The sequence below is a fragment of the Brachionichthys hirsutus genome, unplaced genomic scaffold (assembly GCF_040956055.1).
Source record: "Brachionichthys hirsutus isolate HB-005 unplaced genomic scaffold, CSIRO-AGI_Bhir_v1 contig_304, whole genome shotgun sequence".
Lineage (NCBI taxonomy): Eukaryota > Metazoa > Chordata > Actinopteri > Lophiiformes > Brachionichthyidae > Brachionichthys > Brachionichthys hirsutus.
In genome coordinates, this window is record NW_027180349.1 from 132,295 (window position 1) to 276,473 (window position 144,179).

General features: G+C 40.9%; 1 protein-coding gene across 1 annotated transcript; it reads left to right on the plus strand.

The window, feature by feature from the left end:
* Nucleotides 1-1,443: 1,443 nt before the first annotated feature.
* Nucleotides 1,444-105,152, plus strand: LOC137913882 (nephrocystin-4-like). Its single transcript, XM_068757502.1, has 29 exons — nt 1,444-1,602; nt 2,351-2,488; nt 16,675-16,844; nt 17,166-17,230; nt 23,305-23,454; nt 25,976-26,112; nt 36,447-36,631; nt 40,318-40,453; nt 54,580-54,798; nt 55,359-55,485; nt 58,993-59,045; nt 64,161-64,298; nt 68,352-68,506; nt 71,053-71,244; nt 72,738-72,925; nt 77,286-77,446; nt 78,233-78,416; nt 84,886-85,014; nt 85,993-86,171; nt 87,077-87,297; nt 92,463-92,652; nt 93,027-93,110; nt 95,981-96,146; nt 97,107-97,177; nt 97,272-97,357; nt 99,027-99,198; nt 100,935-101,114; nt 101,506-101,649; nt 105,006-105,152. The coding sequence occupies exons 1-29, from the start codon at nt 1,444-1,446 to the stop codon at nt 105,150-105,152; spliced, it is 4,326 nt and encodes a 1,441-aa protein (XP_068613603.1).
* The last annotated feature ends 39,027 nt before the right edge of the window (nt 105,153-144,179 follow it).

Consider the following 144,179-nt stretch of genomic DNA (forward strand, 5'->3'; position numbering starts at 1 on the left):
GCTTGTGCCCTGACGCCACTGTTGCTTTTATACACCCATTTTACATTGATTAATGTTTGTTTAATATGTATTTTTTGTTTATATGATTCATGTTGATTTGTTATTATCTGTTAAAGCACTTTGGGAATTTTATTTCTAAAAAAGTGCTATATAAATAAAGCTTATTATTATTATTATTATTATTATTATAATGATATGGTCAATTACCTATTGTGTTTTTTTATTATTATTATTACATTTCATTGTTTTCATAATATGAAAACATTGTTTTCATAATTATGAGATAATCATCACGACTCTCCGTTTCTGCACAAGTACAGTCAAACAGTAGCATGTATTACAGTACAAATACAGTCAAACATCCTGTCTAAGAGGAGCATTTCAAAAAAGCCTTTGCGGTCTTGTTTCCATTGAAAGTCCTTCGTACATAAATCATCGACATGTAACAATACCAATAAAAATAAAAAGAAATTACCCCATAGATGCGAAATAGCAATAAATTAAAAAGACACGTAATATGTACAACGTAGCTGGAGAAAAAGGGGGTGGAGGCGTTTTCAAAAAATAATATCTTGTAAAATATGCATTCATAAAGGGGTCGATATTCACTATCATGCATTGAAAACCCAATTTACGGTGTGATGGAGTGTGAAACACTCAGCTGCAGTCAGACCAGATATTTTACTCCGCTATTGATTGCACCCTTAACTATGAAACTGAACTGTCAACTAGTTATTAGACTCTGTTTTTGTCTTCCACGCCATTCAACTTCGTTGAGGAGTGAATTTATATGTCTGGGCCCAAGGACGGCATCACAGACCAGAATCATCAGGTGAAACATAACAAACAAGATCTGATTATTATTCTGTTAAACTTTTTATTTTGGTCACACGATGGATTAAAGGGTGAATAATAAGTTTAATACATTTAAAATAATCAATGTCTATCTGTATATCAAAGTTCGTTTTAATTGCACTATTGTAATCCTATGGTAATATGCTGTTTGGTTTTTCAAGCACTTTTGAGGGAGACCCGTGACTGTGGCAACATGATCGTTACCATAGTAACGTTTGAAGCGCGATGGGAAATACCAAATGAAGGGCAGACATATGCAGAAGACGGTTACATTGGTAAAAATATTTGATCAGGTTTGAAGCAGAACAAGTTCTGACCCATTTGGTATACATATTTTGCTCTATTTTTTAATGTTCGTTCTCTTTTGTTTTTACACGTGGATTCTCCCAGCGTATTATTATTATTATTATTATTATTATTTTGCTGGAGTAAACCCTCTGCTCCGAGTAGTAGAATCCAATTTCAATATGGCGACCGAGGGTTTGAAAATCTGCTCGGCTCCGAATAGAGAGTAACATTTTAATGCGGGCGCGGTTCTACACTCGGTCTTTTTAGTTTCGACCGAACATAATGGTCAAAGGAGGCCATATGTCCTCCATGGCGGACGGCTGGAGAGAAGTGTTCGAGGGAAAGCGGCTGGTTCCCCCGCCCAGCCCGACGGTCCGCTCGGCTGTTGAAAGGCGCCTCACTCCGTCCCACGGTTTCCAGCTCAGCCTCGTCCGGATCGCTGCAGCTCCTTTACCGCAGGTGACGGTTCACAGCTTTCTCTTTTATACTGTATGATAATGCCCACAAGCTAAGAGCAGCATGATGTGGCTCATCGGTCCAGCTAACATCACACACAACACTTTCTGCCTCAGGACATAGAAATTGTTGAAACCGTCTTTATTATATTTAGGGAAACTTTTGAAGATTTGCTGAAATGAATTGGAAATATTTTAGGATTTTTCTTTACATGCACACATTTTTCACAATTGGGTCCGTTTGTCTGTTTGTTTGTCTGTCTGTCTGAGCGCATAACTCAAAAACTAGTAACCCAATCGACTTGAAATTTTTACACAAGCAAGGTTCTGTCCGTGGCTCGGTGCTCCCCGAGAATGGCGTTGATCCGGATCTGGATCCAGATTCTAGAATTATGTTTACATCTGGAATTGTGCCTGTGCTGTAACATGGGAGTGTCACTTTAAGAGGGAGGGACACGAATGGCATGATGGGAAAAAGAGTCCAGAAGATGGCTTGTAGTACGTTCCGGAGCAGCAAGCTAGAGCAGGTTTGGCCCCTCCGATCCGGAAGCCCTGTTTACTGTCTCACAAGATCCAATAGTCTTTTGGAGGCGAGGGTCTGCAATCTCTGATTGTCTTTCTAGTTATATTTAGCGAAACTTTTGAAGATTTGCTGAAATGAATTGGAAATATTTTAGGATTTTTCTTTACATGCACACATTTTATTTTATTGTATGGTTTTCCTAAATGTTGTGTTCCCTAAATATTCCCAGGAGATGCCGGAGGGGGAGCGCGGCGTGTCCTACCAGCTGCGCGTGAGCCTGTTGGACAGAAATCACCAGCAATTTTTTGGGAAAACATGGAAGAGCCAACCTCAGAGGATGAAAAACAAGAAGATCTCCTTCAGCGAGGTAGTTGCTTTGCATTGGACAGTCCTCTCAAATCGGGCAGACAGGCATCTTTGCATTTGGAATTCCTTTTGTTTGATAATGGTGGCTTGTCAAATATGCATGAAAGCCAATCTTAGCACAAATTACAGTTTAGCACAACTATCGCTGAATTAAACCAGACTCAAAGTCCACCACTCAAGTCTTTAAATGAACAGTGATGTTTGGGCTGTGTTCTGTTATCCACTCTGGAGAAACAGCGATTTACCAACTTCTTATTGCCAGGAAATCATTTCAACTGCATGTAACATTTCCCATGTTGAAAGTGATCTGATCGCTTGTGCTTACGGGCAGAAATAAAGGCATTTAAGTAACAATGTGGATGCAAATCATTTTAACAAACTTTAGCACAACTTACGGTAATGTTAAACAATGAATATCAGAGCAGTGTGTCATCAGGTGATTCCACAAAAGTTAAATATTCATAGTTTAGGTGATTAATAGGTTTATATTCTTCTCTATTGCATAACTAATGTGAATGCTTGGTGATCAAATTGTACACTGTAAGAAATTTGGTTTCAAAGCGTTCACAAAGCATTTAATGATTGTGACTCAAGATTGCAACAAAGAATATGAGGCTAAGAACGGTCACATCAGAGGCATCCCTTTTTTCAGGGGTTTGACTGCATCTAACTGAAGATGGCCTTTCATTCCTTCATTTCATTCTTGTTCTTTGAGGCTCAGGGTCCAAACAGGTCACACGCTTATGTGGTGGTGCGTGTGTGTGACAACGTCACCCTGGGAGTTTCACCCAGGGATTCCCTGATTTCAAAAGGCACGCAAGTACAGTTTACCCGGACAGCGTGTTGCAAGAGCCATAAAACTGAAAAGCGAAATGAAGCAGCGAGCCGCTAGGCCTGTTACGGGCAGAAAACCTCCAAGCCGGAAGCGCATCGGGCGGGTGCTGCCACTCTTATGGTCCAGCCCGCCACAGTGATTGGCTGAGAGCAATCACTCATTGCAAGCGGCTGTGTGCTCCTGGTCTTTCCAGGACTCCCCTTAAAAAGAGGTTTTTAATCTCAATGGGACTTTCTTGGATAAATAAAGGTTAAATAAAATCTCAGAGATGACTGTGGTGCAGGCTGTGGACGGCGAGGAAGACCGGCACAAAACATTAAACATGGTGCACTCGCTGATTTGTAAGCCGTGCAGGCGAAGGTGTTCGGTCATTTTATTTTTGCATCTTCTCTTACACAATATAAGCTTGGCACAGATGTTGCACTGAGCCAACCTGCCTTTTTTGAGAGCAAGATTAATTAAACCACACTTTTTAGCAGCACTTGTGCGCTTGACTTGAAATGCTTTCCCAACCTGTGAGGCGGAAACTCTAGGAGATACATGCTACAACCACGGACACCGAAACTTAACTTGAAAATGAGTTAAATTTATAACTTTTTAATTTAATTAATTAAAAATATATATATATCGATTCTGATGGAATGAGGATTTTGGAACCACTTCCAAATTGGATTTAGTTATGTGTTGCATGGATAAAATTGTTTTTCTATGCCATTATATTTTTGAGTATTAATATATAAAATGATATACCGGTAGGCATTTTCTGGTCGATTACTATAAGACAACAGGGTGGCAGTAGCTCGTTCGACAAGGCCTTGGCTTGGGGATCGGAGGGTGGCCTGTCCAAGTCCAGAATAGACCCGAGTATGGATTGTGAACTAGTAGCTGGAGAGGTGTGGGGTCACCTCCTGAGCACTGCTAAGGTGCCCTCGAGCAAGGCACCAAACCCCACAAGCTGCTCCGAGGGCACTGCTACGTGGCTGCCCATCAGTCCACCGTCTCTCTGTAATTTGCGTCTTTGCAGGCCCTTTGTGCGTGTGTGTGTGTGTGCACGCTCTTGCCTGCATGTGTTTAGATACATCGAGTGTAAACATATTGTCCCCCCCATGATCTTTTACTATTTAAATAATATTAGAACCAGGCACCAACCTGTGAGAAGCACAGTGAATATAAAATGGACCAGTTTGCTAACTGTGCTCCTCGACCATCTTTCCACCAAGCTGAGTGGAGCCTTTGGCTGTAGCGTTGGGCTGATTTACTGTGCAGCGCATTGAGGCAGGCAGTAAGGCAACCCAAGTTGTTCATTTTACAAGTCTTCAGATAATTTATGAATTCATGCTGGCCTGTCACAGATTATAGGACAAGGAGGATTTAGAGCTCAGTGTTATAACATTTCTGTATTTGCACCTTTTTTTCCTCACTGGGGGCTGCTAGTATTGCTCTTCCCAAGGAGGTTATGTTTTTGACGACGTTTGTCTGTTAGCAGAATTAAGAAAAAAAAACGGCTGGCTGGATCTTGATGAAAAAAATAAAATAAAATCTGAAAATGTGTCTTGATCTAATTTAGAACCCATTAAATTTTGAGTGTTCCGGATACCTGTCTGGATACAAAGACATCTGGATTTTCCCATTTACTTATAATGGAGGCTTGTTAAAAAAAATTACTTTTTTTAATATATGCAATGCATTCAATTCAATGCTCAAAAATCCCATGAACTATCATGAAAAATGTCTTCTGGATCTGACCCAGAATCAGGTCAGGAATAATATTACATTTTAACATTGAAAATTCAATTTATGGATTCAAAAATCAGTTCAAAATACACATAAACTCTGATTCACTTTAACTTTTCATGGTTGGTGTGTAAAGATACCAAGAACAATTTAGAACCTTTTGGTGATGATCCAGATCACCACGTGGATGGTATAAATCTAATTAGGAGGGGAATGAGCTGCTTGGCGGAGGTCTGCGCTCTACGAGTGATTTTCTAGTTATAATATGTTAACATCAAACCCATTTTGTGTCATCAACCAGGATGCAAACATAAACATGTAATACTTAAATGCTGGTAAGCTTTGCCAACTTTTGTATTACGTATGAAAAATGCAATATCAACTCAGTTAGTGGATTAAGTCATGTTTTTTTAAATTGACTGATAATCATCAGTCAATCAGTTTAAGTCTCCTAATCAGTTAAAATCCCAGCACATCAAAAGGTACCTGACAAATTACCATGGAGAGAGTAATTGTTAGTATGGGGTGTAAATACATTTCTTTTCCTTCCAAAGTTTCTTCTCTCCTCTGATAAAATCTGTGGAGTCAAATTCTTGTGAGCCTGAAGCAGCACTCTGCGATGTGATGATGATTTTAGTTGTTCGTCATCACTTTTTGCATTAAACCTGTTTGTTTGGAGATTGTGTTGCTGACACTGAGACATCAGTCTTTTGTGGCTTGGAGGTAAATATGTTATAATTACATGTATAATAATACAATATTTGTTGCAATTTCATGTTGTCTTTACAGAATGGTTGTATTTCTGCTGCTGGTTGAACTCCATTGAATGAGAGAGACAATTCTTTGTGAAGCAATGAGAAAGTTAGCCTTCCCTTTTGGCCCGGGGTTTGTTGTGCTTATTGGATTTCTTCACATTTTCCAATCATTGTTCTTTGAGTCATTTCTCCGCTGTCATCACCAATAGAGATAGAGAACGATGAAACGGCTTATAAATCAAACTACTGCCATGCGCTCTTTAGAAGAAGCTTTGATGATGAAAATTACTATTACTTTTTGAAAATGCTAAAGAGTCTCATAGCTGGAGACACAAAAGACACAATTTACAACGCTGATATTGAAATGTGCCACAAATCAGATCGCTGTCATGGTTTTAATTTAACGTGAGAGCGTTTCCTTTGTGTCGCGCGTCGCTCGGTCTGTCTGTCGTATTCGTGCTGCATTTAAGGCTCATTTCTTTGTACAGCCGATTCAGATAAAGTTGATGTTTTTGAACATCCATTCATGCACTGCGGATGAATCTGAATCACCTGCAGGTTTGATAACTGTTTTTATTAATTGTACTTTTTTTTTTAGGTAAATGTAGGTCACACTTAATTCTGTCTGCATCCATAATGCTAATACTTTTTGTGTTTCAGAAGGGTATTATTTTATTGAAAGAAAACAGTTACTGTAAACCTTTAAGAGCGATCCCGAGTTACGGTGGTGATATTCATAAGACATTTCCTTAGTGGAACAAAAAAATAAAGATGGTTCACGAGACTCAAATGTCAGATTCAAGTCAAAGCTCAAGTCGTCTGTGGAGTAAATAATAGAAACAACAACTATAACTCCTCATGTTCCTTTGTTCTTTTCCTTTCCTTTCTCCCGGCATTTAAATTTAATTCAACACTCTTGCCATGCAGGTATTTTGGGGGATGTAACCCTCATCAGGTAGCAAATACTCATCCATGTTTAATTTTACTCCCTTCCATTGTTATCAATGATCAGAAGTCAGGGTGAGTCAGTCAGCTTTCCTTCTGATGGAAGGTCTTTGGCATCTTCTTTGGACAGCACTCTTGATGAGGCTTCCTCCTATCGCACAGCTGAAACCCTGAACCGGTTGAAAGATGGAAACTCATTTCATCATCCATCAGAGGAGCTCCTTGTAAAACTGTCATTATTGGGGGCCAAAAAAATAAATAAAGCATCCCTATCTATTTCTATTGAAATATTCTCTCCCCGCTTCGTGCTTACTATCCCTTCCAAGTCATTCTGTTATTCTTGAACAGTGCTATCTTTTTCAGTGTGACATCTGACGCCTGACCTGCTTGCAGTGAGAGCTGTTGTAAAATCCCGTTCGGTGAACATCTTTTTAATGCAAAGAATGAGCCGTAAGCTGGATGATGAATGCAGTGTTGCGTCAGATAATTTTTTTTTTCTTCAGAGACACCACTGAGTCACAGCTATTGCACACAGGCTAATGAACAGATTTATCTTCGTCTGTTCTTTGTCCTGCTTCAGTTAACGTTCCTGATAAAACAAGCGCTTACAGTGCTCTCTTACAGCCTTTTTTGAGCCACCATTGCAGTCATGTCCCGTATGAATCCCACTTGCTATCCCAATAATTTTTGTAGGCCCATCAAGCCTAATAATATAAACCACACCAGATCCTATCAGGAGGCTAAAATGGGCCTGGTCCTCACTGTCATGCTGAGAGCTTTTTTATTTGATCTATAGCTTGAACAACTTGCATCTACGCTTGTGTTTATTAGTGGCAAAATACACATCCTATCCGAGTTACGACCACCTGCACTATCTGTCATAAATGTTTATATGCCTGGCAAGTCCGCATAGCAGAGGGAGATACATGGCCAGCAGCATGTACGGCAGTTGGTGCAGCAAACAATATGGCAGCGCAGCATCTCCCAGCATCCTAACGCGACACTTAGTAACTAGCTATCATTGCAGCAGCAAATCTTCTTTCAATTTACTGTATCTGCACCCCCATTTTGTACTTGGCCAAATTACGTCCATTCTGACTTACCACCAGGTGGTTGGAATCGATAACTTGGCTAGTATGTGTATTGTACTACTGTGGAACTTCGGTTTCTTATAGGAGCTGTTAGAGGATGTGCTGTGTGTGACAATGTGTGCTGTGTTTTCTGCTGTTTCACAGGCTGATTTTTATTTAACCTTTATTTATCCAGGTAAGTTAATTGAGAATTAATGAAATTCCTGGTCCTAAGTTGCATGTTTTCGTGATTTGGAGATATCTGACCTCTTGTCGCTTTGATTCGATAGTAGAGCACACCGTTGTGGACTCGACAATTACCTTTTTGTTGAGCGTGAGTGGCTGTCAGTCTGCGCTGGCGACGCGTCCGAGGTGCACCCCGCCTCTCGCCCCTAGCAAGCTGTGATAGGCTCCAGCAGACCCGTGACCCGCAAAGCAGAAAAGTGACTGTAGATGAGATGATTGTCTCATCTACAAGGTTGGATGTTGATGTATCTATGCTGTCAGGTTTGTCGAAAGTGAATTGAAAGATGGATTGCTGTTTTGGAAGAGCATCAATGACAAATCATCCGAAAAATGTAGCAGCCTTCTGAAACGTTGGCCATTTAAAGAAAACATTTATCAAACGTCAGGTGACTCGGTGAACTCATTTATTCTTGCTTTTTGGTATTTAACCCTGGTACAATGTCCAGAATGACCTTCTCCTCTTCAGACTACATCTACTCATGTCCCCCCCCCCCGTTGCTGATTGCCTTGCATCAGTTCTCAGATCGTTGAACATCTCATGGATAGCTCTTCTTGCTAAACTGAGTCTAATGTAGTGGAAGCTGTGGCCAGTAGAGGGCAATGTTGTGCTATACAAAAGGCAGAGGAGGAGGCAGAGAAAACAAAATCTGCATCTTTTTTTTTTTTGCATTGTGTCCCACTCCATTCAAACTCATGCCTTCCCAGGCAGGGCCAGAGGTTTCTTCTCAAACATGCAACATTATCAGACCGACAAGCTGGGCTTTGGAGAAAAAGGCAACGTTTGTTTCTGTCTCTGCAACCTCGGTTTTCCTAGGTCTTCTTCCAAATGCTGCCTAACATGACGCGGGGTAAAACTGCACAAAATCAATTGTGAGTAACACACAAGCATGCCCCTTTTCTCTCTTCTTCATTGCTGCGCCCCACTCTCAACCACTAACTGCACAAGAGTTGAGTACATTGCCTTGAGTCTACAGAATTCAATGAACGCGAGGCTCCTCGCCATCGTATGCAGCAACACAAGCACACACAGCCGTTTTAAATGACTGCAAAAAAGTAATAGCTACACAATAAAGGTACCGATGAAAAAACATCTGAACGTCAGTCATGCGATTCCTCTGCTTTTGTTTCTTGAATAGCTGTTCTCCGAAGAGCAAGACAGTTTCAAAGAGAAGAATCCCTTATGGTTCAAATTTGTGCTTAGAGATCTTGCAATAGTTGCAAAAGTTTCACATAAAGAGTACCGAAGAGTTGCCGAATCTAAAGTCTTGTGACGACACTACAGTTAAGGCCCTCCATCTTTCTCTCTAAAATGAAAAAAACCCAAAAGACGATGTAGAGAGGCTCAGCTGAGGTGAAACTTATGGTGAATTTGCTGTTATATGCGACAGACAGTGTAAGTAAGTAAGTGCGAACAACTACAGAACAACGTTCCGTCACGCTGATGTTTTGGGGGAACCGCCAGAAGAGGGTAGAGGTCAATATTTATTTCAGCTGGTCTGTGAGGACACAGATTGTGTGGGAAATGAACGATGTTAATACCGTCAAGAACCACCGACTTCTCTTGCACAGAGTTTCAGTTTCAACCAATTGAAATTCATATCAACTTGTTGAAGGCCAGTGATCAAGTTGACAAATTAACAAGCGATTCCATTACAACAAATAGCTGGAGTATGAAATCATTTTGGAAACAGCAATATTTATGTTAATTGCTTTGCACACCCATGATCCACCCACTCAGATGAATTCCCGTCGGCTGATGAGACCTATTTTCATCACTTGATTGGCACCTCTCTCTCTCTGTCTCATTACACCTGCTACAGCAAGCCTGTTCCAACTTCATCTGTGACACCATGGTACTTCCAGCATGTCTCTGTAGTCAGTCAGGCGAAATCAATGTGTATTAATATGCTGATCTTCAGATATATTAGGTTTCTGTTAGAAAAGTTTTACTCATTTAACACATTTTTGCCCCCCTCTACTGTAATTACTGCAGTACTGTATTGAACCTCTGCCCCCCCCCCCCCCCCTCCCATCTGAGAAACCCAACCCTGCTCTGCCTTGTTAGGCACACAAGCCTGAATGAGCACAGCTCGCCATGTTACAAGCATGACTGTATTATTACCCTCGCCGAAGAGGAGGCGAGGGTAATAAGGCGCATAACTCAAAAACTAGTGACCCAATCGACTTGAAATTTTTACACAAGCAAGGTTCTGTCCGTGGCTCGGTCCTCCCCGAGAATGGCCTTGATCCGGATCTGGATCCAGATTCTAGAATTATTTTTACATCTGGAATTGTGCCTGTGCTGTAAACTGTCACTTTAAGAGGGAGGGACACGAATGGCATGATGGGAAAAAGAGTCCAGAATTTGTCTTGTAGAGCAGCATGCTAGAGCAGGTTTGGCCCTTCTGATCCGGAAGCCCTGTTTACTGTCTCACAAGACCGAATAGTCTATTGGAGGCGAGGGTCTGCAATCTCTGATTGTCGTTTTCTAGTTTAGACTTACATTTGACCACGCAGTGCAGCCTTGCTACTAATTTCTTGGCCACTCACAGTATTGCAGCAAAATTCCTGTGCTGGGGGGGAAACAACATTATTTTTATCTCCTAATTTTTTATCTCCGATTGTCTGTCCCGGTAGAGTTCGACCTGATTCTACATCCACTTGCTCAAAAAGACACCAAACCAAACTGAAAATCGTGGTCGAGCTGATTGGATCTCAGTCTTTTCAGTCGGAAAGTCTCACTATTATATCAAATGTGCATTAAATCTGAAGCTGACAAAAAAACTATTTGTTTGATAACCATAATAATGAAAAACTATTTTACTAATGCTTCAAACATCACAACTATGTGGAGACCTTGCTTGGTTGAAATGTTTATTTATGAAATTATTTATTTTATATAGAAACACGAGGCATTCACTAGACAGGAAGGGGACGGTGGTAGAATATTTTATAAGCACACAGCAACACATTGTCATTTTTTTTTCATGGCAGTTTTTGACAACTAATAGAGCGCTTATCCTTCAAACTTTTCTCTTCCTCTACGAATGATTGCTTGCCTAAAATGGCCCAAAGGATTCTTGATTCCCCTCAATTTAACTGATAAGTATTCAGACAAATGGCCAGTAATAAAACCTGAACCTATTGAGGAGGTTATGTCCTGTTTTCCCATTTCCCTTTTTTCTTCTGAAGGTCTCGTTGCTTCCTATGTTAAATATATGAAGTCTAATAACAACATATATGAAAAGCCAATGTGTGTGACGGACGACGGATCTGCAACGGCAGCGTAGACAAGCCCCTCAGTTTACCTCGGGGCTTAATTCCTTTTCCCAACTGGCGTGCCACACTAAGAGATATACACTTCAATTATACATGTCGATGGTGGGGACACGGACTCTGCTGCCTTGCCTGAGAGGTGAGAACTGATCAATATTTCAGCTCCAAGGGGACCAAACATGTTGCGAAGCAGCTGCTGCTTAACAGCTTTACATACTGGAGAGGCACACCCTGAAAATACAGCTAGACTTTAGGTGCGTGTGTGTGTGTGTGTGAGATCGAGGACATTCAGCGGGCCTCAAGGGTTACATTGGAGGTGACAGAAGGGAAAGTAGACGTCCTCGAGTAGCTGCTAAGTATGTGTATGACGCACCTCTACTGTGTGTGGTCTGCATTCACTTAATTCTCACATGGCTATTCTTCCTTCATCTGTAGCTCTCATTTCTATTTCCCTTTTACACACAACTTGTCCCCAGCATTTTGCAGGTCTCCCAGGGGTCCATGTTGCCTGTGTGTGGTAAAGAGGGGGATGATAGACAATGAGCAAAAGATTCGGTTTGCTTTCTGCTTGTTGTTCAAGCCTTTGACATCTTAATTCCAACTCTACAATCTCGAACCTGAATCTTGGCAGCAGCTCTCCATTCCTTTCATCGTTGACTTGCAATCCTCTGCTGTCACGATGCATCTCCAGCATTCACAGTTAGAGCCTGCAGTTTGAGAGATGTCAGATCAGACATGATTTTCACAATGTCAGGAGTGTAAAACGCAGAAATACATTGTTGGTGAGGCTTGTGAAGATATGCAGGACTTTGGCATTTCATTGGAGTTTGGGAAAAGGCATCAGAAGTCCTGGGGAGGTACTTTAAAAATATGGAATAGGAATCCAGGGAGAATATCATGGGAATTTTGATGATTAGACAGGAGTTCTGGAACCTGCAGTCAGCATATAAGCAATAGTTTTGAAATGTCACTGAATCAAGATAGCTCCAAGGAAGTTACCGTTACTCATCTTGCCATAGGCTAGATCAGGGATTCCCAACCGGGCGTGCGAAATAACCTTATAGGTGTTGCAAAACCTCGGATTATGCATTTTAGCAAAAATAATAAATTAATACATTTACATGTTTAATGGTTAAACATTTGAATGTACATTTAAACACAAATTCTACATTGTAAAACGTTTTTCAAATTGTTTAATTTACACTTACACTGATTTAAAAAGCTTAATTTTCGTGTACCGTTTGTTCATATCTGGATTTTGTTACAACAGTTTTCTTTTTTTTCTCCTTTCCATGTCATTCAAAGATTTGCCTAAATAAATGTGTTGCTCAAATTGAGTATAAATTGTATTCTTAATCTTCGTATGAGATATAACTTTTGTCCGGGGTGCGAGAACATAGTAAACGTTTTCTATGGGCATAGAAAAGGTTAGGAACCCCTGGACTAGATGATCCAGAGAACCTGGCAAGACGCCTCAGACTAAGTCTCAGAGCAGCTGTTTATTCTGCTCTCAGGTTCATACTCGTTTTTGACTGAGTATGGACAGTGAGTGATCTTCAACACTCGCTGCTGCAGTTTGTAACCTAATAGGTTATGGCTGGCATTGCCATGCTTCACTGCTGGAAATCAGTAGATTGCTCCCCACTGTTTTGGGCATATGTTGCTGCTTTAAGGATGTTGAGGATTCGTTCATGAGTGGTGCAAAGAACCGGAGTCAGGTATTTGATTAGGAATCATCATGGGTGCCTCCCTTTAGAGGTTTTTGGGGCATTTCCATTTGGAATGGGACATTGGGGAAGACCCAGATTTGGCTGTAACAATAACATAGCTCCAATATGCTGGGGATGCCTCAGGAGAACCTGCAAAGTGTTGCTTAGGAGAAGAATGTCCCTGATGTACTGAATTGTATTCTGTTCATTAATTAGTGGCAAGTCATGCTGCTTGTCAGCATGTCTCTGTGTTTGGGAGTAATTGTTCTCCAGTCTAATCCAGGCTGGATCTGTTTTGAGTCGGCTTTCTAATGGTCAGGTTTATACCAGGTCCAAATTTCTCGAAGCTTGACGAAAGTCTACTGATTGAGCTGCATATGCATTCCCAGTTCTATCCTACGACAAGGAAGCCTGACTCCTCCGTCACTGTTATTCTCTGCCTCACCATCATCTCCGCCGCCGTCTCTCATCTCTTCCTGTGATGGTGATAGTCGTAGAATTTCAGGCCGAGAGGATTTGGGATGCTGATTACCCGCTGCTTCTGTGCCTGTCAAATGATTTACTGTATATCTATCTCTTCCTCTCCACTTTTATTTATCTCTCTCTTCCTCCTCCAATTCAAGGTGCTGGCTAGGCCACCAAAACCAGCATCAGACTGCCAAGAATGTTTGAGTTGCCGACCCGATTAACTTAATAGGACACAGCTATGAATTTAGGTTAGATTAGATAAGGTTGGATAAACTTTATTCATCACAAGGTGATGCAGGAGCAGCAAGGAACACACAGACACATATACAGGCATACATGATACACAGACAAGTTTGACAAGTGATTACTAATTGTAATTTGTCATAGTAAGTAAAAGTAATTTGAGTAATTAGGACCCAGGTTGAATGACATACAACAGATGTATAGAACTGTATACTGTAATACATCAAAGACTCATTGTGTATGTATGGGTTATTTGTATGTACTTTGACACACAGTAGTCACATGTGTATATACAGTATAGGTGCACACACATCATGCATACACACATGGAGCTGGCCTTTTACTGAAGTTTCATGCAGACAACACTATTGCTCCCAGCCTCCAAGCACCATGTGGGCTAAATGGAAATGCCCTGTTAGCTTTGGGAATCCTCCAAGGCCAAACTACAGGGCCCTGTCAATTACACTTGAGCTGCTGTGGACCTCTCTGCAAAACCAGTGGCCATTTGCAGGGCTCTCTGCTTTGTGCAATGCCTGTGAGTCTCCCGTCGGTTGCTCTCTGAGTTGCCCAAAAGTCAAGCATTTGAATGACCACCTCGAGAGCGCCGGACCAATTAGCCTCAGCTTTTTACACTTTGATAGCAATATGAGTGGCTCATAATTGTTTGTTTGTGTGGCACCAACAGCCAGTAATATAAATCCCTCAAGATATTACTACAATAGTTCATGTTTTCTAAGAATTAAATGGAAAAAAATAACCTTTAAAAAAAAAATCCTTTATCAGTCAACGAGCATTGGCTAAATGATCTGACCAGGATTTTCTGTGAGATTATGTGACCACCATAACATTATTATTACACACACACACACACACACACACACACACACACACACACACCCCACACCCACACAGTCTGGATAATGTTTGAACTTTTTTCAACATTGTGTGATATGACACTAGTTTACCAATAGCTGACCTTCTGGCTTATAACCCAGACCTGGGAGATTAAACATACATTTGGGGAGGGAGGGGAAAATATTTTAGGTTAAAGTTCGGCCGTAAAGAAGGGAAGCGCAATGGCAGTGTCACCAGCGTGTAGCTGAGAGGATGCGGAGGCATTGTCTATTCAAGCAAACTTTGTGTATCTAAAAGACGTTCTAAGGAATAAAAAGTTGGATCTGGATTTGAAAATTCTTGTACTGTTGATAATCACATGATTACAAGTGTTCAGATTAATTCCCCGGAGTCTGTGAATTATAAAAAAGGCAGATCCGTGTCAAGTGAGCCCATTGTTGCCAAATTACCCTTCTGTTGTGGGTGTGGTGGTGACTTACCCCTGTGAGAATCGGTTACTGTTCTGTTGAGGAGCAGAACCGCTCATTACTTCTGACATATGCTACATCTGGCATTGGTGCTGATGCAAGCTGTTTTCTCAATGACATTTCCTAATGTTCCTGCGGTGTTTGGAAAGAACGAGATCTCTAAACTTTCTTTCATGTAAAATGATAGGGGGAAAGTGTAGTACATTGTTTTGGACTCGAAATAGTACTGACTTTGAATAATTTAATACAGACATAGTGTCCTGTCATATTGACATAACTTGTGGCTCCATCTTAATTTCTTCTTCAGTTTTTAATCCCAAACTCGAAACTAAATGTGATTAAAATTGTTAAAAAAAAAGTAATGACATAAGACATTTTTTTGAAGCTCTTAAGGGCGTAGATAGAGGAAGAACCGTCTGAGGATTGTCTCAGGTTCACTTCCATCAGCTGGGGGTCACCAATATCAAACCAGGGCTCAGTTCCCTTTGTTGCATGAGAAAACAACCATTATCTTCAGCATTGCTTTGGGGCATGGATTTATTGATGCACATAAATTCATAAAAAATAAATACAAAAGGGGAGCATTTAAATAATCTTGCAATTACAGAGCAAATTCAAAGTTCCCAGTTCTATGCTGGTTGGAGACTTAAAATGTTGTTCTTTGTCGGTCTGTTGCTCACCCTGCCCTCTTCTTCATAATATGTTGTTTTTCTTCTGTTGCAAGTCTGCATTAAACAGATGCATTGAGTACACAGTGTCCCCCAAATTAAAAGTAATAAAATCTTTCCTGAGGGAACAATTGCCTGCCGAGCAACACAGAGAAAACTAGAAAAGCACTGAGGGAGCGCAGACCTCCGCCGAGCATCTCATTCACCTCCTAATTGGATTTACACCGTCCACATGGTGATCTGGATCGTCATCAGAAGGTTATAAATTGTTCTTGCTGTCTTTATACACCAACCATGGAAAGTAAAAGTGAATCGGACTTGATGTGTACCATAAATGGCGTTTTCAATGTTAAAATGTAATATTTTTTACTGACTCCATTCTGGATCCGATCCAGATGAAATTCAGTGGTAGGATAAAGATCCACACCCTACATGACTGTGTCAAATTCCATAAACATCGGTCAACAATCAACCGAGATATTGAGGGACACATCTTGATGCTCCATTGACTGCAATGTTAACGAAAATTTCAAAGTGATCCAGAATCCAGGATCATCACCAAAATGTAAACATCTGTTCCTGGTAACATTCCCAACATTTCCCCAGACTTTCATCAAGATCCCTCCAGAAACATTTTGAGTCATTTTGCTAATGGACGGACGGACAGACAGACAAACGCTGGCGATTACATAATTAGAATTAGTACCAATGAGTGTGCTGCATGACTGACTGACATGTTATTTCATAGTGCTAAACCTAAAATGAGGCTAACCAGTAATTATTTCTTAACACTGTGCTCCTTTGGTGCAGATCACAGATACTGTATTGGTATGAGATACAACACGAACTGTTTACTGTGAAAATCAGATGTTGCAGGATTAATTATTGCCATTGTCTTCGCCATGTGTTTCTGTAGGTCGTGTACTTCCATACATCTCTGCGGCTGTCCAGTACAGTGGTGGTTCTGGAGCTGGTGTCCTTGTCACCCAGACCAGATGGCTTCCAGCATGCCCTAGGAAGAGGCTTCACCCTCCTGGAGCTGTTCACCGACAGACCAGAGGCTCAGGCTGCTGTTGGGAACAGAAGGTGATTAGCCCGTTCTTAATTATGATGGTGGTTGAAGGACTGGCGTGCTTGTGGTGATTATGAAGAGGGACAGCCGGCATGTTTGGTATAATATACAGATAAATGCTGCAATATGAAGCCCACGTGATCATTTTACTGCTCTTTGCTTTCATATAGATCGACACTTGTTAGGTTAAATTTATGCAGACTGAGACTCCAAAGAGAAAACGTTGACTAGCACAATGCTAGAACATTGCTTTTTTTTTTTTTTAATGTTGCAACAACAGGCGCTCCGTCCATCCAACCAGTTGATTGACTGTGGATTTAAACCTTTTTCTCCAGGCTGAACCTTCACCACGGATCACCAAGATGCCTCCTCCATTCCCTGCTGAAGGACACTGTTGACTGTGAGAACTTTTTCCTATCCTAATTATTCCAAGTATTGATGAGACATACAGTACACAGTGTTTGTTTTGTGGTGGCCCCAAAGTAGAAATTATTCATTCATTCATTGTCCCAACCGCTTAATCCGTTATCGGGTCGTGGGCCAAGCTGGAGCCAATAAGAATAAGGATAATGAATGAATGAATGATATTTCAAATACATCCAGTCAGCAACTGTATTTGCTGGTGACAGGTGTCTTCCACTTGTCTCTGCTGAGGTTCCCTAAAGCAAGGCCTCCTCTCACAGTTTATACCTTCTATTTGAAGTAATCTTTACACATAAATTGATATATATATATATATTTAAATTTATATATATTCCTCCTCTTTCTTTATAGCATATTTTTTATTTATTTTTATTTATTTCGACCACGTAAACAACAAAGAATAAACTGATAAAACAATGCCAAATACATGCGCACACATATACATAAACATAAATACATATATATACTGTACACACATATGTAAAGACATATTCACACACACACGCAGCACATGTAATATATCCCAAACAACATTCAATGGCCTTTCATCCTTACATGACCTCCATATCATGCCTTCCTATTTCTTAGCAATGTCGTTTAGTTGACAAGCAGTAATAGCATTAAAGTTGTAATAATAATAGCAATATACATTGGTTCTAATAAAAGCTGTGGCAGTAATACTAATGGTCGTAGTTACATGCTTGGGAACATCTGTTTTGCTTGTGCAAATTGGGCAACCCTTGGAAAAGTATTGGCTTCAATCGATGTGTCCTTCTGACCCATTTGGAGCAGCTTTTGAAAAGTAATGTTCTTGTTATGTTACAGTTGCCTTTCTGTTGCGTTGCTGAATTGAAACATAGCGACAATATGAGTGGTTTTATGCTATGTTTTCTATTTTTAAAGACCCTTACCTGAAGATTTCCCTTGGTAATGAAGGAAAATATGACTGAATGAATTCTTTGATGGATAGTGACAGTTTTTTTATTTTTTATTTTATTGACTTTGTGCACAAGTTGTTTTGAGGAATTTACAACTATTTAATCAATTTTCTTGGAATATGTGACAAACATCACTTTTGCAGTTGAGTACAAGCCTGTTTGAATTATTAAGTCTGCTACTGAAGTGCAAGGTTGGTCCCGATATGTCCTTGCTTGGCCTACAAGCCACAGATATGAGTTACAAAAGGATGTAGTGCCTCACCGTATGAATCACACTGTACCCAGTGAGAGCCAGACTTCATATCTCGCTATCATGTCACATGAATATTAGAAAACCTTTTCTCAAATGGACTTTTATGATTGTTGAATTATTAACCCCGAGCCTGTTGTTTGCTGGAATGCTGCTGAGTTGTTGTAGGAATGATATTGCTGCCACTTTTGCACTTTCATGGACAGACGTTTTCTATTTTTTAATGCCACTTTTTATTCTCTTTGCCATGGAAAAGGACAAATAGTCCTTTTGCGTAGCCTTGCTGTTAAACAATTTATATCAATTAGTTTATAAAATAAGTAAGTGAAAGTGTTTTGTGGTGAAATTACAGAAATATATTTCATTGTGTGTGTGTGTATGTGTGGGTGGCGGGGGGGGGGGGGGGGTACTTATGCCCGATTGTGTAAAAGAGTTATGAGGAAACACGCCCTGAAGGCTAATGCTATTTATACTGTTTATCTTCCCTCATATTAAGTTCTCCCAAAAATATGTTAACACTCCACAGGTATTCATAATTTTGTTCTTCATATGTTGCAAATGAAGTGCGGGCTAAAAGCTAAACTGAATATCGTTAAGTGCATTTTGATTCTAACACATATTGTTATAATTAAAATGATAGCAGGAAGCCTCATCATCAGCTTCAACGTAATAATGGAATGTGCTTACTTTCTGTGCTCTATGTAAACGCTGCTGAATACAGTACTTGGAATTTCCGTTGGTATCCATCCATCCATCCGTCCACCCGTCCATCCATCCACCTATCTGTGGGGAATTAAATTAAAAAAATAGGAATGTGAAGATAATCACTAAACCTTAAATTATGCTACTATCCATCCACCCGTTTTCACGGGAGTTTCTGGAGTCTATTCCAGCTTGCGATGGGTGAAGGCAGGATAAACCCCGGATGCATCGCCACACAGAGACGAACATGCAGCTTCCAAAACTCAGTCAAATAGCAAATTTTAATATGCATTTTGAAGTGTGCTGTGTATGTATTTTAGGTTTATCATTTGAATGCAGGCAGGAGACTTAATAAAGTAAATAAAAGCAAACAAACAAAATACCACAGATGTTTTATTCCTACTATTTTCTTCAGGCAAACATCATATTTGTTATGTTAGTTTAAGTGCCATCTAAGGAAGTCTGGCACAGTAAGTGTGCTAGAACAGTAGAAAGAAAACACTTTTCTACAGATTCAAATGCGCATTAAAATGTAATCAAATAATGAAATTCTCACCAGATTCCCACTGGGAAACTAAAACTATTAGGAGATTAACAGAGACATTTGTTAACAGTAAGAAATATACAGAAGAACACCAACCCTTTCTCTTTCAAATATTTATACATGTTAAAAATGTGGTATGAGGAGGCAACAGCTCTTCAGGGTGTTTACACACAAATTTCCCTTTAATGCATTTATTTATGGCCTCTTTCTTTACTTCTGTCATAGAGAGTTCATAGCGTTTCACCATGATACCAGTTCTGACAGTAGATGTTTTGCAGATATGTAAATCACTGCAGAAATGTGCCATTGCTGGGGAATCCACATGCATTTGAATAGTTGTGTAGTGAGAGTTCGGGAATGCAGTTGAAGTGTGCGCAGGACAGGCAACGTGCATTCTGCACATTACTGCAAACACCACGCTTCCACACGTGCACACACAGTACTCCTCGGGGGCAAAGTAGTGAATGAATAGAAAATAGACAGAAAAGAGTGCATGATTATAAAAATGAATGCAGGATGAAAGGGTTTTCAGGAGGAAGGCTGACTTTTGAATCCAAGGTGATTATATGCATACTCTCTTAGCTAATCATAATAATTATGTTTTAAATGCTCATCCCCAGATTATGTAATGATATATATTACATTTGAGGAAAAAATGGAAACAGAAGAAACAGAGAATTTCAGGATAAAGATGGTGAAAATAAACAAGCTTAACCCGTTCAGCTCAGTTTTAACAGTTAAAAAATGTTTCAACCAAATTACAAAATGATGCAAGATCAGATCAGATTAGTCTGTCTGAACTGAAACAAAAAGGCAGCAGTGGAACTAGGGAAAAAAATAATTAGTAGTGGTGGCAGAGAAGTTAAAATGGCTCTCTTTTCCAGAGCTAGCGTCATGGTCAAAAGGCAGGAACTGAAAAATGGAGAAGATGGGGGGGGGGGGGGGGGGTTGCCTTGGGACTTTTCACATACTTAAAGGATGGGAGGCTAAAACGGAGGAGGAAACAAGCATGAAGGGAGGCAGTAAGCTCATTGACTTGATCTTTCCGACCAAATACGAGAAAAGTGGGAATGAGTAGAAGGAAGAAAATAATGTAACGAGAAGGATGGAGGGTCACTGTGAGGTGCTCTTCGGAGGATTAGAGGACAAACAGGTGGTACACTGTGTTCACATTTGCATATCGTCATTTAAAGAAAATGCAATAATGTGTTTAAGGCTTGTTTGAGGATGACAGAAAGATCGTGCCATAGCGGCCAAAAAGTGATTCAGGGTCGCTCCTTTATTCCAGGGGTGGACCTGCATGTCGAACTCAGTGGATGTATTTGTATGCATACACACTCACACACACACACCTATGTGTTCAGTACATATGTATTTATGTAGCCAAACAAAAGTAGCTCAGTTGTTCACCACTGACTATTTGTCTGATGCTGAGCCATTTTTGGGTTATTTTTCTCACACTCGCCTGGTTTCACATCTCTTGCCAAGTTGATGCTCAATCGCCTCTGAAGTGCCACACCACTGCCGTAAGGAAATTAGGGGTAGTTTTCTAATCCATGCAGAGCATCTTGATGCATAACGAACAGCCAGAAATAATAATTGTGGGAAAAAATGTAGACACCTGGCCAACATCTGTGTCGAGAAAGTTGCTTGCTTGATTTTTCCCCAGACTTTTTACTGTGTTTCATAATAGAAATGCTTTCTTCTCAAACAAATTTGCTGATACTCGCAGCAACCGAGACCATTTTCTTTTTTGGCCTTAAAGAAATGCGCTTGTTCATCGAGAGATGTTGGAGAGGAGTTTGTGGGACTTACTGGGATGAATCGTGGACAGGGATCAGAGGAGAACACAACAAAATACTTTATCATCATCTTTCCTTCTCAATCCTTCCATTCATTTTAAAGATAAAGGCACTGGCTCTGTTACCTAGATGAATAGCTCTCTGCAGCAGCTCGTCTCTCTTGTGAGCTTCTCTGCTTTACATAATTGAACCCAAACACACATTATTTTCAGTCGACCTATTCAGGTCATCCTTTTGTTGCTTATTTTATCTTGGATAAAGATGGCAAATATTTTTTCTTCTCCGAGTATATAAAATAGCAGGTTCTTGGTTTTTCTGCCATGCATTGAAAGTCCACAGAGGGATTTCATACACAAATATATTTGCCGGTAGTTAATATGTCCAATTTGCATGGCCATACATTCTGGGCTACACATACACAGCAGATATTTATCAAACTGTCTTTGATTTTTAAAGTTTCTTTATCGTCTCCACCGTCACCAATCTCTGTCTACAATAGCTCAATATTTATTTCCCAGATCGTTGTAAACTTAACAGAACCTTTTGTCCTTTCACATCAATTTGACAACAATTACCCAATTTGTTTTAAATTATTGCTTAGTTATACGGTAACATTTTAGAGGGAGAGGGGCTCTTTTCATTTAACATTTTGAATGAGACTGGGTGTTTTTCTTTTTGAAAATGGATGTTACAACTAAATGCACAACAACATGCATGCACAGCAGGCCCTGGCTACCAAAACGAGGAATACAGAAGCTTGCATCAGGACACACTTCATTCTCTGCTCATTAAGCCTTTACTGCACCGTATCTCTAATTGGCAAAGATTTGCATGCTTCTATAATTATGTTCAAATTTGGAGCTTAAAAAAAGTCTTGCGGGGTGGCGACTTTGGTGGAAATGCTTTGAAATTGCTGCTCTGCCTTGGACTTCAAACGGACCTGGCATCACTTTGATGCGTGTTTAGGTTGATGGTCCCTCTTCTTCTTCTTCTTCTTCTTCTTTTGGCTTGTCCCGTGAGGGGTCGCTGCAGCAAGTCAACTGTCTCCACTTCACCCTGTCATTTGCATCGTCCTCCTCAACACCAGCCACTCTCATGTTCTCCCTCAACATTTAACATGGGCCGATTTACGACCGAGTCGGCTTACGGCAAAACCTCGGAACCAATTGTAGTCGTAAGTCGACGACCCCCCCCTGTATCTATAATGGTTCACCTACAGATCGCTCTCTGTCACCTTGTTGAAACAGGGAGTAAATGGAGCTTCCTGCATTGATTGTCACTGATGCTGTTCAGGATGCAATCATCAATCCTCTCAGAGTGACAGAATGTGATGCTCTCTAAGATTTAACAACGCCGGCATGCACACCACATCAAACGCCACTTTTCTCACCTTCCACATGGTCTGTGCATTGTGTTGATGGCAGGAATTGTGGGTTGTCACTTGTCATTCGATGACCTTCCTGAAAGATGACAATGTCTGGCTCATCGCTCAAATCCCACGGCTCATCTATGCTGCCCGAATGCGTCTTCTGTGTGTTGACTGATCCTTTGGTCCTTGTAAACGATGCTCTAAGTGCAGTGGAACATGACACCTCTGTCATCAACACCTAGGACATCTGCATGTTGTGCGTCACGCTGTCGTGCTGGGAAATATTGGGCTCTGACACATCAAGGAGATGGATGATGAATCTTTTTGGTGGGTTTGGAATGATATCAGGGGTGAACTGTCACATGCTGAGTCATCTTTAATCTCTTTGTCTTACAGTTCAAGTGCAATTAAAACAATTCCATGAATAGTTGCTGTGTCGTTTTCAGACAGCAGTCTCTTGGTGACTATTGACGGAGCCGGTTTGGAGTGTGTGATAAGAAACCACCCTGCCCTGGCTTCCATGATGCATCTCCTTCCAGAGAATGTGCTCGTATCTGGAGATGAAAGCATTCCTGGTCTGGCAGCTTCTCCAACAGGTACACGTCACATCAGTATAAAGGTTAATGACTAATTCACTTACTCTATTTCACCAAATCCTGTTTGCTTATCTGACATTTGGCATCTCAATGCAGTTCCTTTTTTCCATACAGGATTCACGTTTCTTCTGTCGACGCTAATCAGACTACCTGTTGCTCGGTGTGCTCTATTCAGTTATCTAATCAACTTGTGCTCCTTTCATGCAGGACCAGAAACATTTACGTTCAAGGTGTTTGTGGTGTCAAGTCGAGTTGTTTTATTTTGCTCCTCTAAATAGTATAAAAAGTATAAAGAAGTATAAATGTTTTTTTCTTTACTGTACAGATACTTTTGGTGTACATGTAGACCCGATGTAACGATCTTGCAGTTCAAATTAAACACTTAAAGTGAACAATTCAGAAAATATCAGTGGTAAATCTACAGAGTATAATGCAGCGGTTGCTTGTTTGTATATGTTCAGTGTCAAATTAACATACATGGTATTTATTGTAGTATTTACTCTGGTTTTTTTTATTTCTGGAAACGTAGTGCTATTTGAAGTTGAAATGTCTGCAATGCTTAGAAAGTTAGTTTCTGTGGGGGAATGTAATGAAGTCTGACAGTGCCGAGCCATAATCATTGGTAGTCTGTGGGAGGTATGGTAGCGGGCTAATCCGCTTCATGTTCCGGGGCTGTGAGTAGCTGAGCTGGCTTTTTAAGACCGCAGCCACCAGCTTGACATTCACTCTGCATTCAGAACAGTCCAACTCTGCGCTCATGAGACATTAACTGCAACGAAGAACACTTAATGGCTAGATTACCCTTGAAGAGATTACAATCTGGCTATTTGCACTCTGTTGAGTCTGAAAGAGATCATTGTGGACTTCACAGGCTCCCCCTATTTCATTCCATTTCCCAGTATTCTAGATGAAACATAAAAAAACCCGATTCTTATATACATCTTCTTCGCGCTCAGTGTGGTGTAAGTGTTCCACTGATTGCTTCTTACAACAAATCATTGGAAAAGTCATTTATATGGAGCTGCGCCCGCTATGAAAAATTCTAAACAAACCAAATCATCCATGATTCCTGCAGTGAGTGAGAGTCGACCGTGTAAACATAATTTGCTCTCAATAAAGAGGGAGCATGTCCCTATCCAACCCATGAACTCTTCGCCGAAGAGATACGTGATGTGTCAAAAATAATAACTGAGTACAACGCAGAATTCATTTTGAGGTAAAAAATAAAATAGCTTTTAGCCGTTCAAATGATCGCCTGAACCTCCCCACCCTGGCTGCGTCAGGGCTTTTCACGCGGGTCAAAAGAGACTCTTCAGATGGCTTGAGTCAAACATGATCAATTTTGAATGACTGCCAGATGTGTTGCTGTAGCCCTTAACATGGGTGAATACAAGTAGAGGCACGCCAGGGAGGATCGGGGGGTGCTGGAGCTGCAGTCAGTCTTAATACATTTTTCCAATATAGAGTATGAGCATATTCAAATTGATTCAAAAGTAAGCAACTTTAGCGCTGTCAAAGTGCTGAACAAACAGTCAAATGATTTTTGCAATCATCTATCCAAGTTCCACACCAGGGATTGGCCCTGGTAAAATAGACGAGGAGCAGCGGAGCTGAACATGGAGAGAGTGCAGTATTTTCATATTTTAATGGTGCTTCTGTTATGTGTACACACACACGGACGAAATGTGTTGGTACCACTCTGTTAATGCAAGAATTGACCACAATGGTTACTGAAACAATTTGAAACTGACAAAAGTAATAATTCATGAACATTGACTGAAAATGTACTGATTCACACATTACTTTTGAATTGTGTTTCAATAGAATCTTAAAAAAAAACCCTAATAAAACAGGCCTGGACAAAAACACAGAGGGGTGCCAACAATTTTGTCCATGTGTGTGAGATACTAAAAGCTGCATGTGGCTTTTCTCCCGAGACTTACCGTCACTTTCAAACACCGAATGAACATTTAATCAGGTAAAGCAGGTTCCTGCTTTATCCGATACAGAGGCTGTCTGCAGCTGAGCCAAAAAGTGCGAGAGACACAAATCCGAGAAATGCTATTCAAAAGATGAGTTCTAAAATTCCTTTAATGAAGTTTAATGCTCAGCACAAGAGCGCAAGCCACAAATCATCCAACCGCTGATCTTTTTTGTTGATCTGATATCCTCACCTATTATATCCTCACCTATTTTGTAGTCCTTTCCTTGTGTTAGATTAATTCAGTTGTACTTCAAATGTGTATATTTCATCAACAGATGCTTCAGTTTCAACAGCAGGAAATTATTCTCTTTGTGGTAATTATTTAGCTGCAAATACTTTGAAAATGTATGGTTATGTAAGATTTTACATCTGCCAATAATTTCATAAAGTAAATACAATAAATTCAACAGTTCATGGATATGTTAGGGTCTATGAATTTACTGATATGTAAACAAAACAGTGGAAGATACTGTAAATACCAATTTGGTTCTGACTGACGTAGCATGGTTGACGCTGATGCTGCATGTTGATCACCAGGAGACGCTCTCGTGAGGCCTCGGCTGCTCAAGATGATGCCCTTCACCCTGAAAGGACTGACCATCTCCCTCCAGCCATCCCTGGAGAAGTTTGAGAGCCATCTGCTGCAGCTTGTCAACGCTGACTGCCGTAACACAGTAGGAACATGCTACACACACACACAAACACACACACACACACCTACACACACACACACACACACACACAAACACACGGAAACGCTAAGCCTTGTTGCTTCATATACTTAAAGCAGTATTGTATTAGTATTGTTGTATTGTATTGTTCTGATCTATATTCTGTTTCTATTTGGATTGCTTGTACATTTAAACAGATACTTGTTTAGTTAACAGTAATCAACTACTGTCACAGGCTGATGGGAGTATCAGCAAAGTACGCATATGTGTACAGAAACTGCTGTACTCTTTTACATGCCCCACCCTAAATATGTGTCATTTTCTTGCACGGGGAAAACAGATCCCTTCATACATACACCATCCCGTTACCATTTCACCCTTCTGTGGTAAGTGTCCGCTACTCTCCTCAAATTAAAGATGGCCAAGATGACATTGATTCACCTCTGTGACGAGATTATTCCCCCCCTCCGTCTGATGCGTTCCTTTATCTCACTTTCTATTTCTTTAGTGTGCAGGCACAAACCCCTTTACAGCTGCCATTGCAATTTAAAGCACATCACGTCGCTATCTAAACGGAGCTTATCTATCGTCTGCCCTCTTTCCTTGTCTACGGAAACGCAGATTGTTAACCACGTTTGACAGGTGCAACCGTGGGCTAGCAATTATACGCGGGTCCTAAGCGTTCACTTAAGCCAAAGTGAGAAGAGAATGGATATGACAACGCTGTCAATCCATATATCTGTCAAGGCTCTGTTTAAATAATTATGGGCTAAATCCTCAAAATCAGGGATTAGGGATGATTAAGTGGAGCAAATGGAAGTCACACGTGTATCAATCTTGCACGTTTATACTAGGTGTATCTAAGACTACACTTTCATTTAAAATATGTCAAGTATTTTTAAATTTATTTCAAGGAATTTGATGGATGATGATTCTGTGAATGGAAAAGTCTGTCCCTTGATCGCAATCATCTCATCTCATCTAATCTCTGCTTATCTGCCTTGCGGGTCATGTGCCTGCTGCAGCCTATCCTGGCCGGCCATGGGCGAAAGGAGGGGGACAAGAAGTCCAGGCCCGAAACTCTGCATTATGGTTGCACCTGTGAAACTGAGTATGCTGGAAGAAAGTATTTGTCTTCCTTTTCTACTGTGAATAAATGATTTTCTCACATTCACGTTTTCTTTTTGTGTATGTGTGTGTGTTTGCTCTGTGAGATTTTTTTGAAAAGTTTTCACAATCATCCCAAGTTGCGTAGCTTACTTTGATGTTCCAGACTTTTATAACTTCAGCGGTGACAACATTATTCTCATGTCTCCTGGAGGTGTTAATACATGCAGAAGTCAGCTTGATTGCCGTATTTAATTAGCGCGCTTGCGTGCGTTTGTCTCTGTGTGCATGTGAGAGGGAAGCAAGAGAGATAGAGAGTAGAAAGAAAAGTGTGAGTGATCTGTGTGACCTTTAAAAGTGTGACTCCAGCTGGATTTTCATCAAACTGTCTCTGAAGTGATGCTGACACCTTACCAGCCAACTCGGTTTTAGCATTGTGTTAACGAATGTGTGTGCAATACGCGTTTTGCCAGTGTGCCTTTACTTGAATTAGTATCAAGACAGGCGTGGAGTGAGGAAAATTAGGAGGAAACGGGATGCTGGATGAATCTGCAGCGCTGCATGAGAAAAATCATTTATTCTGGCGGCTGGGCTGACATACGGTCTTCACATAATCTCCCTATAAATATTGCTATTTTTAGGCCTGCAAACTATCACAGAGGAAGGCTTCTCTTTGCAGCCCTTTCTCATATATTTTACACCCATTGCCCTCATGGATGGGATTTTCATGTGAACTAATGTAGCTACTTTCCAAGCATTTCTAATTGCAGTTCTAATGAGTGTTATACTGATGTGAACTGTGCTCTTGAACACTCTGACCTCAAGTTTAACAAACCTAACACTGTTCATCTGCAGGGTTGCTTCAACCCAGCGCTCCCCAAAGTGAAGCCAGTGACGGGGGTCACCTTAAATGACCCAGCAACCCCCCCTCCGTCTTTAATACATTCTATTAATCTTGATTAAGAGGCCAGGGATCTCATCAGAATCTATATAACATCTTTGCTCGTGATCAAAAGGCTCAAAAGACTGAGGAGAGGGAGCAGAAGCGGACCAATGCCACGCCGCAGGCAGAACAAAATGCCACAGGCTGATTTAATGAATGGAGAAAGACTGGCACTAAAGCGCCAGGAAGTTTTCATTTATCCTGAAAGAATAAAACTGACTCAAAGTAGGACTGCCCCTGTGGATGTGGTACTATAAAAAATACAAAGGAGATTGAACATTTCGGAAATAGGAGGCGTCTTACGCATAGTTCTCTGAGGACAGAGTTTGGCTGCGCTTCAGAATATACCAGCTGAATTCCTTCTCCTTATCATAATTAGGTTGGGAAACCACTGCAGCCGATACGGTGGAAAGGAAATGAAGTTTAATGTACTTGGCACACATCAAATATTAATTTAATATGTGCTTTTGGAATGATTAAAAAATTCACAATTAAAGATTGACAAAAAAATGATCGTAAGTGGTTGTAGGCACTCCTAATCAGACAAGATAGGAAATACCCCGTGGTTAAATGACAGACGACAGATTCATTAACCTTAAAACAATTCTTTGTTTCTTTTTGAATTGAAGTAACATGCAACGCCACTGTGATAAGATTCACTTTCCTGAATTCAGTCAGGGAAATTATGCTTCCAGAATGTATCAATTGCAACCTGGACTGTGAATGCAGATGCTGTATTTTCCAGTGCCCAGTTTTGCCAATGAGAACGAGTGATCATTTGACAAATCCTTACCTACAACTTGCCGCCTTGTTGGCCTGATTTAATCTAACGAGATGAGTGAAACGTATTGACAACTGATGTAAGGAGGCAGCAGGAGATGGTTTGTGTCTTAAGATAATGTGCATTTAGATAAATTCAAGGTTGGCATTGCAAGTCTGAACAGGTGTAATGTCATCCCCAAATCTGATTTGCCCTCAACATGGCCTACATATGACCTGAGCTCTTACATTAATATTCTTACACTCATGGGAGCATCATGGAACACATCGCATAGACCGCAGTGCCACATTTCTACTCACACACTGTGTTCTAAAGTGGAGCTGGCCTTTTTCACCAGCAGAGTACAAAATGTCTCTGCCAGCGATGGGCCAGCCTTGCACTGAATAACCAGACTGTCGAAATATCATCTGAATGAGAGAATCCACCTCACGAAGGAAAATTCCTTCACACTTTAATGGAACTTATATATATGATTAATAATATATACCATTTGCAGAGCCCATCTTTTATAAATAGCTGCCATTTTGCACCCCATAAACTCCAGTAATTATCATTTATTTTAGCGAAATCAATCTAACTCGATCCTGGTAGTACTGTGTGAATCAAATGTCACAGCTCTTTCTTGTTTTACATCCGTTGTCAACTTACATATTTAAAGAAAACTCAATGAGAATTAGCAGAACTGTATAAAGGCAACAAAGGTTTTTCCAACAGTTAACCATCTCAGACTGCAGAATAACCACGTTGTTGATGATGCCTCAAGAAATGATATCACCTTTAAAAAGTAAGAATTGGGTCTTCAGTGGAATTGGAGGTGAATGTTAGCGGCTCAGCAAAGTTGTCATTTTTAATTTCCTTCCTGGAATAATTGTAGCTTCCCTCCGTACTGCTATTGTATTGCTTGTTTGTGTCCTGTTGGCGCTCATATCCGAACCGTACCAGCGGGGCTTCTCTCCAAATGAAAGAAATAACATTAACATGGCAATGTAGTATGTACACTGGATGAACGCACAATATGTTATGCTAAGGGACAAATAAACCCAAATAGAACAGGAAATAGACAGAAAGCAGCATGAGTTTATCCCTATAATGTTTTTTGGCTTTGCATCATGGGAGTGTTTAAGCAGCAGGTTAATAGTGATTCATTGGTGAAAGAGCTGTGCCAGTTAAAATCTGCTAAGGAGTAGGGAGTGGGTGGATGAGAGCAGCATGCTAATGATGCTGCCACTGTTTCTTGCTACGGATGACTCGCCCTCAGTATGGGGGGAGCTAACATCCAGTGTGTGGGTGGCAACACATGCAAGCAGACACACGTGTAGGTCGCTGCTGTGTCGTCCCTCGGTTTCATAATGGACAATAACAAGCTAACAGCCCCCCCAGCATCTTTTCTATGACGACGTGACAAGGAAAAAATTGAAGCATTTTCCTTTGTTTGATCATTTTCAGTGTAAGAGAGAAACATGCCAAAGTTTTATTACTCATTTGGTAATTGGTTTTTTTCAAAATGTGGGCGCTAATTTCACCTGCTTTCTCTCTTTCATACAGTTTTGCTCTTTGTCTCTCACACACACACACACACACACGCACACACACACACACACACACACACACACTCACCCCTTGAGATAACAGTTGCCATCTGTAGAGTTATTATCTTTTACAACAGCCTACACATTGATTTCGCAAAGGACTGACACGAAAAACTGACAAATAGCTGACGGCTTTTAATGGTGCCATGCAGACAAACAAAATGTGCTGCGCAAAAGCTACGAAGCAGCAAACCCAAGTGTTTCTAGCTTTTATTATACAAAAGTTTTATTACTAGCACTCGCAGTTTTTTTTGTCATATAAAGAAATTATTTAAAGAGTATGGACTAAAATGTGGTGGGATTTGATTAGGATTGAATACAGAAATACAGACTCTTACAGCAAATCCTTACTAATCATATCAAATATAGCTTGTCATGCTCTGGCCTGTGACAGAAGCACACAAAACTTATAGACTACAGTAGATATAGAGATATGACACGCTCAGAATTTACAGGTATGTATAGGGGCAGGGCAAGGCAGTCCAAAATTAATAGGTGTCCCTGAAGTTTGATCCTCGAAGCGAGAAAATGTTGTCTGCCAACTTTAATGTCCTTTTCAATCAGTTGACACAAAACCATTCAATAATTTTTTTAGGGCTTTAATTGTCTTAAAATGTCTTTTACCATATTTCCACAAACAAATTAATATTCTTTTTTATATCCAGAAGTAGGTGAAAATAAAATGGGCTCTGCCTGTAATGCTGACTTTGTTTGTATTCCCACAGATTCTAATAGTCTAGATGTGAAAATAAAAAGTAGTTTTAAATTTAAAAAAAAAAAAAGCAATTTGAGGTTATAACCCACAACAAAAGTTACTAATCCAAATACCCAGAAATACACCTCAATAAGAAATATGAATACCTACTTGATAATATGAAATAATATATATTATATTAAAAATATTAAATAAAGGAGCATCAGCAGAGAATCCACGCCATCTGCCCAGCGCATCTCTAGACAACGCTGGAGAGTCTGGCCTCTGCGACTTTCTTTCCTGTGCTCTGCATAAAGTAAACCCAGCTCTTACAAGCTGGTCTTGCTTCACCTTCATCCCAGCCCCAGGCAGTCTTCCCCATCCCTCGGACCAGGTAGCAGTGTCAGGAGTCTGAATAGCTCTGTCTTACTAGCAATGTTTAATTTGCCTAATACCTGTTCCAGTGGTCTGTGCCTGACTGAGCCCCATGGGTCAAGGTCTAGCCACCAGACACGGAAAGCCCACCTCCTTTGTCTGGCTCCAGGAGTTTACGCTTTTCCTGTTCCGTATAGCTCAATCTTGGCCCATTCATATTATGCTCTTTGTTTTGCTCCCTCCCCAAGGACACATTTGAATGGGGAAACCCTATCAGGGGCTATTGGCCTTTACTTCACAGCACACAAACCCCCCACCCCAACGCTCACACATACACAGCTTTGTTGACTAGGATCAGACACACACTTCATTATACACTGATAGAATTGATACACTTTTATGGTGTTTGTGTGAACTTGTGCAAAAATGCAATGCGAAAAGGGCATGAAGATAATTATAAGGTGGCTTCATTTAGATAATCATACATTAGAAAAAAGTGATAGTTAACGTTGCCAAGATAATAAAGAAAAGATGAGCAGTAATTAGTAGTGAGTCATGAGGTTGCTGTTTTGCTGGGTGTTTCGTCTGGTCTCTGCTCTGTTCGTTTGGTCACAACTGCACATTCACATTAACAAGAAGGAATTGTATACCCAGTGGGATAAATAATGACACACAATAACTGTTATTAAAGTTATATTCTATTGTACTTGGTATGGTGGCGCTGTTGCCTCACAGCAAGAAGGTTCCGGGTTCGATTTCCTCCTTCCTTACTGTGTGGCGTTTGTATTTTCTTCCTGTATCTGCATGGGTTCCCTCCGGGTTCTCCAGCTTCCTTCCTACTACCAAAAACATGTAACTTAGGTGAACTGGTCACATCAAATTGTCCGTAGGTATTGAGTGCCAGTGTGAATCATGTGGTCCTCAGCCGGCGTCTCATCCGGGGTGTACCCCGCCTCTCACCCGTACCCGGGTGTGATAGGCTCCGTAATGCAGATGAGTGGCTGAAGACGAAACGATCGGCATCTTCAAGAAGATGAATGAATGAATGAATATTCCAGTGTTAAGATGCAACATTGTAGTGTGGCTGTTCTGAACACCAGTAAACACATTTATTTGCCTAATGCTATGGCCCAACAACGTACAAACTAGTTCTTTGCGACCTTAACATTTGTGTTTATTGTTCTCTCCCACCTAAATTCTGATTCTGGAGAGACAAAAAAAACAAAACAGTTTGGCTGCAAGGGAAATGATTATATAATTTCCATTTGTGTAATTTTAATTTGTTGGATAATACTGGTAAATTATTCATCTCTCTTTCTCCATTATTCAGGCGATATTTCCAAATAGTCAAGGCTTAGTCCTTCCTATATGTGTGAAGAGCAAGCCTGTATCAGTACTCTTATTGATCATTGCCACTAAGCTCAGTCTGGACTCTGCACCATTCATAATTTCCCTAGTTGTTGTCTTGAGCTTCTTATTTCCCTGTTGAAGCTATTATAAAAAAACTTACTCTCACTTCATTGCCTGCCCTTTGAGCACAAAGAAAGCCCCCCCCAGAAACTAATTTACCCTCCTCTGAAAATCTAAACTCACTTCCCTCAAAACTGCGCAACGAGGCAGCTGCCACCCGCTTTACATTTCTCTTCCAGATGCTATTACGGTGGTTTTCCTCTATTACTCTTTATTTCATTCAAATGACAGTGTCCCCAACTAAATCAACTTCTCTTATTGATATTTCAATAATCCCACTGCCTACCCCAGCAATCTGGCAGTCTTGAATCTAAAATAGTATTTTGTTAATATTTGGCAAATGATGATGACAGTTCCAGGTGTAAAAACCCAACTTAGGAAATAATCTTTCACTGCAGTGTTTCAGTTTCTTTTTTTTTTCCATTTTTGGATTCAATTCAAATGATGGGGGAAATTTTTTTGAAGGAATGTATTTTATTTCCTGTAGGGGTTTTTCTTGCTAAGATAAGATCTTAGCACTCTTATACCAGAGTTTGCTGTTGAACACTTTATCTCCAGCACAGATTTTAAAGGCATATGGTCATTTTTTTCTTTAGATCGCAGGCACATTAAAATGTGTTTTCTCAGCTTAAAGAGCTTTTGTGTTGAGCCCTCAAGGCTTCGGCAGCCCTCAGAGTAACCATCAGATAGAAGTGATGTACTGACTTTAATACATTTCATTACAGCTTATTTTTTCCACACAGAAAATAGGTGGTTAAGCAGAATGTTTAGTTTCCCCTTTTCATTGGCCACACCTAGGGGAGCCATTTAATTTGTCTCTAAAAAACTTACCCTCAATTCATCTTTGACAACACATTGCATTTGTTTATTCAGATTGTATTATAAACATGCAATCTAGCCTTTGGATAGTTCCGGGGCACGCCGGCTCTGAAGAACCTTTTTACCTACATCGAGTGTACATTGCAATTTGTGAAGGAACTTAGCTGATCAGGTTCAGAACGGCTTCCTGGTTTAGCAATTCTAGTAACGATTCTGTCAGAATTCATAAATATTACATAAAAGCAACAAGCTTATGTTTCTGAAGAAGAGAAAGATACACAATGTGGCACTAGTGCACTTACCACTCAGGAAAGTCACTTTTCTGTGGCTTCAGAAATGGAATATAATTTAACTGGGGGGGTTGGATATTTGATTGTTCCCTTTAAGCTTCTTAGCGCTAAATATTCATATTTCAGGCAAGGGAGAAAAAAATGTGTGATGACAGCAGACAGAGACAAGAGGGAGAAGAAAAATGATGGAGGGGTACAGGACTTAAAAGAGGAGGAAGGTGTAGACCAAAATATTTTCTAAATTATGCCTACACTCTCAAAGATTGGTACACTCTTATGTTACCACCTGATCTAGGTAGCTGTGGTAGTACTTTGCCCAGTATTGCAGGTAGGGATATTTGTTGAGCAGAGCTGTTTTCTATAGAGACCCAAGCAGGGGGGTTAGGATGACTGTGTCATATTGTCTGAGAACTCACACCCTAAACTTCAACTCAACTTTCAAACATTGTAATTTTTTTTGGACTGGCTAAGTGTACACGACGTGCTCGCTTACTCTGTCTCACGCTTCATGACACTCTTCGTACTGAACTCAGTGTTTGCGCATGCGCACCAATTCAATGTGCAATATTGGCATGTTTAGAAAAAACATGTTTAAGAACCTGCATGTAGAAGGTAAGGTACCGTTAAATGTATTCAAGTTTCATTTAATGCCAGATGTTTATGTACATGAGATCTTAAAACCGTTTGCACACACACACACACACCAACACAACAGAATCTAGTCACATAAACCATTCAGATAATCATATGTAAACAAGTAATTGTGAATATATAAATAAATCCAAATGAGATCAATGGGATACATGCAGCTCAGATTCGTTGTGTCGTGCACGCTCAGGGATTTGATGCATGTTGTTTGTTTTTGATCATTTATCTCTGGTAATGAGTAAGTATCCCACTTGTCACGGTGCATGGCGCATGTCTGTTCAGTCAGAACCTCAGCTGGAAGAGTTATGCAACCCTCCAAAAGCCAGATGAGATGAGATGGTTGTTTTAGCAGGGAATGAGGGAAGAAAGGAATCACAAGAGGAATCCTAATCTTCCTTCCCCATCACCGAAAGAAAAATAAAGGACACCACAGAGAACATATCCGACATTGCTTGTGAGAGAACGAATGGCGATAAAAAGTGGAGAGTAGATAGTACAGAGACAGACGCAGAGAGACGGGGTTCTACAGTGCAGAGATGGAACATGTGGCGTGTGCCAGTAAGCTGTGTTGTATATGTGGGCTGTACAGTAGCTGACCAGCTGCTCCTGCAATTGCTCATTTAAAAAAACAAAACCCCAGCACTAAACAGATATGCTAATTTGATTGACAAGGGGTGGGTGGATACGGAGCGGGACAGAAAGTGAGAGTGAGAAATGTAGAATGCAGAGAGAATGAAATGAAACACATGGATGGTGGGATGGGACGCAAGCTCAGCTTGACTTTAAGGTTGGATTGTTTGCAGTCAATCACTGAGTGGGATGTCAGTCAGCTGGGCTGTTAGTGCCAGCACAGTTTCATATCTGAAGATTGATAACATGTCTGATAACTTACTTTGTCTGAAGCTCTTGGACTTTAAAAATTTGTTCCTCAAGATCTCGGTTAATTATTGACCGATGATTATGGAATTTGTCACAGTCATGTAGGGTGGGGGCCTCTATCTCACCACCGAATTTCAGTAAAAGTTATTAATTTTTAACATTGAAAACCCCATTTAGGCATTCAAAAATCTGTTACAAATACACATCAAGTCTGATTAACTTTTACTTTTCATGGTTGGTGTATAAAGATACCAAGAACAAATTAGAACAATTTAGAACCATCCAAATGGTGAACATTTTGATCACCATGTGGATGGTGTAAATCTAATTAGGAGGGGAATGAGCTTCTCGGAGGAGGTCTGCGCTCTAGGTCACAAGTAATCAGTACGTGTGTGTGCGTATGTGTGTATGTGTGTAACTTTGTAAGCCCCAAATGATGTTTTGTCAATGGGACTGAGCACTTTGCCACATATTAATCCCTAATGTCAGCAAGTCTTTATAATTTGATTATTGGACGACCACAGAGGCTGAGTGATCGTTACACCATATCTGTGTTGACATTTTAAGTTTATATGGAATAGGCTGTTTTTTTTATGGTTTACTTTGAAGATATACTACATGCTAACGATCATGGCTTATATAAGCAAAATATTGAATATACATTTTAAGTAATTTTTATTTGACGCAAATAATAAGTCTGATTTGCAACGTTTCATAGATCCAATGTTTTCTTGCTTCTCAGAAACAGCTGGAACCAGAGGATGCATTAAGGTCAGTCGTCATCCAGGAAAGGAGGGTCCATGTCGGGGTCCACAATGGCTGGTGTTTCCTGGACAAGCCCCAAGTAGTGGTTCTGCAGCCGCTAGCCTTGGGGGCCAGAGGCCGAGCAGGCAGCAGCTCCAAACAAAGCACCTTGGTAAAGGACAGGTAAGCAGGATAAGTGCATCTGGATATTCACTGTGGAGCTGTTAATGTTGGCTACTGAAGATGCTGAAGCATAATTCTGTCAGACAAAATCCATTGTTCTGCAAAAATATTTTGGTAGATGTGCTTATTTTTTTTATTTTATTGCCCCCTCCTGGCACTGGTCCTGTTGCTGACAGGAAAGTGATTGAAATTTCATCCTGTCAGCAGTAGCTCTATTTTCTGAGAAAAGCTAAGTTGGGATGAGTTTTATTTTTGTATAAAGTAGGATGATGCTTGGAAACAGATAATCCTGCTGTCTTCTATCTGTTTCTTCCCTGGTATCCATTTGGTGTATTCTCCCACCCTTACCATCAGTTAGTTCATAAATTGCTGCAATTTCTTCCAGTTTATTCATATATAAGGAGTGCATTCAACTTTTCTGGCATGGAGATGGCTGTCTGCTTGTTTGATGTGGTTGTCCTTTCATAATTAAAACTGGATTCACTGTGAAAATGAATGTAACCCCTCCACGATGCAACACTTGCTGGGAGACACACATGCAAACTCGGATCTTGCTGCACAGAACGGTAGTAGAAAGAGAAGGGAAAATAAAACCCAGAAGGACAGTTACCCAGTCTTTTTATGGAGGGGATTCCCTCTCAAAGGAAGAACCCTTCCCCCTTCTGACACCGCAGACAGAACGGTATGTTAATGATACAGAATTTTGTTAAATTAACTTTAAATTATCCTTTTGTTTTTGGTACTATTTACACTTTTACATACCTGTCAACTAATAAGGTTTTGCCGTATTTTTGTATGGGAAAATCGGACTTTTGAGCAGTACGGCGTACTGTGGAAATTAGTACGGGGAAATCTGTAAATACGGGAAAATATACAGAGGCAAAATTAAAACCGAAGCTGTGAAAGGAAATGTTAGCAGTTAGCAGACGGACATGTCACCGTTACAGTTCCGTTACGTCAACTCATGCGCAGAAGCATTTACGCCATTTTATACCACCCCCGCGCTCACATACAGTTGATTCGTGCAGTTTTTATGGGTTATTAGTAAGGCGGCCAGTGAAAGGGGGTTGACAGGTATGCTTTTATGGTGTTTCGATACAGGTAGAATAGATATTAATCTAACTGTAGGCATATAAATGGGCATTTATCTGGTGCTTCACAACGGATTAATCCACTTTCCATGATTTCTTGTGGGAAATATAGTTTTGGTTTTTGAACATATCAGTTTTCAAACAGTGTTACAGAATGAATTATGTTTGAAGACCGAGGTACCACTGTATAAAAAAAAGAAATTGTTAAACACAGTTTGCATTTGTAAATGTAATTATGTAACAGAAGACGTGTTCTTATTGAGTGTGTGACTTTGTGTGTCGTACAGTGATCTTGCAAAGTCCTGCTCAAAAGTAAATCCTATAAGCTCTAACCCAATCTTGGCCTCATAATTTACACACTCCTCCATGCCACAGCTTCCACTCACATAAAATAGCCTTGCAGTTCATTTTGGTGTGTTTGCACTTTATTACCAATCAAGGAGCGATGACTCCTGCTGCCTTTGCCCCTGGGTTTTATTGAGACAACATGAAACTCAATGCTGACCTTGTCAATGTGGATGTGCTGCTCTATGGTCACCAGCGTCTGCCTTAAATGAGCAGTAAAGCACTTGGATTGAATGGTTTTATCTTACCAAAGGTAAAATAAAGCCAGAGAGGTGCAACACAGCAGCCAGACTCCAAAACATTCAGTTTAATTTCTGTGGTGAGGAACATTTAATCAAACTACCGTAGTTCATATTCAGACAGTTACAGTTTTAGGAGACTTTGCTTAAGATTCAAAATAGCACATCTACAAATTAAAATCCTGGGATTGGGGATCAGAGCTGCCGCTGCATTTATTAATGGATCACGAGTGGATTAGTTCTGTCTTGCTGCTCATTTTTCCCGTGGTGCAGCAGCGAACACACATGGTGTAATGCTCTCCACTCAGTCCATGGAAATATTCCTCAGGCTAAATATTTGCCTAGTTCATGATAGTAATGTTATCACTCTTTATTATAACTTCCATTCTACTCAGAAATAAAGGTAATTTTTGGAGTGATATTGCAGGCTTTATTCTTTCCTTGTACGGTGGAACCTCGGTTCTCGACTCGATAGCCCAACAACTCGGTATTTAAATTCAAGAAATGGAGTTTAAATCGCCTCGGAAGTCTTAACAAATTTTCGGAGTTCGAACACACGAGTGGAGCCGAGGTGAACTGAAAACGCGTGAAAGAAGGCGGAGGCTAGCCGAGTAGGTTCAGTTTGAGTCGACCTGCCGTAGGAGAAAGACTGTGCAGATGTTTCGCTTTGTTCTCTTTAGCTCTTAGTCATGGATCTAAAGAAAAGGCAGCAATAATACGACTGGAGAAGAAAAGAGGAAAGTCATGAGAACAACTCTTGATTTGAAGAAGGAAATAATCACCAAATATGAAAATGACTAGAAGGACAGTTACCCAGTCATTTTATGGAGGAGGACTCCCTTTCCAATGAGTAACTCTTCCCTGCCTCCACATCCATCCACATATGCATCACACCGCAGCCATAAAGGTACCGGTATGTAAATGATAGAGAATTAGGTTAAATGAACTTTTATTGTGCTTTTGTTTTTTGTACTATTTACACTTCTATGTGTTATCTGTTGTTTAGATTTGAACCGTGGCCAGATTTGAACCTTCTTGGGGGGGGGGGGGGGGGCAGCTGTGGGTCTGTTATGCTCACAGTCATCAACGCAGAGAGCCGATTTGTGTCCTGTAATATTCAATGTGCTGTGGCCCCTCTTCAGTCTTATTTGGATGAGGCTCCACGATTGCCACAGTGCACAGCAACCATCTCTTCCTCTCGCCCAAACGCTGATGAAGAGCGTGCTGTGTGACATCTTCCTGCTTCCTTGTTTACCAGAAGGCTCTCTTTCAGCCAACGTAGCTCAAGCTGAATCAAACATGCCAGAGCCTGGCTGGGTGTGAGTAGAGGCATGAACTGGGCTGAAGTTGATCCAGCCCAGTGGATCTACTTTCTGAACGGTATTGATTATCTTGTTTTCCTAATTGTTGGAAACCGAATTTCCAACTGAAGATAATACTTGAGTAATCACCCAGCTCTGCCTACTTATGTTTTCCCAGAAAAAGAACTGCTTGCATGAAATGTTTTATTATCATTACACTACTTTAGGCATTAATTTAATTGTTTGGCTCTCTCTGGGTGCCTCCTGGGCAGGCTGACAGTCTTATGCTTGGTAATTCCAGAGAGCAGAAAGAACAAAAAACAAAAACCCTAAAGTGCTTGCCTGCTCAATCTCCAGAAAGTTGGTGATGCTGTAAAAAAAAGAAGATGGTCAACCCCTCCTTGCGACACACCAGCGCTCCACAGTTCACTTCTGTATTGGTGTATGCAAACTGCGAATGATGAATATTCAGAGTACTGCTCTGCTGCTCTCACAGGAGGGCTGCTTTTGTTGCAGCACATTTGTTTTGGTGTGCATTAAAAGAGCTAAGAAGAGATATTGCAGTTTTCTTCAGTGGTGGATTTAAAAGACGGCATTATTTTTGCTTTGCCACATTATAGCTTCTTTCTCTGATTCGCTCTCTCTCTCTCTGGCATATGCGTCACACCTTGACTTTTCTGTATGTGTTTGTGTGCCTTTTTGCGTTGCAGCTCGGCCACCTCATCCCTCCCTCAGAAACTGGGACTTCGCAGCAGCTTGGAGCTCAACTTGACCGATCATAGAGGTTTTGCAGTCATCTTCCAGCTGGAGTTCATCTTCTCTGCTCCCATTGGCAGAGAAATGGCGGTAAGATGTGGTGACAGACTTAAATCTGATTTGAATGCAAATCATGAAACAGGTCTCAGCCTCAGGACATAGACCTTAACTCTCTTTGTGCATGCACACACACACACACACCCGACTGTCCTCTCCTCATTCTTCCATGAGCTTTCACCATCTTGCTCTTGTGCTTGGAGTATCTCCTGTCTCTCAGAGGAAATGACTGAAGGCATCCTTGGCCTTTAGATCCTCAGCAAACAGACACTAAAAGACGTGTGTAAAGAAGGTTGGCCTTGAACCAAATCCAATACTGTCACCAAACAGGATGGTTGTTTGTTCTCGTGTTGGTTTATCTACATAATTGTGCATGTACAGGTTGATCAGGGCCTTCAATTTAGAGTCTTTAATTTGGACAGCTGCACAAGAATTCTCTATTATGTGTTTTTCTTAGAATAGTTTTTTCTCATTACATTTTTATTAAAAAGACAGTTATTTAAAGGAAGATTACTTTATGAATGTTTTTTTTCAGTTGGTCTGTGATTTTTTTCTTCTTCTTCTTATGAAGTTATTTTAAAATTACTCTTTGTAATTAAATAGAAATAGTGTAACTCATATTGCTGAAGGCTAACAACCTTTACTTACAGACCAAGGCGTGATATTTGAAAGCTATTAAAAGCTTTAATACTTCTGTAAACTCTGTTGAAATCGAACTTGATAACAACACTTTTTTCTGGGTTGTTGAAAGGTTCACCTCTGCTGCAGGTTCCTTTGCTGCAATATGTTTTTATTCCATTTGATACGGAGCCCAACAACAACAACTTTTTAATCAGTGTTATACTGTTTTCTTCATCAACATGACTCCCATAAACAAAGAATAAAATATAAACACATGAGACCTCTAAAAGTAACTTATGAAGTGCTAACGACAGACAGCTTTCCAACCAATTCTCATTACTTGACAGTGAAAGAAAACATGAAGCACTTAAGTACATTAAGTTTGTTTTCTCTCTCTCTGTGCTTCCAACATGTTAACTTTCAGCTGGATTCTCATTGAATGTTGCCTCGACCAATGCATGGTTTCCAATGGGGGTGTCAAATGGGGGCTCCATCTTTGTGGTCCAGTCATGAGGGTGAAGTTTGATCTGAAGTGCTGGCATGCTTTCCCCCCTGCCATGGGCCCCCACAAACCGAAGCTATAGTACCAGTAAAAGATCGCCACTTTCAATATAATCAGGATGTTATTTCTAAATTCAACCTGCAACACTTCACAACTGCCCATTGCAGGGAATCTCCCAGAAAGACTGTGGTAATTATATGCGTGGGTGAGCCGTCAACATTTGTGAAAGGCTCTGCTCTCATCAAAGTGCTGCATGCCGAGCTTTATACACGCAAAGGTCGCCAGATCAGCAATTAAAAGCAGGGGGAACACAACAAGCTCTCTGGTCATTAGAGCAACCAAGGTGCATTCACATTCATGTGCTTTTCAACCATCTTGACCTCTGCAACCAGCTTTTAGCGACGACACCCCTTCACCCACCCATTGTTTTTCACCATGGATAGCATTGATTATTGTAAACGCATAATGTTTAGGTGCTTGTTCCAGACTCTAAAACGTTGCTGTTCAAGTGAGACGTAGCTCACTGGCTTCACCTTCTTCAGTGTCTTGTGGGGTAGTTTGATTATGTACAGTGACTTTGTTCATTATGGAGGGAAATAATGATAATACCATAACTTGATCAAAAGGAAAAGCAACAATTAATTTTTATAATTGAGTTGTGGTGTGTCTCGTAACTGAAAGGAGAGGCATAGAAATGAAGACAACAATTATTTTTATTGCTTCATTATTGTTTTTATTTCTTTTTTGCTGCTGCAATACCTATTTTTTCTATTGGTTTATTGTTCTTTGAATGCTTAAAATGTGCATGTTATTATGATAAGTCTGTTACTTTAAGCATAGAAAAAGGCAGTCTAAAATGTTAATGTTGTCCTGTTGAGGCTGCAGATAAAATGTCTGCAAATGCCAAAGGTGTTCGTTGCCAAATGCCTCTCAGTATTCTAGCAGTTTCACCAAAAATAGCTTAGCTTAGCTATCTCTTGATATTATAGGCAGATTGCCATCGCAGTTGTTGAGTTCACTCAACTGGATGATATTTTAACAAATCGGATAACAACATCAGGTAATAACAGTCACCTGAATAGGTAGGGAAAAGATCGCTTCACTGTCTGTGTGTATGCTCGTACTTATACTTTCTCCTTCCTGGATAAGAATCAATGTCTAGTATGATGGAGTAGACATTGTTATTGACATAGACAAAATTAGCAATGCTTCACAGGAAATATATAATGACCGGTGGAGCAAGGACAACTGAGATATTTTTTTTATGTCTGGAGTATCTGTAGAGGCTAGAGAATTTCTGTTGGAAAACCAGGAAAAAAGTGTTTTGCATTATATGGGACATTTAAATACAGGGAGCTGCAACACTTCTTCCCGCTTGTCAACCAAAGATGTGACAGTTCAAGTACATGTGGAATCCTACTGCGAACTTTAGATAAAGGACAAATATAGTTGGGGCTATATTCTGGGAGGCTGTGGTCCTTAACCTTTGGCTGAAGGAAAAAGTAAATGATCAGAATTGCACCACCTATCTATTGCAAAGATAAAGTATACATACACAACAAGGAGAACTTAAACTAAATGGAACTAAATGTACATTGTATATACCTTTATCAGTGAGCAAAAAAAAGGTAAAATCCTCAATCGTCTTGTTTGCAGCTGCTTGATCAACATCGTTGGTCATGGGTGTTGCTGGAGCCTATCCCAGCTGGTTATGGGTGAGGGGTGGGGTACACACATAGACAGACAACCAATTATGCACTTACCTCAAATTTTGGACAATTTGTAGTGATCAAGTCAAGGAGATTGCATTTTGTGCATGTGTGTGTGTGTGTGTTTTCACGCTTCAGTGGCTCTTAAATTATGTTTACTCACATTGTTTCTTCTGGTGGATTTAAATTAAGTGTGTTTTTCTCATGTCCTATGTTACTGTGCTGTCTGTATCCATCACCACTAGATGGCGGTGTGTGGCACAACTTCAAGGAGCCTCTGTTTGCAGAGGAGTGCAGGACCATACAGTCTGCATTACCGTTGTTCTTTTCCTCTGATTAAATAGAAGTATGTCTTTTGATGTATGTTGAGGGGACCAAGGTGGGTGAAAAGAGTAGAAACAAATCCCATCTCTCCTTCAACAGAAGCACTGCAATCCAGAGGCAATCACTCTGCTTTGAGACTGCCTACACATCTCATCCTCGCTGTGCTGAAAAGCCAGTCTGCCTCTCACTAAAACAAAGAACAGGGCTGGCCTCCTTTTACAAAATTGCACTGCCCTCGTTACCTCTGGTTATGAAGAAAGAAAGCTGTGTTATGTTCATGTGTCCTCGTTTGTGTTTTTGATTTCAGTCATGATTGGGTCTTTCTGTCTTTGTCTCTGTGTAGCACACTGTCTTCCTCGCAGAGCCTTTGAGCAGACTTCTTTCATGCTCCTTAGCAGTCAGAGGCATGGAGATACTTAAATTAAGGAGGCTGGAGACTGGAGAAGAACTGGCAATTAGTCTGATAGGCTGTTCTCAGAGGGGGTCACCAAACCTTAAACTTAACTTCCCCAAAGTGTTAGCTTGAACTTGGTCTCAGATGGATTGATTCTGTAAAATAAAAATAAAAGTCATTTGATGATATTTTAATGGAATTTTAACATGATAACATCCACATGAATTAAATTAGTGTGTTTTCATGTTTTGGGAAATTTCATTTTTTTGAAATTGAAAATTAATGTTTAGTCTCATTTGAGACTTTGGGATTGGTTTCCGGAGCATATCTCAAAAGCCAATAGATTTCTTCTTGCTGACGACGCTCCTTCCTCTATTTGGTTTGAAATGAATAAGGGCATCTAATATTTATTTGTCATTGCTGTGTACAATTATTGGTAGTTGCTTATTGGACATGTACTCCACTCATGGCTCTTGTAATAACATGGGAATACATTTTTTTAAATAAAATATTCACTCGCTAACACACCTACATCAAACTAAAAAAGCATGAATAAATTATAGGTGATAGAGTTCAGTCTGTGTATGAGAACATAAACACACTTATAAGGAAATAATAATGAAACAATATTTGATGTCATTCTTCTGTCCTTTCTTGACATACTCATCTATTTGAGAGGTAAAAATTGGTATCCATCATAGTGCATCATGCCTTCAGCTATCCATTCAAGTGTAAGTGGGCGCCCTCAACATGATTTGTGAAAATACTAGGGTCACTGGCAGCTGACGCCAGACGATGACGGCTCTCCTATTTGTGGCCTGTCAGCAATGTTCCCTCTAATTTTTCATGTGTCTGAGCAAACACACGAACTCCCTGAGCAGACCCCGGACAAATGTTAGTAACATCATAACAATACATTTTATGTTGAACGCAAACCTCAAAGTGCACAATAGTATAAAAAAACATAACAACGAAATAAAATCAGCAAATCAGATAAAGTTAACAAGCAAAGGAGGTACAACATTTTTTTCTAAACAAGTATATATATAAAGTTTTATTTATTTATATATGATAGTATTTTATTGTTTATTAATGCAAGTATTTATGTTGAATATTTTGCTAATAATAGGGTAGGAATTATTCCACTTCTTCCTACTCCTTTTTTGAACTATGTGCTGCATTTTGTTATGTCTTTTGCTTTTTTATCAGTATTTCTTTCTTTTGTATGTACAAATACTTACATATTTTTATACATGTTCGAAAATAAAATTAATTAATTAATTAATTCATTCATTCATGTGGAACTCCTCATCTGCAAAATACAGTCTATAACCTCATTTGTCCTGTGTCCTTCTCACGTCTCCAACGGTTGGACACGTTGTCCAGGTCGATGTCCTCGCCTGCCTGCAGCTTTGACTTTATACGCATCGGCTGGTCCAAACACTTCAAGACTATTTCTGGATGCTATTTTAATTCAGTTTATTAAACTAAGTTCTCTTTCACATTCTGCGCTGGATGCTTGAGATGCAGCACAAACAGCTGAGATGTTTGAGCTTCTAGATTTTAGTGCTGCAGCACCACGTCTGAGAAGGTGCTGATTGACCCATGTTTAAGTTCTAGCCTCATTATGGACTTGAATAATGACCTCCAGAATGTGGGTGCTGCAGAATCACACTTCTCTACCAGTGCAGCAATGTCTGCTGCTCCAAGTGACGTCAGAGCTCAGTGCCTCGATGTCACAAACAGACAACTTCATCCTTCATCCTTCATCCTCTGGAAAACGCGTGTCGCTCGAAAAAGAAAACATCTGCCCCCAGTCTCGCCGTTTCTTCTTCTGTTTGCGCTCCAGCTAAAAAGAATCGCATCTCCTTTTCACTCTGGCGTGCTGAGATGTCGTCACCGCCCGTTCGCCTTGTCCTTATTATAAAGGGTCGACATCAGCAGCACGTCGCATCATAAGCGCGGCCTCCCTCCACATCGGCCACGCCTCTTTGTTCGCTCAAACGCGAAGAACGCATCAGCAGTGCGCAATTGCACGCGCGCGCAGCTTAGAGGGAACGTAGCCTGTCAGTATCAATTTGTTCCAGCGGTAACTTCTTCCCAAGACATTTTTGGCCATTCTTGTTTGCCGATGGCCGCCTGAGCCATGAAATACAGTCCCGTACAGCCCAATGCAATACAATGGGACTTTTGTTGTCCACCTTCTTCTGCTGACAAGCACGAGCTAATCACTCATGGAGAGGCTGGTCCGGAGAAAGTGGAGGTTGAAAGCGTGACTGGCCTGCACAGCTTTGCCTTTTTTTTTTCTTCCAGGAAACAATTTCTCGGCGTGCATGACAGTTGCAGTCATCCAAAACACTGAAATGTGCAGTGAGTGACAGACTCGAGCAGATAGATGGACAGACTGCACAGAAGGGATGAGACATGCAGGAGAGTCTTTGCTTGATCCTCTCCTTTACCTCAGTTATGCTTCTGAGAAACTGTCAGACACCAATCGCGTCTTTGGAACAGTAATTGTGGCGTCTCCCGAGCCCTTATGCTACAGAAAACGTTTTGTTGCTGTAAAAGGATGTGGACAGCTGGGACACTTGTTATGCATTAAAATGGATTGTCCTTTTGTGTTACTGGTCCAGCACACAAACAGTAATGAATGTGTCACGTGTTCCTGTTGTGTCACCTTTGACCCTGACTGGGCTCTGTGAGTGGCACAGTCGATTACTGAGCATCAGAGGAAGTGTAGCCATTAATGACTGACCTTTAAATATACTCGCGGTTTTGCCCTTTACTGAGCTCCTTTCTGGTTAAATGCAGATTGGCAGCATGCCCATTTCTTATTAATTCTGAATTGCAATGTTCCTCCTTCCTCATAGAAGACATGGTCATCAGTAAGTCGCTGTCTCTTGTCATGGACATGACCTCCAGAGCCAGTGGGTAGCATTCGTGTATGCCGATTGCTTCTTGCTGTAGTTTAATAATACAAAATAAAAAAGCACACACATCTGTCTCCTGTCTCTTCGACACAGCCTGACTAGTGTAGTGGATACACGACAAATCGAGACATAAGTGTGGCTGGACAGAGCTGCCGGCACTGGACAGCATCCTGCCACACACATCATTCAGGCATGTGGCAAAGTTTTTTGAACCTCAGCGGGGAGCGCCATTGATTTACTCAACCTCTTGTTATTTAATACCCTTTTCCAAAGGAAATAAAAATAATCTACCACATATATAATGTGTTGTTTTACTTCAGTGGTCTAACAGTCATCGCTAAATATGTTATATGATCTGTAGTTTTAGTATTGAACAGTATTTCGTCAAGCTGAATATCAGATCTCAATCTCTTAATTATTATTGATTCAGTCCTTATTTGGTCTTGCTTGTCACTGCCCACGGATGGTGAATAAGCAGCAGGTGGGCCCGAGACAAGTGATTTAGCTAGCGGCTGGGTTGATTGGTCTTGCTTTATGTCTGAGCCACAGAAATGCTTGTTTGGATTTTAATTGGCTTCTCGACAGGTACATGCTTATAGACCATCGCTTGTTTTTTCCTGTGACTTCCCAGAAATGGCTGCTCGTGTGTTGCAGCGCACGCAACCTACTCGTACGAGTGCATTACCACGGATCGCTGCAGGATTTAACGATATTTCTTGAATGAAAAGCATCTCAAGAAACTCTGTCTTATCTCATAGACATTAAAATGCCCCCTTTACAATGAGCCGCTCCCTCAGTGTCAGTTGCCCGAACTACTTACTGTACATTGTGTGACATTAAAACGCAGTCTTACCACCAGTGCGGACCTCAACGTCAAACAAACCACTGGTTCTGATCTGAAATGTCATACAAATGTTAATTAAATGTTACTCAAACACGTTAAGCATAGTAATGTCCCCAGGATTGGAAAGTGATAGTTCTATATTTAGCTGATTTGTGGCCTATTTCGGAGGTCATTCCTCCCTTGAGGTCCCTTTTCCTCTCTCAAAAAGAAAAAGGGAGTTGAGGATTAGGCAAGGGTGGCTTCATGCTGCAGAGACAATATTTTGTCCGCCTAATTAAAGTGAATGTCAACTCTCCCTGCACTGAAAAGTGCATCAATCTCCCCCTGCGATCAGCCCAGAGTGAGTCTTACCCTGACAGTGCCTGCCAGCATTGCGATCCGTCTCCAGACGGATGCTTTGCCCTGACTGCCTGAGAGGCAGCGGCGGTGATGTTTGCACATCTAATGGTTGCAATGTGAATGGCCTACTCACATTCAGGCCCTGCTTCAAGTATAGAGAAGTTTATCCACAGACTTCAATGATTCTCAATGCAAACTGGAGTCGCATAAAGTGGTAAGTGGCATTTTGGAGGCATTAGAGACTAAACAAGCTGGCGCAAAGCAAGTTTTAGTTGATCTTTGTTCCACATTGTCATGCAGGAACAAAATCCAATGCTAAAATTGTGAACAATGACAACAAACTTGAATTATTGTACCCATGCATGTTTGAAACTCAAAGTACTACTAATTAGAGTTTTGTCATTCAGCTGCTGGTAACATAGCAGTCATTTTTATCCATCTGTTTAATTTCAGGAAGATGGTGTGAGCCTGCAAATTTTAAATCTAATGACAATTTATCTATCCTTTAATATTTCATTTTTTGCTGTACTTCTTTATATTTCATATAAACTTATCTTTCTTATTTTTCATCCATCATCTTCAAAGTATCCGTTCTACACTAAATTGTTCACGTCAGATATGCTGGGGTTAACAGCTTTTCTGTATTTGCGTAATGTCACGTTGTATTGAAGTGATGCAAGCTTCATGTTTGACTGAACGGTGAGACTGTATGAACGCATTTCTTTAGTCAGAATTTTATGGAAAACACTGTAGTAGCTGCTGTGCTCACCTAATGTGATTCATTTTCTTTTTTTACATTCTTCATCCAATTATCATCTCCACATGATTTTAGTTTTTCATTTGGAGGTAATCATCAAGTTGACAAAGTTAATCATCTCAGGTTGCGCTCAGTTAAATGCATTCCTGCTAATTTAAATGAGAGCTAGTGACAAAAGTATCCCATTTTCTAAATGAAATTTAGCCTTTCTTTCCAACACAAAGCCTGTCTCACCTCTTCCCTGAAAGCCACACAACAATCTTTGTTCTTCGGCCTTCATCACCTCTGCTCTGCATTCGTCCTCTTCCTCTTCTTACTGTACTACCCAGTGTGCCACCTTGCTGACCGGTTTAAATCATTCCACGACACTAAATTGTTTAGAAAACTAAACAGGTATAGTACTGACTTGACAGTTTGTTAATTTGTTCATTACAAATGCGATTTAAGTATTGTAACGTGAATCTTCTGTCTGTACATGCATACAGAAAAGTACACCGAAATCCTAATAAACAAATATTTCTGAAAAAAGCTGTCATTTTGGCCAGGCTTGGCAAATACTCTGATGCATTGATGACATCAGCCAGCCAATCGACCAACCAACCAACGAAGCGACCAAGGATAGATCACTTACGCCAAAATGGAAAAAATAGGCACTTTCACTAATTGCTCTGGGCAGTGAACACATGCCTTTCATCTCCTTGAAGACTTTCTTACCATCAACCATCAGTGAATCTGCCTGTGATGATAACGATAGCCTGCTGGGTTTGTACTACTTGTGCGATGGATGAAAAAGTGAATGGTTTTGTGCTCCTTTCTTAATGATCTTGGTGCATGTTCCACTCACTTCCTCCAGGGCTTTTCATTGTAGACAGTAAGTAGCAGGAGCTGTAGGCTGGTGCCTGTCACAGGGCCTTGGCTGAAATAATGACTTGAGTGTCCCAGTATACTGAGGTTATAGTAATAACTGTCAGACTGTCTCCCATCAATGCTCACATCCCACAACACATGATTAAACTTGTTGTACTTTTGAAAGCCTTGAGTCACTGAACGTGTTTCCATTTCCTTTGAGTATCATCAAAATTATGTTCCTGCAGGTTGTTTATTGGTACCTTGTCACAAACCTGACCATTTCAAGTTTAAATGAGCACAGCTACATCAGCTATGAATTGGCGGCCTTGAGCACTTTTTCCAGCTAATGAGCTGCAGTGAATTGTACCAGGAGTGTCTCTGCTACCACTTCCTCTTGTCTACTGGGAAATGTGGTATCAGTTTCCTTTGATATTGAAAACTCAGTGTCCTGTCACCTCTTAACAATTTCCTCTTTTTATGCCTCCACTTCAGGTCACAAGCTTGAGATCTTTTTATTTTATTTTTTACTCTAAAATATGTTTGAAACAGACACTTTTATTTGTCTAAGGCTTCTGCAGCAGTTTACTTTACACTTCTAAACAAGGTTGATGGATTCCTCGCGTGGAAACTGCTTTGCCAGTTGGAGCAATTATGTGTGTCAGGGAAAGTTCCTGTTATTGTTTTAAGTAAAACTTTACTAGCGGGTGGGGGGCGGGGGTTGGACGGTACGTAACACTTTATTCCGTAATTGTACCTTTACACGTACACTTACATAAACTTAGACATAAAAGTTATTCCTTTGGAAGGCTTTGTGTTCTTGATAGCCTTCTGTTGGAGGATTGTACATATCGTCTGGACTGGCATGCCAAATCACTTGCGCGGACACCACGGTCACCTTTATCGATAAATTCATGCTTCGTCTCCATCGTCTTCGTGCCTTTTCTTCTCACTATACCATCCGTACCACTCACTTTCTTTGGATCACTTATTACAAAGAATATTCACAAATACAGCGAAAGAAATCACTGAATGAGTGAAGGGTTCTTGTAGCGCTCGGCCATTTAGCACCAACATCTTTAAGCGTGCTCGCTTCTCAAATTTATGCTCGCATCGCACAGCAAAATATAATGTGCAGACTGGCTTGTATGTCGAGGTATTACTGTACAATGTAATATATTTTAAGTAGCTCGGATGTTGCCAGCAAACTATTCCGCAGTCGGACTTATTTCATAGCACTCAGATTGAGTCATAGGTCATGACCCTATTGGCAACTTTCTTCCCGCTGGTGGCCCACAGCACATTCACACATCCTCTGATCACCTCTTACACAAAACCATAAAATGCTTCCACCCGCATGTTGGTGTTTTGTTTTTTCTGCCGCCATGTGATTATGGAACCGCCTATTTCAGTTCTTAAACCTTTTTTTAATGCCTCAAAACATTGTGGAGTTTGTGTACAAGGATTACAAGCAAGGCGCAAATCTCCTGCCCGGGTTTAAATGAAACTATTATCCTTGTTTGTTTACTCAAACCACAACTAAAGAACAGCTTTGAGATTCCATAAATCCTATTGTTTGCCATCCCAAGCTGTCAGCGCTGCATACAGTTCATATGTAGATCACCTCATTTCAACGCCTTTCAAAACCACTGCACTGAAATCCTAACGGCGATAGATGCTTCCAGCCACGCGTTTCAAAGGCGTGGATGTTCACTTCACGTGTCAGAGGTTTCGGCTCAGGCTTTTCATTTTTTACTTTCCTTCTATTTTCATCAATTTTGAACAAAATGTTTTTTCCCTTTCCTCTCTTTGAAAGACTGAAGTGATGAGTACTGAGTGTGGGACAGAAAATGGATTCCTGTGCTGTCGGTTTACCTGTTGAAGAGGCTGCTCATTTTTCCTTTGTCGCTGTTATCAGAACGCACCTGACTTTTCTGTCGTCTCTGTCACTGAATACAATCATTGAATAATATGAGAAGGCATGTCTGAAATGTTCATTTTGTTCTTTCCCTCATGATCTGTGAAAAAAAACAAACAGATTAATTACCTCACAATGTTGACTACTCTATGCCATAAATTATTTTTCTCTCATTAAATTACTTGCAGAACATCGCTACTTTAAAAATAGGCTTGTTTGATTGACTGTTTCATGTTAAGCATCTTATTAATTCAAGCCCCACACGATGGAGAAACAGCCAATGCCTCAAGGAGTAATATATTTTATTCTGTTTTATGGCCGCTGCATTTTGCTCGAGCTCCGAATCAAAGAAATAGCTGTAAATGCCGATTCTGAAACAAACGCCCTCTCTAGATGAAGTATTGATCTGCATCTGGGGTCTCATGAAAAGTTTTGAACAGGTCCTCCGAGACCAAATAACATACACAACATACATTTAATGAGGCACGCCTTCTTCCAGATGCAGGCAGATCAGTAGTCTGTCTGACTGACAGTTCTGTATTTGTTGAATTTTTAAAGATGTGGCACAAATTGACTAAGTTAATTAAAAAAGTATGCAGGTGATTTTTGGATTGAACAAAGATATTCCTTTTGTCTGTTGCAAAACGTCTGGCTCACATTTGTAGCCCCTTACAGCATGTAAAATGTCAGCTCCATTAGCCTTTCTGAACCTTTGACTTTAGACTAGATTAGTAAGTAAACAGCACGAATAATTAGCATAATGTACAATAATCTGACCCTCACCCAAATGAAAAGGCAGCACTGTTGCATTGTTGTTTAAAAACTGAAATGGTGACTTTGTGAATAATGATCTATCAGGAGTAGACAGAAAAAAATAAGTAATTTGTTAGAGAGCTGCAAAACATATTAGGGACAGAAATGTGGGGGATGGTCAACAAATACAACTTTAACAGCAGAAACACATATCGGTTTCAGTTTGTTTTTTCTGTAAACTTTAGCGTGACCCACCTAAGTATTTCTCCGAAAGGCAATGTGATGCCATACATCTCAATGCTGTATTTAGAAGTAGGCCGAGATGAAGAGACTGAAAACACATTTTCACGGTTGTGTCTAAGAGCAGTTAAAAATGCTTTGATTAAATTGTACAGTTTTATTAAGTAGAGAAGTTCACTGACTGATGCCTTAAAAGCATTTACAGTAATGATGATACTTACATGAAGGATGACCTATAGGCCAGGATTATGGTATGGCATGTAAATACTCTGCTCAGGGGAACGGTGAGCATTGTGAACCATTATATGCTACACTTTATCCAGTAATTTGAACTAACAGGCTCCTTTTGTAGTCTGCACTGTCCTAGCTATGATTGATCACAATTGTCTAAGGCTGAATAGCTTATTCATCGATTCTGCAAAATCTCTGACTGGAGTACACTAGTTTCTGTCTATTTTTTTACATTGCTTTGTAAATACCGGTAATTAAAAGGTTCATTAATATGTTTGTGCTATAATTTATCATTTACGTTTTCATAGCAGCAATAGGGGCCGAGGCTCAAAGAACCAAACTATCAACTCGGAAAGTACTCAGAGAGCGCAGACCTCCGCCAAGCTGCTCATTCCCCTCATAATTAGATTTACACGATCCACATGGTGATCTGGATCAGCACCACAAGGTTCTAATTTGTTCTTGGTATCTTTAAACACCAATGAACAGTAAAAGTGAATCAGAGTTGATGTGTATTTGTAACGGATTTGTGAATCCGTAAATGGAGTTTTCAATGTTTTTTTTTTTTTTCCTGACCTCATTCTGGATCAAATGCAGATGAAATGTGGAGATAGAGATCCCCACCCTACGTGACTGTGTCAAATTCCATAAACATCGGTCAATAATCAACCGAGATACTGAGGAACACATTTTGAAGCTCCATTGACTGCAATGTCACCAAACATTTCGAAGTGATCCAGAATCCAGGATCTCTTCTGGATCATCACCAAAATGTAATCGTCTGTTCTTGGTAACTTTCCCAACATTTCCTGAAAATATCATCAAGATCAGTCTAACTTTTTGAGTTATCTTGCTAACAGACAAACAAACCAACCAAAACATAACGTCCTCAGCGGCGGTAATAAGCAGTTGGGGTCTGTACTGACACAGTGGTGTACTGCACTTATTATCACTCACATGTAGTGGGCATGTCAGGTTTGAGCATAATTTTTTAACCCAATACAGTAATGATCATAATAAGCTAAATTATGACTTGTTTTTGAAAGTCACTAAAAAAAGACACCGTCTTCTACATTTACTGTAACCTAAAGAACCGGACTGCTGTACATGGGAGAACCGTAGCGATGGTTACTTTTACCAGATGTAGGCTATTGTTTGTGGAGTCAAATGCAAACTGGAGTACGATAGACTGATGGAGTAACAGAAAAAAAAAGTAATTACAATTTTAAATGTTTAACAATTTATGTTTACATTGGATTTGTTGATGCATATTAAATTCATAATGGTCTTCTTCATTAATGCATTAATTAATAATTAATTACAAGAAGACATGCTGAAATGTATGCCGTTATTAAAGAAACATCTTTTTGTGCTATAATGTGCAGATAAAACTGTTTCGTTTTGTTTTATGTGTGATTGTAGTGGCAAAATTATTGCTGTATCGGCTTGGTTTATTAGTGGTTGTAAATTTGTTGTTGATTCAAGATGGACATGAAAGCAAATGTTCTCCTAAATCCCTGCTTGTTCAGGTAAATCGATGAAAAGTTGATTACTCTGACAGTGTAATGTATTTGAATCAGTGTTTTCACTTGAGATAAGGTGTCATGGAAGGTATTCGACAGCATTTACAGTACTTCAATGAAAGAGTATTCGCTTTGGAGTCACAAAAGATCGTGTCTATAAATTAACACAATATTCAATATGTAACTATGTGAATGACCTCTAATTCGTTGCCTTTTTCCGTCACACAGCTGTCTGCCACCTCCACATCCCGAGGGTCCTTTATGCAGTGCGTTCGCTGGGCCATTTGGTTCCCTTTCCAGGAGCCTGCCGTCTGGGAGCAGGAAGAGGTACAGCTCTTTTTGCAAGGAGGTGCAAAGCCAAACCCTCAGGGAGTCATGGTCTACAGCAACCAGCCATCGGCCAAAAGTCAGAGCTCTGGGCCACTCTTAGCTTCAGACACAGTTCAGGTGAGTAGCGGGGAGGAGCATCTCTGTCCAAGGAACTAAATGTAAAGGATGCTTTGAAATACATTGAGGTGATGATCTGATCCCAGCACCTTTCCTCAATCTCAGATGTTTCCCTGAAGGAAAGATTTCACATTGTTTTACGGTACTATGTGGTACATTAGAATGGAATAGAATAGAATAGGCCTTTATTATCATTACAACAAGAGCAAATAAATAAAGCAAAATGTAAAAAAAAGATGGCTGACATAAGACATAAGGTAGATCATGTTAACCATTAGGATACTTTATGTTGTCTTTAATGGTAAACTTCCACAATGTACCTGTGGAAGGCCGTATTCCACTTTCCTTAAAAAAATAGTCTAAACCATCTTCACAGTAAAGCAAATTGTTTTTCTTGAGGTAAAATCTTTCAGGAGAATCTGCTATGATAAAATCACTAGATATCGCTGCCACATGTCCTGCGCTTCCTCTTATTGCTTCAGTCCTTCTGTACAGCATCTTAAATAGTCATTCTCCAAATGATATGGCTGTGACTGAAATGTCTGAAACTTTCTCCTCAGGTGTCAGAGGCTAAAGATACAATAGCATTCAGGCTGGAGAGGAAGGCGTCCAGTACCAAGATGTCTTTGAGGACAGAAAAGGAGGATTTGACAAGTCAGAGAAGATCACTTTTATCACTTTCACGAGGTAAAGATCATTTAAGTCAAATTGGCTTTTTAAGCAAGTCTTCATTCCTTGGCATGGAGAAGGCACAAGGTAGGGCAATATGAAGCACTCCCCAGCTGGAAGGAGGTGAAAGTGTTTCTCCTGCTCACAGCATTCAGAGAAACTTCATTCTGTACACCGAGGTGTAATCAAAGTTGTAAGAAACAAGCATCAAATTAGCGTGTCTCTGCATGTAATAACGCCCCCACCTCTGCAGTGTTATCTCAATTGCGTCACCTGCTCTCGTCATGATTAACACACTTCATGACTGTGGAACTTTGACAACAAACTTTGTTTGACTTTGGCTGTGCATTCAGGTCTCTCGTTCTTGAACGAGCCTTATTTTGCACCCTGATGCTTAAGTCTTTGTTCTGACCATGGACAACAACAACAACAACAACACCACTGTCAACTTTCCACGCTTCGGATTTGGACTAAACAGCTTTTGCTTATTCCAGCATTTGCTATTTGTATTTTTTTGTGTGCCAAAATCTTTCAGAAGTGAAGTGAATTAAATCTGTAAATTGTAATTGATCTTCACAACAAGCAGTTCACGTCTCCCTTCTCCTACATATTTGATACTAGCAGTAAGAATGATGGCAAAACCTAATAACAAAGAACCAGACTCTGAGTTGTGATAGACTTTGATTTTCTTTTATGGAAGTGGTAACAGAATGAATCAGCAATCAGGACATAGCTAATCAGGTTTTTCATTTTCTTATTTAACCTCCTTTGTTCAGGTCCCTTCCATAATTATACCTCTGCCTCTCGGTAGGCAGTAATTAAACACTAATTATATAATAGACAAAACACTATTTCCACAGTAAAATAGAAGGTTTCAAGATAATAAATATGATCACCTATAATATACCTGCATTAAGTCTTTTAATTATTCTGTACTTCACTTGAAAAAGCAAAAACAAGTAGCAGATTTAAAGTTATTGACTTTTCAATTAAATTTTTAACTCCAGTCGATGTTTGTTTGGCCATTTAACATTTTGTTTGATGGCGACGTTTTTGCAACATACAGCCACTGCTTATTGTTGGATTCTCGAATAGTAAAGCATCCCTCTTGTCAAGGAAACAAGGTCAGGATGAAAATGTTTAATATTTTATAAAATAAAAAAAAGACTTCGACATCCATATTCAGGAGAGATTTGTGTATTCTCCATCCAGCTAATGTCATCATTCTCCTTTGTGTCAAACGTCTTGAAACATCGATGAATCTTTTTTTTAGTTTTTAATGTAGAAAATTATCAAACCTTTCAAAATACCTCCTCCCACTCAATTATATACATCCCAATACTAATGATGAGCTGTTTTCATATGCAAAGGATATTCTGCTAGAGAAAGGCTTCAGCATACATTTGAAAAACATTTTTGTTGTATCATATTTATTCAATTACCTGAACCATTACACTTTTTTTTTTCATTGTCACATATCTAAAATGGTTTATTAATGTACCATATACTTCTCAATTTCTCTGACAGATGCCTTTTTATTTGTCATTCCCAATTAAGCGTGATATCCCTCCAAAAATAGCTCTGGAACCTCATGCTTTATAGAGACTCCCACTGAAATTCCTGATGAAAATTTCACATCCCGCTGGTAGACAAATGATGTCGCTACTGTGTGCATCTCAACACTTTGCAGCCTGAATGTACCTCATTGAAACCGAAGCTGCTGCTTCGTAACTGTCAGCGAATTTATGAACATGCCGCAAACGCAACAAACAGACACTCAATCCTAGTGACAGAAGAAACAGCAAAGTGCAATTTAGTTGTATACTTGATGTTTTACCCCACTAATAATGCTGTTAGCTTATCTTGGTGTAGAAGAATAGCATTCAGTTGGGCCTACATGATGGCTGCATAAAGGATAAACACTATTAATTACATTTCAGTTAGTGCTCAAGGGTCCTCAGATGATCTCTTAAGATACCCAAGTGATTTGGAGCTTGTGTGTGTGTGTGTGTGATGGGAGGTTCAACATGCAGCAAGGGTTCATTGGTGACCTGAAAGCCCGTTTCATATTGCGATCACACAATCACGCTGCAAAAAAGACTCTTCTCTAAAAACGCAGAGTTGAGTGCAACTTTTTAAATATGCTTCGAGCGAGTCTTTGCAAAGAACAGAATAACATGGCAACAAAATAATTGACCTTCGTTCACCATGGCCGTTAAATCGCATTCTCTCCTGCGAGTATAATGTGCTCTCAGACCTCATGCCGTTTCTCCAATTTTAAGACTGTTTTTTTTCCATTTTCAATTGATTTTTGTTCCACGAGTTGGCTGCTAACTGCCACCTGCTGCTTTTTAAGGTTTCCAGTTGTGGCTGCCCGCAAATAATACTTTAACAAAACTTCACACCCTAGCCCCGTCTTTCTGCCTCCCTTTTGTAGAGTTTCTACTTCCACTGCTGTCACAATGGTGAAACGATCTTCATTGGCTATTTGCAGGAAGTGGGGAGAAATCAGGTCCACTTTGAACAAACTGTCCAAAAGGGATTTATTTGCTGCAGCCGATGCTCACTCATCGACTCTTGTTTCATTGTTGCACTGTACTTGTACTATAATGACACTGACAAAAAAAGCTTTCCATTTCCATTCCATAAATAATGCCTGTAGATGTTATATGTTGGCCCTTTGATGACCTTTTTGAATGGTTCAGTATTTTAATTGGGTATGCTTTAAATTAGGCCAAAAGAGTGGCGCCATGCTGGTGCAATGCCCAACACTGTGACCTCTTGGTAAGAAGGCCCTGGGTTTGAATCTGTGTGGAATTTGCATGTATTCCTGCATCTGCGTGGGTTCCCTCCATCCCAGTATCCTCCCACCATTCAAAAACATGATCACAAATAAACAGCCAAAGGCGTATCCATCCGACTACTGAGGTGAAACATGCGGTATTTGCCACCGGATCTGGACAGAAAAACAGTGATGGAAAAGGAAAGCCCTTAGAACAATATAACTAAAGAGGTGGGTGCCAGACCACCTGTGTGCAGCTCTTTGTGGGAGTCCTGCACACTCTGTGCACATATACTCTGAGCAGATGGACGCTCCAAGTTGCACACCAAGCAACTGAAGCAAACTTCAAAAGGCTTTTCAAGCTGCGCTCAATGGTTGAGAGAGTGTTAGAAAAGGAAAAAGAGATGCAAAGTCTTTCATTTTAATTCCAATAACCTTAGGAATAACAATTGTTGGTCTTGTTTTCATAGTTGTTTGTTTGGACTCTGTTGTCCAAGTCTTACAGTAGATGCTTTTACTATGCAATAATTCAGGACAGGCAGACAGTTAATTATTTTTCTATCAGACGCAGTCAACAAGTAACAGTAATCTGATAAAATGACCTTTAGTTGTCACTGTCCTTTTGCTGTCACACGCTAACATTTAATTAAAGGTTTCTATATATGAAGGGTGTAGCACCAACATGGTTGTTTATTTGACCTAATTAAACATTGAATTGGGTTTTCTTTTGCTTTTGTTTTTAGGTCAAAAACAAGTTCCAGCAGATTCTCCTCCAGGATCTCCAAAAGGTCCCGGGGTAAGACACCGCTACACCCTCTTGAAGAGCAAATATGACGACATGTTTTGTCTGTCTCTCGTTGCAGCTCGTATTTCTTTCAAAAACATTTAACACCATCTTTCAGCAAGCCAAAAATACAGCATCTATTGCCATGATCCTCTTGCAAAGTTATTCTCATAAAAACACACACAAAAAACAGGCGTTTTCAGCTGGTCCTCACTTAACGATGGAGTTACGTTCCAAAGACCCCGTCGCTAAACGAAACCCCTGTTGATTGACAACTTGGCCTCTCGCCCGTAGACAAGCTTTGATAGGCTCCAGCAACACCTGTGACCCGGAAGGTGGATAAAGCAGACATGAAAATGAATCGATGAGGTCATCTCTTCTAGAAGAAAATGGATGGACGGTTGAAGGATATAAAGGAATTCCCGTTACCGGCTAACCTGCAGGGGTTTCTGGCTGCGTGACTGAACGAGAAAGCCCACTAGCATCCCTCTTTGTGAACACAGCTCCCTTAACACAAAGATGATAAATCCTGACTAACTCGCAGTCATGCTGAGCCAACCTTGGGGACAGAAATTGCAGGTCAAGCCTACAAATACAAATGTCTGAAAATAGTTTCAAGTTTCTTCTGACTGTTCTGTGGCACAGTTGGTTTTAGTCCCCCCCCCAGTTTTTTCGTTTTACTAACCTGTGTCTCTTTAAAGATTTAGTCTCAAATTTTCCTGCTGCGAAAGTGCTGATTAATATGCATGCCGTCGAAGAGTGTGCCTGTGCGTCTGTTGAAATAGTCTTTGACAGGAAACAAAATATTTCTGTCAGCCATGGAACATTTAAATCATCACAGAAATCTGGGAAATAGAAGTAATAGAGTAATGACGATAGCAATCGTGCCTTAGTTGCATCAGATCAGAGTAAATGTCACATTAGCACTGGTGTAGCAGCGGCTTCCCACAGACGGTTGATATACTGATCAGTTCTCTTAATTCAAATGCACCATAATCATCCATCCATTGAAACTAAGGTGGGTGGCGATGAGTGACTCATATCCTGTCCCTAATAAGATACTGTTTGTGTACATATGTCTGATGTGCAGTGTGTGTTAATGTGTGAGCATTACTGTCATTCCTCAGCATGAGAAGCAGTGAAAGTGGAGATTGGGACTTATGATAGAGTTTCTCTCTCTCTCTCTCTCTCTCTAAATTTTATTCTGGTTAAATTTTCAATGAGACAGAGACAAATGACATAATTTCAAAGGCTTTGTAACCTTGATGAACCGAAAGGGCGTAGATTGAAGAAAATGCTTATTTGGAACCGCCCCCTTTTCTTACAATTACATCCAAAAAACGATTTTGCCCTTCTCCTCCTCAGGACTACGTCAATAGACATCAGTATTTATGAAAATCGAATTATTTAGGTATATATATATATATCCATACACATACATGTATTTATAAATTCTAAAAACGACTAAACCAAACAATATTTTTTCCAAATAAAGCTTTTGGTGCATGCGTAAGACAGAAAAAGAGCTTAATTAGCTGGTTAAGCAAGATAATGTAATTTTTTTCATAGTAAGGACACAAGTGGATATTAAAATATTGTAGCAGAGTACCGGTAAATGGAAACACATAATAATGAAGCAACCTTACTGTGAGTAAGATGAGTGGAATTGGGTGAAGGAAATTACCGGTAAGTCTACAAAATTGCCTATTTCGTTATTTTTACAGTGGTTTTCTAGCAAAAGCTGCCCAACCAGTTAAGGCTGTATGACATGGATGTGCTTAGTTTGAAGAAGATTGGGGCACTTGTTTTGTAGTAATCTTCTTTAATTCTTTAATTGCTCAATAAATAAATAAACAAATAAAATAGACGATTATTCCTTTAAATCCTCTAAATAACTTTCTATTTTCTTGTGAAATGGATTTATGATTGTTTTTGTTTTCCAACCTGGAAGCAAAGCTGTTTATCTTGTGTCCAGCAACAACGGGTAGCTGTTTTCACAAAAAGACCTGACAAAGACGCAGTACACGTCTTTCAGCAAACACCAGGCAGGCTGTAAATACCCAGTAGCTGAAAAGACTATACAGAGGAAAAAGATCAAATATGATTTTTGTAAATCCAATCCACTCTAAAGTACATTTGAAGGTGGTTTGAAATGTGATTTACATTTTTCACGATGCTGTTAAGTCTTGACAATCCGGCCACACTGATCTACTTCTTTTGCAACTTACAATGCGAAACAGTGTGACACACGACAATAATGTCAGATCCAGTGTGAGGAAGTGCATCAGATTGGACCTGAGTGAGTGAGCAGAGCCTATCAGCATGGAGGACAACATAGACAGAAAAAAAAACCCAAGACAGATGCTCAGACAGGGTGAGATGATGATCTCCATTTCTGAATCTTGATGTAAAGCCACAAGTGACATTTACTGTGTCAGTTAGACACTGTATGCTAACCACAGCAATCTGTCATAGGTTAGTACTATAGTAGTTAGTGCTTAGAAATGATTGAATTTCAAACAGCATTTCTTAAAGATTTCATTTAAAGAAAAGAAAAATCCATATTGCCTATGCTTTTGACCAACCATTTTTTAATAAAATGAATACTTGTTATTCCACATCTCTTTAATTTCTAAATATACAAAGATTTGCTGAGCAATTTGCACAACTACCGGTATGTTACTAAGCCGTAACTAACACACACACGCACACACATACACACACTAAGAAGCAGCTAGGATTTAGGATTCAGATTAAAGCAATGGAATAGAACACAGCGCTCTTGGCAGTTACTTTACGATTGGTAAAGCACATTCCTCGTTGCTTTGCGCTAAATCTGAGCCTCCTACCCTTTCGATAATAATGTTGTAAGGATATACTCTTTTCTGTCTTAAAATTATGTTCTTGTGCAACAAATGATTTATTTCCTCTTCAGCATGGCTGCCAAGTGCTGATTTATCAGACATCTTTCTCTGTAAATAAGCCTCATGCTCCTGCTCTGTCTGTCAGCATCGCTGGATCTGACAGTTTTCTCTGGCTGGCATAAATTATTGATCCTTGACACTCTGTTTGCTGTCGTGCAGAATGCTAAAGATTCTGAGGTATTTATACACATTTGCGACAGCCTTTGAATTTGTTTCCCAATGTGGATAATGATTTCTTTCAATTAGGTTGCGGTCATCTTCCAGGGTCTTGCTTGTGCTCTGTTGACCCAGATAGTTTGGTAGTCAAAGGGCTAAAGGTTAGGCAATGTTTCAGTCCGTGGCTCGCCCAGTCCTTACTGGCAAGGCACCTAGTTAATGGGTCAGTCACACCTGGTTTCTCCCTCTCACACACGCGCACACGCACACCTCAGTTCTTTACTGTATATATTTAGATGCATATAATGTTCCAGACATAGACGAGCACACAAGCAGATCCTGTGAAGCCGGAGTGGAACATGTGATCAGCTAACAGGCTGAGTTTAGAACATTGCCAGCCGCACCAGTGCCACTACTAATTGCCTTTCTCTGCATAATCTCAGGTGTGCGTGTGTTTATGTTAGAGATTTTCACATGCAGAGTGACTGTGGTGTGTTTAACACCTTCTGTGTGCAGGATGTAGTGACTCAACATCAGATCACAAGCATGCACGTGTGTAAATTGTCATATGTCAATGTCAATGAAATAATGTCAGTATATGCACGACTAGGATGTCGATGAGTGGACGTCTCCGGTTTCACTCCTTAATATGGTTCACGACAATAACCTTTCCTCCCAGAGAGCTTTTTGCGTGTGGTTTTATGTAGCACCTTTCTAAGCACCCAAAGCGTTTCACATTGAGACCCATTATTCTTTCACATTAGTGGTGGAAAACTACATCTGCCCCAGTCACAAGCGTTTTGCCCAAGGACACAACAGAGAGTGACCAGAATTAAGTGGGATTTGAACTGTAAACTTGAGGTTATTGGATGACCCACTATACCATCTCAGCCACAGCTTAGATTAACCAACTCAATATGACTATTTTTGACATTGCGGCATTGTTTCTCTTCTACCTGACAGGGTAAACCTCGACAGGATGACTATTTGAAACTCTTCCTGGTGGATCTAATGCCCAAATACTGACAGACCTTAGACATTTTTAAATAATCTTCAACACATTGTCTGCACGGGCTCTCGTGAAATGAGGAGTTCAAGTATCATGCCGGAAGACCTGCTGGTCTTTTGCATTCAGAGTAGGAAGATGCCATTAGCCAGCTTGTGGTCGTGCCTGAGGTATAATACATGTTATTTTAGAATGACAGTGCCTCAGAATTTTGCCGGAGGATCTGAGGTGCCCCCCAGTAAAGGAAACTTAAGCTTCTCTCCTTCATTTGCTGTTAAAATACATGTGTCGCATAAAGAACCTGAAGGATAATTTTCATGATATAAGGCCAACATGCTTGAAATATTCAACGGAAATTCTCAGGCTCGCTATTTAAACCTATAACCTTTGTGATAATATTGTGATCTAGGTTTTAAAACTGACTGTTATTGACTTAAACATTTGGTTAAACATTTTAAACATCCACCCCATCTTCTTTTCATGGACCTTTTTTAAAACTCTGTAATGTTACCTTATCTTTTTGCTCTTATCATACTAATGACTATGTCCAGTCTCTTTATTCTAGTTCTCTGTTTCTATGGATACGAATGGTACATCTATATACCTGATGTGTTATATACATTTTCTGTAGTGTAGATCGAATGACTGCGGCTCTGCATTTTCAGCAACCTCACTTTCTGTAGTGTTCAAGAAGCTTATCTTATCCATGCTTCTCAGCTGGTTTTGAAAAAACCATTGATAAAAGCTTTGTCGTGGTGATATACGGTATCTCCTATATTTTTGCCATCCTTGTATAACCAAAATAACTAAAACAGCTCTCAAATTAGTATCTACATTATAGCAAAGTCCTCAAAAGAAATACGGGAGTAGAGAAACAGTATTGAGAGTGACCTGCAGGTAGATGACAGTATTGAAGGGCAGTGGATGGGCTGAGAAGTCCCTGTAAGTGTTAAAGCGGTGTCATGGTTTGTTGTTATTTGATAGATTGCTGGGCCCTGTACTGTGCAATCAATATAATGAAAGTGGATCGTTTCTTTGCAGCTCTCACTGTCTCAGCTAGCAACTACTTCACGCTACCCAACCATCAGCCACTCCAGCTCTGCGTTGCCGTGGAAACAGCCGTTTCCTTCTGTGCGCCATGCCTCCACTTTGGCATCAGCCCACCAGCTGTCACATGTCGTAAGATTTCCACCCCCGTATGCTCTCTCTCTCTCTCACACACACACACACACCCTCATACTCAGATACAGTAAGCAATAGAGTGTCTAAGAAGACACAAAATGACACGACATGGTGAGTGTTGATAAATTCCAAAGGATGTGCAGAATGTCAGACAATAAAATTCCAGGACACACATTCACAGCATTCTGCTCCTAGTATTACACCCACAGAGGCACACACACACACACACACGCACACACACACACACACACACACACACACACACACTTAAATGAACACAGCCTTGCACTCTCTTTGCTGTGGAGCAACCGGAGTTGCTTGAGGTGCCAGCATGGCTCCTTTTCATCTTTATAATCAAAAGAGATGTCATTCTTTTACAGGAATTTCAAAATCTTCCTGCAAAGTCTTCTTCAATTTTTGTAATTCTGCATCCTGCGTAGCAATAACCCATTTTTCCCTGTTGGAAAATCTAATTAGTATGCCTTATTTGAAACAGTCTGAATAATGATTTATCTGTTTTTTCATATTTAGCTGCTTCTTTGTTATATCCCATCTTGAAATATTTGTCATGGCCTGTTTGCGTCACAGGTCTATCTTATTGAAAACGCATCGGTCCCAGTGAAGTGACGCAGCATACAGATGGTAATGCACAGAATAGCTGAGAAATAATTTGACTTGCTCACAGTTTCATATGTCTGACCTAAGCGCTGTCACAGGAGAGCATAATTAATCCACGATCTATAGTGCATTGACTTTAAAGTCGGAAGCATTTCCCGATACCCCTTTTAGGTAACTGTGTGGGTGACCTGTTATCCAAACCACTGTAGGTGCTCGCTGCTTGGAATCAGAAGATACAGTTTTGCCTTTAAAAGCTATCTCTTCTTTCCTAATTTAGACCATGTTTACCGTTGAAATTAATATATTTGGGAATCAGCACACTGCAGAGCAATATAATATTGCATGGAGGAAAAATAATACTTGTAATCCTTGGATTAACCCTGAATCATTTATTTTGCTAATATAAATCAGTATGCCTATCCTTTAATGAAATGTCTTGTTGTAAAACACACATCATGACATATTCCTGGTGTTTAGGTCCAATACATCAATATTGTGTATATGATGTGTGGTTGCATGTTTGTATACAGTGTATACTCGTGTACATTTGATCAATTACAGTATAAGAGGGGTGGGAGTTTTACTTCTTCTCACTCCTTTTCGGAAATGTTTTATTTCATATTTCATATTTATTTCCTTTTGCCTGATTTATTCTGACAGTCATTTTGATTGTCTTTCTGTGTTTTGCGTAATTGTCATGTTAAGCTCTCGCGTGAAAGCGACCTAACCGGTGGGTAGGCACCAGAGCTAAAGTATAACCCAATAAACACTACCGGAACGAGGAGACAAGACAAGAGAACCTGTAGCTGGCGGAACCGACACGAAGCATAGATAGAAACAGGAAAACAGGATAGTAGCATGACTCACTCCAGAACAATAATCTGCCAGGGAGGGCAGGAGCTAAAAAAGCCACTGGTGATGACAGGATGAGCATCAGGTGTGTGGAGGCCGGTCCCACCAATCCACCAGCTGCAGCATCAGAGCAAAGTAGAAACATGTGTGAGGCAGGAGAACAAGAAACAAACACAATCCTCACAATAGAGTCGGCCACTTGAGTGTTTAAAACGTGTAATGAATCCAGAGTTAGAGGCCAGCATAGAGTACTGTTTGTTATTTGTTCCTCAGGGTTCATTTTCTGAGCTGATTCATCTTTTTACAACCTTTCCCACGTATTCTGCCCTTCATTGTCTTGAGAAATTGCATTGGCAGACTTCACCACTATTTATTGGTGATGTATTTTCCTTGTGCCAGGTTTATTTATACACAATTTTCACAAGCCGGTTGATCATAGAGGTCTGCAGATATCTAGGGACACAAATCCAGATAAAATCCAAAGTAGTGAAGCAGTAACAATAAAACAAAAAAGAGTTACCGTATTTTCCGGATTATAAGTCGCGGTTTTTTTCATAGTTTGGTCGGGGGTGCGACTTATAAATCGGAGCGACTTATATATGCTTTTTTTTACAAAATCTGTGAGCGCAGAGACAGTAGCCTACACATTTCTATAACAGGTGTTACAGGGAACTCTGTGACCCGTCAGAATCTGTCGCGGTTTCTGGAGGTTCAGAGTTATCTGTCACACCTGTTATCTAAAAACACAAATTAGAAGGGCTGAATGAAAATGTCGCCGAAAAGAAAGTCATATTCCGCGGCTTACAAGCTTCAGATAGTGAAATATGGAGCCGAAAACGGCAATCGAGCAGCAGAAAGAAAGTTTGGAGTGAGCGAAAAACTTGTAAGGGACTGGCGAAAAGCGGAGGTTACGCTTACTGAAATGAAGAAAACAAAGAAAGCTAATCGCGGGCGACAAGCTAGGTGGCCGCAGTTGGAGGAACGAGTTCACGCATGGGTGCTTGAACAACGTGCTGCTGGGAGAGGTTTGTCAACGGTGCAGTTGCGTCTCCACGCCCAAGTGGTTGCCAAGGAGGTGAATATAAACGGCTTTGCGGGAGGACCTTCTTGGTGTTACCGCTTCATGCAACGCAAACGCCTCTCTATCAGAGCAAGGACGACACTGTCCCAAAAACTGCCAGCGGACTTCCAAGCCAAGGTTGACAGTTTCCGCGCGTTCATTGAAAAGCATGTAAGTGATCACAACGTGACACCGGATCATATTATTAACATGGACGAGGTCCCCCTCACTTTTGACATCCCCATGGGCCGAAGTGTTGCAGAGAAAGGGCAAAAAAGTGTGAATATCGTTACAACTGGTCATGAGAGATCACACTTCACAGTGGTGCTGGCATGTTGTGGAGACGGATCAAAACTGCCACCGATGGTCATTTTCAAACGAAAAACCATGCCAAAAATCCAATCCTCCTCAGTTGAAGTCGCCGTGAACGAGAAAGGGTGGATTGATCAAGAAATGATGAACTTGTGGCTTACAAAGTGCTACAATAAGCGACCGGATGGCTTCTTTAGAGCACGCAAAGCTCTGCTTGTGATGGATAGCATGAGAGCGCACATCACACCACAGTTAAAAAATAAATTAAAAGTTTTCAACTCCATACCTGCCATCATCCCTGGAGGCTTAACCAAAATACTCCAGCCACTTGATATCTCCGTGAATAGGAGCTTTAAGTCAGTTTTGCGTAACCTGTGGGAGCAGTGGATGACGGATGGAGAGCACAGCTTCACGGCAACCGGGAGAATGCGCCATGCAACTTTCCTGGAAGTCATTGAATGGATCGACAAAGCATGGGCTTCAGTGACAACCGTAACCATCCTGTCGGGATTCAGAAAGGCTGGAATAATTGGAACTGCAACTGACGACGAGTCTGATGTAAGCGACGTAGAAGAGGAAGCGGCGTCTTGTCTACCTGCCGAGTTGGGGGAGTTGTTCAAAAGTGACACCGAGGATGAAGATTTCCTTGGATTTCGTGATTCCGAGTAAAACCTGATATTTTGGTAAACGTGTTAGCATGTTCTTTGTGCTATATGTTGTTTGGTGTTGGATTTTATCAAATAAATTTTCCCCAAAAATGCGACTTATCCTTCAGTGCGACCTATATATGTTTTTTTCTTCTTAATTATGCATTTTTTGGCTGGTGCGACCTACAATCCGGAGCGACGTATAATCCAAAAAATACGGTATTACTTGGAGGAAATCACTAAATTCAAAACAACGGACAATGAATGATGATTTTGTGATTGACAAGTCAGCGTGAGGGAGTCATTTCTCAAAGTCACAATGCATCCTAATTTTCAACACATTGCAACAATAATAAAGCATCATTTCCAAGATGATATTTTGTTCATACATGACCGAGCATCCTTTGACAGTCAGCTTCAAAGAATAATCCACTCAAGTCACTTCCTGCTGCTTTTTATGCCGCCTCATACACTAAATTAAGGTTTGCATGGTGAAGGATAAAGTTTTTAATGACTTGTATGTTGACAAATCGACATTATGCCACTCCGCTTTTTTCCCAGGCCTGCCCGGGCGTCAGCAGTATAGCCCACTTGGAAGAAGACCTTCAGGAGGAAAGAGATGTGTCACCTTCAGCTCAGGATGGAGACCAACTTCAAGAACCACCTTTCACCCCTGTTCATGCCCCTCTCATCAACCTGGGGACAAGTGTGTCAAGGTGAACCCCAAACTTTGTTCCTCAATATCTCGGTTGATTATTGACCGATGTTTATGGAATTGGGCACAGTCACGCAGGGTGGGGTCCTCTTTTCTATCACAGAATTTCATCCAGATGATAGTGTTGCGATTCAGATTTTCCAATTTACTTATAATGGAGGCTTTAAAAAGAAAATCTTGTAAAATATGCATTCAATTCACTCACCAAAAATCAGTCATAAAAGGGTCCGATATGCACTATTAGGCGAAATGTCTTCTGTATCTGATCCAGAATGAGGTCAGGAAAAAATAGTACATTTTAAAATTGGAAACTCCATTTACGGATTTAAAAATCAGTTAAAAATACACATAAACTCTGATTTACTTTTACTTGGTTGGTGCATAAAGACAACAAGAACAATTGAGAACCTTTTGTGGATGGTGTAACTTCAATTACAATGGAAATGGGCTGCTTGGCGGATGTCTGCGCTCTCAGTGCTTTTCTAGTTATAGTCTAAAACATTTCTTCTCTTTGGCTTTTCTGAGAATATAACAGGATAACTGTCATAAAACATGCTGGACATTATTTCCTTTTTCATATTTCTCTCTAAACCTCTGAATCAACATTTCTCAGGTAAAGATTAATCATTTTCACAAACTGCTCCTTAAACACATGAACCGAGGCTCTTCCGCTGCGTGAAGGACAACAGTTATCACTAATCCTTTGCGAGAAGTCAGTGAAATAACTACTCAGATATTTTATTAGTTTTTGCTATGCAAGTTGAATTACAATAAATAAATACAAAATAGCTGTGAAACAGTAGAAAATGCTATCATGATGTGTGAAACTGAATTACAGTCACCACTTCAGTGTAGAAATTGTGTTTTAGTTTATTCCAGACAAGTTAAAACAGTTTGATTTGGTCGCCTGACCTCTCGATGAAAACATATTAAGCTTTCCTTTTTTTGGTTATATTTTCTGTGACCAGTACCTCACTACAGTTTGTAACTTGGCTCAGCAGCAAGGACGGGTAGCAATAGCATATGTTCATGTTAAAACCTTATTTTAACGTGCTAATCTTTTATCTTGACCATTATTTTGGTCTGAACTCAAGTGCAGTAACATTCCACTCTCCACTGTCTGATATTGACCGGCTCACTAATTGGCCGCATGGCCACGCTGGATAGTACAGTACGGCCGTGCTGCGAAGGAGAACTCAGCAGAGCCAATTTAAAGAAACATTGACATCCCACTTTGGATAATTGTCTCGGTGTTGTTTGTTTCTTAGTGTGAAAATTCAATATTAAATCCAGTTGTAAGGAAAATGTTTTGACGTCGATTTAGACTCAGAGAAGCAGTAAGTTGTGCTCACAGTTTACTTAGCTAATTAAAGGGCTTGAAGGGGATATCACAAATGGCAGTAACGCAGTCCGCTCTGTTGCGTTGGGGCACTGAAAGAGAGATTACACCCTGCAAATAATGGGAAAAGTAACTCAGAAACACAGCATTGCTTTAGTGAAGGAAAGATGAGCAGCTGGCATCGTGACAGTTTACCAATCCCAGTGTTGGGATCCAGACACTGATGCTGTTCAGTTCAGTGGGCTGAAACATCTCTGTCTCTTCACTCGGAGCCAAAACATCTTTTTGACTGTTTTCCGTGTGGAATGACCCACTTCCATGAGACGAACAATGAAGTCTAAAGTAGTTTAATTGAAGTAGCTGTGCATATCTGATTGAGCCCCTTTTGAAATAGAAATGACGGCCTGAATATTAATCCACTCAGGCTAAATTAAGATGTAAATTTGAGCGATGGAGAAGAGAGGGAAACGCATGAAATTGATGGAGCCTCCAAGGGAAAACCCAAGAGACTGCCTTCTTCACTGTGACTGCCTTAATTAGTTTGATCGAGGCTTCCTGTAGGCTCAACTGTTTCCTGACCGGACGCAGGCAGTGTTATTGTTACGGTAAAAAAAACAAAAACATTATTGTTCATTTTACTGTGCTTGCGCTTTATGTAACCATCTGTGCACCGTGTTTATCATTCCCAGAGCCTTTGGTGTCCGTTTTAAAGATGTAAGTTATGGGTTTAACCGTAGTTGGTGGAGAACAGGTGGCTGCCATGATTAGAGATAACTGTCAATTATGCTTGGAAATCTTGAGGGAGCTCTTGCGCCTGTTCTGTCTCTGCCACGGCCGGGCAGATATCGGCGTCATCCTCGTGCTGTTTGATCCTCATTTCACTAAATCTTTGTGAGGTCCAACCCGGTATCGAATTTCAATTAATACTCAAGAGGATGAAGTAACTCAAATCTTCCTAAAGATTATACATCTCGAGTCATAATGGAACTGATCCAAGATAAACTGAGCCGGTCTGAAATGATAAAGCAGCAATATTTCCACTCAGATCCAAAATACAATCTCCGTCACCTACTACCAGAATGCCAGCAGCTTGTGAACCAGGGAGCAAACGCATTACATCCTACCAGTCATAAAGCGCCAGTAACGTCATTTGATGCTTGATGTGAATAATCGTTCCTGCCTCTGATTCCTTAAACCTTTTCCTCTAGTTCCTACTCAGTCAGCTCCAGGAGCACACTGGCCTACCTCTATTCTGCTGGTTTCCCTGACATCACCGACTGTAGTGGACAGGTAGCGGACGTCCTGGATCCCACAGAGGCCCTGCCCTTCGACCTCCATCGTGAAGAGACTGACCTGCTACAGGGCAATCTGCTGATATTCCAGTTTCTGGCATTTACCAGGTGAGGCCTGGTTTGATCAGTCATTGACTGATAATAGCGCCTCATGTACTGCACAATGTATTTACTGACCTCATGAAGATCACGATAGATTAGATCTAAAGGGTTCATGAATACACAAAGATCTGCGCTCCCATAAATGCCACAACTGTTTCCATTACAGACAATTTTTCGACAGTACTGTTTCCATCTGACTGCACACTGAGCCGTCAGCCATTTAACTATATACTCAGTAAATGAAATAGCATTTAAGTATTTTGGTTCAAAGCCAAGCACAATTCCCTGCTTAACTTGAGATTGATCTTTTTTGTGTTTGTTGTTGAGTTCCAGACAAAAATTTAATGCATTTAAGCCACACAAGCATAAAGTCCTTTCATTCATACTCAATTCTTATGTCAAGTACAAAACCATTCATAGCATGGAGACATGCTCCAAAAAAAACGATAAAAATGCAGACACATATCCTGTCAGCACGGACGAGAGAGGGCCTCTGTCATCAGCTCATCATAAAAACCCTGGAGGCAGTGTCCCTTCTGTCAGGGGCTGACAGTGGAAGGAGACTGATGAGGGATGGGTACAAAACACACTAGTCTTTGTGCAGTTTGATAGATTTAAGTCACATCTGTCTTGTTCATCATAGATTCTCCACCATGCTGCCACCACAACAGTCATTTCTCCCCTCTAAGAGACATGTGTGTGCTGCCGCTCTCAGTGCTGTGCATGGACAGATAGATCTGCTCTCTGTTCCAACAGGAAGGCTACTAAGTAAAGCAGACACGTCCCACGAAGGCTCATCCAGCTCGATTAAAGTTACAGTTTTTTTGCTGAGATAGTAAAGCTTTGTGCATCTTTTCTTGCCCTTGGTACACACCCATTCATATCTGTCATGCAGACAGATGTCGTTATTTGACGACCGAAAAGTTTTATCTTTCAATGTTCAAAAAAGCAGAACAAATTAATCTGAATGCAGTCCAAAATTTTATGGGGGTTTTAAGAAAATAAAACATTCTTCTTTGTACAATTTTCAATCTGACACCTGGGTTCCCAGATCAAGAAGTGATGACCATGATAAAATATCGCACATATTAAGATGGTTAGATAACATATCCAGTGTGTTTTAGAGTGTTTCCTTCATTCAACACTAATAAGACTGGTTTTAATATTGGCTTTATCGTTTCCTGCTTGGACATGCAACACATGCAGATTTGATTTGTGTTTTCTTTCCTGGATAATCTGAGCTATTTCATTGGCTGAGATGTGTTTAACCGTCCACATTGTTTTTAATGCTTGCGACCGTTAATATTGATTTATGCACCTAATTATTCTCTCACATGAATGTAATAAGATCAATGCAGTTATTATTAAATTAATATCAGGGGTCGTTATTAATCAGTTGTGCATTATTTTACCTTCAGCATTGTTGTTTTACATTACATAAATGATAACGCCGAGTGATCATTGCTCTCTGAATGTTTATCTTTCTATTCCTCTGACAGAATACCAACGCCGGGAGCGGGTCCTGACTGGCCCGACAACATCTACTTCACCTTCCAATTTTATCGCTTTCCACCAGTCACATCACAGCAGCTAAAACTACTGACCTGTGATAAGGCTAAGCAGAAACCTGGTGATCAATTTCCCTGCATCCTGGCCTCCATCAACCAAGATGGCATCGCCAATGCTGGTAAGATTCCACCAATGCAAAAATGAAGCTGTGTTGCTTCCTAAAATAATGAGCCTGCAGCACTTTTACTAACTTGATGATAACATCTGTGGATAGATTAAATCAGAAGTATTAGCATGGAATGGAATGATATAGATGCTTGAGCTGATTTGGACGACAATATCAGTTGGTTATGGTTATGCTGACAAATTAATACAGTTTGGTGCATTCAAGTCCATGCTAAAAAAACAGGAACAGATCAGAAAGCACACTCTATGTTCTGTGACAACTATTGCCCATTTATTTATGTATTACCAATACAATCCTGAATAAATGATTCTATATCAGTGAATCAAAACAAAAAGCTGTGCACCTATTGAACCATTGTAATCCAACCATCACTAATCTCTGGAAATGGCTGCTATGTAAATGCAACACAAACACATCAAGTTTAAGGACTAGTCTTTTGTACTTGACTAGTTGTCCGTGTCATTAATATTAAAGGTCCCTGCCACTGAGTGCTGGTGTTACATTTGCACCAGCTAATCTGTCGTGTTTTTTTATGCTGTCCAGGTTAAACTCATACAGTCGGTGTCTGCAAACTACAAGCGAGTTCCATGATGCTGCACAATGTTCTTTGATGCTGGAGCACATCTCTTTCAATCATCCGAACGGGCGCTGATTGATGTCAAGTCTATTCACGTAGCAACTAATGAAATGGAAGCGATGTTACAGTTTCTGACAGAGCGTGATATTGAATACACAAACAATTTCTCACTTTGTTGCAACGCCTACCTGTATTCTCCATTCCCCCAGACACACTATCTAGTCTAACTCCATCATTATTTCTCTGTCTGTCTCTGTGTCTCAATGCGTCAATAACATTCAAAGTGCACTTCCACAAAGCTCTCATATTTAGACAGACCCTTGACCAGGAGCATTTCCGCCTTACAATTGCTGAATTTCTATTTTCTTTTTTTTTTTAGGGTTAATCAATCATTGCGCAGTTTGTTTGTTCACAACTCTTCTTGGCAATTAAACTGGTAATTAATTTCTAAATATCAACATCTGACTCAATGAGTCTTTGGTAACCAAAATAAAGTACTGTCATAAAAACGTGTATGTTTTTATATTTTGTCATGAAATTACATAATGAGTTGATTAACTTTGCAGAGTAAATTCTGTTTGTGACATTAACATTAGCTTTTTTAAATTATTATATAATTGTACGTTACATTACGCAAACATTGCATCTGAAGAGTGCCACAGACGCAATGTTTGCATTGAGGCTGGCAATGGAGAAGTACAGGGAAGGTCAGAAGGAGCAAAGAAGACGTCATCATGTGGCACCCATTCTTTCTCTAGTTAGCCTTACCAGACAAATACAGTAAATATTATAGAGGTTTAGCGCAGTCAAAATATCTGCACATCTTCTCAAAAACCAGTAGACAGACAAATACATTTCACACATGCTTTTTTTGGGGCCCTGACAGTGTGCATCTCGTGATTTATTCAGTTTGCTTAGATTTACATTTCGAGGAACATTTGAACTGAAGCAGTTTTCAAGTCATTCTGCAATCTATGACAAAGATTCTGGTCTAAATACAGGAGCACACATTTAGTTTTTTGTTTTCCTTTTAGTGGCATCTGTTGCCTTGGATACCACATTTTCTGCTTTATTTCTAAGATATTCCTTGAACTGTCCAATTTACAGGAATTCCTGTGTTGTTGAGAGTCTCTGATCCCCTGCAGGATTTTCAGCCTGCCTAGTCTGCTGTGTACAAAGCAGGCAGACTATCCAGGTTGGGGGGCGGGGGGGTTCTCTTCCTCATCCACAGACCTAGTTTGCACACATGCACACAACCTGGTACAACCCTTGGGCCAGATCTGTCAGCTCTTTACTTCATGTGAACTCACACACACACAACATATTCTCTCCCTCCTGTTCTCCCCGCCGACCATCCACGGCACACAATCCCAGAGCATGCTGGGATAATTAATGGTCAAAGTGGAGAGAGTTGGTGGAAGGTTGAGAGGTTTATGTAGGTTAGGTTAAAGGAAGAGCAGCACAGATATATGGACTTTTTTGTGAATACTATCTATCAAGTCTGCAATGGTTTTTTGGTTAAAGTCTGCTGTTGTTTGCTTTGGATGTAACTGATAATCTCTGAATCAGGATGATATCTGATTAGAAAGACTGCTGGAATTTACTCAGCAGTCTGCGAAAGCTTCACTTTTCCTCACCTCAACTTGCTTTCATTAGTTGCTGTCCAGTCAGATTAGTTACAGTTTTAGCATTCACTGCACCGGCTCAGGTTCTCCTGGTGGCCTCATTGGTGTTTCAGAGGTTTAAATTAGAACATTACCACAGTATGTTTGCTTCTGTGACTCCTACAAGAGCAGCCAAAGTCATCTGTATGTGCCCACCAGATCAGAAAGAGTCACTTGCACACACACACACACACATAATGCTAGAATGCGAGTGTGTGTGCCATTTGATCAAACGGTAGAGATTTCTGTCAATTTGTGTGTGGAGCGAGGCGGTGAGGCTGGCTTGGGCTCTTTAACACAGCAGGGCTGTCGCCACAGGTCCTCATTACTTCATTTCTGTCCAGCCAGCTACTTCTCACATCCATGTATGGGAACAAGGATTGTGGGGGCTTTGAAAGGAGGTTGCTGAAGATAATTCTGCGGGTCATTTGGGCCCACACTCACACCTTTAACACATGTAGACACTATGGTATCAGAAGAGGCTCAAACTCCAAGTAAATAAGAACGATTGCTTTAGGAAGAGACAGGATGGAGCTAACTTTAATGAGCACGGTAGAATGACTCTCAAATTTTGGTGATCCAGAAGAGATCCTGGATTATTATGGGACAGTTTGAAGTTTTGTCGTATACCGACTCGGTCATAAGTCGGCCCATGTTTAATTACCTTAAGGCTTAAGTATATTATGCCTTTCATGATACGGAAAATATCGGAGTAGAAAGAGACAATTTCCTCTCTGTAGACATCGTGGGTGAGACCGCATACTCGATTTGCTCGCTTGCTTTCCTGTATGTCATAAGAACACCTCGTAAACAGACAAAAAAAAAACAGATGAGTGTGGGCGAAAAGTCGAACAGTCGCGAGTTGCATAGGTTGTAAGTCAATGACTAACTATGATTCTGTACAGGAAAACGAAGAACAATTTAGACCCTTTTGGTGACGATACACCATGTGGATGGTGTAAATCTAATTATGAGAGGAATGAGCTACTCGTCGAAGGTCTGCTCTCTCTGAGTGCTTTTTTAGTTATGATTATTATGACATAACAATAGCACCAACTTCAAGCTCATTACTCAGGACTGATTTGATCATTGAAAACAGTTCATTTATTCTATACAGCATAGTGAAGTGTTTTCATGCGGCTGTGGCTGCTGAAGCTGTGCACTCTCGTCTATCTTACTGGTGGCTATTTTGGTGAGTGCTTGCACTGTTGTCTAGAATCATAAAAGGGAAAAATGTTCTTATTTGTAGAAGCACCACTGTTTTCTGATGGCCTTGCACACTTTTGCATGTTGCTGCTGCCGTTTCTTGAATGAATGAATGAATATATGTATTAGATAGAATGTTAGAGTACAGGTACAGTCAAACAGTAGCATGTATTACAGTACAAATCCTGTCTAAGAGGAGCATTTCAAAAAAGCCCTTGCGGTCTTGTTTCCGTTGAAAGTCCTTAGTACACAAATCATCGACATTTAACAATACCAATAAAACTAATATTAAATTACTCAATTGATGCAAAAATAACAATAAAACAAAAATAAATTACTCCACAGATGCAAAATGAACAATAAATTAAAAAGACACATAATATGTACAACGTAGGTGGTCAAAAAAAAAGGGGGGGGGTGTTTCCGGGGATATTCCTGTCACCGTCTTGTCGTATTTCGACTTTATTAGAAACTCTTCCTCTTTTTATGTGCTGCTGTACTCAGTTTCACTGCATTTTCTTTTTTCAGCTAATGACACCCAACAAGAGTTGTAACAATCTGCTGACTGTGGTCTTTAATAAATACTAAAGTCTAAAATGCAATTAACAGTTTTCTTATAGTGACTTTATTTTTCTTGTTTTGCTCCACTCACAACAATACTAAGTGGGGACTGCCTGGATATAAAAAAAAAATGCAGACAGATAAGAATTGTATAAGAATTGTATTATTGACGTCGCTAAAATGTAGACTCGCTGTGAACTTTCTAACGCTTGCCACTAATGCAGCCATAAACACAGACATTGTTGGGGAGTTGTTTTGCATTATGCTAACAGGACGCTGCCCAGGAGCCCCGTCTTGTGCATTTAAGACAGGCCTGTGTACATGAAGTCTCCTCTCTCCTCAGACTCTCCGGGCTTACAGGTGCAGTTCAGAGTGGATGAGGCCTTCCTGAAACCTGGAGAAAAGTCCCGGTTCCTGCGCTACTTGGCCCTCCACGCCATGCACATTGACATCTGGGACAGTGACTCGTTGCATCTCATTGGTTCCACTGCCATTGAGCTCAAGGTGAAAGACCGATTTATTTAAATCAAGGTGAAAATCGTCACTTGTGAAATGTGCTGCCTTATTTCTGCATAAGTTTTGCATATCTCACTCACCTGGTGTTCAACACATGAAGAGTTAAGTCTTGAATGAGACAAAAATAAATATTTACACATGGATTGTCAAACTCTTGATGCACCTTCCTTGCAGAGCAGTTTTCTGCAGCATGTCATGGATTTATACAGTGTTGTAAATTGTTTGAACACATTTGGTAGAGTGAGCCAGGTGTTGCAAAGAGTGCAAAGGGAAAGTACTGGTGGTAATGAATGTTAAATACAAAAACACTTCACTCTATAAATGGTGTAAAGCAGAGTGAGTTTAGTTTCCAAGGCAGTATGTGTCTGTTTGCATATTTGTTTTAATTGAGTAAGTTTTCTATTTCAACATCTTACAAAAGCAAAATTGCTGATTAAAGGATGTATAATTACAGACTTTGCCTCCATCGTCTATTGATTGGACAGAGTATATTTGCCAAACCTTAAGTGTTACTGCTTTGTTTTGCTAATTGAAATGTGTAAAGCATTTAATGAGAGAATTAAGTAAGTATTTTACAGCTGGCCAAAGTTGTTTGGTTGACCGATTTTGTTTAGAAGTCCAAATCGCAGCTTGTGCTTTTATTTTCTTGGTAATGTGTTTTCATTAAGTCATTCCACCCCATTTCTTCAGCTGTGCATGTGTGTTTAAACATGTGTTGTGATTAAATGCGTGATAGATTTCTTATCCTTACACTCTGTTTCGTTCCATTCCCAGTATATGCTGCGTCAGGGTAAACTCGCAGTGCAGTCCTTCCATGAGGTGGAGGTTCTGACGACCAACTTTGTGGGAGAGGACACTCTGCCAATGAGCACAGATGTGGGTCAATCTTCAGCCTTCAGGCCTATGATGGTCCACACCGTTGACAGGGGCCGATTACACGTACGCACCGGCAGCATAGGTACGATGCATTCTTTGGTATTTCTTGAATTGCTGGATTTTGCTTGCCAAATACCAGCCTGACATAAAATAACTACAGACAGACTAAATTAATACAGTCAATTATGTTTAAGAAAACCACTCAAATGTCTGAAGAAAAGAGGTCAAATTGGACAGGTGGTCTTCTTACAGAGAAATCATATCAATGGCATTGCTTTAAAGGTTATACTACCTTAAACAGAAGAAAGAAAATAATTATGGGTTAAACAGCCTATTTCTTATATTCATTTAATTTAATTTGATGTCTGGAACGTGCCTCCTCACATCAAGTTTGACGACTAAATGGTCTTGTCGCCCCCCCCCCCCCCCATGTCAGAAATACCTGTATGGTAATCTCCAACAGTGACACTTTCATGTTAAACATCAGGAATGGACAGACTGACCAATGGTCAATGACTTCTTTTCTGCCCTGTTTGCACACAACATGATGCTCGGACAATTCTTTGCCTGCTGTCTACAGACGACATGGGTCCGCCGTTCATAAACAATGCCTTCATTGTCTTGTCTTTCTCCAGCCAACTACTGGAAGCTTTGCAGTAACAGAGATCCTCTGCACGCTTTGGGGGAATAATCATGTAACATTGGCCCAGCTGAATAAGGCTGAACAAGAAAACAGTTCTTTTGAGAAGGCTGAAGTCTGGTGACTTCATGGAATATAATAGACACTAAAAATTAGAAAAATAAGTATTCCTTAATAGTTCTGGTTCTACAAGTCTCGCTGGTTAATGTGGTTGTAGTGATGTGTCTAATGGATGCGCAGTTGCATCGATGTACATAAATGTGACAAAAGATAGCACCAGAAGAGCCTGAATGTTCCTTTCTATCAAAACTCCGGTTTCATTTTCACCCTGATCTACTGCTGAAATATTTTCAAAAGAGTTTCATATTCAGGTCATATTCCATTTGGGAGCTCAGATTATGATGCAATGTTCTGTGCTCACTTTTATTGATGTGTCGAGTTGGGAAATGACAGTGAACCCCCGCAGAGTTGTTGCTGTTGAAAGTTCTCATTTTATCAAGGCATACAAGCTTGCAAAGCAAATACTTGCATGAACTATCTTGATATGATAGTTGCAGTTTTTCTGGCAACTATCCTTCCTTTTTTTAATGCGCTCATCCAATCTAGGCGTGCCCTTACAGTGTAATGCGAGTTGACACCTTTTGTCAACTGTTGAAACAATACTTCTTGCCATTAAGTGTGTATAATTATCAGCCCTCGGAAACTCGCTGGCTTGCTAGTGTTTGTACTAAAAGTGTCAGGGTTTATTAGTCAAAGCAGGCTGAGAGCTTAGTGGGTTATTATTGGGTGTGCTGGAGGATGGAAGGAGGAGGTTCTGTCTAGTATGTAAATTCCAATCTGAGCCCAGATATCTATCAGTCACCCCCAGCCGACAGTCACAATCAATTTGTGGTGGGAGGACTCGCAAACACATTCCTTCGGCCCTGCTTCCATTTGTTGCTGCCTGTCATAGTTCTGTCATTGACTTCATCACTGTCTTCCTGTTTTCGCCTAATAATCCATTTGCTTTTTACCCCCCCCCCCAAAGTCTGTTTTCAGTCTTTTATCACCTCCCCTATATCGTCTTTATGTCTTTCCTTTCCAATTGCCATCAAGCTGTAATGAATTTGCGCTCTTATTTGGTGGGTGGTGAAGGATGTGCAGGTCAATCCTAAATGCTATCTGGGGGAGGATCAGAAGTTACCCACGAAGGGCTTTGCTGCATAAATGGGTCTGAGATTTGAGGGGAAACACACATGCACACACACACACACATGTCACAGGCTAACAACACGTGCACCCATGTAAACACTTGATCGTATAGACGGGTGTTAACAGGTTGCATTGACACAGGGTAGCAGACCTTCGAGGAGGACATATCTTTGTGATTTTCAAGTTCAATAGAAGGTTCACATTGCTTCTATATGATTCCTGTAGTCCTCCTAAATCCCTGTTTGATGGACTCCAAAATGCATGCTGGTCAAACTGAAAAATAGACTGTATTTCTTTGTTGACACTGCGGATAAAGCTCCTGGATTTAAGCTTTAGTGGTGGAGGAAGGTTGCAGAAAAAGGGTTTGATGTCTCAGCGGGATAAAGCTAAAGTGTAGGAGAGTGTGACTTCTTGTCACACTCTGCTACACTTTAGCTTTTTACCATGGACCTTTTAATGGGAAAGGATATCTAAGTAGGAGGTTCTCCTTTCTGAAACCGCACTGAAAGTGAAAGACCAAAAGTTTCATCAACACCAAATATTGTAAGTTGTATTAGATGACTTACAGACAGATATTCCTCACATTACATTATGATATGTTTTCTCAGTTATGTACCAGTATTATTGTCATAGTAAAGGATGAAAGAAAGTGACTTAATTAAAATAATAGTTGGCTGTGAACAACTTTTGCAGGGTGGGATCTTGAGGAATGAAATCATTGGTCCCATTCTGTGAACTGTAGGAGCAGATGAGAAGTGTACAAGCCGTGACGACCGCCTGCATGCTCATCCCATGAAAGTGATTGACTGGTGTATCCAGAAGAATGCTGCAATGCTTTATTGATTTCATCTGCTAAATCCACATGAACTCTCAGTGGAAAATTAAGTTAGAGGCAGGGGAAGAGAGACATTAAAGAGAAAAGTTTGACCATAAAACAGTTCAAAACTATTCAAGAGTCTTAACATTTGGAAGCTGTTGAAATTATTACTTGGCACTTGAGTCAAAGCAGAAACTTGAGTATGTGTGGGAAATGTTGTCCCAGAAAATATCAACCATTGAATGGTTTTTATAGTCCCACAGGCCATTATGAAGGAAAGCCCAGAGCTTTTCCAAAGATATATAGTGAACTAAAAACAATTGTGCCTTCATTGTGATTCTGTAATCTTACTCGACCTAAAAAAAAATCAGTGTTGCATCTCCCACAGATTTATTTATTTGGGAATCTGCTTTATCATTTTCCTACTAACACTGAAATTTGGGGATGGCCGTGTTTATTGTGTGTATATTGACATGCACTAACCAACTTGTCAATTCATGGTCCCTGGAGGGAGCAAAATATTTGTGGGACTTCCATTCATAACTGGCTTAGTGATGCGTTTCCATATTGTGGTTGATTAGGAAACGATTGACAAGAAATAACAAGTTACACTTTTCTGTTTAATTTGTTACTACTACTTGTCACATTTGCATTGTAAGTTGTAAAAAATGTAAAAACATGATGAATTTTACATTAAATCAAAAAAAAAGACTAACAATTTAAATGAATAATCTTAGAGTAATAATAGACATTTTGAAGTAATTGTTTTTCCAAAAAGAAAATCTGTCCCATGTCATACAGCATAGAATCAGGCAGCGGTACAAATCAGAACAATAATAGTAATTGGTGTCTGAACCTAAGCTCGTGTTGATTTGAGGCGTCTATCATTTTTATATTGGTGTGTAATGGTCAAAGCTATTTTACGAACAGTGATGTCAAATTTGCAAACATTGTCCAAAATAATTACAACATTTTATCTCAAATCGCTACCATAAGCTGGCGTCTTACCCAGGGTGTATCCCGCCTCTCACCTGTAGCTTGCTGGGATAAGCTCCAGCAGAACCTCTAACCCGTGACTTAAGATGAGCAGCTCAAGATGAGACGATTACGGTCGACTCGTCCTCAAGAAGATGAATGAATGACATCAAATCTATAAATAATATTGTTAATATTTCCCACCAGTAAAAAAAAAAAGCCCAGATGTGACTGACAACTTAAAATATGGAATAAAAAATAGGTTTCGCTTACTGAGTTGTGACCGTATAATTTCTTCCTTCATTTTCTCTCACTGACTCCTTTTCCTTGCACACAATTTCATAGACGCACAGACAGAAAGCATATATCTGCTTCAACACGGAAGAGAAGACAGATTAGAACCTTCTGCAGACCTCACAGTATACTTCTCATCTGCAGCAGCCAGATAAGCCCTGGAGAGACAGATTGCTGCAGCAGGATAGACCAGAGAGAATTCTGGCTGAAGCTGCCACTTCCAGAACAAAATATCAGAGAAATATACCCAACAGTTATTTTAGCCGAGCAACGTCCCAGAGGGATATGTCATTCAATAAAAGCCTTTGCAGCTGGCACAATAAAGCTTACTTTTATCATCCTAGGTTTTTAGCCTCGGAGGTCAGAGGAAATCTGTTTATTTTGAAAGGTCAGCGGCCTGGAATACGGAGCCACAAGAAAGCAAATAAAGTAGACTTACTTTGAAATCCCTTTGTGGCTTGCATCCTTGTTCTTCAGGCAAATAAATCAGTCGTTTGTTGTGACCTCAACCTCAAGAATTGCCAGCAGAGCAAAGAGGGCGGGCAGGTGGCATGCTGCCGAGTAGTGCTATTGTCACACAACAGAAGGAGACAGTCAATAAATTCGATGAAGTTCAGCCCCGTGGAACTGTGTTTGCAATTAGTCTTGTCCAAACAAGCAACACTGTTTTGAGCCTTCTCTGCAACACAAATGCACATTTTAGCTTTCATTTCAATGATGAGAATCACCAGCTCTCTCCATCCGACAGCGATCAGAGTGTGACTCAGCAGTTGTGAATGGATACTATAACTAAGAATAAGACATCCATGTCGCCTGAATTAGCTCTTAATTAGGTATCATCTAATGAGTCTAATGATGATTGTGGTGATTGCTGATTCATTTAAATGATTGAATGATTAAATACCACATTGGAGTTTTGTCCCCGTGTCTTTTTTTTATGGGTTGGCAGCACGATGTTCATCTTATCTTGTTCTTGCAGGCTTATTTTCTAATTCTATCCATCATCAAAGCAGTTCTTGGCACAAAAGAGAGCAGGCTGAAATGCCCATAACGAGGTTGTGGGAACGAGATCTCTGTGGCTCCGTTATTGATTGGAGATGTTTATGTGGCGGGAGAAGTAATGTTTTCACAGTTATATTTGGGATATATAACTCAGACAAATACTTTCAGCTGTCGCGGCGGCTGGGGAAGGGTGATGGATGATGAGGGGAATGCATCGGGATGGCAGACACCTCACCCATTAATCTGCAGAACTGCACTGTCTGTGACTGTTTGCATGGCAGCATCAGCTCCCCATTACTCATTTAGCTGCCGCCCATTATCAGTGTGTTGATGAAGGACTTTGCCTCTAAAAGATGTGGAGGGTCCTTTTGCCTCCCCTTCTGAAACTCCTGCAAGCTCACTGAGGTGTCATTTCTGGGGGGGGGGGTAAAGCCACTTAATTGCTGCACTCACCATATTTCAAATGAAAGCATCCCGGATGATGTTTCCCAGAACCTCTTAGGAAATGGTAAAACATCTGCAATTAAGCACCTTGGTCGTGTATGTTGTGATGTTTCACAGCCTAGAAACTAATGGGAGTAATGGGAGCCTTTTGTCAAAGGGCAGTGTAATTTAAGGAGCCATAAACTTTAGTTTTAATTACTTCCTCAGTCAACTGTTGTAAATGATATCCAACGCATTCCAAGGGCTGGCCTCAGCATACCTGTACATTTCACAAAACAAGTGTTTCGACCTGTGGCATTTGAAAAGGCAAAGAAGGTCCATGCCTGCATGCTGGTGTTCTCGAAAATTAGCAATTATCTGTCACACCTCCATTAACAGGCTTTTTTTTGTGTGTAAAACACTTTTCAAAAGTTCAAGCCAACCTTTTCCACAGCTGCTGCTCTGTTCAAGATTTGTTAGGAGAAGAGCTTATATCCGCCACTACTCAATGTATTATTATGAGTGCACCCTGGAGTATCTACTTAATCATTTGCCTGTAATAAGACGAGTAACATGATAATGTTTCCATTGAACAGAAGGCAGACTAGTGAGATACAAACTGAATGCAGTCTGGTGAAAGATGTTTGCTTATCCATCCAAACAATGACAAAACTTACGTGATGATGGCCACAGAGTTCCCGAGTCCGTCCGTCCATCCATCCATCCATCCATCCTCTACCGCCGGGTCACGGAGGCAGCATTCTGAGCAGGGATTTCCAGACGTTCCTCTCAACAGACATCCTGTAAAGTGCCTTGCAATGACTTTCTGTTATGATCTGGCGCTATATCAATACAACTGAATTGAATTTAATTTAATTGAATTGAATAGACCACCTTTTTCCTATCAAGAACTATGACCTCAGATTTGGAGGTGCTGATGCTCATTATCCCACTTGCTTCACACTTGGTTGCAAACTGTCCCAGTACACGCTGAAGGTCCAGGCTCGATGAGGCCAACGGGACAATACTGTCCGCAAAAAGCAGAGATTAAATCCTTTGGTCCCTAAACCCGATGATAATCAAAAGCTCCTTTCATAACCACAGCTTGAGTTTGAGTTGATGAAGGAATTTAAAACAGGTTCAGTCGGGGTATAGTCTATATTAATAAACACTAGATGTCAAACTAACACCTGCATTTTTCTTCTACAGGTTGCCCAGTAGATCCCAGCGGGAGGAGGACAAAAGACATAACGCTGTCTAATCCACACATCATCACTCCACGCACGGTTGGATTTAGAGGTGGAAGTCTGTCCTGCAGAAAAGTCCTCCAACTCAATGGCAAGCCCTCTAATTTAGATTTCACTGAACCCTGTCTGACGTTATACTCCTCGCACCCATCAGCATATGTCAACATATACACATGCATCTATTTCATTCCGTGGAGGTATCCATGCCTTTTTTTTCAGCAGTGATCGTACTGCTGAAACTCAACCAGATCTTCTTCCCATTTGGTTCTACTGACTGCACCACTGAGCTGCTCAATTTTCAGCATAATTGAGCTTTCCAAATCATCACAAGTGGCCACAATCCTTTTTGTATTGGTTCTGTGTGTATGAACAATCCAAGCAGAGAAACACACACACACACAATTAGTGATGCTGTCATCAGTCAGTGTTTATTCCTAATTTATTTTTACTTAAAATTACTAAGACTTGCTGTGGAATTATTTATTAGGAGCTGTTGTTGATAATACACACAATGCAAATCAAACATAAATGATATGCTAATGATCTGCAAACCACTAAATGAAAGGAAAAGTATAAGCAAACCAATTGTAGGATGAAACAAGGCCATACTAAGCTAAAGCAATGAATACATTGCCAATACAGTACACCCAATCTGATGAACGCAAAATGGATTGGAAAGGAATAAAACATACTGCAACTATCTTAATGATACCTGCACCATCAAAGTTACCAGGGTCATGCTTCTGGGGATAAATTGGGTTCCTCATGCTTGTGTTATATACTATACATATGCAAAATATGATTGTGCACTGTTATGTCAAAGATATTCTGTTAGCCTATTGCCAGTTCAAGTGTTTGTGTTACAGAACAGATACTTAAAAACAATGCTGGTTTCGATTTCTTACTCTGTTTCTGGTGCTGCAACAATACCGATACCTTTCTCAACCCTCTGCTTTTAACATTTTGTTTTTTTCAACATATAATATGGTCAAACCTTCAAGGAGATTAGATTCTATTCTGTCCTGTTCAGTAAATAGATTGATGATTATGGTCTGTTTCTCCCTTGCAGCTAGTAATACTGCACGAGCATACAGGCAGAAAACAGATAGTGGGATCAGAGCAGACACCGTCGTCGCGCACCAGGAGCAAAGCCTGAACGACTCTGACGGTAGACGCCACAAGCTCGCCTGCATGGCTGCCATACATCAGCAGGAAGGCAAGGAGGAAGCTGAAGCAGCCAAGGTCACGGTGAGGTCAAACCTCGTACTTTGCCAGTGTGTAGACAAGAATAACAGAGGCTGTCCCTGTGTTTGTTTGTTTGAATTAGGAAAGCGTATATTAATCAATGTGTCAGCAAACAACTTCAATATAAATATGCCGGATTTAGCACAAGAGCTAAATTTTCTTTTCACTTAAATCAGAAATGGGCAACAGAGAGGTTCGCTTTGGCTCCGAAACAAGTCTACCATGTCCTAGGAAGAGGCATGGAGTTCCTCTGAAACAGACTGCCCGTGTTTAAGCCATCGCGTTTAAGTGGCTTTAGAGGAAGGTGTTAATTGTTCCCTGTACCCAAGGGCACATCTTGTACTTTCAAGGATGGATGAACATGCTCAATTTGATCTTGGCTGTGTTTTGAGTGTGCCTGAGACATTTTACACATTACATTTCCTCTGGTAAGACCTGCGCGTTAGTTATTTCACGCCCTCATAACAGCCAAAACAATGTGCAAAATAAGTGTTATCCCGTTTGCAAGGAAAGAGGATTTGAAGCGTAGCTTTGGAATTCAATGTGGAGCATCTGCCAAGACTGAGAGCATCAATCCAATTTGGTTAATTGTTTGTACAATTTGATGGCCCTTCACCAGTTTTGAAAATTGGTCTTTTTGTATTTATGCAGTTTAACAACCCTGATTTTAACTCAAGTTGAGATTTCTCATTTATTGTGTAGAAGTGCGCCAACTATAGAGAATCCTTTTTACCTTACAGTTTATTTTTTACTCTGTAAGAAAGTAAATGTGACAAAACAAATTTTATGAGAATTAAATTCCTTTTCTTGTTATTTTTTTTAAACTGTGAGATTGTCCTAAGAGAAAATCCCAACATCACAACAGAGGAACCTCTGACGACGTTGTATCCATTTTTCTCTGCCGTTAGGGTCGGATTAAGGAAGCCCGTTTAGCCGAAGAACATCATATTAATTCCATGGAAGACGACAACAAGGCCCAGGGCATCAGCAACATGCTGCGCCAGGCCATAACCACTGAGCACCTGATCTATGCCGGTCTGGGCTCTGCTGAGTACATGGAGTTTGTCCTCAGAAATCCTTTCAATGTTCCACAGACAGTCACCATTCACAGCGAGGACCCTGAGCTCAGGTAAGACAAACACTGAGGTGGGACATTGGGCGTGTCCCCAGTCTAACCGAAGCGGCTGGGGGGCTTGGGTTCCTGTGCCGGCTTCATCTGTGATTTTACATAGAACCCGTCTACACACTAATTTAGGGAGCAACATTGCATCATCACAAGTTTTACTTATTCCTTGAACAATGCTTCTGTTCTTGGTGTCTTGAGGTTTACATGGTTAACGAAGACCAGATAATTACTAACTACATCCTTTCATCAGTCATGCTGTGCTGAATTGACTCTCTACCAGCCAACCCATAACGACTCTTTTTTTTGTGTGTAGCTCAGATGAGCTTTTTCCACTTTGTCTTCCTCATCTGTGTTGAGATTTTAATTTTGTGAAATCTCACTGATGAAATCTCACCAGAGAGCAACTCTTTGACAGTATAATATCCGGATTCAAATTGTAGATGACCCTCTAACAACCTGAAACATTAGAGACATATTAATTTACATCTTGTTTTAGTTTATAATTAAAATACACTGAACTGTGGAAAGAGAGATCTCACCACCGTGGGATTGTCTTTTGCTTCGATCTTATCTTTTTTTTTTTTTTATGGATTTACATAAATTATGTCAGAGTACATCAGTTTATTTACATATCCTAAGTCTTTTGTTGTTATGAAGCATCTTATAATCTGTATGGCTCTTGCAGTTCAGTGGAAACAAAAACAACAAATACTGTAAAAACACATTTTCTAAAGGGTTGAAAGTGGAAAAAATTCATGAAAGGAAGGCCGATCCTGAAGTTTGCTAATGATGTGAGCATTAATTATGTATGGTAATTAAATAAGACTTAGAATAGAATAGAATAGAAAGCCTTTATTGTCATGGCATAGTAGCTACACAATGAGATTAGGAGTGCTGCTCCATCTGGTGTCTAAAAACAACATAAAATACAAATGATAACGGAACATTCAAGTACTTGCAGGATAATTTCAAGTTTAAAGTGAACAGTGCATGCAGAGAGATTGACCAGTATTTTGCATATGTTAATAGTATACATTTTGTGCGTTTGTTATTGCACATAGTGAGTAGGTGTCATGTTTAATCCTGATCGGTGTTCAGAGCGCTGATGTCCCTGAGTCTGTTGGTCCTACTCTTGTGCAACCTGTAGCGCCGTCCGGAGGGCAACAGGTTGAACAAGGTGTGTCCAGGGTGGGAGGAGTCTCTGACGATGTTTGTAGCTCTGCTGAGGTAGCGAGAGCCGGCGATACAATCCGGGGGGGGGGGGGGGGGGCAGAGAGCAGCCAGTGATCTTCTGGGCTGTGTTGATCACTCTCTGCAGGGTTTTCCTCTCCGCTGCTGTGCACACGGCGTACCACACCGTGATGCAGTACGCCAGGATGCTCTCCACGGTGGCTCTGTAGAAGGCCACCAGCAGCTTCTCCTCCAGGTGGTTCCTCCTGAGCACCCTCAGGAAGTGGAGGCGCTGCTGGGCCTTCTTCACCACCGCCGCGGTGTTAGCAGACCATGAGAGGTCGTCGGTGATGTGGACGCCCAGGAATTTAAATGAGTGGACCCTCTCCACGCAGCCCACCATGATGGTCAGCGGAGCCGGGTCTGGGCTGCGCTTCGGGAAGTCCATGATGAGTTCTTTAGTTTTTGTGGCGTTCAATGAAAGGTTATTCACCGAGCACCACGCCACCAGTTTACCAACCTCATCTCTGTACGCCGACTCGTCTCCGCCCGAGATGAGCCCGACCACGGTGGTGTCATCAGCGAACTTGATGATGGCGTTGGAGGGATGGGTTGGCGTGCAGTCTTAGGTGTACAAAGAGTACAGGAGCGGAGTGCACATCCCTGTGGGGGGCCGGTGTTGAGTGTGACGGTGGGGGAGAGGTGGGAGCCGAGTCTGACCCTTTGTATGCGTTCAGACAGGAAGTCCTTAATCCAGGTGCAGATGGAGGTGGAGAGTCCAAGGTGGGAGAGTTTAACACTTATGGCTTCTGCTTATCTTTGTGGTTCTTTGTCAATTGGCTTAAGGATTTCTAATAAATGCACTGAGCCTGTCTGAGTTGTGCTCAAATTATAGCCCTGATAGGTTGAGGTCAAATTTTAATTTGAAAGCCAGCCCACCAGCCAAAATGTGTCTGCTTTCTTTGTGAAATGTTGTGGACTATATTTTCATCATCATTGTGATTTGCTTTTAATAATTTCTAGTCTTATGGATGAATGGCCGTGATGTCACTGTTTAGCAACGTGAAGCGAAGGCAAAGGAACTGAGAAATGTCTCATTTGGAACTGGCTCTCTTTTCCGACCTATTGTATTTATTGTCAGGCGGTTTTACGTGCCTCACTGTCACCATTAAACATCTGAAGCACTAGCATTAAATTGTCAATATGAGGTGTGTGTTTGTTGAGGCTGTGGAGTCTGCATTTACATCAGGTTCAGGTTTGAAATAGCTTTTATTAGAACAGTCTGTGTGTATGTGGTGGTTGCCTAATTTGCTGTTGTTTTTGTTGCATCTTTTGCAGCAGTGAATCTGCATAGATAAGGAAGTTAGGTTAGGTTTGGTTCCTGCAATTTATGCTGCCGTTCTTACACATATTGTTGGTCAATGAAGAAAGAGGATTCTACCTCCCAGCAGCACACTCAGCTGTCCTGGACACAGATGCAACTTAATGCCAGTAATATGCTAAATACCGCTAGAATCCTCACATAGCAGCCGCTATGACTGATCACCCTGAATCACAAGTTCTTGGTATCCGTGTCCTGTTTGTTTCCTTCGATTAGCGTCATTGTTAATCTTTCCAAACGGAATCTTTTGTTAAGGATTCTGCTCATGCCTGAATTTTGGATTAACATGTATCACACTGATCAACAAAGGCTGGAGTGCGCCACAGATGAATCATTATAGCATTAGCCTGGTCACAGAGCCCCCCCCCCCCAGCTTTAATAGAGAGACATCCATTCCTGTATCCGTCCTCTCGTTGCCTCGGAACCCTTTAAGTTTGTCTCCTGAAGAGGACGCATGACACCAAATCGTCTGCCACCACCGTGAGCAGGGAAAATGCAAATGACCAAAGAAGAGTCTGCATTTGATGCATTTCTAAATGCATGTTAACTCCGGTCAGGTTACTTCACAGCGCTGCCCGGAGCAGATTTTTAAGAATGCCATTTTACTGCAGATCTCTTTTCCTGTTATGTTGGATGTTGTCTACAAAGAAGAGAGTCAGACAGGATTCAAATAATATTTAACTATACCAATGTCAGAGTTGATTAAAATGTCTGTTTTCTTGGTTAGAATTATCTTTTCTCAGAATTTATTTGTAACATTAGCTGGGTTTTGTTGCTAACTGCTAACTGTGTTAGTTTCAGTAATTTAGGTATAGCAGTATATACTACGCATGGGTAGTGTCACCCTTGAGCCACTCCCAAGCCCGGATAAATGCAGACGGTTGCTGCAGGAATGGCATCCGGCTTAAAACTTTGCCAGAACTAAGCATGCAATTGACTAGAAGGTTGATTTGCTGTGGCGAGCCCTGGCGGAACAGACGGGACAAGCCGGACAAGGAAGAAGAAGTCCTGAAGACGCTTCATGTCTTGACCAAGCGGCATTCCTATTGAGACGCTATAGGTTCACCACTCAACAAGAAGGCTCCTCTGGGCTTCAGGATAAGAATTAGAACGTTTCTGTAGAACAAAAAAAAAAAGATCTCAATGCCAATTCTTAAGAAAGTACCCTGTTATATATAGTTTGATATTCTGGCAAGGTAAAAGTAGAGCAGCTTCTGTGTACTGGCCAAAGCATATAGTTCATCGAATATGTTTATGTCGCTTCTAACTTCTCATCCAAGAGGCTTCCTCAGTTCTTGACTTGGTTTAGAGGGAAGGTGCTGATTTAGAGGCCGGGCGAGCTGCAGCTTTGAAGTCTGCACTGGATTTACAATTTCCAGCCCAGAGGCTCTTCTTGATGCTGACAACATGTTTGATATGTGTTGCAATCCATTTCTCACGGCTGCATTTGGCCTTTGCTACACTTGGCCAGACAGACCATCTTGTAAGCCGTGCTGACTTCCAGAGAGACACGGGGGAAACCACAGCTGTTGTCCTTCCTGCTCACTTCTCATCGTTTCTCACTGCCCGTCCTCTCCTCTGTGCATATACCCAGCTCTGCATTCACTTTGTCTGTCAGGATATACTATTCATGATCTTGTTTTTATGTCTTCACCCCCTGCTGCCTATTTTATTGATTATTATTTATTTATTATATTAAGTTCTTTCCTAAAAATGTTTATTCAAAACATTATTTTTATGGAGACACACTCTCTCTTTCTCTCTCTCTCTCTCTCTCTCTCTGTTGCCATGATAACTGATAAGATAAATTATTTAGTGCACAGGTGAGATTCTCTAAATAATTTTCATGGAATGTAATTCTTGCTGTCCTATTGAGAAGAAATTCCCTCCTCCATACTCAGCTGGAAGCGTTTCATGTTTAAAGTAGCACTGCTTTTAGAGAAAAGAGTTGAAACAGGATCTCCCTCTGTTGGAACATATTATTCCAGTTGCTTTCTCCTGTAGTCATTTGTTTTGTTTTGGATTGGACCGAGGCTTTTCTTTGACCTTTCTTCGTATTTTAACATCATTGTTCATATTGATTTTTATTCATTGAAACCTGCTATCAGTTATTAAAAGAATTGAATTGTGTTTATGTTCCGACTGCTCAACCATGGATTTTGTGCTTCAGCTGAATAACATTGCTCGAATGGTTTTATTACTTTTGTACTAAAGTGTATTGCTTTGTTTTTAGATGGTTTATTGTAGCACTTGAATAGAATAGAATAGAATAACACTTTATTATCATTACACACGGTGATGCAATGAAATTAGACAGGCTTGGAGAGTTTATATGCACAAAACATTGTTTGCGTCCGGACAGTCAAATGGAGCTGAGCCATCTGATCATCTGAGACCAAAAACTTCTTACAAGAAAGAAACCATAATCTCTTTCAAAAGATGAATGGGTTTCCTGCTTCTCTTTAGTTACATATATTTGGGACTGAGGTATAACAAAAATGCAGTGAGCGGCCCAATGTTCGTGATCACGTAGTCCAGCTCTGATCCTGGAACGAATGTCTGTAAGATAAAAAAGCCTTCTTTCCTCATCATCATGTCCTTTAATCTTTCAATCCAGTGTCATCACTAACACAGAGGAGTGGGCTTACTTCAAAGAACTAACCAAAACTCTGACTCCGTTGGAGGAGGACATGTTCCACTTGGCAGAGGGCACCCCAGGTCTCAGGATTTACCTCTGGCCCAAAGAGAGCGTCAATATTCCCATGAAATATCAGAGCCTCCTCTGTGACCACACCATGGCCCCCCAGGTAGAGTGGAGGACAGGAGTTTGTGCTGTTGCAACGATTAGGACAAGTCATCCTTTTAAATCCATGATGGATTCGTCATAATTGTTGCAGTAACACATTTTTAAACCCATTTCAAGAAAAATATTTTGAATTGTTTGGACACGAGTCGTCCAAAGATGGGCTTTGGCTCTGGCAAAACGGGTGATGAAAGCAGAAAATGCTAAATAAATGTATTTTAAATGTTCCACTCAGCTTCTTGATTCATTTTTTTTATATATCTATTTAATTAGTTATTTGCTTCCTGTTATGCAGTAGTAATATTTTCTCATTTATACAGTTGTTTGGGCAGATGATCAATACTACTAGCCATTGTGTCTATAATCATATCCACACAGGGACCAAGCTTCCTGCCTCGAGGCAAAGGTTCTCAGATGGCCAAGAAGAATCTGTCCAATATCGTTGCTGCCAAGACGATCAAGGTACAGTGTCCTATTCATGCTTTATACAAGGCGTTTTGGGTACTAGAACATCTTTGGGTGTTTTTGGTATGTAGCCTGTCTAGATGCATTGCGGATGTACATCATGTTTTTTCTGCAAAAAAAAAAAAAACTACTTAACTTTGGAAGTTTTTAGCTGGGCAGTGAAAGTGTTCATTAATTACAAACCAGTGGAGGAAGATAAAGAGTCCCACATACTTCAGAGATGACGTTGAGTTGCGTTACCCTCCTGGTACATACAGTAAATCTGACATCTAGTGTACAAATACACTCCCAGACAACTCTATAAGGAGTGGCAGTGTGCCGCCTCCTGCCTCCTCCCCTCTCGCACACAGTCACGGCGCAGACACAAAGACCGCTTTGAAGTGTCATGCGTTTTAAAAAGTTACACGAGCAAGATTGTCAAGAAAGATTATATGGTGGGAATCACTTTTATCTCTCTAAACAAAGTTTATCTCCGCCAACTGGCAAATGTCAGCCTCAAGAGTTAAACTATCTCCCAGTGGAGGACAGCTTGACATGTGGGGCTAATCTACTTTAAATTAACCATGCATTTAAAGTATTATATTATCATAGACCCCCCCCCAATTTGAGGCACTCTCTCACCATTTATAACTTGTTAGAAGTTACAGAAAAGGAGAAACAACGTGAAAGTGCTCGCTGGGTACACTTCAGATAAGACAATGCACTCTTCACCTCCCTGTGATGTCATGCCCTCTACAGTCCCTTTATACTTCAGCGATCACAAAATACTGCTCCTCATGAATTCATTCCAGATGTGGCCTTAAAACCAGGCTGTTGCTGCTGCCGCAAAAAAAAAACCCAAACAACCCCAAAACTGTATCTATTACTGTGGGCTAACCCTGGCGTACTCCTATTGTGGAGCTGTCCGTGGTGCTGAAAAACGCCGCTTTTGTTTTGTCATGTGGGGGGAAGCGTTGTTTCAGGGGGCCCTCCAAAACAAAGCGGCGCGTTTCAGCACCACGGACAGCTCCACAGCAGGAGTATGCCAGGGTATAGGGCAGCCATGGGCAAACTAAGGCCTGGGGCCCATATACGCCCCACCGAACTTGTCCAAATAATATCATTAAATACAATTTTACTATAAACCTCCTTAATTTTCCCTTTTTCCCTGTAATGCTTCCTGTAAAAGGCCAAATCCTTTCATGTAATGGCTTTTACATGTAATTTATATTAGTTCACACAAACACTCCAGCCTGGCCCAGCCCCTCTGTCAAATTTTAGAACCCATTGTGGCCCGTGAGTCAAAACGTTTGCCCACCCCTGGGCTAACCTCTTATTTTTAGCAATATCTAGAAATAATAATGCTTTTTATGTAGAGCAGGGTGATGAACTATCTGCCAGTCTGACAAGTGTGTGTGTGGACGTGCCTACAATGTGTGTGTATTTGTATGTCAGTGTCAGCACTGCTCCTCTGAGCAAAAGCCCCGTCAAGAGGTCAAAGAGGTCAGGTCTGGATCAAATATGTGTCCTGTGAAATTGACAAGCCTCTAACAGCAGAGCTGTCAGCATGCCGGCTTGGGCACCGCCGTCAGTCAGAACACATGGCTGGAGTCAGATACGGGCTTGGATGCGGCCAAAAATCTGACTTATCAACGATTTGGACAGCGGCTGTTTGCCAGGGATCAATACTGAAAGTTAATTTGTGTTTTGTCTGCAACTCTTAGCGACATTTGGAATATGCTGTTTAAATGAAGTCCCTCCTAATTTGCCTTTTTTATGTAGTAGCATTCCATAGACTTGGATGAATGGGTGTACGATATAATGTCACAAATTTCTAGGGGGCAGAATATATTTTCCTTTTTTTCATGTAGATTTTGAAGAATGTAGACGCCCAGACTTTGTTAATCTGCTCTTGCAACAGCCTCCACTCCTTTGACTTTTCAAAAGATTTTGGAACCTGCCTCCAGGGATTTGCTTCCTTTCAACCAGAAGGGCTTTAGAAAGGTTGAAGTGGGCGAATAGTTTGGTTCAGACTTGGTTTTCCAGTTGATCCCAAGGGAACTTGTGGACTTAAAGTGTGAATAATTGAGTATCTTCTCCCGAATCTAGCTATTACAGCTGACACAGGACAGGTCAAGAATTCATCACAGGGCACACACACACATGAATATTCACAGCTTCCATGTGAGTGTTCCAATTTTAGTATATTTGTATTTGTTTGTATATATGTATTCATATGCAGCCTCTTGCAATGAGCATAGGCTGGTATGTATGGACATATTTATGTTGAGTTACACAGAACCTTAGGGCTATTATAATGCAGCACATTTCAAAAGTGTATTCAGAAGGTGTGTGGGGAGTCAGAGAGAAGCCAAGACTGGAGTGAATAATGTGCATCGTCGTCATCGTATTCTCTGGTGAATTTTTAAATGATATGTCTCACGGGCTGTTTCTAAAAGCAGCTTTTGTTTTTGTCACGCTGTTGAGAGCGGAACCGCCTGAGGAAGAAAAGGCGATCATTCCAGTTCAGTGTTTCACTCAGTCAAAGAATTACAATGTCGGTATTCTCTTAATGCCTTTCTCATGTAACAGGCGCAGACGTTTTCTCGCTTACATAGGGAAAAACCTACAAAGATGATATCAGACATGAACCATGAGACAAAACACACATGAAGTAATGAACACATATTATAGAATAGCTGACAATGATGGAAGGTATAATGCTAAAGTGCCATTTGCTATAAAACTATCACGCTTGGGAGTTTCTAACCCCTGAGTGAGGTCTGAGTGTTTATACTCCTCTGATGATGACTCAGCAGCAGTTTTGTTTCAGCGGACGCGACATAACGCAGCGAGCGGCATGCTGACCATTCTCTCTTAATCCACAGGTGACATTCAAATCAGAAGACGACAAGCCTATGGCGATATGCCAGATAAATGTGGAGCCAACTCCTCACGTTGTCAACCAGACGTTCCGGCTTTACCACCCCGAGCTCTGCTTTCTCAAGAAAGCCATCCACCTGCCACCATGGCATGATCCTGCAGGTAGGACAGGTTCCCCCCACCCCCCCCCCCCCCATCCTTTGTTATACAGTACTGCATTATTTTGGTCTTGCTTTTTAGTTAATCTTCATTAGGTACACTGACTTACGCTCCTAGAGAAGCAGAAATGCATACATAAATATGTACAAATACATATTTTCAGTACACATGGTGGCTAAGAATGATGTATTCTACCTTCATTTCTTTTTTTTACTAAAATATCAACATAAGCAATCTGTCAGGAGAAAATGACAAAAGCATCTCTCCTTCCACTGCAGGAAATTAAAAGCAAGAAGGAATGAAAATAATAAAATGAAGAAAAGTGCAGCATGGATGCTATAAATGCATTATAATATTAACCTGTTTAAATTACATCATTATGTCATTACAATAGGTTATATAGTAATAATAAACAGGTAAAGGCAGAGAACAGGAATAGAACATAAATATGTAAAGCGTAGTAAAATGAATGTTTCCCCGCATGGAGATGTTATTCCTTCAAACTGTTTCAAAACACCATCCAAGGGGATGTCAGGGATATTTGATATGGATCAACTGATAAAAGTACCTGGTAATTTCCTTTTCATATTTTGTAGTTTATAATTCATATTTATTTAACGTTCATAACTCTGCTCCATGAACACCCAAGGGTTAAACATTTTAATATGTTTTCTGGTAAATATTCTTAACTCATCGGATTAATTGTGGTTGAACTCAAAGCTTTTTCCATCCTCTCTGGATTGATTCAAAAAAACTCTCTGTTTATTGGTGGCGCACACTTTAAATCTTGAAACCATTGTTCTGTATTGGAGCATATAGGTTGAGCCAATACAAACACCTCAGCTCCATATTATGGACCTGTTCGGCTCTAATGTCACCGATAAAGCGCCATCCATCTCAACATACCTCCCTAATCTGGTACACATCTCTGCACGTTGACCTTTCCTTCTCTTTCTCTTTGCGTCATCAAAGACCCAGATGCCAGAACTCACATTTCTGTACGCTGCAGCGACCCCGACGTTATCTGCCAGACAAGGATGCAGGTGAGAGATGTGCTTTATTAACTTAAAGTATTGCCCTTGCCCCATACATTCTTTCCCCTTTACTTCTCTATTTTAAAACTCTGTTTCTGTCTAGGTGCCAGGGGAGCCTCAAGATGTCTACCTAAAAGTGCCAGGGAGTCCAAGTCCCAAAATTAAAATGTTCTATGTGATGGTTTTTAGGTACGTCTTATTTACTGAATAGCCGTATGCACAGACATACAGTGTAGCCTGAAGAGACATTCTATTTTAAGCCATTTAAATGTTTCATGCAGGCTTAAATTAATTAACTAATCAGATGGAAATTTGATGGTTTAACTGCCCGAAGTTACATAATCCATCCCTTTTTTTTTCAAATCCTCATCCAAATCAGTGCAGTATTTTAGAAGAGTTTGTCACGTAGACCAGTGTCGTTTCTTTCTTATATGATTCTTATGATGACAACCTGACTGGTTGAATATTTACTGTTAAGCTATTTTGCATTGGATTGCATGTCATAGCAGAAAGTCTGTATTTAAGCAAAAGAGAGGGGCCATTTACACATGTAGCTGGGGGTAAAAAAAAACCCTGAATATCCTTCCCCTTCCGCTTAGAAATTGTTTTTAATCCACACGACCTGATAAAAAAAAAAAAAAAACTCCATCCACATATAACCGCATAAGTCATTAAGCACATTCATAAGCATGCCACACCTTTTGGCAGCAGTACTTCCCCAAACCCTATCCAATCAGAACGTTCCGTCTCTCGTCGTCACTTTCTCAAAACATGAAACATGGCGCCAGGCTCGTTCGTGTGGACCGACAAGGAGGCAGAATTACTCCTAAACATAGTTTTGGAATATAAAGTCAATATATATTCCAATAAGCAGCTTGACAGGTGTTAACGACAACACAGTTTTGAAGACATCCATGTTGTTTCTGAACGTAAACGCTGGTCACACGTGATGTCACAGTAGTGACATTTCGAAACGTAAAACTCCGGTCACAGGCGTCCACACGCAGACGTGTAACCAGAGTTTTCAAAAATCTTCACTTTGGCCGGAGTTTTTCAAAATACCTTCGTTATTAGTGACAGAAATCTGCGGTTTTGTGTGGATGCCAAACTGTACGTGTGTGCGTGGCCTTAGTGGACCTTTGCGAGACAGGGCAGTCTTCCTATTCTGGAATAATACAGTTTTCCACTGGATCAATATGTGTTGTAGTAAAAAGAATGTGCACAATGTGAGCTTAGTGCAGATTTCAAACAAGAGAGTTATGGTACCCCATTTTTTAATGCATGTCCTCGGTGGTTTGCTGTATATTTGAAGAGAAATCACTGAAATTACTCAAACACATTCATCCCAGTCAACCTGGGATGTTTCAGTTTCACGGAGATCTGAAACTTAGGCTTTTATTTTTACAGGAATACATGCATCTGCAACATCTGTTGCATGGCAGTGGAAGCCTGTATATGCTAAATGTGTCATTAATCAGCACCGTTAATCCAACATTAGTGATACAGTTTCCATCTTCAGAAACATAAATCAAATTAATTCTAGTTCTAATATCCCCAAATGCTCCTTTCGTGCTGTTGTCACAGAGTAAGGTTGAGTAGGTGACTCCATCGCCTCCCACTCACAGCTCTCAGAGTCAGCCAGAGCCACGGAGACTGAATTCCCTTCTCCTCAGCAGTGAGTGTGTGGGGGGTGGGGGGTTGGGGGGGGGGGGGGGGGTGGAAGACGATCATGCTGCTGCTTATTAAAATGAGAGCACAGCCATAGATCAGCCCTCCTCATCTCCGACCTCGTGCTGCTCCCACTGCCTCTGCGGGGCACCTCAGCTTAATTGTTGCTGATGATGTTTTTCCTCTGTAGTGACAAGTGGATGGCGGCGCCCTCCCAGATCTGGCAGATTTACGTTCATTTCCTGGAGCGAGTGGATATCAGCTGTGTGATTGGCCAATGCAGCTGTCAGTCACTGGTCCTCAGGGGGAAGCAGGCTATTCGCAGGGTCAAATGTTTTTCATCAGACCCCCTAGAGCTCAAGGTACACATCCTGAACACGTCTCACGTCTTACTATGACTCGCCATCACTCGTCTGGTCAGCGCTCACGTCATCAACATCCGTCTGGTTAAAGCTTGTCGCATGAGACAGAAAGTACCTCACCTAATACCCGAGTCATTCTGTCTGATTTATATTTACTCTTCCTGTGCCCGGGAGGGGAGGGCCCGTCGCTTCGGGTCTGCTGTGTGTGTCAATAAGCCTGATAGTCACCAGGATCCAAGGATATTCCCGACCAGCTCTAATCTCGTGTTTTAAACACTCCAGCAGACGAACTATGAAATGCGTTGCTGCTGTTTTTGCTGCTGCTGTCACCTTTTGATAATTCATGATCTATTGGGATTTAGCCGGACTGTCTTCAGTTCCTTGAGATTCTGGAGGGTTCTGTTTGGCAGTTGGACCCATGAAGACCTCTAGTGAAAGGCTTTATTCTATTTGATTGGAAGTGACTACTAATTGCATCCTTAACACATTGTTGGGCCAATGTGTAATTTGAAAAACAAAAAAATAACAAGACAGTAGTTGTTGTTTGTTTGTTTTCAGATCTTCAATTTTTCATACAATTAAATTATTTGGTTTATTTTGACCTTATTTTTTGTAAAACCACTTCTCATAATTTCCCATCTCGAGACTTAGTTCTGTTTCCTGCATTAGAACATTTTAAACTGCATATCCAAATATGCCTTCATTCAAACAATGGAACACGACATTCCCTTTTGTTCTATGCCAAGGTTAGAATTGAAATCATTATCAATAATTTAATTTAAAAAATGCAGATTTTTGGTGTAATGGTTTTTTTCCTGTAATTCCATTGTTTTTAATGTTCCCGCATTCCTTCATGACAACATTTCCAGTTGGGACACAATTTGAAACTATTTGAAAATTAGCTGTGCTTGCATGCTCTCTGAAACAGGAAAATGGGTTGTCAGTGCCAGATCGCCCTCCGTTTTAAAAATGGATGACTTGGTATACAGTATATATGTGTAACTGGGTTTTAGGGGACGAGGTTAGACGCTGCTTCTCACTCAGAGGCACAGAAGAAGCCACATTGCATATTACCCAACATAATAAACAAAGCCTGTGACTGTCACAGCCAGCATGGATGCAAACAGGCACAAACATCCCCTCCCGGAAGAAATGGGCGAGTGGCTAAAAAAGCGTCGGCTGTTTTCACCGTATGCATCAGCGGCTGCTTTGATCTGACTCTCGGCAGGTTAGCTCACTGTTGAATTCATCAGAGGAGTCTTACAAAACAAGATAAAGCTCACCGCCAGAGAAAAGCCAAGCTCTGATTGAAAAGGAGTAGCACAGTAAATCTCATTCTTGCATCCTCCTGTATTTCTGTCACTTCCACGAATCTCTCATTTCATTTTCGGCTGCCTCTCTTTATCTTTTTCATGAAATTGTTTTGCCCTTTCTGTCACCTGCTCTCTATTTTACGTTTTCCTTACTTTTCTCCGCAAACCACAAATTCCAATTAATTCTGTTCTCTTGTGTACATTAATACCTCCACATACGAGCGCTGTGACATACGAGTGATCTGAGACTTGAGAAAACCTGCCAGCAAAATTTTGCTTTGAGACACGAGCATAAATTTGAGACACGAGAAACTTCCAGATGCTGCCGCTAAGTGGCCGACGCGGCGAGCGCACTTCACTCGTTCAGTTATTCACCACCTTCCGTACTCGTCTCCCGTGTTGTGTTTCCAATTCTCTCTGTAGGTGGACCCAGAGGGCGTGTTCGTTTTACCTCCCTCAGCAGTGCAGGAGCTCCAGCTGAAGGTGCAGCCATGGCGAGCAGGCAGCCACTTCTTTTTTGTGAATGCGGTGGATCTGGAGCGCCGGCGGCTAGTGAGCGCTTGGCTTTTATGTCTCAATGTACACCGGCCTGTTCTGTCCAAGGTATGAGTTTTTATTTGTGGCATTAATGCTTAAAATTATCATATCTGTGCTTTCATTTTGCCATCAGCTTCACTAAATGTTCTTGCCCTACGCTACACTACTGATCCAACAGGTTGACCATGATCCAGTTAATGAGCCCAACACTGACATTTGGTGGTATTGAAGCAGTCTGGTGATTTCGAGGGTCAGCTGAACATTCCCTTCCCATTTATGAAAAGTGTCAAAGGTTAGGGCTAGCTGATCCCAGACAAGCACCCACAGCCACTCTCCCCTATGACTGCTGTCTGCCTCTAACTGTGGAAAGTTAACTGCGTCCGTTGACTGTTAAGTTCCAGATTGGTTCTGTACAAGTTTGTTTGTGCAAAAATGCATCTGAAACATGTCCACGCAGGCATTTGAAGTATGCGTACCGGTTGATGGTGGCCATGGCAACTCAAAGAAAATCACCTACACCAACCCTTACAAGAGCAGCCGCACATTTGTGCTCCGCTCCGACCATCCAGACCTGCTGCAGTTCAGAAAGGATCAATTCCAGGTGAGATCAGAAAGGAACTCACCCAGTTCCTACTCTCAGAAAATCAATATTCTGACTGATAGCAAAGGGAACCTTCATTCTTGACACACGCTTGCCTTTTTTGTTGAATGAGATGAAGACATGCAGATCCTTGTATTGCTAACACAGTGAGTCATTGCTGCTTTAAATGATTGATTGGATCCTATTCAGAATAGAGTATTGGAAATAACGACAAATGTGGGTGGCACACTGGTGCAGGAGGTAGTGCTGTCGCCTCACAGGAAGAAGGTAGGTGAATTGGTTATATCCATAGGTGTGTGTGTGAATGATTGTCTATGTGTGGCCCTGCAATAATCTGGCGGCTTGTCCAGGGTGTACCCCAGCTCTCGCCCGTAGATGACTGGGATAGACTCCAGCAGATCCTGTGACCTGCATTTCGGATAAGCGGATTAGAAGATGAATGAATGAACAAACACTTTTGCCATACCTAGTAATTAATTTAAAAGGTATAAACTGCTCCAGCTTTTCATTATTAATGTTACATTTTCAGATTCTCTTTAGACTGTTACTCTAAACTACTCTGTCCATTCTGAACCAAGTTGCAATTGAGTGTCTTCCTCAGCATTTTACACTCAAGTTATTACAGTGGTGATGCAATCAGACAAATGAGATACATCCAAGCTTCAGGTCATCTTTATCTGCACAGAATTATGCGCTGTGCTTCTGTTACTCATCCGTACAATTATGCATTGAAAGTTAAAAAAATTACATTTGTATACTCTGCATCAGTTTTGGGCGGCACGGTGGCACAGTGGTTAGCACTGTCGCCTCAAACCGAGAAGGTGCCGGGTTTGAATCCTATCTGTGTGGAGTTTGCATGTTTTCCCCGTGTCCGTGTTGGTTTTCTCCGGGTTCTCCAGTTTCCTCCCGCCGCCAAAAACGTGTGCCCGTGAGTTGTGGTCTGTCTCTGTGTGGCCCCGCGATGCGCTGGCGATGCGCTTGCTATGGGCGACGCGTCCCAGCTCGCCCATAGCAAGCTGGGATAGGCTCCAGCAACTCCCGTGACCCGCAAAGCGGAACAGCGGCAAGAGGATGGATGGCTGTATCCGTTTTGGTTCACGCTTGGCTAAACTCATGAATCGATCTGCTACAGACTGAAACAGCAGAAACATTCAGACTGTCATGCAGATTGTGCAGAAAAATTTGTTATTGTTCACTGTAATATAACTTTTATAACTTTGCTGTCAAGCTTGACAAGTGAGGAATAGGCATTGCTGATTTTGGCCTCTGAAAAAAAAGCTCATTTGTCAGATAATAGATGGGTGAATGATTTCCCCGTTTGCCTTTCAGAACTAGATATGAAGAATACTGTAAAGCCATCACCACTGCTCTTTCATTGTTGCGCTGTCAGATCCAGTGCTCTAAGGGCAGATTTATACACACAGACTTAACTAGCAGGGCCCTTGTCGTGATTTACTTGTATTCCAAGAGGTGTGTTAAATGGCAAACCAAATGGAGAAGGAGCATTTTAAATTAACAGGATGTAATGGAAGTGAGGCGAGGTGAGGTGAATGAGAGCGGCGGCGAGTTAAACACCACCGTTGTTTCAAGTATCCATGTGACTTTTAAAGAATTTCTCTCCCATGAAGCAAATATGGAGACGCATCTCTATTTTGGTGCACCGTCCTCGTCGTGATATAACTACCTGTGGGGAGGAAGCAAAGCAGTGATCAATATTGCTGTACTTTCTGAGAAGATTAAAACCTAAATCCTTGAAATGCATATATTAATTGCTATAAGATAGTTGTGGTCTTGTTGAAAAACGAAGATGCCCAAATAAAGACCTTTTGGAACTGATAAGAAAAGCGTTACACATTGTGTGTTTTTGCAATAACAGAATCCTTTTGCACTGTAGAAAGGAAGGAGGGATGTTAATGTGTATTTAACAAGTGTTGATGTCAATCCGTTAGATTAGAAGAATGAGTAATGCAAACAAGTTGGGGTTCCTTCATGCAATGATGCTCTGGTTTTAGGCAGCCTTCATTCTGTTCGGCAGTAGAAACTGTGTGGATAAGCCTTTACGACATAGATGTACCCCGCCTCTCGCCCATAGTCACCTGGGACAGGCTCCAGCAACGCCTGTGACCTGCGAGCAGGACGAGGACGAAAAGATTCAGGTTGTCTTGTCTACAAGAAGATGGATGGATTTTGAATCTTCATTTAAATGGAACCTTTTCTTTATTCACAGCTTCTGGGTAGTCGTTTGGAAATGCACATTCTAGATTAGAATCCGACTCCACGGTGGTTGCAATGATTTCCAATAGGTTGATTTCTTGTGTAACAGATGTAGCCCAGAACACCTGCTCATATCATTTGAACCACTGTCGTTTCATTCTGGCCCATTGTTGTCATTGAGAGACACTGTTGTGCCGTGTACGAATGCTAATGCTTTTTTCTTTAGAATGGCAATGAGGTTGTTTTCTCAAAAACTCAAGAACCACTGAAGAAAATACAATAAAAACAAAGAACATAACCAGTGTGTATAAAAATACGAAAGTATGAAGAAGAATAGTATCGCATCCAATTGTTGAAAAATGACTTAAAAAGAAGAAAATGACTTTGCAAGTCTGATTTCCTCAGGCAGGAGGTCCACAGCTGCAGAGCTCTAATTGAAATCAGCCTATTTCCTTGTGAAGTGAGGCGGGCCAAGGAAGATGTAAGGAAAGGTCCCGTCTGAAGAAGGCTGATAGCCGCTGGACGCACAGGCTGCAAGTAAATCTAGAATATCACAGAAGCAAGGCCATGTCCAGTTTTAAAAGTGATTGATAATTAGTAGTGTGTTGTGCACTTGAAAGGTGGACACAGCAGCATTGATGATGGGGGTTCTATGGTGCTGGTATCTTTCTGGCGCCTCACGTTTGAATGAGCTGCCAATGGAACATTGATTTGAGGGTCCATCCTTAAAGCAAACACTGACAGTAGTCTAGAAATGATGAGATGGAAGCACAGATGCCCTTTTCAAGGTCTGCTTGAGATAGAAAAATGTATGATTGTCGCGTACTACATTCTGGTAAATTGTTTGGCAAAAAACAAAGGTCAACAGTGATAATATCAAAATTGTGTGCTTTACATTTGAGGACAGAGCTTAAAGGTAATCAGTCAGGCTCGGGAGACCAAATAAAAATAACCTCAGATTAGGACTCAGTGTGTGCGAGTCTCTCCGGGATTTCATATTCTTGTGACAAGCCATGACAAGAAGATTTCTCTCGTGAATCAGTGGATCAAACAAACACCGACCAGAAGAGAAAGAACGAATGAGCAACTGAAGAATCAGTGAAAACTGATCTGCAGCATTTTCGTTGTGCTACTCTGTGCAGATCGGTGGTGGAGAGAGTCACACCATCGGACTGCGCTTTGCCTCCAGCCAGAGCCCCGGCTCGGTGGAGATACTGGTCTTTGTGAACAACCTGGAGGAGAAGACGGAAGAGACTTTCTGTGTGAAAGTCCACTACTCTGTTGTTTAAACAGGGGCTACAAACCGATTCTCAACTGAACTGTGTTTTCTGTAAATGTTCCGAGCTGTTGCTTTTGTGCTTTTTGTTTCTCTGCAGTTTAGCAGATTTCATATTATATTCACCAAAATAAAATCTGACTTTAAATTAATTTTTAGGTTTGAAAGTGAAAATGAGACTCCATGAGAGAAATAAACAAGAAGAAACTCCGATTGTGTGATTATTTTTCATTTTTGGATTCCTTTGTAATAATCAAATCAGCATGACGCTGATTCCCAAATGTGATCTGTCCCCACAAATGTCCTGCGAATGATTACCATGCAAAGACGGGCTGAGGGGTGAAGGCAATAACGTTTTATCGACTTTAATTACTCAGTAAACCCACTTGAACGCCACTTGATGGTTGGGATTTAATCTCAGACAAGCCAGGGGTCCACTATCTGTGTCCCTTTGCCTCCCAAACAACTTATCCTCATCACCATCATTATTAGAAGCAGTGTTGTAATGAGGTATGACTTTCCAGCGAGGCACACGCTTCTTCAGATTGCCCTCATTAACACCAGAACCCTATTAAAGCCCTCCATAGTCTCTCCGTCTTCTCCCTCTCTACTGCGTTCCTCGCAGTCTGAGGTACATGCAGCAAGAGGAAGAAAGAGAAAAAGCAATCCACACTGTGTTACGTAACAGGGTTACACAACACCCCCCCCCCCCCCCCCCCACACACACACACCACCTCCCTTTTGCTCATTAGAATGCAAGCTGTAAAATAAACCTCAGCACAGCAGTGGAGGCTAATAAAAAGAAGCTGGTAACTGAGCCGGAGCTCTTCATCTCTACCTTCTCTAACATCGTTCCTGCTGCAGAGGCCTGACTGTTGCCTCTATTTTATGTTAACAGCTTACAGTAACGCACCTTACAGCTGAAATAATGTTTTTTTTGTTCCCTGTTGGTAGCTATTTGACAGTCTGAGATGAAGATGGTCCCTGCAATGTGAACACTTGCTTTGAAGGATCGCTCACTCGCTTTACATAGAAGGGGAAACAGGTATAGGCGGTTAGAATTATTATTCTTATCCGATGAGGTGATCTGTTTTCAACCAGGACAAACAGGAGTCATCAATATCCAGCCCTCCAGTGCTCTGGTGAGCCTGGAGCAGTCAACTGTTTTGGATACGCTAAATGCTCTAGAGAAGGTTTAAAAAATATATAAAACTGTGACGTTTGGTGAAGCTAGTTTGTAAAGTTCGGATCCAGACAGGAAAAACATTTTTGAAATAAACAAAATACAAGATGTAATACACTACAAGGATGGCATGTCCTCTCAGAGCATAACGGTTCTGGATTCGAGTCCTTTCTGTGAGGACCTTGCATGTTCTCCCAGTGTCTGCGTGGGTTCTCCGGGTTCTCCCCCCCCCTCCCTCTAAAAACATGCAGCTTAGATGAACTGATCACTCTAAATTGTCCGCAGGTGTGCGTGAGTGCGTGTCTGTCTCTGTGTGGCCCCAGGATGCACTGGCGACACGTCCAGAGTGTAACCCGCCTCTTGTCTGGAGTCAGCCGGGATCGGCTGAAGCAATCCCCTTGACCAGCAAAGCGGAAACGCAGCTGGAAATTAGGCGATCAAGAAAATGGATGGATGATTAATAAATAACAAGGTCTGGCTTTCATGAGATAAATGAGCCTTGTGACAATAAACCTACCTATAGTCACTGAATTCATATTTGCTTTATTAGATGTCGAGTTCATACACAAACCAGCAGATTTCTCCTCCTCATTTCTCCCCCTCTCCAATCGGTAGTGTGTAAAATTGAGTTTCTTTTCATGCAGTAATGATAATACTTTGAATAATCCACTTAAATTTCTCGTTTAATGTCAGAATGTGCTAGAAACATTTAATGAAATTGCAGTTAACAATAGTAATAACGTGAGAGCTGTGATTTGCAGATGCCAATCAACAACCTTCCGTGTTTGCACGTCTGTACTCTTCATCCCGCTGCCTCGGTTCGGTGACTGGCATCCTGCAGACGTTCAGGAAACTGAAATGGACCAGATTCTCCAAGAAGCTTCCGCTAAATGTTTTCTTTTCTTTTTTTTACCTGAGGTTTGAGGAATGTGGATTCTGTGTCTCATTTCTTACATCAAATCTAATCTCTAAATAGAGAAAATGGTCCAGTGAGATATAACATAAAGGGTCTTTCAGTTTTTGTTTTATTCATGCCCCTTTCTCACAGCCTCTGCTACGCACAGCGGTCTCGTCGCCAGAGCTTCACTACCTGTGTTTGAAGAGCGCGTCTTGCTGCCACCAGTGATCATTCAGACAAAATAATCTGGAGGCTCTCGTGGGGATGGGTTCAGGATTTCACCTGTTGCCGTTTTAACAGCTGCAGCCTTCAGATTCCGCTGCACGGGTGCTGTCTGAGATGGGCGCGTTGTGGTGCAGACACCTTATTATCTGTGCATGTCCAGCTTCTCAGGCCTGCCTGCTGTGCGTTTGTAGGGTCTGCTGGTGTCTGAGGATGCCCGGCAGCTGCAACATGAGTGGGCAGGTTTGCTATTACAGCAGACAGAGATGCAGGAATGAAAGCGGTTTCTAAGTGGAATAATCTGAAACCTAGCAACCAGCCCTCCTCCTCCTCCTCCTCCTCCTCCTCCTCATTGCACTGCTGTTCTGGATAAGCTCTCGTACAGAGAAGAGAAGAAAATCCATACGTGTTATTGTAGTTCATTTCAGCTCACTTTACGATCACCATAACATACAATAAGCCTGGAGAAAAAAACAAGAACAAAAGAAAATCTTCTTCACTTACTGCCACGCCTGAATCAGTGATGTAATGCTGTCACATCTGTTCATATTGAATCACCACAAGGAGCAATATGCTTGAAAGTTTAAAGTCTAAAACAGGGAAATCAGTCGAACCACTGGAAAGCCTCCACAGCTTTTAGCAATGAAGCAAGAGGTAGAAAGCTGGAGAAATGAAGGGAGAGGAACAGTGAAAGCAGCCGTCTCGTCTTTATCTCAGAGAGGACATGCGGATTCAATTAGATTAGATTAGTGCCAATGAAGTGCCAAACAAAGCTCTTAACAAATTGAAATTCAATTACCTCAGCCGGACCTTCCGTCGGCCATGACTGTCCGACGCAAGACAGCAATGTCTTCAGCTGGAGCCGCGTTCCAGTTCCTCTCACACGCCTACAGTAGCTTTAAGGCAGCTCTCAGTAGATGGCAGCCTTACCCACACAACACAATCAAACCCCGGTTTCAGCAAACTGCCTTTCCTCTCAGGCAGCAGTCATTTATTAAGTTGGTAAACTAGGACCTCAAATCTGAAATTAGCACGAGGCACACATAATGCAGCTTGTATAAACAACAAACTATAATATATATGAGGGGGAAATAGGCTATCTGGTCCATATTTCATCTTTTCGCCTAAAAATAGATCAGTCAACTTTGTTCTCGCTGCTCGTCTGTTGTGCATGTAAACACTGCGCATACAGTGAATTTAATTTGGAAATGGGTCAGACCAAAGAACCGAAAACTCAATTCTGCAAATGATGGGTAAATCAGTTCCCACGCACGGCCCAGCTTCCTCCTCTCCCTCGTTCCTCCCTGCGTGTGTGCGCGTGTGTTTAACGCCGTTTCTCTAATCTCCAAGTGGTTGGAAGATCAAATTCATCTTATATTGTCATCGTCGACTTTAAGAAGCTTAAGCCTGTAAAAAGCTGTGGTTAGTGGGGCCAGATGAAAACAGATGGATCAGGATAATCTAAACTAACTGCTGAGTTTAGGGAACGTGGCGCCAGTTCTTATCGGGAAGCAACATTCAGAGCGACGAACGGATCCGGAACTGAAAACAAAGGAAAATGTACTGTCAGGCTACATTCTAGTCTTTGCTACAAATTAAAAACTGAATTCATTCTTCAGCTCTAACTCGCCAAACATGGTGCCATTTCAGATGTACTCTGTAATCTGGTTGCCGGGTTGGTTCCGTTATAAACCTCTGGAGCTGCTTCTAAATCATTTTTTTGAAAGCCCGTCTCCTGATGAGCTAACCTGCATGAAGCCAAATATTTCCAAGTCAAATGTTCTTTTCATAGACTTCATCACTAGCTACATTGTTAGCAACATTACCAAAACAATTGTCTCCTAACTTTTATTAGTATTAGTGTCATCATAAAAGCCGTTTCCTCAAAATGACATCGTAGTTTACTTTGTACAAAACCGTTACATTGTGGGTGACTGCTCTGAGGCAGGACGTTCAGTACGGATGTTGGGATGAGCCCGGTTAAAAGGTCCTGCCAGAATGCTTTCATACATTGTGTTGTTATTTATTATACGGTATTCTGCGGGCTGACTGAGTGTGTTCAAATAAGAACAACGTGAATTTACGCTGGGATCATGAACTGTGGTGTGGATTGTATCCAGATGATGGTTTGATGAATTTGAGTTTGTGCATAGATATCATATCGTGGTTGACAGAGTTTTGATCCAAGCCTAATTCATACAATTATAGTTATTGGAGTTATTTAACATTGAAAACACAATTTACGGATTCAAAAATCAGTTACAAATACACACTCCGATTCACTTTTACTTTTAATGGTTGGTGTATAAAGATATCAAGAACAATTTATAATGGATTTATAACGGATCACCATGTGGATCCAGGATTTTTTAAATATATGACCGGGCTATTTTCTTATTCTTACCATTATTATTGTTTTGTGTTTTGGCAGAGGTTTGTACTCTCCAAGTGCTTTTCTAGCTGGACCTGTTTCAACTTCAGAGATTTGTCCTACAATATTGAAACTGCCACAGAGGCTGCGGCAGAAGCATCAGAAACCATGTAATCCTTGTGATTACACATAAATACTGAACACATGCAAGCCATATGAATGTACGAGTGTTTCCTTTATGAAACTCGTTGTGCTCGTTGCTACTCATTTATTATTTTAGTCTTATTTTCAGAATAATGTCCTGATCCTGTTACTGCTCTGTGGTTCCTTCATGTTAACAGAACCCATGATCAGCAACAAGCTCCAACTGTGTACTGTTAATGATTTTAGTGGGACTGTTAGCCAGATTTTGTTCACGTTGAGTCAGGAAAGCAACTTCAAACTTGGTGAAAGGACGGGCAGATCAAAATCTGTGCTGCACAAATAAATAAATAAACTTACATTCCTGGCACTTTGCTTGCAAACAGGAGAACAACGATCCCTCTAGCCCTAAAAGAGAGCACCCCCGCGTGTTTCCTGCACAGTCAACCAGATAGACATTGTGGGCCAGTGAACGCTGCAATTTAATGACAGAAGCAGTTGCACAAAATTAATCTCCAAGCAAAATCAATGGCCATATTTGCTAGTCTAGATGAATACTCTCGCTCTCGCTGCAGATATTTAAATACGTATATGTTTTCACAGGGACCACCGCGAAGCTCAGTGCAGAAACATGGGTGACTCGAACCACGCCGGCAAAGGCAGACGGGGAATTACAGATTCTGGAGATGCTGCCGAGATGAAAATATGCTCTTGGGGATATTGGTTTCTGGGGCTTGTTAAATTAGAGGTTGGGATCAAAGCTAACAGCGAGCGTCCGACATATTCCTTTTTTGATACCCGTACAGCCACATACAAGTGAGCGATTGGATCCACATGAGTGGATTCCTTGCTGCTCAACCATTAGGTTCTGTCACGTTGAAGGAATAAATCTCTTTGTCCTTATCAGACGTTTTCCATGATGTACAGAGTGAGAGAGCGTCTATTGGGCATTGCCATTAGGCACACTCGGACAGGTTTGCTGATCCTGCAACACTGATGCAAAGACAACCCGTTCATATGCTTTAATACTGAAATAAACAACGACATCATGAGGTGTGGTGAAATAACAGGCTCTGAGTTATACTTGTGTATAAAGCTGTGAAAAAGTTTGGTGAGTTACATTTTAAAACAAAATTTAACGTAGAACAAAGGCAAACAATGTTTCAATGGTAAGTAAAGCTAAAATAATTTGGTCGTCCAGCACGATTGACTGACACTTGTAAGGGATTTCTAAACCCCTCTTCCGGTTCTCGTTCTCCGTCGTGGGTGCGTAGTCAATGAGGAGAATGTGGGTTAGATTAAGACATTGATATAATTAACAGATCAGTTACATGTTGGTTCAGATATCAGCGCTGAGATTCTAGCATGTTTCTTGAGCCCGCTCCATGCTGGAATGACGTTTCTTCCTCCTTCGTCATGCCGTCAGTCCTTCCCCTGAAGGTGGGGCTTTGCCCCGACCAATCTTAAGCCCTTGTTTATCTGTGTTGTGTGACGTCACTAATGACACGTTCAATGGAAATCAGTCATAGCAATGCCAAACTAAATGTTGTGTTTTCCTGGTGCAGTTTCGGCAAGTAATTACGTTGTGGAATTCCATCTGGTATGGAAATTCCCTACACACTGGAGGGATTAATTATCGATGACACATCGCCGGCGTCCCCTTTTCATCAGGGAGTGCCAGATCTAGTAGATCAGCAGCACTAGCACACTGTTTAAATCAGCACAGGGGCGGATAATAGACCAGAAACACGAGTTTTATTGAGTATTAATATGACATTTCTCACACGCGACCCTTTTTCATTGGAACAAACTGTGAGGTCAGACAAATTCAATTAAAAGCAGCAGTGCATTTTGCAGCTCTGCGTTTTCATTTGAAAATGAAGTCGTGGGGTTGCCCGCCGAGTTTCCTTGATATCAAACTGAAATTAGATGAAGTGGCGCAGTTCGGTTCAAATTATGAAATCTGACGCAGATACTAAAGGTAGAGAGAATTTAAATTAGGTAAGTGTCAGCCTGTTACGCATTTTGAATGAGAAATCAGATCCAATTTCCTGGGTTGAATCAAGCGTCTTTGAAAATCAGGTGTCAAATTATTCGTGTGGTACACAAACGGTTAGAGGGGAGAGGGTGGGAAATGAAATGTGGGCTCCTGATTGTGTGTCGCAGTGTCGGCGGAATGGCCTGTGATAATCAGGCAAGCGAACACAATGGAGGGAGTGAATGCAGCACTATTGAGACTGCTCTGGGTCACTTTGTAACCACCGTTCACCAGGCCGAGCAGCCACTTAGTGCGGCTGGGACGTACGGAGACGGGATCAGTCACCGCCTGGCGCTCCTTTGTTCCATCACATACAATCATGCATGTGACTCTCCGTGCCGTCTGCCCAGACGATTACGTGCTTGCACGCCTCTATTTATTCTGCCCGTAAAATCCATTTTTATGTAATCAGATTAGGCTGAAGACCAAATCTAAAGTGCAGTTGTTAACCTATAGCTTTCAGTGTTTATTATTACGGGCTGCCTGTTTGACCTCGGAGCAATGCATGAGAGATGTTGTAAATATTCATGAGTGAGTGGCAGGTCGCTGCGAGATAAATTTGGACCTTGCCTGTGTGACCATCTTACCGAGCACGGGGTCAGAGCTCAGGTAATTTCTTACAGCAGAGTGGAACAAGTTGAAAACCTTTCCCTGCCCATAATGGAAAGTACCCCCCCTAAATCATTCCCCATTTCCTGCTGTCAGCCAGGTTTTTTTTTTTTAAAAAGGCCCCTGGTAGTTTTCCAGCTTCACTTATAGGAAGTGTCAGCTGCCAGTATCCCTGTTAGCTGAACCGGGATGTGTAACCACCACCCTGGATGTTCTGGGCTGAGTCTCCCCGTAGCCTTTTGGGGGGTAATCGGGTTGGTTTGAAAGGTTTTTCAATGTAAAAATATAAAGGATGAAAGAATTACATTACATGTTATCAAGACTCACTCCTACACCCTTCAAACGTGATCAGCATCACCTCATCATTCAGTTTGTCTGCTGTATTTTTACCGCCGCCGAGGCGAGGCAGGGGTTTGTGTAAACGCCGGTGTCTGTCCGTCCGTCCGTCCATTAACAAGAGAACTCAAAACGTTCTGGACAGATCTTGATGAAATCTTCAGGATGCTAAGAATGTTACCAGGAAAAGCTGCTTAAATTTCCAGTTCCAGAAGGGATCTTGGATTCTGGGTCAATTTGAAATTTTCAATAACATTGCAGTCAATGGAGCTTCAAAATTTGCTCCTCAATATTTCGTTTGATTATTGGCCAATGTTTATGGAATTTGACACAGTCATGTAGGGTGGGGACTTCTATGTTACCACAAAATAAATTGGAAATCAAAGTTGGAGGGGAATGAGCTGCTCGGTGGAGGTCTGCGCTCTACGAGTGTTTTTCGAGTTTAGTTTTACATCATGCAGTTTCAGTCTCATTGTTTTTATCCACTTAGCTTCCAGCAACAAAATGCACTTGGTCAATGAAAAGCTTGTATAAATCATCCGTATGTGACATTTAGCAGCAAAATGAACAACTCCAGACTCAAATTGTGACTCAGATTCTACATGTTATGAACAACTTTCACCAGGCGGTCACAGAAACAGCTCCAGATACATACTGTACATAGCGTTGTTCTGTGTCTGTTGAAGTTGCTAACTTCCGACTATTCGCTAACTGTAAATCATCAGTCTTCTCTTTGCAAATGTCACTCAGTAACCCCGCCGACCCAGTCACCAGGTGTTGCCAATCAGCAATCAGCGGCAGGTATCACAGCTGCTGCTTCCCTGCTCGGTCCATTCCCAGAGCTACACTGTCTGATGGTGCTTCTGCGTTCCTGCCTTTTGCTCTTCGCTGACATCATGCACTAAACACACCACATTGCCAGGATTGATTACATTTGTTACACAAAACTTTTGTTTTTGGAATCTCATTCATTTGCAGCAGCCCACAAGCCGGCCGGCTCGAGGCTCGTGTTTATATACGTACGGAAATAGATCAGGTTCATTTTAAATAGCGTGGCTATCAAAGACAACAGAAAACTGTGCATGCTTTACTTTGTTACTGATATATCAACAAGATCGCAGCGAAGAGTCAGCAGATCGTCGTGCACATCATTAAAACAATGCTGCAAACCTAACAAGGTAATGACGAATCGTTCACATGTGTGAAGGGGAACTTCAGCGGTGGACAGCTCCATAGGTAGCCCAACCTGCACCTAATTTGACCTCGTGAGCAGGATGCTACGTTTACAGCAACATTCCCGAGAAGGATCAATGGAAACTGCGAGTTTGGAAATGATCTGGAATCCAACAGAAGAAAGTAAGGGCAGCGTGACTTTGTGTCTCTGGTGACGCGATCCTGCCGGCTGTTGTGGAGGTTTAAACGTTAAAATGAACCAACTCTCCTTTCCCCGTTTCCTGGACGAGTCAAAACTGTGGCAGGATGTTAATATCCATGAATTCATGCCTTCTCCGGAACACAGAAACCCATGCCCTGTGGATCGTACAGACAATAGCATAATGTGAATTATTCTCGCTTTGCTCGCTGTAATTTCTGAAGCCGTCCTTTTTTATTTATGTTCAGAGTTTCCTGACGCCGGTGGACAAGCTGCCGTTTCCTTCAAGCTGTGGCCTCGCAGTCTGAGCTCTACATCTTTCAAGCACCCCCCCCAACACACTGATCTGAAATTAAGCTGAATGCTGATCCTGCCTTCCTTTTATTTGTGTTTCTTGCGGTCAGCCCGATCCCAGAGACTCCATGTCCCGGCTGTGGGATGCAGCCCACAAGCTCCACATCCTTACATTTGGGCCCCAGAGCACAGAGTCAGTTGAGATTCATCTTAACCTTAAGACAGAAAATGATCTGATGTGTGTCGACAAACTCAGTTCATAGAATAGCAGGAGTCCCCACATTGAAATAAAACACTAAATGATTATTAGAATCTGCTGATTTAGTTTTATGGGCTGTCGTCCCTGCTGTGCGTCTCCATGAAGACAAGCTCAACTGCAGTATTCACCTTATAAAGGCAAATTCCAGCGTGATTGATTCTATCTTCACTGTATTCAGTTTGTCTCCAACATGTTTTGATGACATTCCTCAAGAATCCATAAATTCTCCATTTTTAGGTAACTGGGCATCGATGGAAGGTTTTAAGGTTTTCCGATTTAAATGGCAATTTTGGGACTTTTTTTTTTAAAAGTAATGGAAAATCTAATCTGAACAGATGAAAGCCCAGTTTAAACGGGTGCTCCAGTGATTTAGCACCACACTTGCATAAAAAGGCGGAGGAGTCGCAAGAGGCAGATTAAAACGGAATGGTCACATTCAAAGTTGCTGAAGCCACACATAGTCTGTCAAAGTCTTAACCTTCAAGTCTTAAACAAATTTCAAGTCACTCTTTCTACTTTGAGTCGAGTCGGTTCGGAGTTGAGCCCATTTTCACATACAGTATAATTTAATGTTCCTAGTGCTGCACATTCACCTCTGACGAGGTACTTAGTGGACATTTTCCTGCCTGTCCTCTGCAGATCTGACCATCTAAACCTACATTAAAAACAGCAATCCAAACATGCCAAGTCGTACATTGTTTTGGGGACTCGTGTCCTCCTGCAGAAGCGCTGTCCATGCAGAAGGTCTCCTCAGACACAGCAGTAGAAGCTTTCAATGTGCACGGGCATCGACGCATCGCACATAAACTCTGGAAAATGCATCCACCGCTGCAGGTTGACACTGGGAGGGAATTGGAGAATTGTGTTCTCGCTAATCAGGCCCTGTTGCCATTCTAGCAGCAGCCAGTTGAGGCAATTCTGATCAGTACATAGGATAAAATAATCCCATGGGGCGGCTTGGTTTCCTCGACTGGGCTCTGATGTTGTTCTACATCGGCATAATTTGAAAACTATTGGATTTTCTGTGTCATACCTTCCCTTGGCCTCCCTGAACATGGAATTTCACGTCTCTGCCTTACACGAGCATGTCAGGCCTCTCCACAGCTACAATTATAGGCTCTAACGTGAGCTCTAAATATCAGGAGACAAGAAACGGGATGGAGGCCACGCTGCCACACAGCTCAGTAATGAGTTGTGCTATAAGTCATTACATATTTTTATGTAATTAATGCAGCATATGGTTAGACACCTGCTTTGGAGACTTGATGGCGTTGCAGGCCTCCTAAAAATGTAATCCACTAACTGAATGGCTGAAGCACGAGGGAGGATCAGTTTTAAGTACATTTGTAAAGCTGCAGCTAAATTACAGTCTTCCAGTCTATGTTGTGCTGCCTATCGTCAGAGTTCACAGCAAATCACAACAATTATGTAATGAGGACTGATTACATTGTTGATCACCGTGGAATGGAGAGCCCAGCACTGGATGGGATTCGGCGCTGCTGGGAACATGATCCCAAAAAGGCCGTTTTCTGCTAATCATTTAAATTGTCTTCTTTGGGCCACACTTGTGCAAACATGCCTATGTCAGAAATCATTTTTAACTGCAGACTCCAGTGAGGGAATAAAACCAGTTCACGTTCAAATGCTTCAGTAAACATATGAGTCACTGCTTCAGGCCTATGCAGACTGTGCTCTCTAATATTACTGCCATGCGATGAGGCATGTTTAAAGCCTGCACTAATTTGTATGCATATCCATTCATTTTATGACAGGTACGCTTCTTTACTCATTAGAAATGTAACACTAAACTGGTACGATGAAAATTTTGATCCGACCAGTTAGGCACTCTCATCATGGTGTGGCTCTGATCCCAGTAGAAAGTCGACTTGCACTACATACTGCTCCTACTCCAGCAGGAAATTACCGCGTTGTCCGGACTGTTGAGCACACCTGATAAGACGCAGCCACTAAATTAAAAAAAGAAAGATATTATACATATATAAGCCGTGCCCGTCTATAAGCCGTAGCCGTAAACGCTGTAACACGAGATTTTTGCACAGTAATATTTTTTCTCAACTTTTAATTGACTCTTTGAGTGCCATTCAAATCTTAAGACCTTTTTCGAAACCCAAACATTCACTGCCAACCCTGACATTGAAATCTGTTTCTCTTCAACAGCCAATAACTCCGGAACAAAAAATGGTAAATGATGAAATAAGAGAAAATAATCTTACATTCGGTAGGTTGTGTTTGCATAGTAACAGTATAAAATATTCTGTGGGGTTTGGAATATTGGGGAAAATGCGCAAAAACTGGGGCACTCATCATATAGCTGAGCTGAAAATGGCTGGCACTGAAAGAGTTAAAGAACAGTACCTGTAGCACGGCAAATACAGTAGTCATTGATCGCTATCTTTATCTTCCTCATGCACACTAAAACCAATAAAGTCATCACCTTCAGTGTCGGAATTGAAAAGCCTCAAAATTATTTTGTCACTAAAACTCAGTCTCTCTTCTGTCGCTCTTAATGTCACTTTCAGTTCTTAGGCCGTCGTCTCCAACGTCTCGCCGTCGATTCATTGATGAAAAGCTTCTGTACAGCAGCCGTTTCCTTCTTCGAGAGCCAGATCGATCGGCTTTAACTTGAAAGCAGCATCATTTCATGTCATAATTCTTGTCTTATTCCTCCTGCCACTCTGAACTTACTCGGAATTTTAGAGTCCGGGAAAATATCCTTGAACACTGCTGAGAATGTGTCGACATTCCTGCCACCATAATGTCCAGCTGGTGAAATTTAGAGTCATCCCACGGAGTTGTCTCTCATTTTGGTCATTTCGTTTTTTCCTGTTTAGCAATGTCTCCTCGTCCAGAATGGCCTTTATCGATCTCTGTGAAAGGCCATTCTGGACGAGGAGACATTGCTAAACAGGAAAAAACGAAATGATCAAACTACAACTACAATCGTTTCATTTTTAACGCATCCCACTTGAACTCCTTCTCATCCTTGTTTTCACACTTTTCAAGCAGTTTCACACAATTCTACAACTTTTCTCATCCTGATGTTGCTTGTGGTTCAGAATATTTGGTCAAAATGTGACCATTTGTTAATTACCCTCGCCGAAGCGGAGGCGAGGGTATTGCAATTGGGTGCGTTTGTTTGTCTGTCTGTTTGTCTGTCTGTCCGAGCGCATAACTCAAAAACTAGTAACCCAATCGACTTGAAGTTTTTACACAAGCAAGGTTCTGTCCGTGGCTCGGTCCTCCCCGAGAATGGCGTTGATCCGGATATGGATTCAGATTCTAAAATTATTTTTACATCTGGAATTGTGCCTGTGCTGTAAACTGTCACTTTAAGAGGGAGGGAAACGAATGGCATGATGGGAAAAAGAGTCCAGAAAGTGTCTTGTAGTACGTTCCGTAACAGCAAGCTAGAGCAGGTTTGGCCCCTCTGATCCAGAAGCCCTGTTTACTGTCTCACAAGATCGAAGAGTCGATTGGAGGCGAGGGTCTGCAATCTCTGATTGTCGTTTTCTAGTTGTGTCTGAATTAATGTCAGAATACTGTCTGCCATGCGCGTACTGGTAAACAGGTCTGTGTGTGCATGAAGTGCAAAATGACTGAAGAATTTAGTGAGTGTGTTTGATGTGATTCTAACACTTTCATTGGTCCACTTTGACCTGACCAATAATTTCACTGGTCTGATGTGAAGAGGCTAAATGTATTGGCGGCATTTTTAGCCAAGTTAAAATCCATAAATTATTGTATCGTTGTAAAAGCTGCAGGGTTCTAAGCGTGGGGAAAAAAGTAGCGGCTTATAGTCCGGAAAATACGGTAAATGTATAAATACTCAAAGGAGGATGACGACCGATCCCTCGGAACCCATTGTGATTGTCATTCAACGACCCCCTGTATTATAATTCATTCCAATATCTAAATCCTAAACACTTATCCTCTAAACTCAGTAACTATTTAAAAATGTATCATAGAAATGATTGATTTTGTTTTGTACATGCATTACATGAAAGACTGAAAGTGTCATCCCAATGCTCTTTGCAATTTAAAGACATTAATGTTTTTTTGACTTCATCAGGATTCCTCCCTTAACTTGCAGGGTTTCAAAATCCTTTAGGAATTTATAGGTGCAGGACAAGAAAAGGACTGAGGATCTGCGTCAATCCGATATAAAAGTATTTTCTATTTGAGGGTAAAATTCAAGCCAAACCTACACATGCTCTAAAAGCAGCATTTTGGAGAGATGCAGCCCACAACAACAGCTGAGTAAGATTTCTGCCAAGACCAAAGTTTAGTCAAAGTCACTAAATGATGTGGGACGTGCAGGATTTCAGTCAAGGAGGTCAAGGAGGTCATGATAACAGCAGAGCCTGAAATAGTCCTGCCTGCATGATAGATTACCTTTATCATGTCTTTTTCTGATCGGATCTTTTTCTGATCAGATCTTTTTCTGATCGCGGCAGGAAAACCTTCATTGACGGTCCTTATTGTTATGTGCGTGTGTGAAGCAGGGAGAGTACGCCTCCATTTGCTTCCATGTGCAGATGTATGGCAGGCAAACGAGGGAAAGCAGCAGCAAGACCTCCACAGGCTACGGATTAAGTAAGTAAGGACGACAGGTATTGATGCATTTATTTGACATTATTATTCCCTGTGATGCAGCAACAGGAAACAGGTGATCGTATCGCTCCACACACTACAATGGACCACCTGTGTGACAACCTGGATCTGAGCATTTTGTTTTAATTCCAAAGTGTTCATTATTTGTTCAGGGAATTGTACTCGACTGTAAATTTCATATGCACTCCAAGGTCTATCTGCGATGCATAATTGATTGTGCACTGCTCAGGGCTGGTGCAGTAGTGAAATGAGCACCATCAGTAGTCTTAATGTAGGCGGAACTGTGTGTGTGTGTGTGTGTGTGTGCAAATAATTAGTAGCGCTGGTCAATGATTCTAATAACATAACATCAGCAGCTTGACAAGAACCATCTGCTTATGAGGAATATATGGCGTGATAATATGACAATTCAATAATTGTTCATTGATAAAAAGCGACATACGTTTGTAACAATAGTGTTGGGGAGGTGGCAGAGAAGGAGGATATCAAGACCTGCGCAGAGACTTTTTATTTTAGTTCTACTCTCTTTAACAATGCAGGATTTATTTTATTAATCACTTCGGTTTATAATGAAACTTGGTGAAGGGTCAGACAAGAAGGAAGAAAGATGTCAAAAATGTAATATCAATAAAGAAATTGATTCAGGAATAACTTTTTTTTGTCATTGACAATTTTAATTTAATTTAATTTACATTTTTAAGCTACATGTAGCTGACATGGCCTGCTTAATAATTGGAATTTGGATTCGTGTTTAATTTGACGTAGGCATCTGCGGCGTTTGCATTTTATGAAACCAACACATTAAACCTGTAACTAAGACATTTATCCTGACACCTTGCTACGAGTTCATCGTCTCTGACATTGATTGGTCGGGCCTCGACTGTAAATCTATTGAGTATCATTGATGATGTTTCATCTACAATAAGGAGCTGCAGGCACATTAATGCAAGCTTGCTGCAACTGATGGCATTCAATCTCAACTTTCCTCCGCTTTTATTCAACGCAAGAAAAATGATAATCATTAAAACGTCAGATCCCACAGTGGCTGTAAATGTCAGAAATGTTAGTCTTTGCATCCTCATGATATTTTTGCTACTTTGGCAAGAGTTGTCTATTCGTTAGACATCGGTCTCTTCCCATGGCAGCTGCTTATTCATTGTGATACCAAAGCAGCTGTGCGTCTTCAACTCGTGCAACATCTAGTATTTCAGTGATAAACAAACTTCATGCACATTGAGAGTCAAATTTCTGCCTTTCGATAAAAAAAATATTTGGTCAAGAAAAGTCTCTTCTCACACATTCAATCAAACAACAGCAACAGTTCATCTCTGAGAGCATTCCTTGAGTCGCTTATGTTACTTGATGCATAATGTATAGTTGTCTCATCTGTACAACACATTTCATTGACAAGAATAAAGGCCCAAGGCCGCTCCCCTGAGGAATCCCACAGTTTAAGCATTTAAGGGAGGAAAAGCTTCCATTATAAACAATGACTGACTTAATTGACCAGACGTTGTCGGTTTTGTTAGCAATAACTCCTAATCTACAATATCAAACTTATAACTTTAATAATTCATGCAGACGGACAGTCATCTTCAGAAACAACTCCCTCTTCACAGGGTTTAAACTGAGCTCCACAAAATCTAATCTTGTTTGTATTTAGTTTATTTTGTATTCAAAAAGATTAAATTCAAATTTCAAAAAAATCAAGCCGCTATGACTCATGCAGGTTAATCTTCTTCTTAAGTTCCTCCATATTCAATAATGTCATCTTTTAGGAAGCGCCCACCTGCTATAATCCATTCACGTGGATAAGAGGAGATGATTTAGGTTCAAGGCCACGTGAGAAAAGGTCCAATAGCAATAACGCCTCAAACTTTCAGCCTTAATACATTTACAGTTTTCTGGGACAAAACCCGCTCTTATTAAGAGCCTTGATCTTATCGAGCGATGCAATCGGCCTCGTTCTGAGGGAAGCTGCAGACGCGACAGCTTCACCGTCATTACTAAAGAGACACATCTTTCACATTGATATGGATCTGAAAATGTGGCCAAGCAGATTAAGCAAGAGATTTCATTTTTGATTGGGTGAACGCCATACTTTACAAAACAAGAGGCCATTTTCTGTGGCTGCTGTCTGATTAACAACCCCAGCCGGGGGGGGGGGGGGGGGGGGGGCAGTTACAATCACCGTCATTCAACATTAATTAACATTATGAAGTTAAACAGGACAATCGGTGGTGTGTTATAACAGCCTTGAGCAGCAGTAATAAGCGACTCGTTCAACAGGTCACCCAGTGACCAAACCCACTGTGGTGCCGTCTGCCTCAATTCACTTTTAAAAGCCTGTCATGTTTATTTTTTATTGTGTTTATGTAGCACAGCTGTTTATTAATGTAGTAGATAAGACTATTTCCTGAACCAGATATCCGGGGTTGAAGTTCAAAGATTATAACCCAGAACATGAATTTCAACATCTTTGCTGCCGTGGATTGTTTGTGTTCCGTCAGCCTTATCCGACCTCGTCATAATAATTCCACTCACTGCACCGTCTGGACAAGGGGGGGGGGGGGGGGGGGGGGGATATCCACCTTTTTTTTTATCAGATCAGAGAAGAACATTATTGAAGTCTTGATTGACGTGACTGTCAGCAGCCACCCCAACTGGTCGGATGCCAGACAGTGATCCGTGTGTGGTAGTTGCTGAAGGCCAGGCGGGTGAAACTCGCAGGACGAGCCTTGAACTGCTGCCTCTGAGGGAGAACGTGTTCAGAAGCTTCTCTGTCACCTCTTGGCCCCCATCAGACGGCTATTCTCAGAGCATCGTCTTGTTGCTGGTCTGCCATTGCTGTGACCATCACTTTCAACACCATGCTGCCTCCTTACAGAGCTGTGTGCATTCGACACCCTGCCTTGGCCCTCTTCTCAACAGATAACAACCAACATTAATGCCAAGTATGCCTGATTTTGCTCTGCTGGACTTGAGCGTCCCCCCCCCGCCCCCTTCAGCCACTTCTCTCAACCTCACCTCAGACCATGGGTCACCTCGCATCTAGGATTGCATGCTTATCCATTTCAGTTTCACGCTGTATTCTGAGCGCCACAGCCAACAACTCCGGGATCGGCTGCCATCACTCACCTCCTCCATCATCAGAGTTGCAGGGGTTAGAACAAACATCTCACTGAAGGTACCCAGATTTTTCTGTGACACTCTGCCTGTACGGTGCACATTATTTATTATTATTATCTCATTTACAATTTCATCCTAGATTTATGTTTCGCCCAAACAAAATGTAATTATCAGTATAACAGAGCGTTCCTCTTTGCTGGATGAGATATGCAAGAAGAGCCCATTTCTCAGAACTAATTGCGATCAATAAACATATTCCCAGAGCTCTGTTTAACAACATGAAGCATGTCTGCCACCATAACCCTAAAACTGAAGAATCGCATTTATCCATGTTTGCCGACAGCATCAGTCCAACGTTGTGCCACCATTTACCTCTGATCCAATTAATCCTGCAACAAATCATCATATTTTGTCATCTCGTATATACAATGTTCTATCTGCGTCTGTCCTCCTGTCTCAAACAGAGTTTACTCCTTACATTGTTAATCTTTATTCATGCCGTACTCACTATTATAAACCCGACTGACGTCCGGGTGTGTTCCAGCTCAATTTAAGACTTAGCATCGCTCAATTTGTTATGAACAATGTTTGTAAAATAATTTGTAATTGAGCTTTTTTTTAAAAACCTTTTCTTTTCAGGCATGTCAATTCTTTCATTGCAGAATTCTTAATTGTTATACAGAATTGTTAATTGTTAAGAGCTGCTATAAAATCATTCTTCCTTATTTAACAGTGTCAGCATCATATTCTCTCTTAAAATTATTAAATCAATCAGTCAATCCTCGGTGGCGCAGCGGTAAGCGCTGTTGCCTCACAGCAAGAAGGTCACAGATTCAAATCTGACTTGAGTCTCATGCAGTAAGTGAATTGGTTTCTGCGTCTGAACTGGCGGCTTGTCCAGGGTGTGCCCCGCCTCTTGCCCCTTGACTGCTTGGATAGGCTCCAGCACGACCAATGAACAAAGCGGTTCAGAAATTGAATGAATCAGTCAATCCTGGTTATATAGTCAACCCAGAGGAAACAGTAAATGACAGGATGCACCCTAAGTCGCCATGGTAACATTACCGTAGAAGTAAATGAACCATGTTACTGCAGGGTGATATCAATATCCACAACATGAACACTCCCGTATGCCAAAGATGCATCCAAAATCCACTGTTCAGGGAAAATACATTCAAATATATTTAGTTTCTGCTCAACTGTAAAATAGCAAGTTGTTCTCATAATTAGTAGCCCTGACAATGACGAATGTACTTGCAATACAATGAGAAATTAGATTGCTTTGTTTTGAGAAATAAATTAATCATAGACAATAAAAATGTGAAACATTTTGCAAGATTACAAATGCTCGATTTAAAATATCCGAAAATAAACATCAAACAAAATGGATTTTTTTTAATTAAAAGTTATCAGACCATTTCATAAATCACACACAAACGCAGAGTCTTGATCTGTGAGGAGATGAAAATGATGTAAAATAATTGAAGAATAAAGTTAGACTTTGACAAATTATTTTTGCACTCAGTGTTGAGCGAACAATAACTGATTATTGATTGTGTTATATACGAATTGTATTCTTAATCTTTAAGTTTATAGAAACAAGAAAAATGTCAAGTAACCATTTACATAATGTTATTAAGATCATCAGGAGTAAAATAGCTTATAGTTTTGGTGTGACGGTTTGTATTTTATAAGTATAGCATGCAGAACATGATGTGGATGTATTTGCTATAGTAATGTTTTGAACAATGTCAAATGGTTACACCAAGTACTTTATCGAGATTCATTTCTTACACTGAGTTTAATGTGTTTGAATTTAATTGTGCTCATTCATTTATTAATTTTAAAAGAACATGCAGTCTCGTCTTTAATATTCTGAAATGCACTGTCTTTTATGAAAACAAGTCAATTTCAATCAAGTAAATATTGGCAAAAATTATTTTCAGTGATTAATGTCCAATTTTTTCTTTTTCTTCCCCTGGACATGACAATTTTGTTGTCCTGTTTGACTGGAATCATGGCGGAGCGATGTTAACAAAACATTCAAATTGAATTCGGAGATGCATTTATTCATAATCAACAGCAGATAATCAGTGGAGATTTTCCTCATTCAAGATTCAGATTCAAGATACTTTATTATCATTATGCGAACATAATAAAATTGTGTGAAGGCCCACGGCTTAAGGCACACATCATAACATAATCACAATCAGAAACAAAAACTAAATTCTCTCTCTTAAGAAACCATATATATATACACAGAGTGTGAATCACAGGCAATAGTGCAAAATAGAAGCAGCAGCACAACAGGCATAAAGCGTCCCAGATCGCTACAAGGGAACGACTGCTTTCACAGCTTGGGGGGGAAAAAGCTGTTTCTGAGCCTCGCAGTGCTGCTTCTTATTGTCCTGAACCGCTTCCCTAATGGAAGCGGGACAAACAGTTTGTGGCCCGGGTGGGTGGGGTCTGTGGCGATGCGTCTGGCCCGCCTCTGGACTCTGGAGGTGTGAACAGAGTCCAAATCAGGCAGACGGTGACCCACAATCCCCTGAGCTGTCCTCACCACCCGGGATAGGTCCTTCCTGTCCTGCGCCGTGCAGCTGCCGTTGCACAGGGACACAGGATGATCTCTATCGTGGCCCGGTAAAGGTTTGCAAGCAGCACAGAGGAGAGTCCAGCCCACTTCAGCTTCCTGAGGAAGAAGAGCCGTTGCTGTTGCTGTATGCATGCAATGAAATCAGATTTCAAAGTCAGTCAGAATTTCTGTCTTTGTGGCTTTGCTATTTAATCTTGGACTTTTCTTTCTCGTGGTTTTAGTAATCAGTGAAACCTGCGTTAGGTCGTTTGGGCTAAATCTAGTAGTGAGCACTTAGTTTGCTAAATGAGAGCTACTCTGGGGATTTCTATTGGAGAAATGCATGCATGCAGAGCTTCTACCCATCTTAGGATATCAGGCAGGTCCTATTTGGAACATATTTTCGTGGAAATTGTAGTATGGTAGAAAATGTGGTTAGTCCATGCATCTGCTGGTACTAAGGGTTACGCTTCTAGGGATGTCTTGATGTCCCATGAGGCTCTTAGCTCAAGCATCCAAGCACAAGTAGCTATCTGCAGACTAGGAGGGATGATCTAGTTTCTAATGAGTTGGAGGCATCCGATTGTCATTTGTTCCACATCTGGCTGCCTATCAGCCCCTATGCCCCCCCCCCCAAAAGTGTGTGTTGCTCTCCTAAGTTGGAGTTTTTGAAAATAACAAAGCACAAACAACATATTACTGCTGATAACTACTTTTTGATGGCCACTCCTGTAACCTCAGAGTTGATCAAATGGGACCTTAATCAACATCATTCTCCATCCATAAACCCAACCGACTTTTTTTTGTACAGTGCAATACCCTTATAGCTCATTGTCCACTACAGACATCTCCTATGTGTCTGTTTGCTTATTTTGATTGAAGTCATTTATTTTGCCTGCAGCTAAATAAGCATGCGACACAATTTGATAGGCTCCGGGTTTGTGTAGACTTCCGAGTTACTTGCATAGAATCGCCTTCGGTAAATCCAACATCTTAACAAGTTCTCTCAAACATTCACAGTATTAGCAGGATGGAAAGCAAGTCATTGAAAACTGAGCCTGTGCTTTTTTTGCATGACAAATTCTGTAGAATATACGAGGTCTGCAGAATTGATCATACAGTGATCAGTCAGGCATGATGTTGGTTATAATGGAATATCCTGATGAAACGTCAGCTTTATATTTTGATAAATGCTCTGAGTTCCAGAGTGATGATTTTAGGAATACGGGACACTGTGCTGGTGAGGGGACTCATAAAAAGGAAATGTGTACACTAGTAATTATTGCTACCGAGTATTTAGCAGACATCAGTATTTCATGCTTTCAGTTGCCAATACAACTCTTTACATTGACAAGTGATGCCACCGCCACAAAACAATTATTTGGTTGAGACCTCCAATAATACATTGAGAAAGATTTTCATCCATGCAGACAAGATGTCCTCAATCGTCTCGTTTACAGCTGCTTTCTCTGCCTTGAGGGTCACGGGTCTGCTGGAGTCTATCCTAGCCGACTACAGGTGAGAGGATGTGTCGCCACTGCATCGTGGGGTCACACAGAGACAGGCAACACTTAAGATCACACTCACCCCTACGGACAATTTTGTTGTGATTAATTCACCTAAATTGCTCGTTTTTGGAGGTATTGGCCAATGACTGTAATGAGGTGTGATTCTTTCTGTAAACAAGAGGCTCACTTTTGACGGAACAATAAACTCTTAAGAATAAGCTAGGGGAGAAGGAAATATTGATCTTTGTCATCTTTTTGCCCGATCCCATTTTTTCCAGCGTTTCCAAATGGAACTGCCAGTCATGGGAATTGATGTTTTAATGCTCAGGCATGTTGTTGCAATGAGCGAGTTGAGCCAAATGTCAGTGATTTTAGGAATACCCGGCAGAAGCCCAATCCTTTTTGTGATAGAAATTCAAATAGTAGAACACAAGCAAACATGAAAAAGGATGTATTTTTTACGTGCTACGTGGACAGCTTATGCTGGCATCCAAAGGAGCAGAGATTGTCGCTAGATTAGCAGAACAAGAGGCAGCGGGGAACAGGGCAAGACCTCAAAAAAAGCTTTCTATCATCCACATCATAAGATTAATTCCATTTCCAGATGTTGTGGAGATACGGTATCTCCTCTGCTCCGTCCGTCTGACAGAAAACAGGGGTATGCTGATAAGAGTTCTCAACATCCCCAGACAATCGCCTTTCATTCTTTTTACCTCTTAATCATGTCATTGACTGAGTTTCAGAAACAAATGGAGCAAGTTTATTTTCCTTCCTTATGCAAGGCAAAAACACCAGAGAGCAAATTTAGATTGTTCCACAAGGTGGTGGGGAGAAGTGCAGGTGAAACACCGGTGGAGCAGGCCTGGCCTGCAGGCAGCCGCAGGTACAGCCAGGGCCTTGACAAAATCAATTTCATAGTCCCTCTGATTATTAGGCTTGTAGGTTTTACCAATATGAAGATGAGGTCAGCGCCTTCCCCCAAATGACCCCCATACGGGACAGGTTAAGCGCCACAGGTAATGACTGCAACCATCCTTTGAATGTATTCACTGCTACTGATGGATCTGAAAATATTGTCTGCGTCTGCCTTTTTAATGTCGTTTCCAGGGGTTACAATTAGATGTCAGCTCACCATTTGGATTAAGTACTGCTGCCTTTAACTGGAATCACATTTGATTAAGGGAAATGCATTGCTAATCATCTCAAGACACCTACATTATTGCCTGATGTCATTATTTTATGAGGATTTTATTGATTCCTTATTACTTCTTCTCGTGAGATGTATGTATTTTTTTGTAGAACAACTATATCTCTAATTCAATTTGATGGAGCATCTTGCTAAAATAGTTCATGTCAGGGCTCCTCCTATGTTTCAGCCTTAATATGCTGCTGATTTTTCTGCCCCGCCCCCTAATCATCATCATCATCATCATCATCATCATCATCCTCCCGTTATCTTCGCTCCGTTTGGATTTATTCTGTGCTCTTCTCAACTGGGTTGTGATGGACGTCTTGCAATAATCATACATCGTTGTCGTACAGTGTGTCTCAAACCGTGGACAGAAAATGATGTTTTCTGTCCACGGGGTCTTCGTGTGATCGTCGTTTGTGCTTCCTGAAGACTTCACTTTGCAATGGAACCACCATTCCGAGCATAGTTGCATCTTCAGATTGCACATATTGCAAATCCATTAGCACGCTACAACATCCCCCCCGGGACAAACAGCGGTTTCAAACAACACTTGATGTCTCTCTGTGACAGTGAATAAGTCATGGACACGTTCCTGCTCCTAGCTTGCCCTTTATTGATTGTCTCACTGAGACAGACTTGGTTGATTTCAAAAGGCTTTGTCAAAATCCTTTTTTTTTTTAATGTCTTGGGTGTTTCTCACCACCAAAAAAAGTTTTGTGAGCACATTTATCAGTCAGTAAAACTTGAAGTTTCTAGACATTTGTCAGCACAGCTAAAGAAAGACAACAATGCTGTTCTATATTCAAACATCATTAATGTGCGTTTCCTTTCATGACACATAAAAAGCCTCCATGGATGGATCAAGAAAAGTATTGCTTTGTCTCGAGAGAAAACCGCCACTCCCTTTCCTGACGAGAGCCTTTCCCCAGCAATATCCCACACTGCCCTATATCGTCTGTTGTGCAACGCTCACACACCACCTGAAGGCAACATTTGTGCCAGCGATGAGGGAAATCTCATCGCTGGCACTGTTTTTATTTTTTTGCAACACGTTTAATATTAGCTTCCTCATGCACCGTTTCAGATTCAAGGCACAGGAGTCAAAACTTTACAGGAGGAGAAATAAGCTTTGAAATTTTAGCACGGCTGGAGCACAATATCTGAAATTACAATAAGACAAAATATAAGCCGCAGTGCAGATCATACACTGTGCAGGAAATTAAAGCAGTCCTTTCTGCAATTACATCACGCTGAGGTCGTGAAAGCTGGAGACACCTGGGCAGCAGGAAGATCATTGCAAAGTTTACAGACACAAAAAAGAAAGATAAGTCTGATGTGCTATCTATCTATCTATTCATAGAATAACACTGAATTTACCGAGATGAATAATATAACATCTGTCAAAATGATTCCACTTGGTATATGCATATAATTAATTATAATATATTACATTAAACAAATTCAAAACACTTTACTTCACAAATGCAGACTTTGATGTGCCGTTTTCGTTGCCTCTGTGCTTCAGTTGCCCAATGTGACTGTGTCTATGAATTTGCCAGATGTTTGGCCCCTGACAGGACTCCAGTCTGTCTGTCGAGAGTCAAATGTTGGCTGATGTGTCCGACCAGTCTCACCACTGGACTGGATAATCTAATTAGCCAGGTGTCCGCTGGCATCAGCAGCAGCAGGGACACGTTTCCTATACTTCATTGTTTTAATGCTTCACATAATTTACAATCGCAAATTTTCACAGCACATTCATAAGATCTATAAACTGCTGTCAATACAATAGTAGATATAAAAACATTTCTGAGTGCAGTGATGACATATTACATATTTATACATCTGTTGATTGTTCGTCGTGTTTGTTTTTATGACTCGTTTTTTTGAAAACAAAATTCCAACAAACTTTTTGCAGAGTTGGATTTGAGTAAGAAAAAAAACAATACAGCTTTGTGTCGCTATAATAGAGGAACAAATCGACTTATTGTATTTATAAAATGTTTCCTAATTTCACAGAAAATAAGTATGATGAAAACGTATTGAATGTGTATGACATTAATACGAGTGTCTCTGTGAAGCTTGTATTAACCTAGGGCTGCCGAATAATACATTTTTAAAGTGACTATTTCAGAAATATTATGTAGATTAGAGTAAAACAATGTTAAGTTGTTCTACGCCATTCTGGGTTTTTTTTTTTTCTGTTATCAGACTATTGCGTTTTCTTTTTCAATTATAGTAGCTGGACGAACATGTTGCGCTGCAGTGCTGTAGGCATATGCTTTACCAAGTGCCATTCTCATGTATAGTCTCACCGAACATTTCTATTTCAGGTTCAATAAAAAAACAAATAAAGCAAATATAACATTCCCCGCCAAAAAAAGAAAATATAAGCTGTGATTGCAGCAGCAGTAACTGGATACACCAAAGTGGCTTGCAAATTAATTACAATTTAATTCCAAGATGTTTCAATGATGGAGAACCAGCACCATCCCTTGATTTTCCTGATGATAGCAAGAGACCATGTAATCCTAAAAAAAAGACATCTTAATCTGTCCATATGGTCTCATGGCTATTTAATTACTGAGAACACACACCCACACACACACACTGCTCCAGGAACAGCTGGTCGCTGGTGTCCCTTGTGGCCTCCTGCCATACAAAATGTGTGTGTGTCAAGTCGTGACCACACAAACCAATGTCGCTCCGCACAACAGAGTAAATACATTAAATTAACAAGTGTGATTGATGCTTCACTCATTCTATACCAAAAAGTATATACACACGTCCAAACTGTGTTTTCAGGGGGGGCGGTTTTGTGCTCTTTCAGTGTTGTTTTTTATTGAAAGCGCTAATTTTGGTGAAATCCGTCTCTTCTCTATGGCCAGTAACTCCAGAACGGAAAACGGTAGGAACACACTTTATTTTGCTGAATTTTTGGAAGGTTCCGGTTCTCCATAGTCATAGTACATAATATTCTGTGAGTCTTGAAATAAAGGGCAAAATGAGCAAAAACTGCCTGCACTCAGCGTATGTCAGCGCTATCAGCGGCTGGTACTGAATGAGTTAATCTGACTCACAAGGGCACAGCAGCTAATACCTTAAAGCATTTAATAAAGTTTTGATAAATAAAAAGAAAGAAGTTTGTTGAAATGAGCTGATTTGAGGAGCCCAACAGCGAACAAGGTCTAAAAGATGAGGATTATGAGGAAATGAACTGCTGCACAGGGGCATAAATCAGCAGGCGGCATTCTCATCTAATGGAAAGCTGGGGCCCATACAGGAAGCCCCATCAATCATAGACATAGAACTGCCAACATATTGACTATGCACCAAACAAACTAGGATGGGATCTAAGTGCTATTCCCAATAAAGGGTCACACTGAAGATCATTATTCTGCCTCCGTCTCCTGGGAGTAGATTGAATGATTGAACATGCATGCATGCAGAGCATGGTCGCATGAAGTCCTCGGCTGCTTCCGGCAGCAAACGCCACTAAAGGTCACATTCCCAGACGCGCATCAGAAATGAGAGCAATCTCTTAGCAGAAGCTAATGCAACAAAAGTATGCAAAGACTGAAGGAGACTATGTTATAAACTGGATTGGTTGCTGAGCACATGAGCAAAATGTCGTTGAGTGACTCTATGGATTCGGATGAACAGTTACAAAATGCACAATTGGTCCAGACTTAGTTTGCATTAATCGCTCACGTTGAGGAGGTGGGAGAAAATGTAGGAGACAAGCATAGCCTCCCACCAGACCACATGGCAGAATGTTGACTGCAATTCAGAGATGTCCTTGAGCTCCTGGGTTTGAGGACACCTGGCCCGCATGGATCAAACCATTCAATCAAGTCTATGCACAAAGTGATAGCATTTGCTAAAAGTGAACTCACCTTAGCACTGAAAAAAAAAACCTGGCACAACAACATGTAGTAGGTTAGCATTAAGGAAACTAAATCAGATAACAGAACAGAACAAGTATGTATTAACATGTAGTTTAGTTTACACAAAATGGAGCAATAATCCATTGAACAACAGTTCAATGGATTATTGGATTATTAGTACGCCCCAAACTCAAAGAAAAACGGTCCTGCTTCTGTATGGTGATGAATTGATGATTGGGCAATTCAGAACAGGCTTGGTGTCACGGTGCATTCGGGGGCCGTGGTAAAACAGTACCACTGGGCAAATCAACCAGCGTTACACACACATTGTCATGAAATGTGTAGAATTTAAAGGCCTCCTTCCCTGTCTCTCTCCATGGAATGTGTATCCCATTGACCTTGTTAAACAAGTCATGACACGGCAGTGCTGAACTATTTCTTATTATCTTGTGTTTCTGTTACGAACCATCAAGTCATATTCATTTTTTTACATCCCTGCAGTTCTGTTTCCCCTCTTTTTTCTGTCAGTATGACAAACTTTTGTTTTCAGTGGGAGTATTCATGCCAGGCCTATAAATCCAGCTCCCCTACATCTGCTGTATAAAAGGCATTTTCAAGCTGTGTTTGAAATCATTAAACGAGGAGACTTTGGGGAAGCAATTAAAAGCATGATGTGGATTCCTGTCTTCTTTGTGACTTATCTGTTTTAGTTCGGAGTCAAGCAGTTGAATACTTTTCAAAAGCAGCTTTCTTTCTTTGCCTGGTGATCCAGCCTTAAACTCCACCAGGTGTTCTAACATTTCTCGATCAAAAAAAAAAAGAAAAAAAAAGTGTCTGAGCTCCAGCTTGTGTTTCATTCACTGAAGTGTCTCGATTTACACTCTGTGTACTTATTTACCCCCCAAAAAAACTACATTGTCAACTTTTGCTCCAGTTAGCAATTTCCTGTACTTCTCAGAATGGCTTTTAACAGCCTCCAAAAAAGGTATCTCTGTCCTGCAAACATTACTTTGGAGCGAAAGCAGCAGCACATTGTGATTGAGGAAAAAAAAGAGCGGGATGAAAGAGGGCAGTGCTGTGGAGACGTACACTGTTGGCTGACACCAGAGCCTGATATTAACCCTGTTTGTTTAGACAGTTTCCAAAAATCTACTATGAAACTCCACCTCAGCAAAAACGTTGATTTATAACACGGAACGAGGTCAAACATTTACGGACACTCAGACATTGTACACTCTACTAAAAAGTTTTGGAATGATTTTGTGTCAGTGCAATCAACCCCTAATGTTGGGTGAGAAGGCCCGATGTGCAGTCAGCATTTCAATTCTTCATACACTAGTGGCATGCTGAGGAATTCAGGGCTTTCCGTTTGTCGTAGATGTTCTTCCTCGCCAGTTTAGGAAAACCCTGGTTTGTGAATCCCAAGCTGTTACGACAAAGTTTGAACCCCTATCATCTAAAATGCTGTGGTTGCATTCGGATATCAATCATAGAAGCGGAATAAATTCAGCCAATCCATAGATAAAACACAAAAAAACAAGAGCCCTGTCCCAGCTGCAGCCAATCACAGCACTCCTCATACCATGGTGGATTCTGTAATTAGGTCATGAGGTTAATCATTTTTTTGCTTTTTCAAATCAGATAATTTTTCTCAGCATGCATTCATTTGTCAGTATTGTGCCGCCCATAAAGGCAAGCTTTAATTAGAAAAACATTCATTGCAGCGATTACCCAGTTGCTCTTGAGGCGTTGTGGATGGCAACAGCGATCACACACAACTTTAGGGAGAAACGCAAATGAAGTGTGACTTTCAGAGAAGTCGCATAGCGTGACAGTACGTGGCAATTCTCTCTTTTTTTGTGAGACCTGATTTCCTTAATCTCCTTAGAAGGCCTGAACAAAATGACAGAGTGATTGCACAAGTGTTGTTTATGTAGATAGTGTTTATGTAAATTATTGTCGAAGTATTGTAGCAGAGGACTGGAAGCGAAATCAAACGGAAGAAACACAAAGACGATCCAAAAACCCACCGAGCTCTGCAGGCTGTGTGTGTGTGTGTGTGTGTGTGTATGTGTGTGTGTGTGAGACACTGATACGCACACACAGGCAACTTGAAAAGCTGGAAGGCTGCTTGCACGAGCCAGTAGCCTTATCGCTGCTGCTGCCTGTTAGTGGGCTGTTCCACGGCGCTGCCTCTCTGCCCTGACAGGTTGCAGGTAGCGCCGATAACACAAGCTGTGATGCTGTAGACGAGGCAGGCTCTGTTTCTAGTCTCCATTATACAACGGCAGCAGCAGTAGCTTCTTACATGACTGTAGATAAGATGTGGGCAAACAGACTTTATTCAGCTCCTACCGCATGCAGTGATTAAGTGCCCAGGAACATACGCTCTCTCTTCTCACTCAGATCCCACACAGGAACTGCAGATAAAGGATGAGAGAGCAATTAGATAAAATGAACCTGTGTTGATGAGGCTACTCTCCCTGGAAGTGTTCGGAGTCCCTCCCACAGGCGCCACCACCACGACCAGGGCCAGGTATTCATTCAGCACCAGCAAGACAAACCTTAACTCAAAAGATGTAGCAGCGGTGAGGTCACATCAAGGAGTGCATCGGCTCCTGTTGGGTGTGAAGGAGCATCTGCCACAAGGAGTTTGTGTGAAAGGTTGCCATTCATCCTTCTTATCAAACTTTGGATACATGAAGCAATCAAGACTGGATTCTAGTTATGATGGGAAGGTTTTGTTTCAGGAAATACATTTTTTATGTACAAATACCAGATGAGTAATGAAGCATTGAAGCTATAAACTGGCTTTAACTATTAAATGTGTATCCAAGTACGCAGATGCTGCTAGAAAAAGTATCTTCGCGCTGATGTAGATAAACTATACCCTCCATCACACGTGGATGTGAGAAAACTGCCATGAAGACGAGTTCAAAGCTGAACTCTCCATCACTCAGCGGTCTTTGACATGCTGTTCACAACAACCCTCACTTACAAAAGCCTACGCACAGGATTTATCCCAACAAAGTGATGGTGAGGGAGGAAACATTTCAGTAACTGCGGTCCTCTGGTAACAAACCCACGAGCCCACACGAGGCTATCCACACGCCCCTCTTACTGTCTCACCCTTGCAGGCCTGTCTCTTTCAGACTGTCATGATTCTTTGGGAGCCTCGGCTGGTGCTTTATTTATTTTTTCATTCAAGCACTCTTTGACCACAAACATTTGCATTTCCCCAGCTGCCTTCTCCAGAAGTCTTTGAAAAGTTTCTGGGGTCCCTGTGATCCCTGTAGCATCCCCTCAAACTGACAAAACCCCCTGTGTGCGTAGGAAGTTGTTTATTTTCTTAGTTGATACTTTATTATTCACCTTAGTCTGATAGTCCGACACTTAAATCAATTGCATCCAGCCAGGCGACCCAATGCATCTCCAGATTCAGTGATCACTCCATTGTCCTCATCCTATTTACACTGTCCTGTCAATCGTCTTCCTCCTTTATCACCAGCGCTTGTTGGAACCGGTTCTTGAACTCACCCTGATAAAGTTTGAGGAACAGAAAGCTGTCTGAGTCACAAATATTTACAAGTTAAATGTTGAAATAATATGAATAGAATGAAAAGTAAGGGACATCTTGAAATCATCTGGTATTATAACAGCAGAATGTATTATATTATTGGAAATGTCTGATTGAGCCTTTTGCTGTCTTTTGCTGCGTGTCACTGGGGTTAATGATTCTTAATTGGTTCAATTCTTTGCAGAAATAACTTGAATAATAAAAATCTCAATCTATAGATGAGAGTACATTTTTATTGATTACTTTTTTTTAACCTCGTCTCTCACAGAATGTTTGAAACATGATTCTGGACTTGCATGCAGTGACTATTTGCATGAGATCTTTCATCTGTATCATTCCCACTTGCCTTAGGCGAGGCACCAACGTAGTCGTTTATGCGTCAGACAACAACAAGCGTATATTTGTGATCCTGCAGCGGGGCAGAACAATGGCCTCTCTCAAATATCTTGACCAATCAGAATAATTGCTTGTTGTGAGGCGAGAGCAGCTAGTCTTTCCCTTGAATCCCGGCTTGTGTGGGATTCATATTGATTCAGACCCGGTGAAGTCATCCATCTCACACCAACGGGCTCGGGAACCCTCGGCTCATGGGCTTGTTTAAATAGTTGACAGGCGTCACATGAGATATAACAAATCAATTGCGGACGGTATTGCAGAATATAATTCATGGCCTTGAGCAGAGGCAGCTTTTACCTATAATTAACCAGGCTTATTTGTCGATTGAAGTCTGGCGGAGCTTTATTCCCATGAGGTAATTGGAGGGGTATCTGAGTGGGGGGGGGGGGGATTGATGGAGCCCAGGGAGGTCAGGTTTGTCCCTCAGTGGAAAACATGCCAGTTACATTGCATTGACAGAGCGCATGTTTGAGTGCATACCTGCACTTGATTTCCCTCCAGATGTGCCATATGTGTTTGTACTCGTTCCGCTATCCTTCTGAAGCTAATTTTAGATTTCGACCATTGAAGCCAGAAGGCATTCTGGTCATAGCGGTGGGACCAGAAGAGAGGCGAAGGAGACAAGGAAACTAAAGGTTCATTACGCAAACAATGTAGGTTTTTGTTATAGAGACTGGATTTACACATATTTTATAAGGTTGGAAAGAAATTACATTTGCCTGTTAGTGATCAGGCTGACCTTTTGGTGCCCACATTTGCTTTCAGCTGTATGTGCTCACTTTGTCACTCGTGTGAGGGAAGTGATAGAGATGATCATAGACGGAGGCTGGAGCTGGAAAATCAATACAAACACTGAAAAGTAGTTTCAAGTGGACACAAAAACTTGAGCATTAGTCTCAAAATATTTCAGTCACACACAGGCTGCCTCACGGCCTCTACAGATTACGTAAAGCAAAATTCAATTACAATTGAATTTGAGCATTTAATGTCTATGGCACATTTATATTTTTACTATGTTCACTTGATTAATCTTCATGCTGAGAAACCAAATAACCGTTAAAGACTCACAGTATTGATCTGCCGTGCTCCAATACAAGCTCATATACTTTTAACATCATTCTGTATTTGTCTCTAGATATCAAAGCAAGGCAGGTTTAGCAAAAAATGAATCACCATATAAAACAACTCAGGCCAGGTCTTTTCATTACATCTGTGTAGGTTCTTAGAAATAAGGATCAACTGGACTTGCTTCAGGTTGGTTGAACCTCTCTTAACTCATTGAGTGGCAGCTATTTTCAACTTATCTGTATGCTGAGTGTCCTTTTTCGCACATTTTCCCGATTTTCCAAGCCCCACAGAATATTCTTTTCTATGACTATGCAAACAACGGCCAAATGAAAGATTAAAGTATTTTCTTCTGTCAGAAAAAAAATGTGTGTTCCTACCATTTTTTGTTCTGGAGTTATTGGCCGTTGAAAAGAGGCAGATTTCAATGTCAGGGTTGGCAGCGAATGGCACTAAAAGAGTTAAACAAGTTTATTTGTAATCCATTAGACACACTTAGGGTTGAGAATAAATAGTTTTTTCACTTTTTACCTCACCATTTTCTTCTTTGTTATGTCCGTACACACAGTTGTTCTCTGCTTTAATTGTAGCTACAGAGTCCTGAACCATTTCCAGTGGTGTCGTCCATTTTTCTGTCTCATCAGCTCCCTAAAAAACGTAAGATGACCTGCAGGTGATTTTCATCCATCGCCACCTTTAATATGCAGCATAAAAGGACATTTGCGCCCCAAGTCCAACCACCAACTCATTCCTGCCCTTAACAAGTGGCTTATAGTGATACTGTAAAGATAATGTAATAATTATGAATGACTAATTATGCCTATTGTTCCCATTAATTTCCCCCCCCCCCAATGCTAAATTAAACATATTGGATAAGAGTGTATTTAACAGAGGCAAAATGTCTTAAACACTGAAGCAAAGTTTCTAATTAAAAAGAAGAAGAACTTTTTCATGAGAAATGTATTGTGATGTTCCTCTGAGCAGTCAAGCAGATGGTGCCACACACATCGTCCCCCTGGAGCTCGGTTAGCAGGCTGGCGGGTCTGATCCGTGAACAATGGATGGGTTTTTGGTTTGAATGGCAGCCGGCTCCGGAACGCAGGAGTAAAGTGTTACAGACTGGAAGTTAATGATTAGCTGCTAGATGACGTAGCTATAACACAGCCACTACCAAGGTCTTCTTCTTCACCAATGCATTATTCATGTTTAAGACATGCAAAAACCCACCTTCACATAGTAAAGACATTCATTGTAAAAAGAAAGTACAGGTCAACAGTCACATGGAGATATATCTTCCTCGCATGACATTTAGCAACATATTAGCAACACTATTAACAAAGTGATGCTCGCAGGCCTGCATTCTCAGTAAACAACTCTGTGTGGTTGAGTCATCAGTGTAGTGAACACCATTGGTTAGAATGAGTCAATTTATTCATTGTCTTATTTGTGGCAGTAACTTAATGAATAATGCTTTCACAGTTCACATCCACCCATGAGACAACATAAAAAGTGCAGCGTTCCTTGTGTTTAACTATCTGTTGTGGGAGGCAAGCAGAGTGTGCATATGTGAATTTCAATGCATTTTTCTGTGCCTTTATTTTCAGTGAAACTTTGAGAAAGGTTTTTTTTTTTTGCAAAGCGACCCCACTGAGAATCTGATTGCATCATCGAGCCAAGTGCTTCTTTCTGCTGTGGGTTGCAGGCCCTGCAAAACATCTGACAATACTTTTGTGTTGACTTCTGCTGTGTCTTTCAGCAAACACGGAGAGACACCCTGAAGTGTGTTCCGTCAGCCTGTCTGCTGCTACGTTTTGTGCTGCATTCTCTGGGTAAAGACCAAACAGTAATCTACAAAAGCACACTGTGCTGAACTGTCAGGGTTGAAGCTCGTCCTGTTATTTCCCTTCTCTGTTTCAAAAGGCTGTGTCTCTCTCTTTGATGCTCCGGCACCTCTGTGCTGTTGAGTGTGATGCCCCCAGCTTTTCTTTGTATCCATCCCCCCGCCAGTCCAGCTGACATCAGTCAAGAGTTTGCAACAATGAACACTCTCCAGTCTGCATCAAATGTTTTTGACAAGACTCTAAACGAACCTTTACAAAGCAGAGGTCGTGGATATTTTGGAGGTTCACAACGACAAGAGAAATTCAACAGGATTATTTTATGGCTTGCATCTTTGCATCTACAGCGTTTTTTCAGAATGCATCCCAATTTGTTAATCCCATGTAACATATTGTCCTCTCTTATTCTGAAATGTCCTTACATAAATCAGTGAGCTCATGTTGCTTTTGCATTGGTAGATGAATCTCGTTCCCTTCCCTTTAGACAGAATTCTGTCTGACTTTTCAGATGCCATTCCTCACTGTTTGATGATGTAATTAATTTCATTTGATGATCTAATACATTTGGCAGAGTTGGCAGGTCCTATTAATCCTATGAGGTAGACCACAGAAGCATTCTTTGACCATTGCACCAACTCTCAAAATCCAATTCTGAATAAATGTGAAGTGATAAATTATGTCAGGCTAACCATTGCTGAACTCACGAAAGCCAGGTTTCTACACACTGCCACTCGTTGGTTACCATGACAGGGGAGTTGGTTGATTGGTTGGTTGTCGTTGGCAGACGTGGTCTACTTCTGCGGGATTATCTAAGCATGCTACACATTAACGATGCCATTACTTTTTACTACCTGCTCGTTTTTGGAAAGTCGAATTATACAAAAACGAATGGAAATTTGAGTTAGTTAGGGGCCTTTTAGAGTCTTGTTGTCTAAAACACCAGTAGCCAAGGATCCTGCATTCCCACATGAACAGTTCAAGGCATTTATTTAGATGATTTCTGCCTGGTAACAACAGTTTTCAACATGTGTGTATATATATATATATTGTACATTTGTAGTAGCTAAACTCTCGCGAAGAGTAAGAAAAGGAAGACATCATCGCACAAGGTAATGCATCCCCTGATAGCAGTGCCACAGTTATTGTTCCAGAGTCTCCAGATCCTCAGGATATATAAAATAATAATAATAAAAGCAAGCAAATGTTTTCACTGGCTGAGCTGTAGTGCCTGTTATGAGTAAGATGATTTTAACAAACTTTGAATAGCAGCTCTTGCAAGTCAAATTATGTCTGTTCCATTATCAAAAACAACACAGCCTTGGCTGCATGCATTAAACCATAAATGTGTGCAGACAGTTGTTTATTCATGTCTTCGTGATTTTCTTCTGAATCATCATAAAGCTGTAAATTCTTTGTGGAACTTTGAAAACCTTACAGCCACTGCCACATAAGAGAAACGAGGACGGGACATGGATGATCTGATGCATTTTTGATTGAGCACGGTCACAATATTAAATCCTCCATCACAGACTCCATGAAAACTGTTTCTGAAATAGCTCAAAGAGCATTTTATAAATACGTCTGTGATTTTCGAATCACACTTTAAAGGTCAGGATGGCAGTTTGTCTGATCAAAAAGCCAGAAAAGCCAGATGTTCCCGCTAAACTGGAATTAATTCATCACACTCACCTTGTCTTATCATCCACAAGATTGTCCTTTAAGAGCACATGATTGCTTCTAGATATGACCAAATGGCTTCCTCTGATTATTGCCATGTGGTCAGGAGCATTTTCCTTCAAGGTCACCTCACAAATCAGAGGACTAATCACAATGTGATTGTTCATTTATTCACAGAGCAGGGAATCCTTCTTTTCTTTAACAAAAGCATTCCAGGCCTGGGAGATAATTTTGCAGATTGTCTGCCCTTAATGGGAGTCAGGGACCGATGCCTCCTTTAACAAGCCGTTGACAGATTCTTCCATACACAAGAAGAAAGGTTAATAGTGTCTTTTTTTTTTACGTGGAAACTGAAGGAAATTGCCCCTACGTATCTACACCAGCTATTAGCCTAGTTTCTCACCTAATCAAGTGGCTGGCACTATAAACAATCATAGGGAAAATTGGGTTTGGATCGGACTATTTTGCATGTTTTTGAGGTGAGAGGAAGCCGGAGAACCCGGAGAGAACCAACGCAAACAGGATAACATGCAAACTCCTCACAAAAAGCTGCCAGTCATATTTGAACCTGTGACCTTCATGCTGTGAGGGAACAGCACTTACCACTGCGCCACCGTGCTGCTGCTATCAAAACAAATGACAATTACAAATACATTCATAATAGTGAATTCTGATCTACCGTATTCCTGGAGTCTCCAGTAATTCAGAAAGTCATTACTCCCATCATTGAATGGTTCAGTCAGGTAGCGCTTGTAAAACTGATTGAATTTTCTTGTTAATTTTCGGGCTAGTCCTTCTTAGCGTGAAACATGAATGAAATCAATCTTAACTAGAAAATGGGGTTCTCAATGCCAAAATTAAATATTTTTCCTGACCTCATTCTGGATCCGATCCAGATGAGATTCGGTGGTGAGATAGAGATACCCACCCTACATGACTGTGTCAAATTCCATAAACATCAGTCAATCATGAACCGAGATATTGAGGAACACAATTTGACGCTCCATTGACTGCAATGCTATTGAACATTTCATACTGATCCATAATCCAGGATTTCCTCTGGATCATCACCGAAATCATCTGTTCCTGGTAACATTACCAACATTTCCTAAAAATTTCATTCAGATCCGCCTACAACTTTTAGAGTTATCTTGCCAACGGACGGACGGAAAGACAGACAGACACCGGCAATTACATGGCCTCCGCCTCGACTCAGAGGGGGTAATAAACAATAAAAAAAACATTTAAGAAACTCTTTCTTCATACGAAGCCATGACAGCATCTATCTCCTCCAATTTCACCCGCATACAATCCCCATAAGGCAACCTTCTTATAGGGACAGGCCTCACCTATAACAGAACTCAATCTGAAGTAGGTAATCTCTACTCGTTTGTTTTGGGGGGGTTGTGCTTGGTGTGTCCTGCTATCAAGTGCAACAAGCACAGGAACCATTTTTTGCTGCTGTGGTAAATAAATGATCCCTGGATGAGGAAATGTAAATATTAAATAATATGTAACTATTTACAGTGAAGCTCAATTACAAGTGTAGAATTTTACAACTGCAACTTTTTTTGCTCCAACATCACATTCATACTGCTGCAGTAGAACCAGATATATAGACCCTTGTTTGTACTCCAACTTCTTATTTCCTGTTGAATTCTCATCCTCACATATTCAGTCATGCAACTCATATTCTTTCTCATGCTCAAAGCAACAATTGTAGGTTTGAGACACTAGCTGCTGGAAATAACGACTCAGTTCCAAATGATTGATGATGATTGGTGAAGCCACTTAGATGTAACTGCGAAGCCCTTTCTCAAACATGAAAGATCCTGTTTACACTTCAGTCCCAGCCACCACCCAGTCAGTTTTCACTTTAGCCAATATATCAGACTCCTTGCAGGTCCTGCTGAAGGCCTTAAACAACAGTTTTCTACAGAAATGCAGCAGCACTGCATACTGCTGTACTGTGAAGACAAATTGATGCCTAAAAAGAATGGACTTCCCCTTCAAGCTTAGGAAAAAAACAACTGTCATTTGAACTAAAGACAGATACTGTCATTTCTTTAGGAGGAACTGGTTGGCAAGCTACTCCTACTTCTTTGTGTACTTGAAACATAAGCAACATTCAAATGAAGGGTTTTACTTCATCACACAGATCAGAACTGGAGTTTCATGGAAAGGCAGTGACGACCGAGTCCTTAAAAGGCCTCTATTAAACAAAACACCTCAAATGATGTGAATGCACAAAGAACATTCAGAAAATTATTTCAGGCTGAAATTCAAATTTGATTATTGAAGCAGGTATTTGTTGGAGCTGAGATCGGTGAAGATGTTTCCGTTTCCATGAGGATGTTTCCTGTCTATTTACTTAAAATGAAACAGATAAAATCAGGATTGATGACCAGAAACAGCCTCTGCTGGCAATCTAAACATTAGATGTTTTTTATTGATATCAACATGAAAACAATTGCCTGCCGGCTCACATCATAGACGTAGCTATTTTCCATGCTGTTTTAAACACACACTGAGAGAGGGGCTGAAAAGCTCAAACGCAGCTGCAGAGTGAATCTTAACTCACCCTGTGTCTGTGTTCAGGTTTCAGACGTCAGCCGGTTGGAGTCCTTCCATTGGTTTGGATCCGTATCCGTGGCAGGTGTCAGTCAATGAACTCCCAGGGTTTGTCTTCAAAATTCTGTTTGGTTTAGAATTTTTCTCCTGACATTTTATAAAACCAGAGCATTACTGAGATGAATGAGGACAGCATTGTTTTATGTTTGTTTCCTTATTTGTATTTGTTTGGAGGTTAACCCTTTAAAGCCCACACCATGAATTAATATTCAGAACACTCTCATTTTTGGAAAATAAGTTATTAATGGAACCTTCTGACAAATGTGTAAAAAAAATACATTTTTATACAAGTGCTCAATTTAGCTTTGTCAATTATTTTTTTCTGAGAGGGAGCAGAAAATGCATTCAGGAAAATAGAAATCTTAGACTGGTTATGACAAGCATGCCTGAATAATTAAGACGCTGTAATGAAATGATTAACAATCACAACAAAGTGCTTCTGTATTCTACTTATTGGCAGTTGTCTGAGCAGAATACAAGGACACAACGTTCCATTTCAAGATGTCGTCTTCGTTTTTTGGGGGATAAGAGGGAGGACAACATGGCTGTTTGCATTATCCTCACTGAAAAACAAAATTAATGGAATCTGGCAGTGTGATTACCACCAAACTCCTCTCACCCGATTCAATTCCCAAAGACGACATAACAAGATAATGGATGGCAGCGCCTTTACTATGAGAGTCTGCAGTGGACTGATGGGAACTTTGTTTTCCATTTCACAGTTGGTCGTTGGGTCTCTTATATCCTCTGTCAGATGTGACAGATGAAAGAGGTCGATGGAAAATGATGATTCACAGTAGGTGACTGAAGGAGAGAAAGTATTAGATCGATCCTGGGATCAAATTTACCATCATATGTTTTTGTGGCAATTGTTTGTTTTCTCGTTTTGGACCAATGGAACAAACTGTGCTTCTTTCTGTTGGCTGTTTATTCTGCTATAAGTGAACAGCCATATTGAGTTATTAGGTGGAGGAACGTGGTCTAAGTAAGGCAGGCAACATTTGGAGATTTATGTTGTTTCAGGCTGCCTCTTGGCTCAATCTGCATAGGCAATGGGGTTAATTTAGGAACCCACTTACTGATGTGTTTCAAAGGATGAAATTAAAAATTAAGCAACAGGCCTTTCACGCCAGCATGAAACCATGGTGGATAAAGGAGGAGAACATCCTGTCCTGGTTTGGCGCTCTCACAGAATGCTTGAGGGTGCTCC

Bases quoted from the DNA above. Each gene is read 5' to 3' on its own strand.
- LOC137913882 (XM_068757502.1), top strand. From the start codon at position 1,444: ATGTCCTCCATGGCGGACGGCTGGAGAGAAGTGTTCGAGGGAAAGCGG. The intron at 72,926-77,285 runs GTAAGATTCCAC...CTCTCTCCTCAG, and splicing joins AGATGGCATCGCCAATGCTG to ACTCTCCGGGCTTACAGGTG. The intron at 96,147-97,106 runs GTTCCCCCCACC...GCGTCATCAAAG, and splicing joins TGATCCTGCAGGTAGGACAG to ACCCAGATGCCAGAACTCAC.